The sequence below is a fragment of the Pongo pygmaeus genome, chromosome 11 (genome assembly GCF_028885625.2).
Source record: "Pongo pygmaeus isolate AG05252 chromosome 11, NHGRI_mPonPyg2-v2.0_pri, whole genome shotgun sequence".
NCBI lineage: Eukaryota > Metazoa > Chordata > Mammalia > Primates > Hominidae > Pongo > Pongo pygmaeus.
The window spans coordinates 133834818-133938262 of NC_072384.2; the positions used below are offsets into that span (position 1 = coordinate 133834818).

Sequence of the window (103445 nt, forward strand, 5' to 3'; positions counted from 1 at the left end):
GACAGGGGACACAGCCACTAGCAGATCTAGATCTAGATCCTTAGACTTCATGACCAAAGAAGAAAAGGGACCCTCTCCCCTGGATCCACTTTAAAAATTCCCGTGAAGGATGGTGACTGAGAAGGGTTCCTATGCCTATCCCTGGGACCAATTTGTTGCAGGAAGGGATGGAGAAATACCATTAACTAGCAGGAGGGTATAATCTGTTACCAAAAGAAAGGTGGAAGGCTGGGCCCGGTGGCTCATGCCTGTAATCCTAGCACTTTGGGAGGCCAAGGCGGGTGTATCACTTTAGGTTAGGAGTTTGAAACCAGTCTGGCCAACATGGTGAAACCTTGTCTCCACTAAAAATACCAAAATTAGCCAGTCAGGTGGCACGCATGCCTGTAATTCCAGCTATTCGGAAGGCTGAGGCACAAGAATCGCTTGAACCCAGGAGGTGGAGGCTGCAGTGAGCCAAGATCTCACCACTGCACTGGGTGACAGCCTGGGCAACAGAGTGAGACTCCATCTCAAAAAAAAAAAAAAAAGAAAGAAAGAAAGAGAAAGAAGGAAAGAAGGAAGGAAGGAAGGAGAGAGGGAGGGAGGGAGGGAGAGGGAGATTGAGAGAGAGAGAGAGAGAGAGAGAGAAAGAAAGAGCAAGCTAGCCAGGCCAAACAGAAGATGTGTTCTACCTGTCCCTTCTGGGAGCTGTCCCTTCCCCTCCATCCAGAGGAAGCTGTCCTGGAAGACTGGCCTGCCCCTTTGCCACAAGGATTCTTAGATATGGGCACCTGCTGATCCATCAGAGTCTTCTCCCAGAAATTGAGAACTGGAGCTCAGAGGCGCCAGCTCTGTTTGGCTGCTTGTGTGTACTGAGGAGCTGTCAGAGGAACTATTTTTTTACCTCGAGGATGGGAGAACTGCGAAACACAAATGGCTGGGCCATAAGACGAGAGAAGAAGGAAGCAGCAACCTATGGAGAAGCGGATGCAAAGGGCTGAGCACGCTGGCTGATCTGCATCCTGGTTGCAGTGATTCCTGGGATCCAGCCACATCTCTGCTGCCAGTCTCTGCAGCACACTGAATCCAGACAATAACCCCCCTTTTTCCCTTAAGGTAGCTCATATTGCACTTCTTCTGCTTGCTATCAAAAACATTCTAACTAACTGATACACCATCTCAACCTAAAACAGTCTCAGCCCTCATAGCCTGACACACAGCCAGTAGCATGGCGAAGCGGGTGAGTTCTGGCACCAGGCTTCCTTGACTGTATCTTAGTTCTGCTTTTTCCTAACTTGTGACACCAGACACGTTGCTCTGCTTCTTCCTAACTTGTGACACCAGACAAGTTACTTTTTTTTTTTTGGATGGAATTTCACTCTTGTCTCCCAGGCTGGAGTGCAATGACACAATGTTGACTCACTGCAAACTTTGCCTCCCAGGTTCAAGCGATTCTCCTGCCTCAGCCTCCTGAGTAGCTGGGATTACAGGGTCTGCTATCATGCCTGGCTAATTTTTTTGTATTATTGGTAGAGATGGGGTTTCACCATGTTGGCCAGGCTGGTCTTGAACTCCTGACCTCAGGTGATCTGCCCGCCTCACCATCCCAAAATGCTGGGATTACAGGCATGAGCCACTAGGCCTGGCCAAGTTACTTAACTTCTATATGTCTATTTCTTCATCTCCAAAAAGGAGATATTAATAGTACCTACATTATCGTGTTGTGAGAATTAAATAAGTTGATCCACGTAACACAGTGCCTGACATGTAAAAATCACTCCATAACGTTAACTATTATTTGTAGTGGGAGATTGCGGTAGTGTCTAGGAGAAATTTTATCATCTCTTTAAAGATCAAAGAAACAAACCAAGGAAGATAGCCTCCCCACCTCCACCACAGATCACATTCCCAGCTTGCTAGAAGCGTCATGTTGAATCCTCTGGCCGGCATTCCAGACACTGGCTGCCAATATGCAGAGGAGATAAAGATCTCCAAGAAAGTTGAAATGTTACTAAAATGCTTGTACTGTAGTATAAGGATAATAACACTTCCTCAGACATCATTTTAAAAGTATGAAATTTGGCCAGGCATGGTGGCTCACACCTGTAATCCTAGCACTTTGGGAGGCCGAGGCGGGTGGATCACTTGAGGCCAGGAGTTCTAGACCAGCCTGGCCAACATGGTAAAACCCCGTTTCTACTAAAAATACAAAAATTAGCCAGGCCTGGTGGCGGGCACCTGTAGTCCCAGCTACTCAGGAGGCTGAGGCAGGAGAATTGCTTGAACCTGGGAGGCATAGGGTTGCAGTGAGCTGAGATCGAGTCACTGCACTCCAGTCTGGGCAACAGACTAAGACTCCATCTAAAAAAATAAATAAATAAAAAATAAATAAATAATATGAAATCTGCCAGGCAAAGTGGCTCATGCCTGTAATCCTAGCACTTTGGGAAGCTGAGGCAGGAGGATTACTTGAGCTCAGGAGTTTGAGGCCAGCCTGGACAACTTAGTAAGACCCAGTCTCTACAAAAAAACAAAACAAAACAAAACAAAAATTAGTCCCAGCTATTTGAGAGGCTGAGGTGGGAGGATCGCTTGAGCCTGAGAGTTTGAGGCTGCAGTGAGCCATGATCGCGCAACTGCACTCCAGCCTGGGTGATAGATCAAGACCCTGTCTCAAAAAATGAAATAAAATAATATGAAATCTGAGTGTCAACATATATATGGAGTGAACGACATGACCTGCATGTGGTTTAATCTATGTACACAGAGATTCTTTATAATGAAAATTTCCTGCCGTGCGCATACATGTATATACACAAAAGCAACGACCCTAAAAAAAAAAAACAAAAAAAAACAAGGGGCAAAAGAGCCAAGTAACATATGCCTATAAGGGAGCATTGTTATTATCATATTAAGAAATAAGGTTTGGACCCGGCACAGTGGTTCACGCCTGTAATCCCAGCAGTTTGGGAGGCCGAGATGGGCGGGTCACTTGAGGTCAGGAGTTCGAGACCAGCCTGGCCAACAAAGTGAAACCCTGTCTCTACTGAAAATACAAAAAATTAGCTGGGCGTGGTGGCAGATGCCTGTAATCCCAGCTACTCGGGAGGCTGAGGCACGAGAATTGCTTCAACCCAGGAGACGAAGGTTGCAGTGAGCCGAGATCATGCCACTGTACTCCAGCCTGGGCAACAGAGTGAGACCTTGTCTCAAAAAATAAAAATAAATAAATAAGTAAATAATGTTTGGAAGGCTCAGTGGTATGTCTGGAAACCTGTGTTAGTTGATTTCTTGACTATCCTTTGGTTTACTCTAGCAGCTATCGGGTTTATACAGTAGACAGTTAACACAGTAACACAGTTAACTTAGTTTGTTTTCACTTTGAGTAATATAATTTTAGGAAGAGCTGAAAAGGAGTGGAAATAAAGAAAGACTAAGAGAATTTTTTAAAAGAATAATAGGAAATGAGATTTTAAGAATAAAAGCTAGAGAAAAACCAACAGAAGATAATTGAATCCCTTTGGTACTGCCATCAGGCCGGCTCTTTGTACTTTATGTTCCTTGCATCCATAACTGATACATGTTCCAATCTCCCTTCCTAGAGTGAGTTCTTTGAAGTTAGGATGCCTATCCCTATGCCCAACCCACACTGGAATTGCACTGTTTTTTTAACCTGCTGAGTGGAAGGTAAAGGAAATCAGGAAGACCCAAAGGGCAGAGAAAAGAGTAAATAGGACAATAGTTTGAAGGTTGGCCCTTGAATTCCTCTGAATTGGAGCGTAACTAGAAGATCTCACAGATGAGATGTGTAGGCATCAATGATGGAGGTGAGAATCTCTTTGAAGTTTTTAGCAGTGGAAATGCTGCCACAGAAGTGCTGTTATGTTAAAGCTGGTGGTACTTTGGTTCAGTGAAACTAGACTTTCCACAAAAAAAGTCCTTTGATAAGTGACGCCTTTTCTACTTCCTGTGAGCAAATTCGTGAGGCTTAACATATTGCTACAAGAATCTTGGGATATTTTACATTTCTCTTACATCCATTATAGGCAGTCAGACTCCATTTCACAGATGCTGCTTCCCAGCAAAGCATGCTGAATCCTTTAGACAATCACTATTTACCAGAACAAATATAAAAACTCTCAAGATCTGTTATTTGTCACTAGAGTATTCAGACAACCTATTTCCTCCTCCTTCCTATTACTCATCCCCTGTATTACTCACCCTCCATCCAGTCATTCCCCTCAGGGCCTGTGAACACACCTGAAGCCTCCCCATCACTGACTTTGCTCTTCACCAGGTTGCCCTCCCTATTGGCTAATTTAGGAGTGAGTCACATATTACTTAAAAATTATTCTGTTTCATGTATTCTAGTCCAGTCAGACTGCAGTGACATCCAGAACAGAGACTGGATGATGGAGTGCAGTGGTTAAAGGCACAGATGCCAGAATTAAATTGCCTGTATTTGAACCCAGGTCTTGCCACTTTACTAGCTAGGTGTCTTCACGCAAGTTACTTAACCTCCCTGTGCCTCAGATTCCTCGTCTGTAAATAAGGATGAAGATGCTACTGAGCAGGATTATTGTGAGGAGGAAATGAGTTATAATATGTGAAATACTACTCAGAAGAATGCACAGCCCATAGCACTATAGAAGTGTTCCTGCTTATTCGTGATCTCCCAGAGTCTACCATGCTTTGAAATAAATGGTTTTATCAATAAATATGTGTTCATTTCTATAACTTTTTTTTTTTTTTGAGACAGAGTCTCATTCTGTCGCCCAGGCTGGAGTACAATGGCACAATCTCGGCTCACTGCAACCTCCACCTCCCAGGTTCAAGCGATTCTCCTGCCTCAGCCTCCCAAGTAGCTGAGATTACAGGCGCCTGACACTACGTCCAGCTAATTTTTTGTATTTTTAGTAGAGATGGGTTTTTGCCATGTTAGACAGGCTGGTCATGAACTCCTGACCTCAGGTGATCCACCTGCCTCAGCCTCCCAAAGTGCTGGGATTACAGGTGTGAGCCACCACGCCCGGCCCAACTTTTTCATGCATACGTAGTATACATATATAATGTCTACCTATTAGAAAATGCATATAAAATACACATATAAGAAAAAAACACCAGCAATACCACTGCCTACAGATAATACTATTATTAGTATTTTCACATATTCCATTCATTAATTAAATAACATTTACTGAGCACCCAATACATAAAGGGCTTCATGCTCTTGCTGGAGATATAATGATGTGCAAAAACAGACACAGCTCTTGTCTCATGGAGTTTACAGTCTACTGAGGGAGACAGACCTTAATCAAGTAATGATACAAATATATGTGAACCTATAACTGGGATCAATGCTATAAAGGAGAGGTACATGTGTAACAGGGAGATAAGATCTGTAACAGGTTGTGAAGGTCTCTTATCCTACTGTTGTGAGGAAGTCACTACTGAAATGAGAATGAACACACAGAAATTAATTTGGAGAAGTCAGAAGGGAAGATGTGCCCAACACAGTAAATCCAAAGGCCCTGCAACGAGAGGGAGCACAGTAAGCAGAAGGAAGTAAGAGGCTTCAGCATGGCTGTGGTTGTGTGCTAGATAAAGCTGGTGAGTTAGGAGGAGGGCAGGACTAGCAGAGCTTCATATCCTTTCTTTAGAAATTATTCTTCATGTGTTCAACAAATATTTGTCTATGATGAGCTAGGGACATACTCATTTTATATAAATTGATTTATGACATATACTGCTGTTACTATCAACAATTTCCAGCAATAAATGTACAGTAATTTAACCAATCTCTTATTGTTGGAAATGTAGATTTTTTTCTCCAACTTCTCACCATTATTATAAACTGCAATTACTTTTACACCAACCTAAAAACAATGCTGCAACAAAGATTTTTGTATGTGGACATGTGTCCAAATATTTCTTGGCATAAATTCCTGCAAGAGGAATTGCTGGTTAGGCAAACTGCAAATTTGTAAACATATTTTTATATATATATATAGAGAGAGTCAGGGTCTCGCTCTGTTGACCAGGCTGCTGGAACACAGTGGTGCGATCACAGCTCACTACAGCCTTGACCTCCTAGGCTCGAGCGATGCTCCCACCTCAGCCCCATCCCAGTAGCTAGGATTACAGGCACATGCCACCACACTCAACTATTTTTTTGTATTTTTGTAGAGACAGGTTGTGTCATGTTGCCCAGGCTGGTCGGTCTCAAATTTCTGAGCTCAAGTGATCCTCTCACCTTGGCCTCCCAAAGTGTTGGGATTACAGGTGTGAGCCACCATGCCCAACCTTGGAAACATATTTTAATCATAAATGTGGAAAATTAACATGCTCAACTGTCAAGATTTGGTGTAATGGTCTTTTAAGGGTGGTGCCACTGCTGCATTTGAAGGCATTCTCGGTCACTTTCAGAACTTTTTCATTTTCTTCAGCGTGTGAGGAAGTCACTTCTATTTCTGATCCCACTGGATCCTTCCAACGACTTCAAGTCCACTCAATACTGACCACCAGTGAACCATCTTTAACTATAGTGCTAGAAGCCTGACTGTCCTCCTCTCCTCAGCCTAAGTTCTTCTTATCTGTCTCTGAAGGACCTTCTTCTGGGCTTGAGACACACTGGAAGAGAAGGTTGTTTCTGATATTCCTTTCCTCTTTTGGCCACCTATTTTGTCTGGTTCCATTTTCATGCAGTAAATTCACTAATTGTTAAAGGCAGATGGAGCTCCAGCAACTCTATTACAGAACTGGGTTTTCCATTCTACTGAGCTTGTTCACAGACACAACTTTCTCAGGAGCCAGTGTGTCTTCATCTACCCCTTTCAACATCTACAGCCTTAGATTACCTTCTAAGGCTCCATTTACTGTCAGGCCACAATTTCTAGGATTCTAACGATGAAGACAAACTCTGATACACAATTCACATCTTTCTTAGCTCCTGTTTCCAGTTCTCTTCTCCATTGCAAACAAAAACAAAAAACCCAAACAAACCACAAAACCTGTTTCCAAGTTCAGTGGGACACTCTTGCCAACGCACCCTGACTTCAGGTATGTAAGAATTAAGAAACAAGAAAGAAACACGAAAAGCAGCTTAACAGTCAAAGACAGGTTTATTTTGGAGAATAAACCTGAGGGGGGCTTCTTGTCGATTTTGGTCAGGAGCGTTTTCTCTTACACACTAAGGGTGTTTAAGGGTTTACGAAGAAGTGAGCTTGTTGCAGGTTCGTAATGTTTCTATACGAGGGAAAGTTTATTACAGGGTTGGAAAGTCTCTGGCCAGAGGGGAGGCTATCTCCGGGTTGGCATATTTCTGGTTGGAAGTGGGTTTATCTTAGGGTTGGAATGTTTCTGGTTATGCTGACATTAGCCATTAGGCTGATGTTTTTGGGTTGGATTTAGGCGGTTTCTTAATCAAGGGGAACTTAAAATGGTGGCAGTTGTCCAAGATGGCAATGCTCCTGCTGTCAGGGTAGGCCTTGGGAAGACACCAGGTGTCTTTGTAAACTTAGGTTTCCCCTGTACCAAGCACAGTGCTGACTGCATTACATGGGTTTTTCTTTTTACTATTCGTGACAACCTTCTGAGGTAGGTATCATTACTGTCCCCATTTTACAGATTAGACAACTGAGGCTTAGGGAGGTTGTCACCCATCCACAGCCACAGAGCTACTATGGAGGGAACCCCATTTGTTCCTAAACTGCGATTAAAAAAAAAAAGGTGGGGGGGAGACAGGCCAAGAAAGAAAACACAGAAAGGGTTGAAAAGCAGCAAAAGAAAAGTAAGCAGTCAGGCGGAAGCGGCCCCTTTCCTGCCTCCTTCCCGCGCGGACCTGGGCCTTGCGCAGGGCCCGTACGCCCCCAAGCGGCCGCCTCTCTGCCGCTGACGCTTCCGGCTACAGGCTGGCGTCACTAGCGAGCGCCCTGCGCAGGCACCGGCCCCTGAGCCCGTGCGGCGAAATACGTCGGGTGAGGGGGAGGGTCTTCCGGCCCTCTCGAAAATCATTTCCGGCATGAGCCGGAAGACCGTCCTGGATGGCCTTGGTGACGGCTAGTGTGTGGAGGTGAGCTCCAGGATTGCGTGGTTGCCTCATGCTGCAGGCTGCGGCCGTCAGCCCCCACTCGCATTGGTGGCGCTGAGGTGCCGGGGCAGCAAGCGACATGTCGTCGGGCCTCCGCGCCGCTGACTTCCCCCGCTGGAAGCGCCACATCTCGGAGCAACTGAGGCGCCGGGACCGGCTGCAGAGACAGGCGTTCGAGGAGATCATCCTGCAGTGTGAGCGGCGCCGGTGCGGGCTGGGAGCGGGGCGGGCGGGCCCCGCGGAGGCATGCGGGGCGCCAGCGGTAACCTGAGGCCGAATCCCCGGCGCCGCCCGCACACATGGCGGCCGCCCCGGGTAAACCGCGCTTGGGACGCCGCACGCCTTTTAAATGTTTTTTCTAACCTGCGTTTTATCTTTGGAGGATTTTCCCTATTAAATTGTACGATCTTTGTGGGGAGGCAGAGTTCGTGTTTGTATTTGTAAATCCCAGTAGCTCATACAATGCTTATGCACTTAAATAGGTCCCAGAAACATCCCATCTATGGGGTCATGTTAATGAAACGGTCGTTGACTTTAAGTCGCAGAATTAACATTGCCTTCTCGATGCACTGGAACGCGTGGCCTTTGATTCCTCAAACTTACTTCCCTTACTCCACCTTGGTGGATTTTTTTGCAGGGAGACAGGGATAGGGAATCAGGGTCTCGCTGTGTCGCCGAGCCTGGAGTGCAGTGGCGGAGATCACGGCTCACTGCAGTCTCAAACTCCCAGGCTCAAGTGATCCTCCCACCTAAGCCTCCCGAGTAGCTGGGATTACAGACGCGCTTCACCACGCTCGGCTAATTTTTTTAAAAAAATTTTTTTGGAACGAGGTCTCACTGTGTTTCCCAGGCTGGTCTCCAACTCCTGGGCTCAAGCGATCTTCCCACCTCGGCCTCCCAAGTGCTGAGATTATAGGCGTGAGCCACCGAACCCGGCCCCACCTTGGTGTTAATATCTTAATATCTTTTAGGCGGGACAGAACCTTTACTGTTACTGAAATCTTCAGTATGAAAGAGGTGGTTTTCTTTCCCCTTACTGCTTGCAGCTTAAGGGTACAAAAATGTTTGTACCTTTACCTAAATTGTAATGGTCCTAAGGTGGTTCCATCTGCCCCTGAAAGTAAACCTGACAACTTTCTCAAGTTATGCTGATGATGATATTCAGAATAATAATTGCTGCCTTTTATTGCATTCTGATTGTGCAAAATCAGTAGTTCTCAAACTTAGCTGCACATTAAAATCACCTATGGATCTTTTAAAAATTACAAATCCCAAGCCACACCCCAGACCAACAAAATCACAAGTATCACAGTACACAAGTATCAGTGTGTGTGTGTGTGTTTGTGTGTTTGTGTGAGATTAAGCCTAGAACTGCATGCCAAGTTATCAGTGTTTTTTGGTGCTTCCCAAATGACTACTGTGCAGACAGATTTTAGTACTGTGGTAAGTATTTGCATGTGTTATTTCATTTTATCTTTCCCAAAATTCTGTGTATGAAGCAGGAACTGTTGTTGGCATTTTCACACATGGAACTGAGGCCAAGAGAGATTAGATAACTTCTGAGGTTGCACAGCAGGTTAATGGTGGGACTGGGTTTTTTTTTTTTTTGGAGTCAGAGTCTTGCTCTGTCACCTAGGCTGGAGTGCAGGTGGCGTGATGTCAGCTCACTGCAACCTCCACCTCCCAGGTTCAAGAGATCCTCCTGCCTCAGCCTCCCTAGTTGCTGAAACTATAGGCAAGCACCATCACGCCCGGCTAATTTTTGTATTTTTAGTAGAGACAGGGTTTCACCATGTTGGCCAGGCTGATCTTGAACTCCTGACCTCAGGTGATGTACCTGCCTCAGCCTCCCAAAGTGCTAGGATTACAGGCATGAGCCACCGTGACCAGCCGGGACTAGAATTTGAACTCAGGCTTGATGACTAACTTTTGCATTTGCTCTTCTCACTGGCTCCCCCAGCAAATGGTTCTTTGCTTTCACTGCACCCATTGTTTTAACAAAACTAAGAAGAAAGGGGATGCTTTGCTGTTCTAGGAGACCCTGAAGAACAGTGCTGTTTCAGAAAGCCAGAAGCACAAGAAGTCCCTCTTACTCAAAACATGATTCCCTGACAGATGACATAAATCAGTTCATTAGGTGCTTATTAGGTGCTTATGCTTTAAAAGCTAATATCCTTTGAAAGTCAAATTGGGTTGGAGGCTTGACTCACCCCTCACTGAACATTTTCACTTACTTTCTGAGTCTGTTTTGCCTCATCTATAAAATGGGGATGAAGCTTGCCCTGCCCACTTCATAAAAACAGTGCTGTGCATATAAGTGCTTTCAAAGCCATCTGTATAATAGCCTGTAATTGTAAAGCGTTATCTCTTTGACACAAATGGAATGTTTTCCTGCACTTTGAAAATGGCGTCTTGATGGGGCAGGAGCATGTAGAACAGTCAGAATAAGAGGTCAGTTGTGGAGAGAAGATAGCTTTAAAGGGTGCTAGAGTAGCGAGTAATGCCTGCCTGAGGGACCAGGACAGGAGACCGGGATGAGAAGCTAACAAGGGGCAGGAGAGTGAGACAGGCTTTGCATGTTAAGATCTTCTGTTTAGGCGGAGGGATTGACATTTAGGGAGATCATTTCTATTATAGTTTGTCAAACACCTTCATTCCACTCATTCCAGCCTTCCCAGGCCAGTCAAGTTCTGACCCTCCATCAACCTGGAGTCTATTCTCTGTTCAGTCCATGCCTTTGAGTCTGAAGAGAAAGGTGGAAAGAAGCCGTAGGGGGAGGGAAAGGCTTCCCTCCATCTCCTGCCTTCTCTTCAGGGAGGAACCTTTGGGAAGGACTCCTTTTGAATGCCTGTGTTTTTTGAAAGAACCTAAAATTATCACAGGGCACTAAGCTTTGGTTTAACATCTGAAGGTCTTACTAGAGCCCTTTGACACTGGTGGATTTTAAACCATGATTTCCCAGGTTGAAACCAATGTCCAGTTTGGCTGAGCTAATTCGTTTGACTAAGAGATGAGAGTGTTTCTACCCAGGAGTTCTCTTTTCAGGTTCAAGAAGTGGGACTCAAAACTCCTTAAAAGGAGAAACAAGCTCTTTTAACAGGAATAGTCACTAGCATAAATCCTGTCTTGTTCTGCTTGGTACCTGCAGAGCAGGTACCCACATCTGATCTTACTGGTACCTGTGTGCCTATTACTCTTATTTTTTATTTCATTTCATTTATTTATTTATTTAGAGACAGTCTCACTCTGTCGCCCAGGCTGGAGTGCAGTGGCACGATCTCAGCTCACTGCAACCTCTGCCTCCCGGATTTAAGCGATTCTTGTGCCTCAGTCTCCCTAGTAGCTGGGACTGTGGGCAAGTGCCACCATGCCTGGCTAATTTTTGTATTTTTAGTAGTTTCGCCGTGTTGGCCAGGCTGTTCTTGAACTCCTGACCTCAGGTAATTTGCCTTCCTTGGCCTTCCAAAGTGCTGCGATTACAGGCGTGAGCCACAGTGATAGGCCTGTGTGCCTGTTACACTGAACTACATGTTCTTTCTAATCCTGTCTTTTGAATTTCTGTACTCTGTCTCCTGTCAAATTTACTGTGTTTGGAAAGAGAACTCATTTCCTCTCTAAGCTCTCCTCTCCTGTGTTCTCTCACACGTTAGCGTCCTCCGCCCAGTTGCCTGAGTGAGGAGCCTCAGAATAATCTTTGACTTTTTACCAATACAGATCTGTTAGTGTAATGGCCTGCTTTTATAATCTCTTATTTAACCATTGCCAGTAAGAAGAAGTCTAAATTCCTGACCCTGTTTTTTCCTGTGTTGGCTCCAACGTTTATTTCCAGCCACTTACCAAAAGACTCTGTTATTCCTTCTGCATGGCCCATCATCTTCTTTTAAGACTTAACTCACGTATCACCACCTGTGACACCATTGATAAAAATGAGTACAGAGTGTATTCTCTGTACCTTTTTGTACTTGACTGAGTTAAATGTTAATTAACTCCATGTTGGGGAGCGTCATTTGTATTTCTAGTTCCCTGACCTAAAAAGTAATTAGATATGTCAATTTATGGTAAAGTTCTCCTGTCTTACTTATAGGTACATAGCATTTCACTTTGCCATTGTGTTTAGTGTGTTTTTCTTTTTTCCTCCCAAGGTAGAAACAAAAACTTTGGGTGTAGAAGGCATTTTCAGCTCCCTTTAATAGGGAAGACATTCTTGGAGGTGACTCTATAGGTTACTATGGCTGAGGAATGTATGTTCCTGTATTTTATCCTTCAATACATGACAAGGTAGGTACCTAGCAAGTGTACATACGTTATAATAAATAACTTAATTTCTGACTTTTTTATTTTAATAGATAACAAATTGCTGGAAAAGTCAGATCTTCATTCAGTGTTGGCCCAGAAACTACAGGCTGAAAAGCATGACGTACCAAACAGGCATGAGATAAGGTATTTTGAAACTAACTTGTATTATTTATGTTTCCTCTAATGAAATTTATCTCAGTTCAGTTGTCACTTCTCTAATTTAAAAGCAAATCAAGTACTATTTCTGTGTTCCAGTTTTTGTTAGCTCCTTTCAAATAAGAACTAAAACCATGTAATTAAAATTGTTTTTTAAAAGGTATGTCATACCTAGAAAGGTTATTATCAGTACAGTGCTCTGAGCTTGAGAAATTTCTTATGGCAGGTTCACGTGGTAACCCTAGGTCAGTTTCTCATCTAACCTGCCAGGATTCATGTTTTTTTGTTTCTTTGTTTGTTTTTAAATAATCACAGACAAGTTAAGTATTTCTGAGTAGGTTTATGTAGAACCTGTTAATATAGGATTGATTGGCACATACACAAAAATTGCTTTTGTGCAGTATGGGTCTATTTGATCCTTTTTAGGTTGGTGTTTTTTTCGACATACAAATGGTCCCCAACTTGCAGTGGTTCGACTTACAATTTTTCTTTTTCTTTTTTTTTTTTTCTTTTTTGAGACAGTCTCACTCTGTCACCCAGGCTGGAGTACAGTGGTGCGATCTCAGCTCACTGCAGCCTGCAACCTCCACCTCCCGGGTTCAAGCAGTTCTCCTGCCTCAGCCTCCCAAATAGCTGGGACTACAGGCACCCAGCACCACACCTGGCTAGTTTTTGTATTTTTAGTAGAGGCAGGGTTTCAGCATGTTGGCCAGGCTGGTCTCGAACTCTTGACCTCAAATGATCCACCTACCTTGGCTTCCGAAAGTGTTGCGATTACAGGCGTGAGCCACCGCGCTGGCCAGCTTACAATTTTTTTTGTTGTTTTTTTTTGAGGCGCGGTCTCGCTCTGTTGCCCAGGCTGGAGTGCAGTGGCGCATTCTCAGCTCACTGCAAGCTCCACCTCCTGGGTTCAAGCCATTCTCCTGCCTCAGCCTCCCGAGTAGCTGGGACCACAGGCACATGCCACCACGCCCGGCTAATTTTTTGTATTTTTAGTAGAGACGGGGTTTCACTGTGTTAGCCAGAATGGTCTCGATCTCCTGACCTCGTGATCCGCCCGCCTCGGCCTCCCAAAGAGCTGGGATTACAGGCTTGAGCCACCGTGCCCGGCCCAGCTTACAATTTTTAACCTTTATAATGGTGCAGAAGTGATACACTTTCAGTAGGACTGTACTTTGAGTATCCATCCGACCATTCTGCTTTTCCCCTTCAGTTTCGTATTCAATAAATTGCATGAGATATTCAACAACTTATTATAAAATAGGCTTTGTGTTAGATTATTTTCCCCAACTGTAGGTTAATGTAAGTGTAACCTATGATACTCAGTAGGTGAGATGTATTGAATGTATTTTCAACCTACTATGTATTTTCAACTTCTGATGGGTTTAAAGAGACATAGCCTCAGTAAGTAGAGGAACATCAGTATTAGTAGATTGTGAAATCAAATTAGCAGATTACAGTAAGCTCTTATTTTTCTTTAAGAACTAGATTAGAAAAATATCAGTGTGTGCTGGGAACGGTGGCTCACACCTGTAATCCCAGCACTTTGGGAGGCCAAGGCGGGTGGATCACAAGATCAGGAGTTCAAGACCAGCCTGGCCGAGATGGTGAAACCCCATCTCTACTAAAAATACACAAATTAGCCGGGCGTGGTGGCGGGCACCTGTAATCCCAGCTACCCAGGAGGCTGAGACAGAGAATTGCTTGAACCTGGGAGGCGGAAGTTGCAGTGAGCCAAGATTACACCACTGCACTCCAGCTTGGGTGACAGAGCGAGACTCCGTCTCAAAAAAAAAAACATATATATATGTTGGTGTGTGTTAATAGAATATTTCATGAAATACATATTTGTTCATGGCAGGGTATTTGTGTTTACTGGGTCATTTTTGTGCATTTATATATATTTGAAGTCTTATTGTCCTCTTCCATAATATTAATTGTGTTTGCATGTTAAATTTGGTATGGGAACAGTAGCCATTATTGCTCTGAAATCTCGACACATTTAGCAATTGTAAAAACAAGGTTGGTGATTTATGGTGTCTAGAAATGGTAGCTGTAGCCTGATGTATTTACTCCTAGAGCTGTAGCTGCTCTCATGTCCCCTCATCTGGCAGGATGGTCTCCTGGTAGAGGACGGAGTGGGAAGGATACCAGAGAACAGATGGCTTGGCAGGGCCTAGCTTCCATCCTTGCTTTGTAACAGTTCAGGAGATCCTGCCTGGCTGTGGCCCTGGGAGGCCTTCTGTAGTACTTAAGATATTAGTTTTAGTATTTTGGTTAATTTTAGGTGTAGATAATGCTGTTTCACCATTTTCATCTAAATTCATCCAATTGAAAACTAAAAACATTTCTATCTGATTAAACCCTTAATGACTATATTCTTGTATTCTTTATCTGTTAGCCAAACTCATGTGCTTGGAATATGCAGCCGTTCCTTTGGCTGAATTTCACTGGGATAGTCTTTTTTGAGGCAGGGTCTCCCCCTGTTGCCCAGGCTGGAGTGCAGTGGCATGATCATGGCTTACCGCGGCCTCAACCTCCAGGGCTCAAGCAATCCTCCTGCCTTAGCCTTCTGAGTAGCTGGGAGACTACATGTGTGCACCACCATGCCAGTCTAATTTTTTAATTTTTTGTAGAGATAGGGGTCTCACTGTGTTACCCAGGCTGGTCTTTACTCCTGGGCTTAAGTGATCCTCCCTCCTCAACCTTCCATTAGTGTTGGGTTTACAGGCATGAGCCACCACACCCAGGTGGATGGTCATTTAGTTGGAGATCTTGTAAACCAGGTTCATTCAGCCCACACACAGCAAGTTAATCACTGAGATGATGGGTTTTGTGAGAGTTTATTCATAACGTGGCCAAGCAAGGAGGCAGGAGAACAGGTCTCAAATCCACCTCCTTGAAAATAGGGATTGGGGGTACTTATGCAGTAGAAAGCAGGGTGGTCTAAAGTGTGGGAAGAGGTGATTGGTGGGTAGGAAAGATGAGGTAATTGGGGCTTCCACGCGAGCATAATCTAGCTATGTGGTTCCTCATAGGACACATGGAGAAAATGGTGGCGTTAACATCATCTGAGGGAGGAGTGTTTTGGCCCTCTGATGTCAAAAGATCACCTCTTGGGCATTCACACGGGCCTAGTTGAAGGGTTGGGGGTCTCAACCGGCTTTAGTGAGCAAGAGCTGCCTCCTAGTTCCTGGAGAAAAACTTTAAGCACCAGTTATTGTAGTGAGCCACAGTCACTTATGATTTATAAGGAAGCTAGTGGAAGTTTAGTTATATATTGTTTGGCAACTCGACTTGCTAGTAGGAGTTTGGAACTAGAAAAAAGTGATGAAAAGCAGGCAAGGCAGGTTGAACGGTGGGCTTCATCAGGTTACCCCTTGTTCAGTCTTTCCATTTCCACAAACATTATCCATAATAAGCCTGCCCTCCTGACTTCTTTGTTTCCATTCGTGGTATCGTTGTTTTCCACGAGTCATCTATGGTTCCTTCTTCCCTCTGGATCTTCCCCTCTCCATATTCCTTTATTCCTCATATTCCCCATATTCACCAAGCCCTTTGGTTCTCCACCCCCTAGCCTCTTGCATCCTTTGGTTTGCATTTATTTTGCCACCTCCTTTGTTTATTTATCTTCTTATTCCCAGATTGTGGTGAGAGCCTCATTCACTCAATAGACTACTGTGACCGCAGTGTGGGTTGGGCATTAGGGGTGTAGAGATGAGTAAGCCAGAGTCCCTGTTCTGAGGAGGAGTAGAGTCTAGTGGGGGAGACCACTCAAAGGGACATTTGCTAGATAATGTAAGGGTGTTCACAGAAGCTGGGCACTTTGTTGGTTTCCTTTCCGCTCCTTCCTGTCTCTCCAGAGTTCCTGCCTATCTCATCCTAATTAACCGTAAAACACTGCACACTGTGCTTAAATAGTGATCTGCATCAGTTATCAGACTTTCTCTTAAGTATTTTCATCACTTTGCCTACAGTTTAAAATCAGACTCTTCAGCCTTGAAATTGTTTATTCTAAGCATGGTTCTTGGACTAGTGACATCTTCTGGGAAATTGTTAGAAACAAAAATTCTTGGGTCCCACCTCAGACCTACTCTATTCGAAACTGTGGGGGTGGGGCCTGATAATCTGTGTTTTCAGAAATGCTTTAGCTGATCGTAGTGACCTCTAAAGTTTGAGCACTACCACCTTTACTGCTACTCAGACTTCCTGGAACCAGCAACATTCCCATCACCAGAGCAGAAAGTGAGAAATGCAGATTGCTGGGCCTTGCCAGGAAAGCAGGTCACCTGTTAGTGGGCTCCAGGAATCTGTGCTTGAAACATGCTCTCCGAGTGATTGTTTTTTCTACTTGCCGAAGCACCTTAGTGGGCTGATATTCATTGTAAGTAAAATAAGAAGTCCTTGGAGGCTTTGGGTCATGGAAAGAGCTGTATCCTACTTGCCTTAGTCTCTCCTAGCATTTCTGTTGAGTTCTGGGTCTTGGTAGACTTTGAAGTTTAAGCATCTAATCCTGAGGCTCCTCTGCCTGATGATCTTGCCTCCATTTTGCCCTTCCTTGGAGATTCCTACTTTAGTTCCTCTTTGGAAACCCCTCCCAAAATGAAACCATCCTTGTCTGGGGGAATCTTTGCCTCTGAACATGATTAACACTTTCTGTCATCACTCTTTGATACACTTTTGTTTTTCTTTATGTTGTTAGTTTTTGTTTTGTTTTTTGTTTTTTTTTTTGAGACAGTCTTGCTGTGTCGCCCAGGCTGGAGTTCAGTGGCGCAGTCTTAGCTCACTGCAACCTCCGCCTTCTGGGTTCACGCCATTCTCCTGCCTCAGCCTCCCGAGTAGCTGGGACTACAGGTGCCTGCCACCACGCCCAGCTAATTTTTTGTATTTTTAGTAGAGACGGGGTTTCACCGTGTTAGCCAGGATGATCTCGATCTCCTGACCTCGTGATCCGCCCGCCTCGGCCTCCCAAAGTGCTGGGATTACAGGCGTGAGCCACCATTCCTGGCCTGTTGTTAGTTTTTATTTCATGAATCTGTTCTATAGCTAGCCAGCTCCTTGGAAGGCGGGACCACGTCTTACATGCTTGAGTCCAGGAGTTCGAGGCCAGCCTGGGCAACATAGTGAGATACCATTTCAATAATTTTTTAAAAGGTGGGAGAGATTTGATAATTATTCTGCCTGATTTAGGACGATTTCATGTAAAGTGTGTTCCACTTTCTAATCTCTTGGCGTTACTTCTTGGGTTAAGATTGGGGAAGTGCCAGGTTGCCTTAAGATAAGGTATTAGTTTGTGCTTAGCTATGTAATAACAATACATATAGAGATGGAAGGACTGCTGTACTACCACCTTTATCCCCCTCTTTTTATTTTATTCTAGGTCATATGGAGGGGGCAGTTCTTTCCACTCTCATTGGATGTTGGTATACTAGTGTCCAGCCTTGTTCCTTTTCTCCATGTACAAGCTTTCCCCAGACAGTGGTTTCAGCTACTCACTATAATCCGATAATTCTCACCTGTGACACCAGCCTTCTCTCGAACTATAAATCCACAGTTCTAGTTGTCTTCTGCTGTTTCTGAGATATTATGCAAACACTTGGCAAAGACTCCAAAACTGCATTGACTCTGGAGGTGATCTGAACTCACTCTTGTGGCTTTAGGCACATCTGTTTGCTGACAGTGTCTACATGTTAGCCTCCAGCTTGGACTTCTTCTTGAGGTTCAGACTCTTAATACTCAGTTTCCATTTGACAATACTCAGTTTTCACTTGAATGGCCACAACTGAACTCTTTAGGCCTCCCCCAAAACCTGCTCCTCCCACAGTCTTGCCCATTTCAGTGGGTGACACCTACCTTCTACCAGTCGCTCAGGCCAAAAGCCTTGATTCATCCTTGACTCCTGTCTGTCTTCACACCCCATAGCCAATTCAAAGTCAAGTCCTGTTAGCGCTGTCTTTGGAATGGATCTAGAATCAGACCGTATCTCACCTCACTGCTCCCACCCTGGTCTGAGCTGCACTGCTCCGCCCCATGTTTGCACTTCACCGTAGCCTGCTGGCTGGTCTTCCTGTTTCGGCCCTTACCCCACTGCAATCTGCTCTCCTTTTAAAACCTAAGTCATTCAGCTGCTCAGAGCCCTCCAGCAGCTTCCCTTCACGCCTAGTAAACCTCACAGCCCTCAGAGGTACCCACAAGGCTCTGCATCATTTCCCCACCTCGTCCTTGACCGCACCTCCTCTGTCCCCTTGTGCCTGGGCTTCAGTCACTCTTCCTCCAAATACACCACCTGCTGTACGCCTCTCCAGGCCCTGCTGCTGCTGCTCCCTCTGCCCAGAGGGCCCTTCCCTCAAGGGTCCACATGGCTTATTCCTCACTTCCTTACAGTCTCTAGTCATGTGTCACGTTGGAGAAACCCTCCTCAATTACGTTAAAATAGGACCCCCTCCCTCTATTCCCCTTCTTCTTCTGCTTGAGTTTTTTGCAAGCACATGTGACTGCTGACCTCACACGTGCTCTCAGTTGACTGTCAGCTGTGTGAAAGCAGAGCCCTGCACTCATTGCTGCGTCATCGGCACTCAGGTCCTTGCTGAGCTAGTGGGCCCTGTTGGCGCCTGTTACTGGGACTTCATTCAGGAACTTTCCACCCTTTATTCCTGACGTGCCTGGTGGTCACAGTTGCTTTGCTTTTTTCCATGTGTTTCATGTCTCCTCCTTTCCACTCATAGTGCCTGTAACCGCAGCTGCTGGAGACACCTGAATGGTTTATTGGCTTTGTTAACATGTTTCTGGAGTTATGGTTTCATTGCCTAATTGGAAAGGTTTGGAGTCTCATTTCTCCCCCTCCCTTTTTTGCACATTCTCTTCATCTGCCTGGTTTGCCAATTTAGTCCTGGACATGATGGCACATGGAATGACAGTCAGCTACAAGAAATGGCCCAACTGAGGATTAAGCACCAAGAGGAACTGACTGAATTACACAAGAAACGTGGGGAGGTAAAGCTAGCCCTTTTCCTCATCTGTCTTCTGCCCTCTATGAGAGTCCTGTGGGGAGCGGGGGAGCTCAGTCACTTCTCACCAGAATTGGCAGCAGCCTTAGCCATATGTGGCATCAAAAGTCCCCTCTATAGGAATAAAAGGGTGAGGAAAACAGAATGAAAAGACCAGGCAGATTGAGGCCCATCACCAGAAGGGCAGTCCTGTGAGAGCGCTGCCAGTTACCATGCTCCAAAATCAGCACAAGAGGCAAGAGTGGAGAGGCTTTAAAGAACAAAAGCCTGCTACCTGGTGCGCTGAAGGCCTCACTGATGGTTTCATAAAGCTTTTCAGTACAAACCTTGAAATTTCAGAGACGTTCATGAGAAAGAATCAAGTCCTAGGCTGTGTTCGTCTGGATGGTGGTCTTACGGCAAAGCTCCAGTTGGGAAAATACAGTTCACCATCAGTACAGCTGAATTGATTATCTTTTCAGCAGAAATGAGTCTCCAAAAAGGTAGCTGAGGTTGAGGAGTAGACAGCTGTCCTCAGCAAGCCCCTGGCGGTCACCTGGAACACTTCTCATTCCAGCCAAGCTGTCCTTCAACAGGGAGTGGCAGGGACAGTTCCCCTTTGTGTCCCCATAGGCGCCTAGGTTCCTTGCTGTCACCCAGCTCATTTATTCTTTCTTAAAAATAAATCGCCACCCACTGTGTAGTTTCCAAATGAGGTCCTAAAATTTTTATTTATGAAAATATTCTTCTTTATCTCCCAGTTAGCTCAATTGGTGATTGACCTGAATAACCAAATGCAGCGGAAGGACAGGGAGATGCAGATGAATGAAGCAAAGTGAGTAGAGACCCCGCCTCCTTGGAGCCTGGTCATTGGGTCCCATGTCCTTTGTTCTGCTGACCTCTTGTGAGCAGGGCCAGTGGCAGTGAGTGGCCACAGTGCACTTAGCGAGAGTTTGATTTTCATTGCATGCATGCTCTGGGATCCTTTTCTACCAGCTCTGAGAAGGAAAAAGCAAGGACAGTGCCCGCGGGCTTCTAGCATCCTCCTAGGGAAGTCACCTTGGCTCTTGCAAGTGTCCCAGAGACACTAGCAGCTCTCCTGTGGCCGCTGTGTGTGGGAGCTGGTATATTCCTGTGGTGGAGGTGGTAGGGCCAGGATAGCTGAGCGCATGGCCCTTGGGAAAAGGGGAATGAGTTTGTGAGCAAAACTGTTGCTGACCAGGGAGAAGCCTGGCAGACAAGATAAATGGGGACTCTGAATCCTGAGACCTTGGAGCTGGGGTAGCGGGTGCTTGGGTTTCCTTAATATGTGGAAAGGGGTCTAGAGGCTTGGAAAGGCAGGGCACTTGCTCAGGCTTTCTTGCTCGGGAAATGTCAGAGCTGGTGAAATATATAGGGTTTCCAGCCTCCTTTTAAATCCCCTTTACCAGTCTATGCATCGAAAGTTTCTCTTCCTTCACATCGTGTTTTTCCTAGTCATTAATAGGATGAATTTCACCTTAGGTGTTTCCTCTCCTAATGGATTATCCTGTAAACCATGGGGATGGGCCTGGCTAAAAGACGTAACAGACAAAGTGTTAAGCACTCAGCCAGGTCCGTCTGGCTCTGGCACAGGGCTCTGGCGAGGTACTATTCGTCCTCTGATGTCATGCTTCCAGAATTGCAGAATGTTTGCAGACTATCTCTGACCTGGAGACGGAGTGCCTAGACCTGCGCACTAAGCTTTGTGACCTTGAAAGAGCCAACCAGACCCTGAAGGATGAATATGATGCCCTGCAGATCACTTTTACTGCCTTGGAGGGAAAACTGAGGAAAACTACGGAAGAGAACCAGGAGCTGGTCACCAGATGGATGGCTGAGAAAGCCCAGGAAGCCAATCGGCTTAACGCAGAGAATGAAAAAGACTCCAGGTGGGCTATCAATCCACAGTTAGTGGTTTCCATCCTTAGTAGAGTAGAACCTAGGTCTTTGAAAAGAGATAAACCTGGCAGTTACTACAGGAGGTTTGCCAGGGAATTCTTTCAGTGTTTCAAGGAGAAAAGCTAATTCTGAACAATATAAATTAAACCGGAGTTAGAAAAAGGAAATAAACCACAATTAGAATTCTTCCCCATAATTTTATGAAGCTTTTTGTGTCCATATAAAAATTCTGATCTTGCTAATGCACAAGAAGACTATAATCCAACCTCATATGAATATAGATGTGAAATTCCTAAATCAGACTCATTGATAGATTTTTATTTATTTATTTTTTGAGACAGAGTCTCGCTCTGTTGCCCAGGCTGGAGTGCAGTGGCGTGATGTCGGCTCACTGCAAACTCCACCCCCCGGGTTCAAGTGATTCTCCTGCCTCAGCCTCCTGAGTAGCTGGGATTACAGGCATACACCACCACGCCTGGCTGATTTTTGTATTTTTAGTAGAGGTGGAGTTTCACCACATTGGCCAGGCTGATCTCAAACTCCTGACCTCAGGGGATCCACCCGCCTCGGCCTCCCAAAGTGATGGGATTACAGGTGTGAGCCCCCGCGCCTGGCCATTGATAGATTTTTAAAGAATTCGCTGCAATCCTACTAAGTCTATTTATTTAAGATAAATCTGAAACCTACTGAGACATGGGAATTAAAAGATGGATTATTAAGAAATCAATTACGTTAGGAATTCAGATCTCTGTTGTGGAAAATGTGCGTGTTTAAAAGCTGCCCCAGAGAGTCCAGTCATCCCCTGGTCAAGGTCCACTGATCAACCATCTATATACACTCTTACTAAAACCTGCAAGAGAACAAGGAGAGGTTCACTCTCACAACTCATAGAGAACACCGATCTGGATGTTCTGGCCAACCAGCCATTGAAAAGAAGGAGTAATCATCCACCTAGAAACCTAAGAAAATGAGCTGAAAAGCTGTTAACACAAGTTCTACAGATGCCAGGTGCAGTAAGTAGCTCATGCCTGTAATCCCAGCACTTTGGGAGGCGGAGGCGGGAGGATCGCTTGAAACCAGGAGTTTCAAGAGCAGCCTGAGCAACATAGTGAGACTCCATCTGTCCAAAAAACAAAAGCTGAGCATGGTGGCATGTGCTTGTGGCCTCAGCTACTCAGGAGGCTGATGCGGGAGAGTTGCTTGAGCCCAGTAGGTTAAAGCAACAGTGAGCCAAAGTTGTGCCACTGCATTCCAGCCTGAGTGACAGAGCGAGACCTCATCCAGAAACAAACAAAAAAGCTCTACAGATTAGAACATACATATTTTTAAATCCCCCTATCAGTAGTTTCGAGTTTGAAGAGATTATTCCAGTTAATTTAAAAGTGAATTAATGACAATAGGAAAGAGTATTTTAAAGGGAATAAATGACGATAGGAAAGAGTCTTTTAAAGGGTGATGGTGGAAAAACAAGTTAGCATATCAGAGAGAGAATCTGCACTACCATCATGTTTGTGGCAGCACCATTCACAATAGCCAAGATACGGATCAATCTACATACTCATCATTGGCTTAATGGATAAAGAAAATGTGCTGTACACACACACACAATGGAATATTATTCGCTATAAAAATGAATTAAATCATGTCATTTGCAACCACCTGGATGGAACTGGATGACAGTATATTAAGTGAAATAAGCCAGGCGCAGGAAGGCATATACTGCGTGCTTCTACATGTGGGGCTAAAAGAAAAATGTTCTCCTAGAGATACAGAGTGTAACTGTGGTTACTAGAGCATGGGAAAAGTAGTGGGGAAGGAGGTTAAAGAGAGATTACTTAATGGATACAAAAATACTGTAAATGGATATAAAAATACTGTCAGAAGGTGTAAGATTGGCCTGGTGTGGTGGCTCACACTGTAATCCTAGCACTTTGGGAGGCCAAGGAAGGTGAATCACTTGAGGTTAGGAATTCGAGACCAGCCTGGCCAACATGGTGAAACCCCGTCTCTACTAAAAATACAAAAATTAGCCAGGCGTGGTAGCGGATACCTGTAATCCCAGGTACTCAGGAGGCTGAGGCAGGAGAATCGCTTGAACCCAGGAGGTGGAAGTTGCAGTGAGCCAATATCATGCCACTAGGCTCTGGCCTGGGCAACAGAGCAAGACTCTGCCTCAAAAGCAAAACAAAAAGAATACTTAGTGCTGTGGAAAATGCCTAAAATTAATATAACTGAAAATGGGACACAAAATGTTTTCATACAGATGATCCCAATTTTGTATACTTTTTTAAAAAAAATGACTGGAAGGAATTATATGTACTGTTACTGGTGTTTATTTTTGGTTTCTATTAAGAAAAAATAAGCTGTCCTTTTTGTATTGTTTCTGTCTCACATTTACTTTAAGCAGAATTGTTTGGCTTATGCCATGGAGCTTGACAGCAGTGTGAGGGTGTTGGGGGCCCCAGGTGAGCTGGATGCTACTAGGTTGCATGTTCACATCAGCTGAGAGGCTGCTGGAGGGAGAAGTTGGGGAGATGTGTGGTGATGCCAAGGAAGAGCCCCTGAGCAGTGCAGTGGACCGGGGGTAATGCACATGTCCTAGTGAAAATGCTGTCCTCATTCCCTAGCCCACCGTTTGAAGCATCTTCCTAGGGATGTGCACTTGGAGGTATCATGTGATTGCAGATGTGGGACCTGAGGAGTCTTCATTACTTTGCTTAGGTAGCTTCTCCTCCTAGAAGCCTTCCTGCCTCATTACCCACTTCCTGCCTCCCCAGCTTAGATGTCCCTCATCTTCCTGCTTCAGGCAGCTGTGGTTTACCTGGGCCATATGTAGCACACTGTTTTGAGATAGCTCTTCACACTCTGCCTCCTTGCCTTATGCTGCCACGTGTCCCTGCGGTCAGGCACAGTGGCTGCTTCATAAGATGCACTCGGGGCTGGGCGTGGTGGCTGCTGCCTGTAATCCCAGCACTTTGGGAGGCCGAGGCGGGTGGATTGCCTGAGGTCAGGAGTTCAAGATCAGCCTGGACAACATGGCAAAACCCCGTCTCTACTAAAAACACAAAAATTAGCTGGACGTAGTGGCGGGTGGCTGTAATCCCAGCTACTCAGGAGGCTGAGACAGGAGAATCGCTTGAACACAGGAAGCGGAGATTGCAGTGAGCCGAGATGATGTCACTGCCCTCCAGCCTGGGTGACAGAGAGAGACTGTTTGAGCTATTAAAGACCTTTCCTTTCAGCTATAGTGATGAATCCCTGATAACAGGTGGTGTTTTCCTCTCCCTGTGACTCTAGGTCAAGTTTTTATCTCCACCTTGCAGAACTGGGACCTGAAGTTATAGAAAGTAGATTTCGGACAGTCAACAAGTGCTTTAATCAGAGTAATGGTACTCACACACCTCATACTGAGATTCTGGTTTTTCCTCAAAGAGAGTTAGTTCACAGTTGTCTCTACCAGCTGAGACAATTTGGATAAATTGTATTTTTGGTAATTTGCCCTGTAAAACTTATTTTTCATCTTCCAGGTATAAAATCAAGAGTGTAATGCACTTTTTAAGCTATATCCACATCCCTTCCCAAGATTCTGCTATACTGCCTAGAGGACTTTCCTTCATTTTGAGAATTATCACCATGGTCAAAGCTTAAGAGAAATTTCAGCAGAATTCTTGATTGCAGCTCAGTAGCATTGCTAGAGTTCTAAGTTAGGGGTCCTCCACCTAGCAGGCATAGTCATAGTTAGAAGTGAAATTTATCAAAGAAGAGAGAGTAAGGTCAGGGTTAGAAGTTAGGGAGTTTCTGAATTTAGGACTTGAATGAGAGACAAAAATGATTCTGAGAAGGGGAGTTAGTGGATGAGGCTTTGACCTTGTTAAAAATTTGTCACAGCCAAGACTTCTATGTCAAGCTTTAGTAAATTAAAGTTACTAACGTTATGTAAACTTTGACAGTTGAAGAATCTCACTATACCTCAGTTTCCTCATTTATAAATGGCAATAATGATATTTACCTCAAAAGGTTGTTATAAGGCTTAAATGAGTTAAAGTCTGTAAAGTAATTAACAATGTCAGGTACGGAGAAGTCCTAAGTAAATCTTCACTGTTAGTAATCATGCTGGGGGTGTGTTAATGCAGGCTGAGCATCCCGTATCCCAAACTCCACAATGCTCCAGAATCTGAAACTTCTTGAGTGCCAACATGACACTCAAAGGAAGTACTCATTGGAGCATTTCAGATTTCTGATTTACCATCAATTCAACTGAATTTCATGTTTAGACCTGGATCCCGTCCTCAAGATTTATATCATGTTTATGCAAAACTTTGAAATCTGAAACACTTGTAGTCCCAAACATTTCGAGTAATGGATGCTCAACCCATGTAAGACTATTTGCTGCAGAAAACTTAAGTCATAACCATGGCTAACCCTCAGTGAGCCTGAGGCACGTGTGTATCCTAAGAGACCCTGGGTCCCAGAAGGCAGGCCTCCTCCTTTGCCAGTTCACTGCTTTCTCTAATAACGTGGCGTATCTCTCTTCTAGGCTTTACTCTGAAACCCTTTAAAAGGGGAGCCTTACTGATGTTATGAGTTTGGGCTTGTGACTTTGAGTATTTTGCTCAGGGTAGTTGTTATTTTACATGCACTGAATGTGTTATTAGAACTGGTAGCTTCTAGAGAGCCCAAACCCCGTGCTTTCTTAAGCAGACATAAATGGTGGGGTTTTTTTGTTTTGTTTTTTTTTTAACAGGAGGCGGCAAGCCCGGCTGCAGAAAGAGCTTGCAGAAGCAGCAAAAGAACCTCTACCAGTCGAACAGTAAGTAAAGATAAATGAATCAAAACTGTGCTCCTGAGAATTTGGCTGTCTTAAAAGTTTTGTTGTGTTTTTTTGTTTGTTTGTTTTTGAGACAAGGTCTTGCTCTGTTGCCCAGGCTGGAGTGCGGTGGTGTGATCATAGCTTCTAATGTTTTTATTTCTGTAAAATCATCTTAACAGATTTTAGAAAGAAAAATGTTAAAGGAAGAAAATGAAAACATACAATTCTTCCACCACTCAGAACTAACATCCATATATCATTTTAATTGTATTTTGCTGGCTTCTAATTTCTCACAAATAATCCACTGATATGGCCTTTGACCCTATTTCTGATTACTTACTTGAGATAGATTATTGAAAATAAAATTTGATGGGTCAAAGCTTTTGGAACATATCACCAAATAACCTTCCAAAAAGTTTGTGTTCATCAGCTATGAATGTGAATCCTAACTTCCTGCACTCAGTACACGTTACTGCCTCACTATTTCCTGTTGACACTTTGAACGATCAGTTTTGTGCCTCTTAGCTGTGCCTGCCGTGTAATGCTGCGGTGGGGTTTTTGTTCTTGTTGCTGTTTGTTTTTTCCCTCCTTGCTCCCTTTGGTTTGTAACTTAAAGTGGAAACATAAGTGAAAACTAAGATCTCTTGGAACAAAAGGCATAGAACTAGTTCTGGAGCTTTTCCTAATCTGCCTACAAGTTAAGGTGGGGTATCTTCTCTGAGATTTGAAGCTTTGATAGTGGCAGAAAAGAGTTTCCTTTGCTCTAGGATGTTTGTTTTGGAATATAGTTTTAGAGTTTTGGTCCACTATTTTTTAAAATGTTGGTTGCTTCCTTATAAGTGGAGGGGTTTAAATTCAACTAGGAGTCATTCACCAACTAACGTCTTAATTTATAAAGAAACAAAGGTTCCCATATCATGCCTTTGCTTTAGATGTGTAGGGTACGTGTGTGTCTGCACTCTCAGATGTGGAAGATTAATCTCAGTTGTATTTTCCCAAGCCACAAAGTAAATAAATAATTGACCTGGAAATGAGATTTGGTTTCTTCAAAATAACAGCTTATAAAAGTGTCATTTGCATAACCGAGTTGACTGTGATAATTTAGACAGGTTGAGCATCCTGCCCAAGGTCATACAGGAAGGGGCCGAGGTAGGATGCAAACACAGGGCTGTAAAGGCCTGTTATGTTATTGTATATTTTATTTTTATTTTATTTTATTTTATTTTGAGATGGAGTTTCACTCTTGTTGCCCAGGCTGGAGTGCAATGGTGCGATCTCAGCTCACCGCAACCTCCGCCTCCCGGGTTTAAGTGACTCTCCTGCCTCAGCCTCCCAAGTAGCTGGGATTACAGGCAAGCACTACCACGCCCAGCTAATTTTGTATTTTTAGTAGAGATGGGGTTTCTCCATGTTGGTCAGGCTGTTCTCGAACTCCTGACTTCAGGTGATCCACCTGCCTTGGCCTCCCAAAGTGCTGAAATTACAGGCATGAGCCACTGCGCCCCGCCTAAGGCCTGTTCTTAATCTCTATGCTTCCCTAAAGAGTTTCTGGGTCAGAGGACATACATCTTTGAAAGGTTTTGATAACTTAGCAAATGCTAGTGTTTTCTTATGGTCCCAGGCCTAAGCACAGTTGCAAGTACTTACAACCGTAAAATTCTATTTTCAACAGGACATTGTCAAAGGCTCAGCTCATATTTGCAGTTCCTGTCTTTGCAGTTCTCCTCTCGTCCTTGTGTGGGCACAGGTGACTCTCACAAACCTAGATCGCTGGGAAAGCCAATCAAGAAAATAAAGCACAGGCTTGTCCTCTTTCGTTCGACCTGCCTTTATTCCCTTCTACATCCTGGCCAAGAATGTGGTGCAATAATTACACATAGTCCTGGAATAAATAGCTGAGGAAAATAAATTTACTTTGACCTGGTTTAACTTGCTTAGTAACAGGTTCTTAAGTATATATTTACCTAATCCAGATAATTATTGAAAAGGAAAAATCTTTCTGTCAAGTTCTTATGAATCCAAACAGTAGGTGATGAAATCTTGGGTTATTACATTTAATTATCTTACTTCTCCATGAAGGTTGCATCTCTGTAGGAGGTCATTAAGACCAAAATAATTACTTGCCATCCTCCAAGTAGGAAAGATGTGGCCCATATAAATGAGGAAGGGGGATTCCAGAGGTACTTTGCATCCACTGGGATAAACAGCAGCAAAGGGAGCATGTCCTATGACTTGATTCTGTCATTTGAAGTGTGATGGGCTCTTCTAATGTCAGAGACACTACGTATTTAAGCATAAAATACGCAGAGTCAAAAATGCATAGTGTTTAAATTTTGCTTTTCTATTTTTTAATTAAAGTAATATTTGAAACTGGGTTAAGTCAGCTGTTGATTTCATGGCCCATTTAGCCATCCCTTCTTTCCCTGAATTCTCCCTACACTGTTGTTTTCTTATATTCCATAGCTGCTACCCCTAACTACCCTAGGTATCCCTCAGCCCTTGTGTCATGGGAACTGTGCTTGGTGAGTACTGCAGCCCTTCAACTGTGATGCTGACTGCTGATAGAATGCCCTACTTTGGCACTGGTTATGTGGTTATAGACTCAACAGATCATATTTCATTGCTTCAAGTGGGAACTGTGTTTATACCTAAAAGGATCAAAAGCTCACTTTTAAATTTATTCTCAGTTGAAATTCTGGATTTGATTTGAACAGGTTAAATGTTTATTGTAGTGTTGTTCAGAACATGGCAGCTCTTCCTTTTTCTCCAAACAATCTTTAACGCATTGCTGTCATAGCCAAGTGATTTAGGATCTAACTAGAAAATGACATTAGCATTTGCAGAACAGATGAATCACAGAGCTCCTGTTCAGGAGAATCAAAGAATCTCTTGCCTTTCTTTCCAGGGATGATGACATTGAGGTCATCGTGGATGAAACCTCTGATCACACAGAAGAGACCTCTCCTGTGCGAGCCATCAGCAGAGCAGCCACGTAAGTAGGCAGGTTTGGGCCAGGGAAAAGACAGCTTGAGGAGCAATACGAAGGCACATCTGTGGACATGACAAAGAATGCAGTCAGATGCACTCAACCCCCTACCCCTTTGCTGGGACACCCAGCGTCGAACACACCACAGAGGTGTCCAGTCTTTCTCAGTTCACCTCTGCTTAATGGGAGGGAAGCAGAACACAGGTGGCTTCAAATGCTTCTAAATTCAAAAAAATGTAGTGGCTTACTAAAATATGGACAGTGAAACCTTATTAAGCAGAATGATTGTTTAGGTTTAGATCATCCTGTTTCATTCTTACTAGGGCTTCCCCCAGACCCCACCGCCCTTCAAGAGTGGGGATTGGTTACTAACACTCAGAAATTGTGAAGTTAGTTAGCCAGGAATTGTGAGGTTAGTTGTCTAATGCTTTATTTCCAGGGAAATTAATTTAATACCAGGGAACCTTGTTTCTTTTGAAACTTCTAGGCTGGGTTTTCCCTTTTCCCTTCCCACTATTTTCTGGCAGTTTGGTACTGTGTTGGGTTTCTCTTGGCTGGGGTTTGGGAACTACATGGGAAACATATTCCCAGGTACCTGTTTTTGTGGGCTGTTTATTGATTGATTATTTGGGCAAAATGTTTCTAAGGTTTAAACCTATCCTCCCCTCCTCTTTAGTAAGCGACTCTCACAGCCTGCTGGAGGCCTTCTGGATTCTATCACTAATATCTTTGGGTAGGTTAGAAGACCTTTCCTTTTTAAAATGTGTATAAGTATACCTAAGTATATGTACATGACTTATTTTTATTTTTTAAATGTACACCAGGTTTCAGTGGTGCAGAGTATACATGTGCCTTAATATCAGCTTTTCATTTAGCTTCTTCCTTTTTTCCTCAACTTCCTTTCCTCTTAATCTCGCTGCGTGCTGATCTCTGGCCTTTCCCTTTAGTCTGTCCGAGTCTCCCCTTTTGGGACATCATTCTTCTTCTGATGCTGCCAGGTGAAACTATTATCCTCTTTTAGTCCAGCATGTGAGTGTGGGTCCTTAACAATTATGCCGATCACCGCTTCACTGCCCTCAGTCATCAGATGTTCACGTGCTAACCAGGATGCTTTGCATGTTCCTAGGAATGCCGGGAGCCCTCAGAGCAGGGCTGCCAGGGTGAACACTTTGTACAGTACTCATGCTCTTGTTGCTTTCTTTTGGCATGCGTTAGACTCCACATTGATCACAAGTGGTGAGGTTGATTCTAACTAGGCATAGAAATAAAATAGTTTTGCAAAAAATACCAAAGAGCTACTACCTCTGAGCTAGCTGTTACATTAAGTTGGGAAAGTTTCCCAGCAGCTTATTGACTGGGTAAGCAGTTGTTCAGGATTGCTTTTCATTGTTGGGTTTTGGAGTCCACAGGTTAGTGTGCAGGAGAGTAAGGCATGTGCTGGCTCTCTTTCTCATTTGAGTGAGGGTGCTTTTGATTTTTTTGTGAATTGTTCTGTAGTTTGAAGAATCTAGAAGGGACAGGCTATCAACAGAGGCAGTCTGCTTAAGCAAGGTCATCTTCGAGTCCTTTCTAACAATTTAATGAGCAGTAAACCTCTGCAATCCTGTCTAATATTTGTCTTTATGTTATTTCTTAGGAGACGCTCTGTCTCTTCCTTCCCAGTCCCCCAGGACAATGTGGATACTCATCCTGGTTCTGGTAAAGAAGTGAGGGTACCAACTACTGCCTTGTGTGTGTTCGTAAGTATGCTTCAGCCCCAAACCCCACCGCACTTGATATGGTAACAGACCCTGGCAATTAAAGGGTCCTTTCTATGCCTGCAGCTAAGTGTTCCATTGTTTTACTTATATCAAGCCTTTCCACCTGTTGGCTCTGTCAGCTGTGAGAAATTGATATATTTTGCTTAGTTTCAGAGGACAAAATTTGTTACAACCATCCTCTGTAATGGCAGAACTGACTGAGAAAGGATTGGTAGCATGAGGGATGGGGCAAAGGAAAAGTAATTAGGGATGGTGAAAAATGGGAGAGGGATTTATATAATTATTGTCACCAATTGGCTCCAGTTTAGAGTGAGTTGCCAGTTAGTGGTCTATTATGGAAGTTCAGTAGGACAGCTGTTGGTTTCATGAATTATACCCCTATCTGTATGACTCCCAACCATTAGGGGTCTGTGATTGGAAGCAGGCCTGGGCAGAAGCCACTGTGATGGATACCAGGGCTGTCACCCGGAGTTCAGAGCTGGGTCCTAGTACTAGCAGGTAGTTTGCGTCCCAGCTGGGGTAATTGAGCAGAAATGGAACCAGCCTGGGGAAACATTCAGTACCTGGTTCGGAACTGTCAAAGCATGAGGAGGGTAGGAAACAGAGCACAAAGAACAGAACCTGGAGAGTTGGACTGACTCCAATACTGGCCTAATAACTGGCAGCGGGTGAGTGAAAGGAGCCAGCTTTCAAAGCAGGGAAGATTTTGCCGTAAAAATGGGATGGAATTTATATGGTGGGAGCTTTGGGTTCCAGATATAAGGAGGGACTTTGCTAGTTACACAGTGGACTGGCTGAGTGATGAACTGCCTTGACTGTTGTAAAGAGAGTTCCGCTTTGGAGGAGGAGTTGGGATGGGGCGCATCAAGGCCCCTTCCCAGTCCCACTCCACTCCTATGATTCATGATGCACCGGGCGCCTGCAGAGGTCGATGATGATTGGTAAAAGGTCTGATTGCACTGAATGTCACAGTCCCTTTGTTGCCCTCAACTCCCAGCAGCCCATTTTTTCCCTCCCGTCACATTTAAGTCATGTGTATGGGATCATGGAGCAGCTGATAATTTGGGATTCTGTCAGTGTGTGTTTCTGAGAGTGATCGGTTCACAGCTGACAAGTATCCAACAAAACCAGTTACACAGGAGACTGATGAGTGGCAGTCATGGGTGTGATGGTGCATGATCTCAAGTTTTCAATCTGAGACCTCCTAAGGAGAAAGAAACCATAAAAAAGAAAAGGAAATTTCATGGGGGTAAAAGGTTTGGTCGCCTGTCATACTTTTCAGCAGTGGGTCACAAGAGGGAGGCAAAGTGGAAAATGAAATTACCAAAGTGATGCCTGTTGCCCAGCCTGGTAATAGTCACTCTCTTCGTGATACTTCAAGCATCTTATTTTTTTAGTCCCAAGCAAATGTAAATATCACATATTCTCTTCCCCAAGTGACCTTTTAGACAAGTGATTATCTACTTAACAATCTCATATTGATAGTCTATGTTTTCTAGTCTTTCTTTTCCTCTCTATTATAGAAATTTCCAAACATACGCAGTATCTCTTCCCCCCACACTTATGCTGGAGCACTTTGAAGCCAATTCTAGGCATTATATTTCATCCAAAAATATTTCACTGCCCGTAATCTTCTTAAGAGAGTATAGTGAATTTTTCGATTATTCCCTTTTCCCATTTTAGAATGGGATACTGAGTCTCACTCTGTTATCCAGGCTGGAGTACAGTAGCACAATCTCAGCTCACTGCAGCCTCAACCTTGGGCTGAAGCAATCCTTCCACCTCAGCCTCTCGAGTAGCTGAAACAATAGGTATGTGCTACCACACCTGGCTAATTTTTGTTTTTTAGTTTTTAAGAGACGAGGTTTTGCCACATTGCCCAGGCTGGTCTTGAACTTCTGAGCTCATGCGATCCGCCCACTTCTGAGCTCATGTGATCCGCCCACCTCGGTCTCCCGAAGTGCTGAGATCACAGATGTGTGCCACTGCACCCAGCCAGGATGCTTTTTTACTTGGTTTTCTTTCTCATCCTGAACATAAGTACCATCTTTTGCCAGGGTTTATGCCAGTATCAGAAATTTCCCTGTGAAGAATATAAATTCTCCTAAAATACGACTGTCATTTTTATCTAAGGCTTACTCGTTAGCAGGCACCATTCTGGGTTGCAAAAACCTTTCTGGAGCTGAGCAAACTGAGATTTCAGAGACTTGGCAGAGGTCACACTGCCAGTACACACTAGTCCCATAATGTTTCCAGAAAGAACTACGTAGAATTCCATTATAACACAGATTGATGTTTTTGCCATCTACTTACATTAGGACTCATTGTGAAAGCTGTATTATGAGAGGCCATGTGCTATACATTATTTAAATATGTAGTATTTAATATTATTAGTTAATTAGTAATTACTAGTAGATCAATAAGTAGTATTAACTCAGTCTGGACCAAAATTAATTCTAGGTTTACTTTTAAACTATTAAGATAACTATAGGCCATTATTGTTAGAACAAATGAAATTAATGCAAGGACCAACTTTAAGCAGTCTACACGGATTTTGAGTACTTTTTGAGAAGGTTGCGCTGTACTCTAATGCAACTGTAACTAGAAGAATAAAATGATAATAGAATCTTAGTTGACCTGGGCTAGGAGTCCAGTTTAGTTTATGATTGGCTCCACCTGTCTTTAAGGATGAGTGTTTCCCCATGAGTTAGGCATTTTGAGTGTTCGTGCATCTTGAGCTCTTGGGATGAGAATGACTGGGTTTGACACAGGGTGCTTCTCTTGCAGGATGCACATGATGGGGAAGTCAATGCTGTGCAGTTCAGTCCAGGTTCCCGGTTACTGGCCACCGGAGGCATGGACCGCAGGGTTAAGCTTTGGGAAGTATTTGGAGGTGAGAGCCTGCTGCTTGATCTCAGACTGAAAACTTGAGATGATGCACCCTTGCACCACAGAAAGAAGCTGTGTTGCTGGCGTCTGGTTGACCTTGCTTTCGGGCACTGTGAATTGTTCATCTTCTCAAAACATACATTTTATGTAAGGGATCATTTGACCAAAGCATTGTACCTCTCAGTTATTCTTTACATCCAAGTGGATATTTGCTATCATTTTCTAAGTAGTGATCACAAAATACTGTTAAGTTATGGATATGTTTATGTTAGTAAGGTTTCTGTAATTTTTCTCAAGTGTATACCAATCAGAGCATCTTGCAAAATAGTACCGTTTTTATGAGGAAAATAAGTCTTATGATCATGGATTCTACAATTAAACTATACATTAAGCTGTGGTTGATGCATTTAATGACAATGGCAATAGCCTAGGGAAGAAATGATTGGAGTCATGTCTAAGCTTGAGAAAACAGAGGCGTATTACCTAGAAAAGATGTATTTAACAGTGTATCAGACAAGGGCCCTTAGATCAAGACTCAGTCTCTTTGGACTTTTAGGATGCTCAGAGATGGATGGCATTAAAACAGAAAATGGAAGTTAATGAAACCATCTCTTAGAAATCTGAAGCTGGGCATTTCCCAGTTTTGACATTTTCAAGATTCAGTTAAATATGCATCTATTTTTACTAAAGTAAGGCCAAAGAATAAGGCTTAAGGTTTTTAATAGGAACCACTTTGTCAAGTGTCCGTGGTTGCAACACATACATTATCCCTGTCCAGCAATAAATAGCTCCAAAGTGATTTTGTCTGTTAACAGCCCTGTGTGGTTAGAACAGTAGAGGTTGTGCCATTTCACAGATAAAGGGAATAAAACTCAGACACTATGTGATTTACATGGCTAGTGAATGATTTCTGTGGTGAGGGAGTGGTGGAACTAGGACTAATGCAGGTCAGAAGACTTGAAATTCCATGCTCTTCTTACTGTAGCCTTCTCTAGCAACTGAAAAATCTTAGGGGTACTGCTTTTAAGGTTTATTAGAGCAGGAGCAACTTATTAGAATAGGTTATTAGTAAAGCACCCCTCCTATCTGCCCCGGCCTTTGATTTTCAGGAAAGGGACTCCAGTTACAGCCCATTGAAGCATACTAAAATTTGCTATTTTGCCCAGAAACATTTAGCTTATGAATGATAATGGCTGACGCTATTAGAAAACAATAATAAAAACAAATCATAAGAAATTTTCACTTTGTGAGGCTGGGGCAAGAGGATTGCTTGAGGCCAGCAGTTCAAGACCAGCCTGGGCAACAAAGTGAGACCCTGTCTCTACAAAAAAAATATTAAAAAGTAGCTGGGTGCGGTGGCATGCACTTGCAGTCCCAGCTTCCTGGGAAGCTGAAGTGGGAAGATCAATTGAGCCCAGGAGTGAGAGGCTGCTGTGAGCTGTGATCACATCACTGTACCTCTAGCCTGGGCAGCAGAGCAAGACCCTGTGTCTTTTAAAAAAAGGAAATTTTAGGGAATTTGATTTGTAAAATCAAAGTAAACGGTCTGTTTTGATTATGCCATTGAGATTTAAATAAAAATAACAGTAGAAGTATTTTTGTTTTACTCCTTGGTCAGTAAAAACACCTATAAGAGAATTAGAGGTACCAACTTTTAATTCTAGTAACCTTTTTGCTGCTGAAAAGGAAACGAACATCAGTTGAAGTTAATACTGACATAATTTGTGCAAGCACATAATTTGTGTTAATAAAATCAAGTTTCTACCTAATCTGCAGAAATAGCAGAATGTTTGGCAGCATTTCTTACAGTTTTGTATAGGGCCTTTCTTCTACAAACACCTTTTTCAGTCTATAATATTTTTCCTCTTGGCTAATATTTATTTACTGAATCTTGGAAGAGGCCAAGTTCAAGAGACCTTTTCTGAAATAGTTTGAGGGTCCTGTTTTTTCATCCTTTTAGAATATCAGAAGAATCACACTTTCTACCCAGTGGGAACATCTGTTTTTGCTCATTCTCTCCAAAGCAGAAGTTCCACTGGGAATTATACAAATGCTGTTGACATAGCACCCCCCGCCCCCAACCCCGTACCTTGTAGATAATTAAGAGTTTTAATATGGCTTTGTTCTTTTGAGATCAATCTCTCATATTGAATAGCATTAATTTTTTGGTCACTTCTTACATTTCGGCACTGTGTTAAGTGCCAAGCAAATAGACCAGTATTTTAAGCATAAGCCAAAGAGATATTTCTTAGAATTTGCAGTTAATATTTTTATCTGTGAAGATTTCATCTAAAGGAAAATCTTAGTGAATACTAGCCTTTTTCAACCCTTTTGAAAATCTTAAGAAAGCTAGGATCCAGAAAAAGCCATTAAATATGCTGTATTTTGCAAGTGAGTTCAGAGGAGAGGTTCATCAACCAGGTTAACAGTGTGGCCTGAATGTACATGACAGCTTCAAACCAGTATTCGTGTCACCTTGATATCTGGCTCCAATCATTATTTTTACTACTTAGAAGTACGGAATAAGATAAAAATGTGTTGAAATGTTTTCTGTTCTGTGTCCCTCTTTTACAAATATGATTACAATGGTTCCTTAATTCCTAGCTTATCTGTGTGGATCATCCTTAAGTTACCCTTTTAAAAGGAATTTAATCAAATCATTGAGCTTTTTGCTCTTCCCGTTTTGGGATTGCCCGTTACTGAAATTTGCGTGTGGGTGGCCAGGCTGTCTGGAAGCAGAGTAGATAAAGTGGACAGTGGCTCTGTTGGTGAGGGAGAGCTGTGTAGAGGGACGGGAGGTGCTGGCACTTAGTTCGCTTGCCAGGATCTTAGGTTCATGGAGATAAAGTATGAGGGCAAATTCCAGAAACTCCAAACTAGCTTGACTGGTATTCTAATGACTAGTCATTTAAATATAACTAACACAATTTCTTTTCACACCTTAATGAAAATTACCACACCGTGGATCCGGAGATTGACTGCCAGTTTCTACAAAAGTGATAGTTATTAAGTTGGCACAAATACTGATTGACCCAAAGATTTATGTACATAAGTTTTTAAAATTTACTGAGAAATAATGGAACTGAATAAACCCAGTCTCTAGTTTGATTGACATGGTTTATAAATTCCTACACTTTGTTTTTCTCAAGAGAATGAATAACTACATTTCTTAAAGAACAGAACACACATGCAAGATACTGGGGTCAGTGTCCACTTAGACTTGCATTGCTCTTAGAAACTGGCAGTATCTTTTATCTCTCATATTCTGTTTGTCCTGCTATTTTGTTTGATTCTGTAAAGGTACAGGATAGCTATTGTTTCAGCAGTGTAATTGGCTTCCATTGTATTTCAGTGCCGTGTTTTAATGTATTTATTGGCTTTATTTAACTTCCCGTCATCCTAATTTTTTCTTTTTATACAGAAAAATGTGAGTTCAAGGGTTCCCTATCTGGCAGTAATGCAGGAATTACAAGCATTGAATTTGATAGTGCTGTAAGTATCAAATAGCTATGATTTTAGAGGTTTTTAGAAATAATTTAAGACATTCGGTTCTTGAAATTATAAAATAACTTACCCGATTTCTCTGCCATTCTCTGTATCTTAAGTCAAATCCCTGTTAAAGAAAGATGGAAGTTAGGGTTAATTGCTGTATCAACTCTGATAAACCCTTGGGTTCTGCTTCACGCATTAGGCTTGTGATGTTACTCAGTACTTTGTATAATTTCCCTTAATAGTTGTATTTTGAGTGTATAGATGCTGTACTCCAGGGGCCAGCGTGGTCTCTACCCTCAGAGATTCGCCATCTAAATGAGAGTGATGGGAAAGCATTAAACTGCAAAGCGTTGTGCTGAGTTATGGCTGAGATGTGTGTGGAGTAGAAAGGAAATACTGATGAGAGAGTAGCTCTTTCTGGGGCAAGGGTTAGGGGCCATAGTAAGGCATTTAAAGCAGATCTAAAGATAATCAAAGGTCAGAGGCAAAAAATCGGGGACGGACACCGCAGGCAGAGGGAGCAGAGGAGGTTGGGCTGGGCGGGTGCAGGAGCTTGGGTGGAGGTGATGACTGGGTGAGGCCAAGGCCACGTCCTCATCTACCAAGAGTCCTTATCTTGATTGTCATCTCTGGGGAGCCTTTTTCACATTCCTGGGTGGGCTGAGTGTCTATGTTCCCAGCATCTTGTGCAAACGTATTCTGTATCTGCTTCTTTTACTAAGCTGAGAGCTGACTACCTGAGGACAAGTGTCTGGGCGTTAATCATCTTTGTATCCCCAGCACCTGGCACAGTGCCTATTAGGTTCTAAATAACTGCTCCTTGAATTTAATTGGGGAATGATAAGGAAATAAGGTTGGAAAATGAGGGTATGTTGTATTGAAAGGTTTAGACTTCTGTAAAGCCATGTGGAGACTTGAGAGATTTTTAGAAATGGGTGTGGTGTTAAATTGTGGTATAACTGTGACAGTGTTGAAGACTGGATTGGAGGAAGCAGGTCTGCAGTGGCCCGTGCGTTCAGTGCTTCTGCAGAGATGCAGGAGGCCCAGGTGGGGGCTGAGGCAATAGGGGAGAGAGGAGAGGACCAGGCTCGACACATTGAAGATGAACAGTTCCCAGAGTGAGAGTTGGGAGATTAGGCAAGGAGAGAGTCAAGGGTGCCTCTGAGGTTTCTGACTTGTTAATATTTGCTGCTAGTGAAGGTTGCCAAGGGAAAAGTGAGTAGGGAAGGCTGAGTTCCATTTTGAGCTTGAGGTGTCTGCAATATTCCAGTGAAATTGAGCAAGCTCAAAAAAAAAAGGTCTGAACTCGAAGGACACTGGCGAGTTGAAGCACACTCATGACAGTAGCTGCTATTCAGGCTGGGTGTATAGTTTAAAGCATCTAAACCTTCTTGTACTTGATTATTGGAGAATTTATATCACGTGAACGTAATTCCTCTGATTTGGCTAAAAATTGGTTTTCCTCTTCTTTATTCCCACAGGGATCTTACCTCTTAGCAGCTTCAAATGATTTTGCAAGCCGAATCTGGACTGTGGATGATTATCGGTTACGGGTAAGACCCAGTTAAGAAAGTTAGTGCAATCTCCAAACTTCATGTGTTGTTATCAAGGCACAAACTGGCAGGTGCTTAATTAGGGGACTTTGTTTTCCTGAAAATCATGCTTGATTCACCCTGCCCTTCCTTTCCTCCTTGGGGAAATCTGTGTTTCCACTTTATACTCTTTGTCCAAGACTCAGTTTCAAAATATTTGCAATGGGACCCTCACATTTGCATGAAAACCTTGGAATACTCTTCGTAAGGACTAGATACTTTGGTAGATAGCAGTTTTGGCTTAATGGCACAGGATTTAGCAACAGCATGTGCATTATGATTCCTGTGGGCTCTAAAACCTAATTACCTCACAGAGTAAAGTGGAATATAGAAGTACAAATGGATGTATCATAGGGATAAGACAATTCTGAAACAAAAACTCCAAGGTGAGAAAGAGGAGACAGGTGTCAGAGCAGGGAGAAATGATTGGATGTTGAGGAAAGCTGCATTTGAACCAAAACTTGCCGAGAATTCTCTTGGCATCCGATAGAGAGACCAAAACTTGGTTGTATCATTTTTTATTGGGGCGGGGGACGGAGGGTGAAGCATGTAACTTAATTTGCAGACATTTTTTTTCCCCATAAGCCTGAAGGAATCATCACATAAGCTTATTAAATACAAGCTATTGAAAGATACAATGGAGGATGAATTTGGCATTAGTAGGCATTTTACTAAAAAAAATTTTAAAAAGTTAACACAAGCCGTTTTTGTGTGTCAACCCACACCAAAAACAGAGGAAGTAATGTTAAGATGAATTTTTTTTTCTTTTCTTTTTTTTTTTGAGATGGAGTTTTGCTCTTGTGTGGGGTACAGTGGTGTGATCTCACCTCACTGCAACCTCCGCCTCCTGGGTTCAAGCAATTCTCCTGCCTCAGCCTCCTGAGTAGCTAGGATTACAGGCATGGCTAATTTTTATATTTTTAGTAGAGATGGGGTTTCACCATGTTGGCCAGGCTGGTCTCAAACTTCTGACCTCAAGGGATCTGCCCACCTCAGCCTCCCAAAGTGCTGGGATTACAGGCATGAGCCACTGTGCCCAGCAAGTTACATTTCTTTTTTTTTTTTTTTTTTTTTTTTGAGGCAGAGTCTTGCTCTGTCATCCAGGCTAGAGTGCAGTGGCACAATCTTGGCTCACTGCAAACTCCGCCTCCTGGGTTCAAGCAATTCTCCTGCCTCAGCCTCCCGAGTAGCTGGGACTATAGGCGTGCACCACCACGCCCAGCTAATTTTTGTATTTTTTTAGTAGAGATGGGGGTTTCACCATCTTGGCCAGGCTGGTCTTGAACTCCTGACCTCATGTTCCACCCACCTCGGCCTCCCAAAGTGCTGGGATTACAGGCGTGAGCCGCCATGCCTGGCCTAAATTTCTTTTTTCTTTTTTTTTTTCTGAGATGGAGCCTGTCGCCCAGGCTGGAGTGCAATGATGTGATCTCAGCTCACTGCAACCTCTGACTCCCAGGTTCAAGTGATTCTTCTTCCTCAGCCTCCCAAGCAGCTGGGATTACATGCACCCGCCACCACGCCCGGCTAATTTTGTTTTGTTTTTTTAATTTATTTATTATTTTGAGATGGAGTCTCACTCTGTTGCCCAGGCTAGAGTGCAGTGGCATGATCTCAGTTCACTGCAAGCTCCACCTGCCAGGTTCATGCCAGTCTCCTGCCTCAGCCTCCTGAGTAGCTGGGACTACAGGCACGTGCCACCACACCTGGCTAATTTTTTTGTATTTTTAGTGGAGATGGGGTTTCACCGTGTTAGCCAGGATGGTCTCGATCTCCTGACCTCGTGAACCACCTGCCTCGGCCTCCCAAAGTGCTGGGATTACAGGCGTGAGCCACTGCACCTGGCCTAATTTTGTGTTTTTTTAGTAGAGACAGGGTTTCCCCATGTTGGCCAGGCTGGTCTTGAACTCCTGACCTCAAGTGATCTGTCTGCCTTGGCCTCCCAACGTGCTGGGATTACAGGCGTGCGCCACCATGCCTGGCCCAGATGAATTTCTTAAATCTACAAGGGAGGTGGAGGAGCTGTAGTAGAATAGTATATTAGGTGGGTTTCTGGTGATTTTCTTGAGAGGGTTGTATAGATTATTAGTATTAGATGCTAGCCAATACCTCAGGGGTAGTCATTCTTAATTCACAATTAAAAGAAGATCCAGGTCCAAACATGCAAAATAATGAGCCCTGATGATGACAAGGACATGTTGTGAGAGCTGAGGAGCCTATGTTCTTGTCTTAATGACGAACTAGGGAAGTGCGCTGCTAGAGAGCCTGCCACAGGGCACATCAATTCAGATGCTTGAACAGGTTCAGTTGAAGCCCTGTAGTTCCATACTGTACACATGGAAAAGATGGCCTAGCCAGTACTCATGGCTACCTTCTAATCCATCCTGTGGCATACTGTGATTTATCTAACCATTGATCTTTTATTCTAGACTGAGATACAGTAAAACTGACCAGTTATTGAAGAGGGGCCTACAGCCTTTTTTTTTATGATAGTCCCTTAGAGGAAAAGAGGAAGAAGTTGAGTCAACCAGTAGTGCAGGATGATATTTTTTAATTGGCAAAAGAGGAGTCCTGTACAGGTGGGCATCAGCCTTTGGGTCAGAAATAACAAGAAGGGGACCTAGAGCAGGGAGCTAGACTGACAGATGAAGGTCATAACATTGAGCTGGCACACAGATCTCACTGGGGAAATGTTCTCAGTATGCTGGAGCACGGCACAGGCTGCTGGGCTGCTGCTTCTGATGATGCCGTGCTGGGGCAGGAGCCTCCTGTGCTGGACTAGTTGGCTTTTGAGTTTCTGGCCTGCTCATAACCTTGTCCTGTTCCTTGGTAAATGTGTGAAGATTGGGAGGCCTTTTTCAGCAGATTCCCTGTACCCAGAGAACTCTCCTGAAAACCTTACCAAGTTCCAGAAAGTAAAATAGGCTCCTTATTCTAGGGAGTGCTGGCTTTTTTTTAGACCCCAGTTAACAGATGGTACTGGAGGACAGGAATCCATTCATCTATGTTGTGAAATTCATAGACATCCATGCCCTGTTTGGTATCTTCTTTGCTCATACGACAAGGGAATGGTGTTGGGAGAGACTGGCAAACAAGAAGCAGCTGGTTGAGTGCTTGCTTTAACATCCTTTTTGTAAATGCACCCTAGAAACGACCTGGCATTGAAAGGAGTCCTCTGTGATGCCTCTGTTAAAAACCTAAAGTCAGTACAAAACTGCCTGGCTGCTCGGTAAGATTTGACTTGAGGAACTTGCTTGAGAACCCCCATGCCCACTTCTCTCGTGGTGTGGTGAAGTGGCCACAGTGAGGATTGGCTATGGCTGCTAGGTGATGGTTTCTGTTTGGAATGTTCCTCTTTGAGTTCTGCATTCTTCTGGAATCAGTTGTCTTTGGTTGGTGTTATGTTAGCTGCATGATTAAGTTGTTACCTGAATGAGCAATTTTGTGTTTAGAAATAGGGGTCGGCACTCGTTATCTGCCATGAGGCACAGAGAGAGTCTGTGCAGAGCCCAGTGGAGCAGAGAAATCTTGAAGCCTCCCGACTTTGAGTCCACGGCCTTGATGACATCTAAACCCGCTGCCCCTCTATTGTTAATCCCTGTTTAAAAGTAGAAGATGAAACCTAAAAGTGGTGTTAATCATAAAAATAAATTTCAGAAACACCTAACGGATATAAGAATTTTAAATCTGATCCATTTCAAAGGACTCTATAAATGATAGAGGTGAATGAATGCCTGTAGGAGGCCCAGCTCTATACCACTGGAAGCACCGAGACAGTGAGTCAGCTTCAGGCAGCTCCAGCTTATTCTCACTGAGAATAAGGTGAGCAGAAGCCGAAACATTGTAAAGAGCAAGCTGACAATACGTACGAGGAGCCAAGAAACACAACGTCCCTTTCCCTTATTCCGTTAGTTCAGCAGTTTCATTGCTGGAAATAAGTCAAGAGAAGAAAGCTCTGTGCTCATAAATGTTCACTGCAACAGCATTTGTGACAGACTCTTAAAGAAAGGGAGGTGCAACAAGGAAGAGATTTGATCCCATTCATGTTGTTGAGTCCATACTAAGATAGCACAAGGATGTTTCCTGTTCACAGATGTTACAGAGATCCAGGGTGTTCAAATCAGCAGAACCCCAAAGCCCATGAATTTTCAGCTATCACATGAAAAAATGCTTACGCTATAAGCTTAAAAGAGCAATGGATAAATTTTTAGGAAGAGTATAATTGTGTAAAGATTAACATGTTCCTGTAAAGTATGTAAAAATGAACATACAGATGGTCCCCAGTGTAGGGTATTTTCATCTTACAATGTGTTTGTCAGGACTTGCCCCATCATAAGTTGAGGATCATCTGTACTTGCCATATCCCACTTATGAACAATGTCTTTTTCTTCCCTGTGTTTGTGAAATGTGATTTTACTCTTAACATTAAGAAAGAAACAGATAGTGAATATAAATACAAATTTGAAATTTTAATAAAATAGTTATTAAGAATTTAATGTAAGGCCGGGCACAGTGGTTCATGCCTGTGATCTTAGCACTTTGGGAGGCCGAGGCAGGTGGATCACTTGAGGTCAGGAGTTCAAGACCAGCCTGGCCAACATGGTAAAACCCCGTCTCTACTAAAAATACAAAAATTAGCTGGACATGGTGGTGCACGCCTATAGTCCCAGCTACTCAGGAGGCCGAGGCAGGAGAATCACTTAAACCTTGGAGGCAGAGGTTGCAGTGAGCTGAGATCACGCCACTGCGCTCCAGCTTGGGTGATGAGCGAAACTCCGTCTCAAAAAAGAAAAAAAATATAGAATTTAAGAAGTAGCCTACCCAAGTTTTGTCTCTCCCCATGATTTGTGCAGAGTGGATGTTTTATATTGAATGGAATCATTATTCATGGACTGTATCTAGTGTAGGCTTTGTTACTGGAGCTTTCTTGATCTTACAGAAGGATCAGTAGGAGGTTTTCACACAACCGCAGCACAGCCAGCACCCGACTGGCAGCAGTTGTAAGATGCTGTCCCAGTTTCAGAGGTTTGAATGTGGGATAAGGCAGTCTGAGAACTCATGCAAGCTTCCCTCATTGAAGAAGAGAGGGGAGTATATGTGGCCTTAAGTTTTTGTTTCTGTGCTAAAGTGGAGTTAACCCCACTGAAAATAGAGGAAAGATTGGTTTCAAAAATGTTAACACAAAAAATCTAACCCTGAACTATGAGGTCTCATCTTTGGGACTACCTAAGGTTTGGAGTGCAGTAGCATGATCTGGGCTCCCTGCAGCCTCGACCTTCTGGGCTCAAGCAATCCTCTCACCTCAGCCTCCCCTGTAACAGCTGAGACCATAAGTACATACCACCACACCCAGCTAATTCAAATTTTTTTGTAGAGATGAGGGTCTCACTATTTTGCCCAGGCTGGTCTCGAACTCCTGGGCTCAAGCAATCCTCCCACCTTGGCCTCCCAAAGTGCTGGGATCACCAGTGTGAGCCACTTGGCGCACCCTTGCATTTTCTAATTAGAAAGAAAACATCAGTGAATACCTTCTGAACCTCTGGTGTTTCACACATAGAAAAATGTTGATCGTGCGCTGCATAGAGGTCAATGATGAATGGTAAAAGGTCTGAGTCCTCAGATCCCCTCCCAGCATCCCAGTTATCCCCAGCTGCCTCTCCTCCATCGCGCTTCAGAAGTGCTGTGATGGACAGAAGGGCAGCTGACACTCCATGATGTCCCTCATTCTGTGTTCCTCCGTGAGCTCAGGGAAGACACTGGTTGGCATCCAACAGCTTAGTCACAAAGGGATTTGATTGTTGGGAGTGCTGATATCTGTGGCTATGATCTGACTTGTTCAAGCTGAGACCTCTGATTGAAAATCCCCCAGGGGTTTTAATTGTTTACATCAGGAGTCCTGATGTTTCCTTTTGTAAATTATGCCTGTGGTGACCTTGTCTAGTCTGACTTTAAATATGGAACTGACTTTCAGCAGCATGGGGCAAAATCGAGGCTTTAAAAATTTTTTGATATAATTCAGACAGAAAAATTACAAAAACAGTACAGCAGGTATCTGTGGTAGAGCTGATTTCAAATTCAAGATTGAGGATGGGGAGCACGTGAAGCTTGGTCCTAGTGATGTTGAATTTTTGTTTTTAATGTTATTTTTGCGGGAGTTTTATCCTTTCGGTCTTGATACCTCACCTTTGGCCAACACGCAGAGACAGGCTTCCTATGAAATACATGGCCTCCGGATAAGACTCAGTGGATGAAATTGTTGCATCGTATCCTGTTTGGGATATGTGTGTGTGTGTGTGTGTGTGTGTGTGTGTGTGAGACAGGATCTTGCTGTCACTCCGGTGGAGTACAATGGCACTATCATAGTTCATTGCAACCTCAACCTCCCAGGCTCAAGCAATCCTCTTGCCTCAGCTTCCCAAGTAGCTGGGACCCCAGGCGCATGCCACCACTCCCTGCAAATTTTTAAAAAATTTTTTTGTAGAGATGGGGGTTTCACTGTGTTGCCCAGGCTGGTCTTGAACTCCTGGGCTCAAGCAGTCCTCACACCTTGGCGTCCCAGTGTGCTGGGATTGCAGGTGTGAGTCACTGTGCCTGACCTGTTTCTTTTTCCTTTGCTGTCTTATCGCTTTGAGTGTTCCTGGCCAGATCTCAGGGTGGTCTGACACTCTGACTCTGGAGGTAAGGATGCTGTGGATACTTTGCCAGCATAGGCAGGGCCTGGCGCCCTGAGGCTCACCCTGGCTGTGTTCTCTCTCCTAGCACACACTCACGGGACACAGTGGGAAAGTGCTGTCTGCTAAGTTCCTGCTGGACAATGCGCGGATTGTCTCAGGAAGTCACGACCGGACTCTCAAACTCTGGGATCTACGCAGCAAAGTCTGTGAGGAAATTCAGTCTCTCTGTCTGTGTGTATGCTTAGATGTTAGTGTGGAGGTGTGTGTTTGCACGTCAGAGCCTGCATTTATGTAATATAGTTTGAATTTCAGATCTGGCTTCATGTTTAGAGGGGCACTGAGAGTAGTGATAGTTTTTCTTGTTTAAAGCTTCATTTAAGTGAGTAACTCTGACAAGTCCGTGGTTAGAGGGTAGCAGCATTATGTAAACAGCCACGTTGGTGCCTCTGCTTGATTAATGATGTTTGCATTTCTTGCAGGCATAAAGACAGTGTTTGCAGGATCCAGTTGCAATGATATTGTCTGCACAGAGCAATGTGTAATGAGTGGACATTTTGACAAGAAAATTCGTTTCTGGGACATTCGGTATGATACCCAAGCGCCTAACAGGAGGCATATAAGGGTCTCCACAGTGATGGTTGTGTACATGGGTTGTGCTTTTAAGATATCAGGACATGGCAGAAATGGGTTTCAGTACATGTATAGTGTTAGCTTATTAACACTTGGCTATTCTTTCCCATGAAGTAGACTGTGGAGCTTAGCAGTCATTTATTGAGCACACAGTGAGTGCTAGGCCCTTCACCAGCTGGCAGGTAAGAAAAGGCAAACAGGATACTCTTTCTACCTTTAGGTAATTTAAACTGTAGTAGGGAAGGCAGACACAAAAGTCAGTGACTAGTGTGTTGAAGTAGAGGCAGGTACCTTTGTCCAAGTGTGTTAAAGAATGCCTCTCGAGATTTCTCCGGAGACGTGAGTAGGATTCACATGGCAGGAAAGCCACTCAAACTTTTGAGTGTGTGTCTGGTGGCTGATACATGGCAAGTGAGCAGGAAACAGGGCAGAAGCCAGTGAGGTGGCTATGATGGGTTGAAATCAGGTTGCCACAGGCTTGATAAGCCATTTTCAAATCACTCGATCTTGTAAGTCGTTGGGTGTTTAGCAAGGAAATGGTTGCTTTGCAGGAGTCTAGTAGATGACTTTGGTGGCATTTTGAGAGGGCATATTAGGGAACAGGAAACCAATAGAGTTGATAAGAACCTAAGTTCAAGTCAGTAGAGGAACATGTGGAGGAGGGAATCTATTTGAAGGAGAATTTGGACAGGGCTTATTCACAGGTTGGAGGAAGGGGAAGACAGGATGGAGAATAAATGCAGACAGCCTCCCAGCAGGGTTGTAGAGAGGGCGGGGGTACAGGGCCCGTGGTGATAGATGATGCTTTGAAACACAGCATGGCACCAGAAAGTCCTGACAATACTCATGGTTCCTGGACACCACTTCACATTTTATCCATAATCTTTAGTTTGCTTTTAAAACCTGAAATTGGAACTTGAAACATGGAATTTGAGAGTTAAGTTGGATGTTCAAAGTCTCTTAGTCCATCCCATAATTTGACAGGTGAAGACCCTGAGTCCCAAGGAAGTGGAGTGGCTTGCTTCAAGCTGCATATTTAACAACAATAAGATAAATTCTTGCTTAGTTAAGGTGGGAGGTAGAAAAAGGTTTCATTGCAAGCCTACAACAAAATCACCAGAGAACAGGTCAGCACCCCCTTTGGCTATGAATGTCACCAACAGGGCCCTGCCCAGGGTGGCTGTTAGCCAACCTGGACATCGGCCGGAGCACAGAGAAGAAGAAGGAGGTGCATAGGGCCGTGGCTCTGCCCTGGTTTTCCTGGCCCCATATCTAGAGGTGGAGGGCCACAGAGCCACACTGAATAGGGCAGAAAACCTGCAAGAGGCTAGAGTTACACTTAAAAGGCAGCCCAGGCCCACTAATGCAGGTTTCTTTGCCAACTTTATCCAAAAGTTGAAATCACATCACTGAAAATAATACTAATTGGATAGTAGCCCTAGTTAGCTCATGCTGATCAGAAACTGATTGGCGATTGTTGTCATTCCAAAAACGGATGAGGAAATTCTTACCAACTTCAGAGTTCTAGTCTGGGAACAACTGTCTTAGGGTCTATTGATGGGAAAGTAAGAAAAGCAGTCACAGGTTATTAGAGGACTGAGAACACATTGACTGCGCTGGCAGAGCGTTGGGTGCTAGTTGAATTGCAGTGCCTTTTTTTTCCTCCACGGGATGATGTGTAGTAGTTCTGGCCTACGTTACATTTCTCAAATCTGTTCTCCCTCTTAGATCAGAGAGCATAGTTCGAGAGATGGAGCTGTTGGGAAAGATTACTGCCCTGGACTTAAACCCAGAAAGGACTGAGCTCCTGAGCTGCTCCCGTGATGACTTGCTAAAAGTTATCGATCTCCGAACAAATGCTATCAAGCAGACGTTCAGGTAACTGAAGATGTGTTGGTTGCATGAAGACCAGAGGCCCAGCCCTGCTCTCTTACGTGCTGCGTGGCCTGAGCCCCCTCAGTGACAGTGCCCTGTTGTTTGTTTCAGTGCACCTGGGTTCAAGTGTGGCTCTGACTGGACCAGAGTTGTCTTCAGGTTAGTAGTGACCCACCCCCCGCCAATTTGGTTCATCACAAAGAGTCCTGCATGGGCATTTTCCCACTGGGGATATAGAGCTAAATTTTGTTCAGTGCCCAACCTATGTTTCCAGGAGTGTGCCTGTACGTTCATAATTGCAGGCCACCATTATTGTCTCTTCCTTTCCAGTGTTCCTTTTGTGATTACATGAACCGAACGTGTTGTACCAAAAAGTAACAGTTGGCTGGTTGCTTTGATGTGGGTGAGCCCATTAGGTTCACTTCTCATCACTCATTCACATAAGAGCTGTTGGAGAGCCTTTAGAAAAGGGCAGGAGTGGCTGTGGGCCTGGGGCAGGACTGAAAAGGCTTTTTGGAGAAGGGTGTACAGGTGGTCTGCAGTTTTCTGCTGCTTGTTCCCTTCTTCCATGTATCATGCTTCTTCCAAATACCTTTCCAGGCTCAGTTGCTAAGATGCTTCTTTTCTTTCCTCCTCTCTTTGACGCATGTAACAAGGCAGTCCATGGGCTGAAACCCTTAGCTATATGGAGGTTGGCTTCGATCTCCCTATATGTTGTTTTGTTGAAGTCTGTAGATAGTTAAGGACTTGGAGCCTCAAGAAGTAATGTGATGCCACTCTTCATTAGCCGGACGGGGCTGAAATACTGGGGAAAAGCAGATTTGGCTGGAAGGGCCATGACTAGCACACATTCTGAGGTCTGGGTACACAGGAGTGGTCATCAGTGAAGAACAAACATTCCTTCTCGGGAAAAAGGCCACAGAGATGCTGAATTGGGGGTGGGGAATTGACAACCTTTCTTTTCTTACTGTCTTCTGTAGCCCTGATGGCAGTTACGTGGCGGCAGGCTCTGCTGAGGGCTCTCTCTATATCTGGAGTGTGCTCACAGGGAAAGTGGAAAAGGTTCTTTCAAAGCAGCACAGGTAAGACGAACCCTGTCTCAGCCCCCCGTTGCGTTGTGAGCAAGGCCTTTGACTTCATCTCAGGGGTCATCTGGTTTAGACCTCAGTCGGCGCTGTGAGGGCCCTGTCCGCCCCCCTGCTCAGCTGGCTGAGCCAAGTCAGTGGAGAGAAGCTGGGGCCACTCACACAGCACAGCAGGCCACAGTCTACAGAGTACGCCAGGTAGAGCGGTTAGAGTGGCAGCCGCTGGAGAAAGGGTTATAGAAACACATCCCTGTCTCTTTGGTTATGTCCCACGTCCTCTGTGTCTCCTTCCTCTTCTCTACTCTCCTTCCTTTCTGCCTCCCTGTCTCCCTTGGAAGTCCCTGTTGTCAGTGCATTTCGGTGCATTGACGTGTCCTAAACACTGATCTCCACACACCTTCTTTTATCTTCCACCTGATAGGCAGGCCCCAGACCCCCTTTTTCCTAGCTTTGTTCTGCCCACACAAGCCCACCTGCTAGTTGGAACCCAGATACCATTTTCCTTCAGAACCTTCTCTCCCTGTCCTTGGGCAGCAGCAACTGCTCCCAGACCTAACCAGTGCTGATCACCACTGCCTGGCTCTTCAGAGGCATGTGTCCTGTCTTTCCAGCTCACTCAGAGCTCCTCTCTCAGGGAGAGTGCGATAAGGCCTGACTGCCGAAGGGGCCAAACTCCCTCCATCCCAGCATGACTTAATTAAGTACACCACTGGATTTTTTCCGAGGTCTTTTGCATGTTAGTGAGCTCCTGCCTTGCCGCGGGCACCGTGCCAGAGAGTAAAATGGAAGTTGGAAAAATTAGGACTCCCCGAATGCACAAGCTTCTGGTGTTTGGTTTACTAAGATCTCATCCCAAATGTTCTGAAACTTGGTGCTTTTCTGATCTCTCCTTTGAAGCTCATCCATCAATGCGGTGGCGTGGTCGCCCTCTGGCTTGCACGTTGTCAGTGTGGACAAAGGATGCAAAGCTGTGCTGTGGGCACAGTATTGACGGGGCTCTCAGGGCTGGGAGGACCCCAGTGCCCTCCTCAGAAGAAGCACGTGGGCTCCTGCAGCCCTGTCCTGGCAGGTGATGTGCTGGGTATAGCATGGACCTCCCAGAGAAGCTCAAGCTATGTGGCACTGTAGCTTTGCCATGAACGGGATTTCTGAAGATTTGACTGAGGTCTCTCTTGGCCTGGAAGAAGAACACTGAAAAAACCTGACGCTGCGGTCACTTAGCAGAGGCTCAGGTTCTTGCCTTGGGAAACACTACTAGCTCTGACCTTCCATACCTCACTTGGGGGAGCACAGGGCCCCGCTGGGCCTCCTCACCAACGGCAGTGCCAAAAACAGCCCCCACATCAAGGTGGTGTTCTCTGTGCTTTCTCTCGTCCTTCCAAAGTCGGTTCTGGCCTAACGCATGTCCCAACACCTTGGGGTCGTTTGCCCGGTGAACTCACTTTAAGCATTGGATTAACGGAAACTCCCAGACTACAGACCCCTCCCTGGTGGGTTGCATGAATGTGTCTCATTACTGCTGAAATGTCCTCACATCTCTTCCACTGTTCTTCAGAGCTTTCTGGCTCTCTTTCCCCCACAAGATTCGACATATTTAAAAATCTCTGTGTGGCTTTAAAAAATGGTTTTTTGTTTTTTTGAGGTGGGAGAGGATGTGTGAACATCTTTTCCACAGAAATGGGTTTGCTGCAGAGGTAAGGATGTGTTCCTGTATCGATCTGCAGACACCCAGAAGGTGGGTGCACACTGCATGCTTAGGGGTGCCAAGGGATTCGAGACCTCCAACATATTTGTCTGAAGCTGGTGATTCTGGCCACGGCCCCTCTGCCAAGCCTGTGTGTGATGCCCTTGGTTCTTTAGTGCAAGAAGCCTAGGCTCAGAAGCACAGCAGCGCCATCTCTCCGTTTCAGGGGTTGTGATGAAGGCCAAGGAAAAACATTTATCTTTACCATTTTACCTGTGTATAAAGTTTTAGTTCATTGGGTGTGTGAAACACCCTTTTTATCACTTTTAAATTTGCACTTTATTTTTTTCTTCCATGCTCGTTCTCTGGACATTTGGGGATGTGAGTGCTAGAGCCGGTGAGAGAGGAGTCAGGCGGCCTTCCCACCGATGGTCCTGGCCTCCACCTGCCTTCTCTTTCCTGCCTGATCACCGCTTTCCAATTTGCCCTTCAGAGAACTTAAGTCAAGGAGAGTTGACATTCACACGCCAGGGCACATCTTTTATTTATTTCATTATGTTGGCCAACAGAACTTGATTGTAAATAATAATAAAGAAATCTGTTATATACTTTTCAAACTCCATGCCTCTTGGTGATTATTTTATTCTCCCTTATCCTTAGAAAGGGGAAAGAAAGTGATTTCTTTGTTTACCTGGTAGTTATTTGTAAATAACGGCTGGTACTTTTTAGCGGTCTTTTTTCGTTCATCATGTAAGCTCCATTCCACAAAGTATCACTCTCTGTAAACACCAGTGTTCCAGTTTCATGTCGCGCAAATCCTAACGGACATTGGAAAGATGTTTCTTCAGAACGTTACCGGCTGCAGTAGAAGAGCCCAGCACGGATTCCTCTTCAGCCCTCCGCACGGAGCCTTTCTCCAGTGAATCGCCGCACTGGAGAGGCATTCACTTGTGGTGGCTCAGATTCCTGACACACAGCCTGAGCTGTAACAAATGATGACCACCCTTGTCAGGAAACTCAGCCAGTCGTCCACTTAGCCTAGCACCTAGAGTCAAGGTGCCATCAGGGTCTGAAGTCTGAGGCAGCCAACGCTTGCACAAAGCTGGATGAAAGCGAGATGTGTTGGCTCACACCTGTAATCCCAACACTTTGGGAGGCTGAGGCAGAAGGATCACTGGAGGCCAGGAGTTGGAGGCTACAGTGAGCTATGATTGCACTCCAGCGTGGGTGATACAGTAAGACCCTATCTCAAAAAAAAAAAAAAAAAAAAGTTGGACGAGCCCTTTGCAATCACCTTCAAAAAGGTGATTCTCCAAATAGGCCCCAAATAAGTGTTCGAATAGTCTCAGATCATCCTGTTTTTGCATTTGGAGGGAAGCATGGCTGTTCTCTGTGCTCAGCCTGAGCTCCATTCCAGTCCCTTAACTGCCAGTGCTAAGCTAAAGGTAAGGGGGTCTCACAGCACTGGGGAATGTGACTTCCGTTTAATTCCTTGCCTAGCGCATGGACTAGGGCCTTTCCAGCTGCTAGTTTTGTTGGTCAGAGCAGGAGGCATGCGTAGGTGTATGTATGTGTGTATGTATGTATGTATGTATGTATGTATGTATGTATTTGAGACAGGGTCTTGTTCTGCTGCCCAGGCTGGAGTACAGTAGTGTGATCACTGCTCACTGCAGCCTCGACTTCCCAGGCCCAAGCGATCTACTCCCTAAATCGGAGCACACCACCATGCCTGGTTAATTTTATTTTTAATAGAGGTGGGGTCTCAATATGTTACAGGCTGGTCTCCAACGGCAGTGCCAAAAGCAGTCCTCCTGTCTCAGCCTCTCAAAGTGCCAGGAGTACAGGAGTGGAGCCACTTTTGTTTGGCCCTATTTTTTTTATTTATTTTTATTTTTTGAGACAAGGTCTCTGTCACCCAGGCTGGAGTGGAGTGGCGCAATCTTGGCTCACTGCAGCCTCCGCCTCCCAGGCACAAGTGATCCCCCCACCTCCATCTCCCGAGTAGCTGGGACAATAGGTTCGTGCCACCACACCCAGCTAATTTTTTATATTTTGTAGAGACGGTTTCACCATGTTGCCCAAAGCCTTATTGTTCAAGCACATACTGTTCATATGCTGCCTCTTATCATAGATGTTCCAAAGTCCCACCTGCTTTCACAGCATGGCACAGGACGTTTTGTGTGGACACGGGTGAATGGATGAAGAAGCTGCTCTTAGGCTCCAGGAGCAAGTTGGCTGGGAAGTCCCAGGTTGCTGAGTGTACCAAATCCTGCAGAACTACCTGAGTGTCTGTAGCAGAACAGCAATTTTAATTGATCAGACTTTTTTCTTTTTCTTTTTTCTTTTTTTTTTTTTTTTTTTTTTTTGAGGCAGGGTCTCATTCCGGTTGCCCAAGTGGAGTGCAGTGGCGGAATCTCAGTTCACTGCCACTTTGACCTGGGCTCGGGTGATCCTCCCGCCTCAGCCTCCCGAGTAGCTGGGACTGCAGCCACGTGCCACCATGCTCGGCACATTTCTTTGTATTTTTAGTAGAGATGGGGTTTTGCCATATTGGCCAGGGTTGTCTCGAACTCTGGACTCAAACAATCCACCCGCCTGCCTTCTCAAAGTGCTGGGATCATAGGCGTGAGCCACTGCACCTGGCCTGATTAGATGTTGTAAAATGTGGACTTTCCACTCATACCTATTTCCAGCACAGGAGATAAGAATGACAGTGATAACACTGGCTTGTACCAAGTGTGGTTACTTTGATACAGAAACCACAAGCATTTTTGTTTTTATAAGATGGCTTGGGTAGTAATAAAATAAGTCTGTGGGTCTCAAATTCTGTAATCTGGATTGTACCCCATTTCGCAAATGAGGAAAAGTTTAACAGCTCAGCAAGAAGTTATCCTCCTAGAGTCCTGGGCCCATCTGCTTCAGCACTGCCTGCCACACCAGGCCCACAGGGACAGGCATGATGCTAAGGTGTGCCTTCAAAAGTGAATGGGCTCTACTCCTCCGCATGGCTTTTTCTTTTGTGTCCCGCTTTAATAAGTCCCGCTTATGTTAGAAATTCCTATTTTTCATCCAAAAAACTTTGGAAATCCCGGCACTTTGGGAGGCTGAGGCAGGCGGATCACGAGGTCAGGAGATTGAGACCACCCTGGCTAACACGGTGAAACCCCATCTCTACTAAAAATACAAACAATTAGCTGGTCGTGGTGTGTGCCTGTAGTCCCAGCTAGTCAGGAGGTTGAGGCAGGAGAATCACTTGAACCCGGGAGGTGGAGGTTGCAGTGAGCCGAGATCGCGCCATTGCACTCCAGCCTGGGCGACAGAGCAATACTCTGTCTCAAAAAAAAAAAAAAAAATACAAAAAGCGTTTGGCAATCTTGAGTAAAATGAGGTATGCCTGTATCTGCATAGATTCTGTAAAAGTGCATGAGGTATGTGGTGCCTGCCAGTAAAAGATAGGACTAATCACAAAATGATTCTTAGCTGCCTCACTTAAGCAAAATTTGACTTCTCTGGCCTCCAGGAACTCTGGCTTTCCTAACAGGTCTCAACCCTTCCTGGCCTGTTTGTTCCAGATCCTCCCTCTCTGTGCATTTCCTGTCCTCTTAACCTTCCCCGCTCCTTAGTGAAGCTTCCCCGGCACCATGTTGCCTTCATATTCTAACCTGCAATTGGCGAGCACAGTGAGAACATCCAAACCAGGACGAACGCAGAACCCAAGAGAACAGACAGTATTGTCTCATTTAATGAGTCCAGCGGACCCACCACTCAACAGCCCTGTCAGTCTCAGTCTCAGCCCTCTTTGATGCTTCCCCCCAGGGTATTTTAACGCAGATTTCAAGCATGTCGTCTTACCCATAAATTGCCACGCATCCCAACCCAAACCGGCAAAGGTACCTGGCTGTGATTAACCTACTGGAATTAACAGTGACAGCATCACCCACCCTCCAGTCCAATGTTCCTAATTGTTGCAGCAGTGTTTCTTATGATTGGTTTGAAACAAAATCCAGTTAGCTTTTGCTGCATAACACACTACCTCAAACTTCATGGCTTAAGACAATGATTATTTACTAAGATTCTGTGAGGCAGCTGGCCTGGCCTAGTGGGAATGGATGGTGGAGGTGGCTTTGTTCACACGTCTGCTTTGGGGACTGCTGGCACAGCAAGCAAGCAAGCAAGCATCCGTGTGTAAGCAAGCCCTTGTCACTCTGCTTGGGTCACTTTTTTTTTTGAGACAGAGTCTTGCTCTGTTGCCCAGGCTGGAGTGCAGTGGCACGATCTTGGCTCACTGCAAGCTCTGCCTCCTGGGTTCACGCCGTTCTCCTGCCTCAGCCTCCCGAGCAGCAGGGACTACAGGCGCCCGCCACCACGCCCGGCTAATTTTTTTGTATTTTTAGTAGAGACGGGGTTTCACCGTGTTAGCCAGGATGGTCTCGATCTCCTGACCTTGTGATCCGCCCGCCTCGGCCTCCCAAAGTGCTGGGGTTACAGGCGTGAGCCACTGTGCCCGGCCTTGGGTCACCTTTTTAACGTTCCATCGTCTAACGTGGATGGCACAGGCAGCCCCACTGCAGTGAGAGCACAGCAAGGGGAACGGGGCGGCCATCTGGGCGGCTGGCTGCAGCGGGATCTACATGCTCTTCCCCCATCACCTGAGTATTTATTCTAGAACAGTAATTCTTGCGGACATTTTTTTGAATGCCCCACACTGGATGTGGTTGACTTCTCCGTAAGCATACACTTATGTCTCAAGTGGGGACATTAGTCTTGCACATGACTGTGGGCCCAGCCCCCACTGGATTGCTCTGACCCCAGGCACAGGAAGATGACGGCAGGCAAATTCTGGCTTTGGGCTTCATTTTTGTCAGAGAACTACAGTGAGGAGAGGATAGGTAGGCATGCTTGTGAGCCAGGCAGTAAGAGCATCAACTGTAAACAGCCTGGCTTCTAGTTAGGAAGCCATAAGTCCTGTTGCCCGCAGGAGTACACCAGGATGGTCATAAGAGACTAAGGAGATCTCAGGGCCATCATATGCTTTACACCCGATAGAGTGCTTAGCACATGGTGGGTCTATAGTAGTAGAATTAGTGGAAAACAAACCAAAACAGCCCCAAGATTGTCCCAAAGTATAACTAGCTGAAAGGAAGAGAGAATCGCTTAAAAATGTAATAGTAGGCCAGGCGTGGTGGCTTTCGCCTGTAATCCCAACACTTCGGGAGGCTGAGGTGGGCGGATCACTTGAGGCCAGGAGTTGGAGACACGCCTGGGCAACATGATGAAACCCTGTCTCTACTAAAAATGCAAAAATTAGCCAGGTGTGGTGGCACATCCCTGTAATCCCAGCTACTCAAGAGGCTGAGGCAGGAGGATCACCTGAGCCCCAAAGGTCAAGGCTGCAGTGAGCCGTGATGGTGCCACTGCACTCCAGGCTGGGCGACAGAGCAAGCCTGTGTCTCAAAAGAAAAAAAAAATTTGAGATTCACATAACAAACCATTTTCAAGTAAACAATTCAGTGGCATTTAATAAATTCACAGTGTTGTGCAACCACCCCTTCTAATTGCAACAAGAAAGAAAAGTCTGAAAAGTGCTTTTCAGACTTTTCTGATCAGTAGCAGTGGATCTGTCTGAAGAAAACTTGTGAGCCCTCTCCCCAGAAAAAGGCATATCTACATAATTCTGCATGCAGCTTAGGTTCACAGATCCTGAAGCCCATCCAGGGATCCCAAGGTAAGCCGTTCATTTATGGTTGGCTCTCAACTCTTCTGTAGAAGCAACCTCATCGTCATCAGAACCCCCTTTAGTGTTGGGGCCCAGGTGGCATGACCAGAGGGTGGAGAAGCACGCAAGATAGACGTCAGCCTCACCGCTGGAGAGGACAAGAGAAAATCTTGATCAGGATCCTCCTGCACAAGACTTGACCTTCTGAAGCCCATCTGCACATTCCATAAATCTTTCCACCTTGCAAGGCAGGCTGGGGGGTCCCCTTGGACAGACGGATAAAGGAAATAGGCCAGGCTACTCCCTCAAGGTCACAATGGATTCAGCAGTAGGCCAAGAACCCAGGACTCCATCTGGGGCTGTTTGTACATCATGCTCCTATTACATGGGAACCTGCAACATTAAGTACCATTTTCAGCACGATGCCTCCAGACAGACATTGGAAATCTGTCTAGGGGTGGGACCCCCAGGGTGGTGAGAGGGTTTCAGTGCCTACGAGGCTAATCATGGAAGGATTCACATGTGGAAGAGAGATTAACTTTGAGCAATGGAGAGAAGCAGAAGAGAAGTCAATTCCATCCTACGTAATTTTTCACTCTTTATACTAATAATTTGGTATTAGTAAATCATAATTTACTAATTCTAATAATTAGTAAATAATACTAGTAAATACTAATAATAGTAAATACTAATAATTAGTAAATAATAGTTTTTTCACTCTTTATGCTATTTGAAAAAAAGATGGATATACAACAAAGTAGTGATTTCCCCATCCTTGGAAGCATTCAGTAACTTATTGGGGATGTTAACAGAGGAGATCAAAGTAAGGGATGGAATGGGAACAAAGTGATTTTTCTTAAAGGTCTCTCATTGCCTTGTGCACCCACAGGATTGCGTTTATGATTTCAGATATTATTAGCCAGCCCAACCCAAAACAGCCCTCTATTGTTTAAACTGATTGACTAAGTGTAGGAGATACATGTTGGAAATAAGGTGACTTTTAAAAGCTCCGATTCCCTGGCACTCTTTATAGATACTTCAAACTGCCCAGGTGTTCTCTGCTTCAGTAAAATCAAGGCAATGAGGACACAAGATTTTCATTTTGTAGCTAATGTTTAGCAGAGTGTACCCATTTTCCTCGTGCATGTGCCCCAGTAAACCCTTAAGACGACAACCCCACCCCAAAGCCCATAAGCCTCTTAGCTGGATGTCTCCACCCCGCCCCCAGCTCCCCTGCCTGGCCAGCCGGCTGCTGTGTTTAGTGTTTGGACATGAAACACAGGGTTCATAGCATTGTCTCACTGGAAGCCAACCCCAGAGAAACAAGCATGCTACAGCCACTGGTTCCCAGACTTTGAGAATTCATAGACCAGTAATTCTCAAAAGTAAATCTAGGGGAAGATTGCCAGCTTTTAATGTTTGCCAATTAAGGACTTTTTTCTAAACTACCATATACTCTTGATGATTATTTCATAAAAAGAAAGGACATTTTTCTCCTTATGCTTAGGAGCTGCATTTTGAAATACGGGTAAAGTGTCATGATGTCTGCATGTACGTTCAAATGGTTAAAAAGGAAAAAAACAGAGATAGACACAGAGGATTGCAGGCAGCAAAATGTTAAGTGTCAAGTCTTGAAGTTGACTGTGTGGGTGTCTATTGTATTGTTCTTCTAACTTTTCTGTGCTTTAAAATTTCATAACAAAATTGTAGAAAATGCAGAGCTAATGACACAGGCAGATCTGTGATTGCTTGGGGCATGAGGGTGGATGGAGGAGTTGATGGAAATGGATACAGGGAACTTTGGGGAGTGGTGGAATTGATCACAGTGATGGTTACACAATGTATATGATGACCAAAACTCATCAAGCTGTACACTCAAAATGGGTGAATTTTGTTGGTTATTAAATAGATATATTTTACCTCTCTATATGTATCTGCCTGCACTCATCTATGTCTCTCTATTTCAAAATTCACCCGTTTCATATATATATCTCAATAAAGATAGAGAGCAAGAAGAAGAAGAATGACTTTTTTTTTTTTTTTTTTTTTTGAGATAGAATATCACTCTGTCACCCAGGCTGGAATGCAGTCTCGTCTCACTGCAACCTCCACCTCCCAGGTTCAAGTGATTCTTTGCTTCAGCCTTCCAAGTAGCTGGGATTACAGGTGCCTACCACCACACCCGGCTAATTTTTGTATTTTTCGTAGAGAAGGGATTTCACCATGTTGGCCAGGCTGGTCTCGAACTCCTTATCTCAAGTGATCTGCCCGCCTCGGCGTCCCAAAGTGCTGGGATTACAGGCGTGAGCCACCACGCCTGGCTGAAGAAGGATATTTTAATACCAAAAAATTAAAAAGCTCATAATCTCAAAAGGACAGTCCTTTATATTGAATAAGTTTGGCTCCCAGAAAAACTCACAAGAGTGTCCTTATTTCTCTCATTTCTCTACCAAGAAGAGAAAAAATAATCACAGACTAAGAGTTGGGAATAACATTTCCAAAAAGAGGGAGATCTGTCATCCAGTCCACCCAAATTTCCCCACCTGCACGGCATTGGCAGGGCAGTGACTAAGATCTGCCGATCTGTGCCTTCCAGCAGCCGGGAACGATGAAGCAGCAGGAGAATGGGGGAATCTGGAAGCACTCACAGCTGCAAACTGGGCCTGGGTCCTGCAGCCTCAGCTCAGGGCAGCCGTCTGATGGGGACACTGAAAGAATCACCCTAGTCATTTTTTCCCCTCTTTGTTTTTTTTTGTTTTTTTTTTTTTTTGAGATGGAGTCTGGCTCTGTTGCCCAGGCTGGAGTGCAGTGGCGCGATCTTGGCTCACTTCAACCTCCATCTCCTGGGTTCAAGTGATTCTTCTGCCTCAACCTTCCAAGTAGCTGGGATTACACACATCACCATGCCCAGCTTTTTTTTTTTTTTTTTTTGTATTTTTAGTAGAGACAGGATTTCACCATGCTGGCCTGGCCTCAAGCTCCTGACCTCAGGTGATCCGCCCACCTCGGCCTCCCAAAGTGCTGGGATTACAGGTGTGAGCCACCCTGCCCGGCTACAGCAATTTTTTTTTTTTTGAGACAGGATCTCATTCTGTTGCCCATGCTGGAATACAGTGACATTATAACCTCAACATCCCAGGCCCAAACAATCCTCTGGCATAAGCCTCCCAAGTAGCTGGGACCACAGGTACACACCACCAGACCTGGCTAATTTTGTTTACTTTTTATAGAGATAGGGTCTCACTGTGTTGCCCAGGCTGTTCTCAAACTCCTGTGCTCAAGCGATCCACCTGTCTTGGCCTTTCAAAGTGCTCAGATTACAGGAGTGTGCCACTGTGCCTGGCCCTATTTATTGTTTGTTTTTTTTTTTTTTTAGACAAGGACTTGCTCTGTTGCCCAGGCTGGAATACAGTGGTGTGATCATGGCTCACTACAGCCTCAACCTCCCAGGCTCAAGCCATGCTCCAGCCTCGGCCTTCCAGAATGCTGGGATTACAGGCGTGAGCCACCACACCTCACTTATAATATATAATACAGTTTTGTATTTTAACCTTTCTATTACAGGAGCAGTAAATGATCATAGGAGAAAATGTGAAAAATTACAGACAAGAAAATTGAAACAAAGCCTACCATTTCCACCACACAGAGACTACCAGTGTTAGCTTAAGGTGTATTCTTGCAAAGTATGCATAGGTGTAACATGCATACAAACATGCATGTATGTGTGTAAATATGCTTGTGTGTATATGCCTGTGTGTGTAGATGTACATATATGTATGTATACACAAATACATAGTGTCTGTGTGTTTGCAAAACGTAGACATGCTACACACACCATTCTACAGTCTTGTTGGTTCTGTCACAATCTCTCACCTTTCTACTCCAGGCATTTTACCATAGTCAGATTTTCCCAACGAACCCAAAATGTCCTACACATCCTTTTTGACCAGTTGTGTATTCAGTCTGGAGCTGCATATGACATCTGGGTCTCAAGTGCCTTAGCGTCTTTTAATCTAGTAAACCCCATTTCTTTCTTTTCTTTCTTTTTTTTTTTTTTTGAGACAGAGTCTCGCTGTGTTACCCAGGCTGGAGTGCAGTGGCACGATCTTGGCTCACTGCAACCTCCCCTCCTGGGTTCAAGCAATTCTTCTGCCTCAGCCTCCCGAGTAACTGGAACTACAGGCGCCCACCACCACACCTGGCTAATTTTTGTATTTTTAGTAGAGACGGGGTTTCACTATGTTGGCCAGGCTGGTCTCGAACTCCTGACCTCGTGATCTGCCCGCTTCGGCCTCCCAAAGTGCTGGGATTACAGGCGTGAGCCACCGCGCCTGGCCTAGTAAACCCCATTTCTATGCATTGTTTGTTGGATTTGTCTGGCAGCTCACTTGTGTCATGTAGCTCATTCCTTGTATTTCCGATAAACTAGAAATGATGTCTGAAGGCTCATGGATTCAAGTTAACCCAAGGGGACACATCCCATGTGGCTGACACCACCGGCAGTGCTAAGATTGACCATGGCATCTGCCGTGCACCTTGGGATGACACCATGATCCTTGTGGCATCGCTTCAGTCCTACAGTCATTTTCCCACCAACTCTTCACCTAATGGTTTTAGCACCAATGAATAATCTTTGTGGTATAAAATAGGGAGTTTGCAGTTCAGGTATGGTGAGGCCAACCATAGAGTATGCTAAGGATAGGGTGACACTGAAGTAAAGACTCAAAGCAATTGAAGGAGTGAGCCATGTGGCTGGCTGTGGGAAGAGTGTTCCAGGAGAGGAAATAGCAAGTGGAAAGGCCTAGACGGAGGTTAAAGAAAAGTAGGCCAGTGGTGGTGGCTCATGTCTGTAACCCCAACACTTTAGAAGGTTGAGGTGAGAGGATCAGTTGAGGTCGGGAGTTCGAGACCAGCCTGAGCAACATAGCAAGACCCCATCTCTACAAAAAAGTTAAAGAATTAGCTGGGTGTGGTGGCATGTGCCTGTAGTCCTAGCTACTAGGGAGGCTTAAGTGGGAGGAGCGCTTGAGCCCAGGAGTTCAAAGCTGCAGTGAGCTAAGATTGTACCACTGCACTCCAGCCTGGGTGACAGAGCGAGACCCTGTCTCTAAAAGAAAAGAAAACAGGCTCAGTACTCTGGAGCGAAGTGGGCAAGGCAGAGGTGGTGAGAAATAAAGTCAGAGGTAAAGGGGGGCCAGAGCATGCCGGACCTGGCAAGCATTGTCCAGACTTAGATGGGAAGCCATTGGAATGTTTGGGTGGATGCTGATACCCCAAACGTCAGAACAGGCTTTCTGCATATACTTGTTTCATTCCCAAGTCAGACCCCCATGTGAGTGTGTTAGTGGTCGCAGAGTCGCAGAGTCCCCTCCCTCCATTCCCTGAGTGTTCTTGGGAGCAGGCATTGTTCTGGGCACTATGAAGGCAAAAGTGAAGGAAACGAAATGGCCTAGGCCCTGCCCTCATGGAGCCTGGACTCCAGGGAGGGAAGACAGCTGTAGAATAATTCCCAAGCAAGAGTGAAATGCGGCCAGGCATGGTAGCTCATGCCGATAATCCCAGCACTTCAGGAGGCCAGGAGTTCAAGACCAACCTGGCCAACATGACGACACCCCATCTCTATTAAAAATACAAAAATTAGCTGGGCGTGCTGGTGCACAACTGTAATCCCAGCTACTCGGGAGGCTGAGACAGGAGAATCGCTTGAACCCAGGAGGCGGAGGCTGCAGTGAGCTGAGATCGCGCCACTGCACTCCAGCCCAGGCAACAGAGTGAGACTCTATCTCGAAAGAAAAAAAAAAGAGTGAAATGCAAGCGTGCCTCCAATCTGGTCCTGGAGGTTGGGGATAGCTCCCATGAGGAAGTGACTCCTGGTCAAAAATCTGAAAGGCCAAGAAGAGTCAACAAAGTGGAGAGAGGAGAGGCTTGTTCCAGGCAGAAAGAATAGTGGGAAGGAGGAAGCATGGCAGACGGCGTGGAAGGAAAGGCAGGCGGAGGTTCCAGAGGCGGCAAGCTTTTTGCCTGCATTCTAAGAGCAATGGGTGATTGTAAGCAAGGGGTAACAGGTCCAGGCTCGGAAGGTCTCTCTGCCTCTGTGTGGAAAAGGGCTTGGAGGGTAGAAATAAATGTAGTCAGCTGGGTGCAGTGACTCACGCCTGTAATCCCAGCACTTTGGGAGGCCGAGGCAGGTGGATCACCTGAGGTCAGGAGTTGGAGACCAGCCTGGCCAACATAGTGAAACCTTGTCTCTACTAAAAATACAAAATTAGCCAAGTGTGGTGGCATGTGCCTGTAGTCCCAGCTACTCAGGAGGCTGAGGCAGGAGAATCACTTGAACCTGAGAGGCAGAAGTTTCAGTGAGCTGAGACTGCACCACTACACTCCAGCCTGGGAGACAGAGCAAGACTCCATCTCAAAACAAGAAACAAAACAAAACAAAAAAAAGAAAAGAAATAGATGTAGTCAGACAGTGGGGAATCACTCCGGTTCTGAGAAGCAAAGGCGGTGCTGGGGATGGGAGGACGCAGACAGGTTCCAGAGACACTGAGGGGATCAACAGGACTCCTGAAGCCATCAATCAGTAGGACCGGGTGGAGGAGAGGGACAGATCCAGCTTGGCTTGCATAACACCAGGTTCGTCTTGAGGTTGACATTTCCCCTTGACCTTTTTGTTTAGTCCCCACCCCCAAGGTCGCATTAGCTGCCTGCTGAGTTTAATCAAATCTCTTCCTGTCCTGGCAATGCCCGGGAATGAAGGGATAATCAGTCTATTTCCAGAATCCAAAGAGGTTTAGAAGAAAAAGTAGCTTTCATTTAGCTGTTGGCCCTCCCACCAACCTTCCCCAAGTCAGCTGGGTGACTCATACATCTGTGAGACCCTCCGTATGGAGACCGGGGCGGGGGGTGTTGCTTAATGCTTAGAACTGCTGAAACTACCAGTTCACTGTCTCAGCACTAATCCAACTCTGCTCCTTAAGTGGGATTTGGCTTTTAGACATTGAGACCTGGATGCTGGGCATCCTCGCTAGATCCCCTACAAATTCCCCACATACGTAGGCCAGGAGCCTCAGCGGTGCCTCTGCAGGCTCATCTGGTAAGACGGTACCAGCTTGCTCAGAACAGGGGCTGGCTATTCATCGTCTCAGAGCATAGAGACCCTCTCCTTGCCACCCGGCCCTTCCTACCTGGTTGGTGACAAATCACAAGGTATGTGACCACCACAGGCCAAAACCTTATCAGAAACCTGGGGCAGGTGTGGGGAAGAGCAAGGGTGGGCGTTTTCATGCAGACGGCATGTCCCGCCTTCACCTTTTCTATGTGGTTTCCATAAGACTTGGTTGCTATTTAAGGAGACTTGGAGTGAGCGGGTGCAATGGCTCATGCCTATAGTCCCAGTGACTCAGGAGGCTGAGGCTGGAGGATCACTTGAAACCAGGAATTCGAGACCAACTTGAGCAATACAGTGAGACCCAGTCTCTACAAAAAAACAAAAATAAAAATAAATTAGCTAGGCATGGTGTCACACACCTGTAGTCCTAGCTACTCAGCAGGCTGAGGCAGGAGGATCACGAGCCCAGGAGTTCGAGGCTGCGGTGAGCTATGATTGTGGCACTGCCCTCCAGCCTGGGCAACAGAACGAGATCCCGTATCTTAAAAAAAAAAAAAAACCTCAGAGTATGTTTAATTCCAGACCACTAAGATGGCCTCTTAATTGTAAAACAGAGTGGCTATCTCTTAGTAGGAATTGCCAAATCGAACTTTTGGGATTTTAATATATTCTTTTTTTAAATAAAAAAAGTGATAGGATCTTGCTATGTCGCCCAGGCCAGTCTCCAACTCCTGGCTTCAAATAATCCTCTCGCTTCAGCCTCCCAAAATGTTGAGATTACAGGTGTGAGCAACAGTACCCGGCCATTAATATCTTCTTGAAAACAGTCTTTGTGAAGTGGTTATGTTGTGGTTTTCAGGAACTTTTCTGATTTATTTGCCATTAGACACAGTCATGATAGAACTTTAAATTCAACCTGGCAAAGCGTGATAACACCAAAGGTTAGTCAGAAAGTAAAACCTCGTTGGAATCTAGCTAGACTCCCAGGTGAGGTGTACTGAGAAATGTATGAAGCTTACCAAGAAAAATAAAATATTGAAAACACCCCCAAAGCATGCCACAGTAAAATACAAACTAAGCAAAGACTCACCGATGAAACTCGGATGTTGAAGCCGGTAGAATGGCGTGGTGAGGATGCACAGGATCTCGTGAGTAGGTTTCATTACCAGGATGTTCTTGACTTGGTATTTAGGATTGTCTTACCTTTCTCCAGCCCTCTAACATTTGACCAGCACCCCAAGGTGGTAGAAGTTGCCAGGGACAGATAACATGGCAGCCAGCGGGAAGACCAGCAATTTCGAACCGAACCATGTTATCTTCAAGAAGATCTCCCGGGACAAATCGGTGAGTGGTGCACAAGTGAGTGATTTGATAGAAATTATTGTTTAAAAAAAATGGAGCTTTTTCAAGTACAGTGTAGTTGTGATCAACGTCAAAACTCTTTGAGGGCCAGGGCGCGGTGGCTCATGCCTGTAATCCCAGCACTTTGGGAGGCTGAAGTGGGATAACTTGAGGCCAGGAGTTCGAGACCAGCCTGGCCAACATGGCAAAACCCATCTCTACTAAAAATACAAAAATTAGCTGGGTATGGTGGCAGGCACCTGTAATCCCAGACTTAGGAAGCTGAGGCACAAGAATCACTTGAACCCAGGAGGTACAGGTTGCGGTGAGTCCAGATCGTGCCACTGCACTCTAGCCTGGGTAGCAGAGGGAGACTCTGTCTCAAATAAAAAACAAACACTGTGAGGGCCAGGGAAACTTTGTGTCTATTTTCGTCTCTGTCTAAGATGGATGATCACTCAGATATAAATGAGTGAATGAACTACAGAAATAGAGCTTCTCTTCAGTCTCATCAAGACTTTAGTCCTGTGTCCCTCAGTTTTCTCCAAATCCCTCAATCCCCACACTGTCACCCCCACCTCTGCTTCTTTTCCTAGCCAGCCTTGAACCCTTGACTTACTATTTAAACACTGTTTTGTCAGTACTTGTGATGCCCTTGGCCTTTTGTCTATCTATTGTGTCACCTGCCTGGGTAAAACCCAGACAATGATCAATGTGACTCCTTCTTCTCCGTGCACCTACCCCACCCGGGGGGTCTCAAGCCTCAGCTGGGCCTGCAGGGCCACTGGATAAGGGAACATGCCCCAGTCTGCCCCCTTTCCACCACTCTCCAGGGGCACGTTAGATGCTCCAGGTGTGCCCATGAACTTCCTGGCATGGGAAAGGGTCCACCGCCAGCCTCTGTGGATAGCTCCACTCGACAGCTTCTTATGAGCCAAAAATCTAGCTCAGCACCATCCAGTACAAGCCACATATGTTAATTTTAAATTTTCTAATAGCCACATTTAAAAAGTAAGAAGAAACAGGTGAAATTCATTTTGATGCTCTATTTTACTTTAGCCCACTATATCCAAAAAACTATCAGTTCAACTCGTAAATAATAATATAAGAATTATTGAAATTATGTGTATTTTATGTTTACATAACATGTCAATTTTGAATGGCCATATTTCAGGTGTCCGGGAGCCACCTTAAGCAGTGGCTACCCTGCTGGACAGGGTAGCTCGCCATCATTCTGGCTTTTTTTTTTTGAGACAGAGTCTCACTCTGTCACCCAGGCTGGAGTGCAGTGGCGTGATCTCAGCTCACTGCAACCTCTGCCTCCTGGATTCAAGCAATTCTGCCTCAGCCTCCCTAGTAGCTGGGACTACAGGCATGCGCCACCACGCCCAGCTAATTTTTGTATTTTTAGTAGAGACAGGGTTTCACCATGTTGGCCAGGCTGGTCTCGAATTCCTGACCTCAGGTGATCCGCCCATCTTGGCCTCCCCAAGTGCTGAGATGACGGGTGTGAGCCACTGTGCCTGGTCCATTGTGGCTGACTTCTGAACCCCATATGGGGTCCAAAGACCCTCCTCATCCTTACCGTGCCACCCAGGAGATGCGGCTTTGCCTGTGTGCTTTCTGCCTTCTCCTCTCCTAGTTAAGGAACTCGGTCATTTTAATCAAGTACTCTGATTCTTTCGTTCTCCAAGCTCTTTCCCAGTCCATTTTATCTCAACTTCTGGCTGAAGACGAAACCACTCGTGTTGATTTCCCATGTTGTTTCCCCTCGCTGCTAGATAGACATCCTTTCCACCAAGAAATGTAGATGGTTTTTGTAGATAAGTCCTCACAGGGGGGAAAAGAGAATTCAATTCCTGTCTCATGTATTCAGATCATTTTGCCAGCGACGTCTGTGTGGCCCCAGGCATGGTGTTCCAGGGCTCTGAGCCCATTTCTCTGTGATTCTCCCGACGCTGCCCTCTTCTTTGACCTTCATCCTCCAGCAGGTGGCTAAATGACTGCCCCCACTCCTGGCATCTCACCCACACTTGACAACATCCGGAAGGAAGAGGCTGTGGTTCCCTGGGGTCTCTTGTAAGGGTCAGGAAATCTTTCCCAAGCCTCTTTTCTCATATCTCATTGGCCAAAACTGGGTCACGTGCCCACCATAAACCAATCCCAAGCCAAAAGAATTAGATGATCATAGTGAATCAGGCCAATCAAGAATCGTACCCTGGAGCTGGCCTCCTCTGAGCATACCGCCTGGTGGAAGATGGTGGTCTCTGAACAACAGTTGGCAGCTTTTATCCAGGAAGAAGGGGTGTGTGGCTGCTGGGTGGGCCCCCGAAGGCTGGCTACAGTCTCACATCACCCACTTCTCTACCTGCCCCTGTCCTTCCTGTTGCAGTGGAAGGGGTAGTTTGCTCCCATCTGAGGTTCACCACTCTTACCCTCTGGGTTTCATGGTTGGCCACCTCCTCAGGGGCCTCAGCCATTGGTCTGGCTGTGTCTGCAGCCTCTCCTCTCTGCTAGTACTTTGTCTGAGCATAAAAATAAGTACCAGCCGGGCGGTGGCTCACGCCTGTAGTCCCAGCACTTTGGGAGGCCAAGGCAGGCGGATCACCTGAGGTCAGGAGTTCGAGACCAGCCTGGCCAACATGGAGAAACCCCGTCTCTACTAAAAATACAAAAATTAGCCGGGCATGGTGGCACATGCCTGTCATCCCAGCTTCTCGGGCGCTGAGGCAGGAGAATCGCTTGAATCTGGGAGGCGGAGGTTGTAGTGAGCTGAGATCGCGCCATTGCACTCCAGCCTGGGCAACAAGAGCGAAACTCTGTCTCAATAAATAAATAAATAAATAAGTACCGACCTCATGCACCTTAAGAACAACCACCAGCTACCCTCGACCCTATATCCTTTCTAGTTCTTCTTCCCTTGTAGCCAAACCTTTTGGAAGAGAAGAAACATGCCCTCTCTTCACCTACCCTCGTCTCTCCCATCCACTCTGCAGTCCCCTTCATCTGCACCACAGTCAGGCTGTCTAACTGGTTCTCCCCTTGCCGATCCATTCTCCACTTTGCTGCTGGTATGAGCTAAATCGCAGTGCTCCCTCCTATAAAATGGGCTCCATTCCTATCTCATTGTGTTGCTGTGAGGATTAAGTGAAACCATGTGGTCAAAGTGCTTAGCTTGGCCCCTGATACATGATAAGTACTCTGAATGCTATTTAATTCTTCCAAAAGCTATTTCTCTATTTAGCTTTTCTAAATACTGTTTAATTCAAGTCTTTCATCCTGCTTAAAACGCTTCAACGTCTTCTGAGGTTCTTTAGGGCCACGTCCTATGAGACCATTTCAGCAGCAGCAGCCTGCATCCCCATTCAGTGGCATGGTGAAGCCATTGGCAGTTCCAGAAGCATTCTCGGGGCCCCGGGCTTTGTATACATTTTGCTCTGAGAGCATGCCCTCAACCGTCCCCTGTCCCCTGGCTATGCCATTTGTCCACTGGGTAGAGCCTCCTCTGAAAGCAAGAGCCTTCCCTCTCTCCTTCCCTCCTCACTGCCCTCCCCTCGGGCTTCCTCCCCACCAGCCTTTGCCCTGGCATTTATTCCAGGGGCACAATTGCCAGTTCACTTGTTGGGCTCCCAGCCAAAGAGCAGGAACCTTGGGGACCAAGGGGATGTCTTCTTCAGTTTTTATTTTCAGTAGCCAGCGGCTGCTGGGGCCTCTGTAACCATGTGTGGGATGGATGAAAGCAGTATTTGCTTAATTGACAGGCGAAGTCTAGCAGAGGAGACAGGCTCCTGCAGGAGCACCCAGAACACAGTGTGCTGCACACTGAGGCGGGGTCACAGGCCACATGCTCCAGGGGCACCAAAAGCCAGGGGGTGCTGGGCAAAGGGAGAGATGGGGACCCTGAGGTGTCCCCTGAAACGTGGGTAGGATTGCCCCCAGGTGAAAGTGCAGCAGAAGGACCTTCCTTACCGTGGAAACAATAGGAACAGAGGCACAAATCTGTGGTGTTTGGGGGAGCTGTGGCAGAGCCGCTGTGGCCAGAGCCCAGGGAAGAGCGGAGCTGTTAGAGAGGACGCTCTCAGGGTGGCCACGCACAAGGCACTGGGGTTTATTCCACAGAGGAGTGAGCAGCCAGTAGACACTGAGCAGCAGAATAGCAATGTCGTAGTTACCATTCCTGCAAGGCAGCCTCCAAATAGGTTGATTTGAGGAGAATTTTTTTTTTTTTTTTGAGACAGGGTCTTACTCTGGAGACCAGTGAAGATCTGTTTACCCCCTTTGTGGGAGAGCAGGGTTGGAGTACAATGGTAACGATCATAGCTCACTGCAGCCTCAACCTCCTAGGCTCAAGTGATCCTCCTTCCTTAGCCTCCCAAGTAGTTGAGACTACAAGCAGGCACCACCTTGCCAGGCTAATCTTTTTTTGGAGAGATGGCAGGGGGCAGAGGAGGGGGTATCACTTTGTTGCCCTGGCTTGAACTCCTGACTTCAGGTGATCCTTCCCACCTCGGTCTCTCAGTGCTGGGATTACAGGCATGAGCAACTGTACCTGGCCAGAGGAGAGTTTTTAAGAGGGGCTGTTTGCTAGGGTGTAGGCAGGTGTGAAAGAAATCACAAGAAATAACCAGGTACAGTGGTGGCTCATGCCTATAATCCCCGCACTCTGGAAGGCTGAGGTGGGTGGATTACTTGAGCCCAGGAGTTTGAGACCAGCCCGGGCAACATGGCGAGACCCCGTCTCTACAAAAAAATATAAAAAATTAGCTGGGCATGGTGGCATGCATCTGTAGTCCCAGCTACTCGGGAGGCTGAGGTGAGAGGATCACTTGATCCTGGGAAGCAGAGGTTGCAGTGAGCTGAGATAGTGCCACTGCACTCCAGCCTCGGCGACAGAATGAGACCTTGTCTCAAAAAAAAAAAAAAAAAAAAAATTACAAGAAAGAGCTCAGTGCACCACACGGCAGTGATGAGCAGCTAGGTGCTGGCACCTCCCTGGGGCTAAGGGATGAGGGATCGCACAAGTCTCAGAACTCCGAGGCCCTCAGGGCTACCTGCCAGGAACTGTGATCCCCACTAGAGGGCTGTGCCAGCCCCAGGCCCAGCCACCATGCAGGTAAGGTGGGGACAAACATCTGGCCCACCTTGCCCAGAAGCCAGAAGACCAGGGAATCTACTAGGGCAACACATCCTGGCCAGCCCCCCAGGGTGGATCTTGAGGGCGAGGCCAAGACACCCACAGTGTTTAGGAAGCTGGGACTCACTGCAGGAGCCAGCAGGTAGCAGTGTGTGTCCCGGTCAGCCTGCTCCTCTCAGATGCCAGGCTTCCACACCACCCAGGCTAGTAAGGCCTCCCAAACATGCTTAGCGCTGGGAGTATAAGGTTTCCTACGGAATCTTCTCTGTAAACCAGGGTTCTAGTGGTATTTGCTGGAAGTCACTTCAGCATCATTCATGCGGGTAACCTAGAGGGCACAGGGCTACGCTTCGGGACATCTGATATGGGTGAAAGGGGAGCGTATAGGAGAGGACTTAATGCCAACAAAAATGACTTAGACCGTTCCTGGAATTCAAAATATTCATTCGAAGAAGGGGGCCAGCCAAGGGGGCCGCACTCAACGAAAGAGTGTGCTCTCATTCATTGGTGCACTTGGCAAACACTGAATCCCTGTGTGTCCTAGACTCTGCAGTAGATGCTTAAAGATGTGCAGAGACTCCGGATTACTATCACCAAGGCACAGTCCTATGGATTAAAGTGCTGAGGGCTGGGGAACCCAACTCTGCTCTCCCATAAGTGGGTAGAGACCTTCATTGCCAGGGACAGGACAGGGCCAGGGCCTGTGGGCCCAGATGATGGCCATCCCCTTGCCACCCATCTCCCTCAGGGCATGACTTTAGGTCTACCTGTGCAGTAGTTCACCTGGTGGGATTTCAGGGGCTTCTCCAGAACTCCCACCTCTTTGCTTTGTCCAGAAGTTCTTTTTTTTGAGACAGAGTCTTGCTCTGTCACCCAGGCTGGAGTACAGTGGAACCATCTCTGCTCACTGCAACCTCCACCTCCCAGGCTCAAGCAACTGTCCTGCCTCAGTCTCTCGAGTAGGTGGGATTACAGGCGCATACCATCATGCCCAGCTAATTTTTGTGTTTTTAGTAGAGACAGGGTTTCGTCATGTTGGCCAGGCTGGTCTCGAACTCCTGACCTCAGGTGATCCGCCCGCCTCAGCCTCCCAAAGTGCTGGTATTACAGGGGTGAGCAACCACACCCGGCCTGTCCAGAAGTTCTTTTAACAAAGAGAGGCTGCCTTTCATTCCACAGCTGGAAATAAAAGATTTAACATGCAAATGGATGGCAAAAGTCTCATTTACATAATTTTCTTTTTTTTGAGACGGAGTCTCACTCTGTTGCCCAGGCTGGAGTGCAGTGGCGTGCTCTTGGCTCACTGCAACCTCTGCCTCCCAGGTTTAAGTGATTCTCCTGCCTCAGCCTCCTGAGTAGCTGGGACTACAGGTGCGCGCCACCACGCCCAGCTAATTTTTGTATTTTTTTTAGTAGAGACAGGGTTTCACCATATTGGCCAGGCTCGAACTCCTGACCTCGTGATCCGCCCACCTTGGTTGGCCTCCCAAAGTGCTAAGATTACAGACGTGAGCCACCGTGCCCAGGCTGCTGCTGGTTTTTATCATGGATGCCTTAGCTTAGCATTCTTTGGCCCTTAGACCCACACCTGTTCTTCTTGCAGGTGACCATCTACCTGGGGAAGAGAGACTACATAGACCATGTCAGCCAAGTCCAGCCTGTGGGTGAGTTGCTTGGAGAAAATTGTAATGCTGGTTTTCCTTTAAGTCACAGATAGCTGCTCCCTTTGTATTTTCAAAAATCGGCCTTGCTAATAATCTAAATAAAGTCATGCAAATTAAAACATCAGTGAGGTGCCACTGGCTGATTGGAAAAATTTTATTTATTTTTATTTTTATTTTTTTGAGATGAAGTTTCATTCTTGTTGGCCAGGCTGGAGTGCAGTGGCATGATCTCGGCTCATTGCAACCTCTGCCTCCCGGGTTCAAGTGATTCTCCTGCGTCAGCCTCCCAAGTAGCTGGGATTACAGGCATGCGTCACCACACCCAGCTAATTTTGTATTTTTAGTAGAGATGGGGTTACACCATGTTGGTCAGGCTGGTCTCAAACTCCTGACCTCAGGTGATCCGCCCGCCTTGGCCTCCCAAAGTGCTGGGATTACAGGCATGAGCCACTGTGTCCGGCTGTAAAGAATGTTAAAGAGTGTGAAGAGACAAAGGACTCATGTCTGGAATGTATGAAGAACACTCAGAACTCAACAGTACAAAAAGCAAGATCCTATGAGAAAACAGGGGAAAGACGGAAGAGACATTTCATCAAAGAAGATACATGAAGACAAGCAAGCACGTGAAAACATCTTTGGTATCATTAGCCACTAGGGAAATACAGATTAAAGCTACAGTGAGAGTGTATTATACACCTACCAAAATGGCTAAAATATTTTAGGTTGATGCAAAAGTAATTGCAGTTTTTTGCCGTTACTTCCAATGTAGTGGCAAGATCTTGGCTCACTGCAACCTCGGCCTCCTGGGCTCAAGCAATCCTCCAACCTCAGCCTCCCAAGTAGCTGAGACTACAGGCATGTGCCACCATGCCTGGCTACTTTTTGTATTTTTTGCAGAGATGGAGTTTTGCCATGTTATCCAGGCTGGTCTTGAACTTCTGAGCTCAAGTGATCTGCCTGCCTCAGCCTCCCAAAGTGCTGAGATTACAGGCATTGAGCCACTGCACCCAGCAGCAGCTTCTTAAAACATGAAACACATCCTTACCGTATGACCCAACAGTTGCATCCCAGGCACTTATCTCAGAGAAATGAAAACTTGTGTCCTCACAAAAACCTATATGTGATTGTTCACAGCAGCTTTATTTGTGGTAGCTCCAAACCGGAAAGAACCAAAATGTTTCTCAGAATGTCCCACGTCAGCTTCCTAGTTTTGATATTGTACTGTAATTATGGCAGATGGAACCATTGGGAGAAACTGGATGAAGGATACTAGGGACGTCTCTGTACTATCTTTGCAACTTCCTGTGAATCTATAATCATTTCAACACAAAACGTTTTTTAAAGAGTGTAGAAAAACTGGCAGTTTCAGACACTGGATATGCAAATGTGCCTTGGCAAAACACTTTCTGGAAGGTTATTTGGCAGCATATTATCAAAAGCCAAATCCAATTCTATAATTTATTTTTAAAAAGTCATGGAGAGATATAAAGACGTATGTATAAGGATGTTCATCACAATATTAATTACAATGGGAAAAACTGGAAACAACCTAGATGCCCTAACAATAGGAAGTGATTAAATAATTTATGGTACATCCATTCAGTGGAGTAATATGTAGCTATTAAAATGATTAGCACATGTTTTCTCTATGTGTGTGTGTGTATATATATACGTGTGTGTATAGATGTATGTATGTGAGTATAAATAGATGTTTGCAATGTATAAGTGAGTGAGGAAGGCAGTTAGCTGAACAGTATGTACAATAGGATCTTTTTTTTTTACTTAGTAAAAGCATTCATATAATTAAGTTATATATGTCTGGAAAAAATTTTTTTTGTCGGGGGTGTGGGACGGTGTCTCTGTCACCCAGGCTGGAGTGCAGTGGCACAGTCACAGCTCACTGCAGCCTCAACCTCCCAGGTTCAAGAAATCCCCCTACCTCAGCCTCTCACATAGCTGGGACCACAGGTGTGCACCACCACACCTGGCCCATGCCCTGCTAACTTTTTTTCTTTTTTCTTTTTTGTATGTTTTGAGGAAAGGTCTGGCTCTATTACCCAGGCTGGAGTGCAGTGGCAGGATATGGCTCACTGCAGCCTTGACTTCCCGGGCTCAGGGGATCCTCCTGCCTCAGCCTCCTGAGTAGTTGGGGCTACAGGCATGCACCACCATACCCAGCTAAATTTTTTTTGTTTTAGGTAAAGGCAGGCTCTCATTTTGCTACCCAGGCTGCTGGCTAATTTTTTAAAAAACTTTTTGTAGAGACAAGGATCTCACTATGTTGCTCAGGCTGCTCTCGAACTCCTAGGCTCGAGCAGTCCTCCTGCCTTGGCCTCCCAAAGTGCTGGGATTACAGGCATGAGCCACCACACCTGGCCTGGAAAAATAAAATAAAAATCTGCACCAAGATCTTCACAATAGGTATTTTCAGGCAGTAGGAATTTGGATGACTTTTTTCCCTTTGCTTAACTTTTCTTTCTTTCTTATAATGTACATGGATTACATGTGCAATTAAAAAAAATACGTAGTTTTTAAAGTAGGTGTCTGGTTTCTTTGATCTTTTCCACCCTCACTGCTCTCTCCCTCTTTTGCCTTAGATGGTGTCGTGTTGGTTGATCCCGATCTTGTGAAGGGAAAGAAAGGTGAGATGAAGCCCCTTGTCTCAGGCCGGTTTCTGGGCGGAGTGGACTGCTCTCTGGGCGGCTCTGGGAAGGGGCATTTACATGGAAGGAGAAACGGGAAGGCAGAGGCAGCGCTCTTGCACGTGGATCCAGTGCCAGGCCCACTGACCCATGCTCCTGTACCTAATTCACGTGACGTAGGTCCTGTTGACACCAGAGCTCACTCGCTCAGCACAGTCGTTGTCCATGGTGGCAGATAAGTAGATGGTAGACGGAGCCCAGGTCTATGGCCCCCATCCCTATATGTTTGCCCCTGTATCATGTACTTCTGTGCTAGGGGCAAACTCAGGAGGGTGCCTGGGGTGCCTAGGACTCGGGAGGACACCAGACCTTGAATGAATGAGGGACGAGTGAGTGGGCAGTGTTTCTTCTGAGTCAGTGGCGAGGGGCAGTTACCGTTGGGGCTGACAGGCAAAATTCTCAACCAACACCAAAAAGGGGGAAATGATGCCTGCTGGGAGGCAGGGGGAGTAAGACCCAGAGTTTATTATGGTGCTTACTCCGATGGTTGTGAACCAGTGTCACAGCGCCCTTGAAGATTTCTGGCAGTTTTGATGTGTGTGGTAAGCAATTTGTTACTAATAACAGTTGCATAAACCAAATTAGAACAGATTCCAGCTATCCCTGTGATAATGTCACTGACTCAGTTCCATTCTAAATATGCCTTTTTGAGTGTTGCTACTGGCAACATCAAGGAATTGTTCAGAACCCTGGATGTGCCACTGGAATATGTCAGCTGTGGGGCCATCAGCATCGAGAGGGGCATGGCTGAAATGGGGCCCCAGACGGCCCCCTCTGTCCTCTCCACCTTCCTCCTGGGTGCCCTGCTCCTCTCTGGATCAGGAGACATCTGGTTTGAGCCCCAAAAGCCCATGTCCTTGACCAGAGAAGGGCATCTATTCTCAGGGAAAGCCACTGCACAGGACAACTGTCAAACCACGTGGTCTCTGGGCACCTTCTTAGTCCTGACCTTGAATGAGGGGCGAGTGAGTGGCCACTGTTTCTTCTGAGTCAGCAGCGAGGGGCAGTTACCTTTGGGGCTTACAGGAAAAATTCTCAACCAACAGCTACCACGCACTTGGAGGGGCTGCTTCTGATGTACTTTATATTTGAGAAATATGTGCTTCGTGTCTTTTTTAGAAGGTGTAGTGAACTTCATACAATTCTTTTGGTCTACTGGGAGTGCACTTTAAGCCTGTTCAACAAGCAGAATTTTCAGAAGTGGGGGTTTGGAGAATGCTCAGTATGTTTCAGAGCAGCGTGAAAAGGAGGCTGGAACTTGAGGCTTCTCAAGTTGGATTTCACCTCCCCATGTGGCCTGTGAGCCTTCTGGCTCCTCGCTCAGCCCACGATTGACTCTGGCTCACATCCGCTTTGCTGCCCAGCACTGTTTCCCTCTGCATCTTACCTTCTTCCTTCATTCGTCCAGACATCCTGCCCTCTAGAACCTGAGCAGCCAGCACTGTCTCAAAGCCTCTGAGGCCACAGAGCTAGGGAATGAAGGGGGCGGGCAGGATGGAGGGAACTGGGTCCTCTGTCTTCAGATTCCTGCCATTCTGGCAACATGATACAATTGGGAGGAAGATGCCAGGATCTCCCTTTAGAGCGGTGAACCCTCATGAAGGGGCTGATTCTCCAGAGTGGTGTGGAGTAGCTGGGTGGCAGGGTTCTCTCCAATCCCAGCCCCTATCCCCTCCAGATGCTAAAGGTTGAAAACCCGTGTCTGCTGCCCACTCCGTCAGTGGTGGTGGGCGCCAGGCCGAGGGCCAAGTCCAACCCTGCCTTCATCTCCTTTGCAGTGTATGTCACTCTGACCTGCGCCTTCCGCTATGGCCAAGAGGACATTGACGTGATCGGCTTGACCTTCCGCAGGGACCTGTACTTCTCCCGGGTCCAGGTGTATCCTCCTGTGGGGGCCGCGAGCACCCCCACAAAACTACAAGAAAGCCTGCTCAAAAAGCTGGGGAACAACACGTACCCCTTTCTCCTGACGGTGGGTGACTCCTCCAGCCAGCCCTGCTTCCTTCACCCGCAGCACCTTATCATGTGGATGGGGGAAAAGGAAAGGGGACAGAGGAAGAACTTCACATCTGCGGGCCTGGAAATTGCACCCTTGAAAGAAATTCTAGATTGCATGGTCTATGATTGTCTTTTTTTAAGTCCTTGAAAATAGCCTCTTAGCCTTTGAAGACACCCTTTCAACCTACCGTTTACATATTTCTCTTGACCCGACCCCCTAATTACATGAGCACGTGTTATTCCTTTGCTTGCTAAGCTCGAAAAAGAAAGCTCACAGAAATGCCCCTCGGCCCTGGGGAGTTCTAAGTAGGAAAGGGTTCCCTACAGGACAGGAGAGCTTAGTGGAGTAAGGTGTCATCTTTTTCCTTGCCCACAGCTTGGGGGATCACAGGAGATATCTTCATCTCTCTGGGGGCCCGTCTGTCATCCATTGAGACCTGGCTACCAACGGTGCCAGCGTGCAAACTCTCTGAAGTCTTGGGCGTGAGCTCAATTGGGGGAGGCTACCATCTGCTTTACGAGCATGTTTATTTGTCTTAAGAGCATATACGCTTCCAAAGTTACGTGGTTCAGCCTTAAAAAGGAATGAAATTCTGTTCTGTGCTACACCACGGATGAATCTTGAATACATTGTACTAAATGAAAGGACCCAGACACAAAAAAACAAATACTGTCTGGTTTCACTTACAGGAGATACCTGGAGTAATCAGATTCATACAGACAGAGACAGAATAGAGCTTCCCACAGGCTGGGGGGTTGGAGGATGGGGAGTTGGGGTTTAATGGGAACAGAGCTTCAGATTGGGATGATGATAAACATTCTGGTGATAGATAGCGGTGATTACTGCAGAATGGTGTGAATGTACTTCATGCCAATGAACCATACAGTTAAAAGAGCTTAAATGGTAAATTTGATGTTATTCTATGTTTATCACAACTGTTTTACAAAATCACATTTACAAAAAAGTTATAAGGTCCTGGGTGCTCCCATGTACCTGCGCTGGGAGTTTGAAGTGACATAACCTTTTAGAGACAATACGTCAACATGTATTGAAAGCCTTAAAAAATGTGCTTATCCGAGGTCAGGAGATTGAGACCATCCTGGCTAACATGGTGAAACCCCGTCTCTACTAAAAATACACACACACACACGCACAAATTAGCCAGGCGTGGTGGCGGGTGCCTGTAGTTCCAGCTACTCAGGAGGCTGAGGCAGGAGAATGATGTGAACCCAGAAGGCAGAGCTTGCAGTGAGCTGAGATCGCGCCACTGCACTCCAGCCTGGGCGACAGAGCGAGACTCTGTCTCAAAAAAAAAAAAAAAAAAAAAAAAAAAAGTGCTTCTGTTTCTAGCAGCTCAGCTTATGGAATTAATTGTCTAAAACTGATTTATTACAGCATTGTTTATAATGGCAAAAAAGTAAAGACCACTTCAGTAGTCAGCAAAGGGGACTGGCTACATTAAATGTATATTATAGAGCCCTAAAAAGGAGGATTCCGAACTGTATTTTATGATGCGGGAAAATGGTCGCAATGCTTTCTGAAAAGGGCTAGAATTCATGAAGTGAGTAAACAGACTACAGAACGTGATCATCACTTTGTCCCATTTCTGTAAAACGTCTTCTCACATATACATATTTAGGTGTGGCCGGGTGCAGTGACTCACACCTATAATCCCAGCACTTTGAGAGGCCAAGGTGGGTGGATTACTTAAGATCAGAAGTTTGAGACCAGCCTGGGCAACATGGTGAAACCCCATCTCTAGCAAAAATACAAAAATTAGCTGGGCGTGGTCGTGTGTGCCTGTAATCCCAGCTACTCCACTGCACTCCAGCCTGGGCGACAGAGCAAGACTCCATCTCAAAACAAAACATACATATTTATGTGTACAGGCAGGAAATTTTGGGAAGGTTATGTTAGTAACATGTATTTGGGTGTCAGGAGTATAGATCAATGTGTTTTTTCTTTTTTCTTGCTTATCATCTTTATTTTCTAATTTTTACATGATTGTATATTACCTATGGAACAGCCCCTTCTGAAATAAATGATTTTTTATTTGTTTCTTTCCACAGTTTCCTGACTACTTGCCCTGTTCAGTGATGTTGCAGCCAGCTCCACAAGATTCAGGGAAGGTTAGTTCAAGAAGAAATGCCATGGTTTTATGGTTTTGTTCATTCCTTCAATAGACTTTTTTATTTTTTTAGAAACAGGGTTTTACTCTGTCGCCCATGCTGGGGCGCAGTGGTGCGATCTTGGCTCACTGCAACCTCTGCTTTCTGGGCCCAAGCGATTCTCTAGCCTCAGCATCCTGAGTAGCTGGGACTACAGGTGTGTGCCACCACGCCCAGCTAATTTTTGTATTTTGTGTGGAGGCGGGGTTTCACCACGTTGACCAGGCTGGTCTCAAACTCCTGAGCTCAAGTGATCTGCCTGCCTTGGCCTCCCAAAGTGCTGGGATTACAGGTGTGAGCCACCGCACTGGCTCCTTCAATAGGCTTTTTTTTTTTTTTAGATGGAGTTTCACTCTTGTTGCCCAGGCTGGAGTGCAATGGCATGATCTCAGCTCACCACAACCTCTGCCTCACAGGTTCAAGCGATTCTTCTGCCTCAGCCTCCCGAGTAGCTGGGATTACAGGTGTGGGCCACCATGCCTGGCTAATTTTGTATTTTTAGTAGAGATGGGTTTTCTCCATGTTGGTCAGGCTGGTCTCAAACTCCCGACCTCAGGTGATCTGCCTGCTTTGGCCTCCCAAAGCCCTGGGATTACAGGCGTGAGCCACCGCGCTCGGCCCATTAGACTTTTAAAGATAGCTTTTTATCATGGAAAATTTCAAACATACCCAAAAGTAGAGAGACCAGTATAAAGATCCTCTATGAACCCATCACTCATCTTCAGCAATTATTAACCATGAACATCCTTGTGAACAAAATCACAGAGTCCCGACCCCCATGAGTCTCACACATTAACCGAGAGCACCAGGTAAACCCAAATAACAAGGAACTACACGGCATGCCAGGTGGCCACAGATGCTGTGGAGAACAAGAGGCTTGTGAGAGACAAGGGGAGTATCTGGTGGGATGTGTGTTGAGGATGTTTAAAGCCAGTCTCTAATGAGGCAAAGGAGAAAGCCACACTCTCCCAGGGGAGAGCCTTCCAGGTAGAGGGCGCACCTCGCCTGGTGTGTTCTGGGGGCAGAGAGGAGGCTGCCTGCTGAGTGAGAGGAGCAAGGGATGAAAGGGGAGAGGCCAAGTGCAGTGGCTCAGGCCTATCATCCCAGCACTTTGGGAGGCTGAGGTGGGCAGATCAACCTAGGAGTTCAAGACTAGCCCGGGCAACGTGGCGAGGCCCCATCTCTACAAAAAATACAAATATTAGCCAGGATTGGTGGCACATGCCTGTAGTCCCAGCTACTTGGGAGGCTGAGGTAGGAGGATCACTTAAGCCCTGGAAGCAGAGGCTGCAGTGAGCTGTGATCATGCCACTGCACTGCACTCTAGCCTTGACGATAGAGTGAGACCCTGTCTCAAAAACAAACAAACAAAAAAAGTGGGAAGCTGAGGTTAGAGTGGAAGGGGATCATGAAGGGCCTTGTCGATGTTGTAGAGACTTGAGTTTTTGCCTGAATGAGATGGGAGCCATTGGCAGGCTGTGAATGACAGGCACTGACTTTCCAAACGGTCACTCTGGCCACAGAGTTGAGAACGGAGTTGAGTTGGCCAAGCATGTGCTGTGGGGACCGAGGGTGTGTGAGAGAGGAGTGAGCCAGGTGAACCGGGCCCCAGCATGGAAGGAGGCGGTGGGGACAGGAGGAGAGGGAGGTGCCAGGACCCATGGGTTCAGGCCCCATAAGCCACTGGGTCTGGGATTCATGAGGAAGGGAGCTACACAGAGTGGCAGGTTCTGTAACTGGATTATGGGATGGGCAGTGATAGGTGATGACAAGGGCAGTGTTTTTGTCACGGGGCATCTGACCCGTTAGCAGTTTGTGAAATCAATGTAGTGGATCCAAAATGGCATTTTTTAAAACAGAATGGAATGGAACGGAATGGAATAGAATAGAACAGGCTGGGTGCAGTGGCTCACACCTGTAATCCCAGCGCTTTGGGAGGCCGAGGCGGGCAGATCACCTGTGGTCAGGAGTTTGAGACCAGCCTGGCCAACATGGTGAAAACCCATCTCTACTAAAAATACAAAAGTTAGCCAGGCATGGTGGTGGGTGCCTGTAATCCCAGACAATTGCTTGAACCTGGGAGGCAGAGGTTGCAGTGAGCCGAGATTGTGCCACTGCATTCCAGCCTGGGCACCAGAGCAAGGCTCCGTCTCAAAAAAAAAAAAAAAAATTAGCTAGGCATGGTGGTGCGCTACTCAGGAGGCTGAGGTGGGAGAATCACTCAAACTTGGAAGACGGAGGTTGCAGTGAGCTGAGATTGCACCACTACACTCCAGCCTGAGCAACAGAGCAAGACTCCATCTAAAAAAAAAAGAATAGAATAGAACAAAATGGAATGGATTGGAAAATCTCAGAGTGTGTCACACATGGCAAAGCTGAATATGGTGTCAGGAGAGTTGTTGCACATGTTTGTGTCTGTTTACTGGGCTGTGTTACAAATCCAACTTTCAGAACAACTTGAAGCTACTGGTCCAGGAAAACAGGGTGGGGTGTGCGCAGCCAAGATGGGGGAAGATGAGGTGATTACAGGAGAAGGGGGCACAGAACAATGGGGAATGGAATTGGTTGTGTTATATCTTATAGTGGTCTATAAGAGAGACCCCAAATTCAGATTTTTAGGTGACCTTTCTTGATTTTTACAACACTGTACAGGCCCAACAAAGCACCACGTGTTTCCTGTTCTAGGAGAGGAGCAGGTCTTAGCACAGCTGCAGGGCTTCAGGAAAGGGGGTGCGCTCTGAGCCCATGGAGCTTGAGAGAAGTGCCTGAATGCCTGGGGGCCTGGGGGCCTGGGGGCTTGACAGCTGAGGAGCCCAGGTGGGTGAGCAGAACAGGCGTTGGTGTGGCTGAATAACGGCCGGCTGATGGCAGGGAAGGATGCATATTTATTTTCCACTTAGAGTTTAGGACTGCTATGATTCCCTGGTTGCAGAACCGATAAATCCATGCCCCGTATGTCACCATGGACAGAGCTGGCTTCCTGTAATTTTTGCCAGCTCTACTTTCCCCTCCAGGCAGTGGTGGAGGGCAGGCTGGTGCTCTCCTCTGGCTCCCCAATGCCTGTGAACGTACAGAGATGAGGGAGGTTACAAAGGGCTTGTGCTGGGGGCCAGGAGCTTCACACACTGGGAATCAGGGGAAGGTCACTGGCAGATGCGTTCATTCAACACACACAATGCTTAAAAGTCTTTTTATTTAATTTAAAAACTAGGAGATTTCACTCCAAATTCCATGTGGAGTTTCTTTTTTAAAAATTGAGCTGACTGGGCGCGATGGCTCACACCTATAATCCCAGCACTTTGGGAGGCCAAGGCAGGCGGATCATGAGGTCAAGAGTTTAAGACCAGCCTGGCCAACATAGTGAAACCCCAACTCTACTAAAAATACAAAAATCAGCCGGGCATGGTGGCGCACACCTGTAATCCCAGCTACTCAGGAGGCTGAGGCAAGAGAATTGCTTGAACCCGGGAGGCGGAGGTTGTGGTGAGCCAAGATCATGCCACTGCACTCCAGCCTGGGCAACAGAGCGAGACTCCGTCTCCAAAAAAAAAAAAAAAGATCGAGCTGCCAGCAATGGGTGCCTTGCTGTCTGGCCACATGAGGCTGCCGCTGAACAGCAAGTGACCATGGCGGTCAGGGTTTCCATACCCTATCAGGGCATTCCTGGACCCCAGCGCTGGCCCTGTGAGCGCCTGTACCTCTGGCCCCTGCTGTAGGCAGTGGAAGTCAGTAACATGCATGGGATCACAGTTGGGGACACCTAAGCGTGCAAGGAGAGCCAGGATGCGAGTGACTCTCCACGGCAGCAGGAGGGCTCATGGGGCAGGTGGATCCCCTCCCTCTGGGGGCTTTGGGCCCATGGCACACTCCTTGCGCCACTGTCATTGTTTCACTGTTAGTATGCTTCCAAATCCCTAAATGGCGCAACCCCAAATAGGACATGGCCAAGACAAAAAGAGATAGTGCCACATCATGTGCCCTGTGTGAGGTGTGACCCTCTGGCCCAGCACCCAGGGAGGGAGTCGCTGATCGCTGCCTGTCTGCTCTCTCTCCCCAACAGTCCTGTGGGGTTGACTTTGAGGTCAAAGCATTCGCCACAGACAGCACCGATGCCGAAGAGGACAAAATCCCCAAGAAGTAAGAGTATGGTTGCGGAATAAGTGAGGGGTCTGCGGTGGGGGTGGAGAGAAGAGACGGCCCCCATCTTGTCTCTGTGGGACAGACCTCTTCCCGTAGGGCTGGCACGGCTGGGGTACCATCTGCATGTGGGATGGAGGTCAAAGGTTGATCATTTTTGGGGAAAAAAAGGAAAACAAGAAAATGACAGGGAAGTTAGCAACCTCCAGGGCTCATGTAAGCCCCGAAAAGCTCCCGGGTTTCCCCTTTGTTTAGATTTTGTTGTTGTTGTTGTTTGTTTGTTTTTTGTGGTAAAATATACACAATATGAAGTTTGCCATTTTAACCACTTTTTTTTTCTTTTTTTCTTTTATTTTTTGAAGGGGAGCCTTGCTGTGTCCCCCAGGCTGGAGTGCAATGTGACCTCGGTTCACTGCAACCTCTGCCTCCCAGATTCAAGCGATTCTCCTGCCTCAGCCTCCCGAGTAGCTGGGATTACAGGCGTGTGCCACCACGCCTGGCTAATTTTTTTTTTTTTTTTTGTATATTTAGTAGAGATGGGTTTCACCATGTTGGCCAGGCTGGTCTCGAACTCCTGACCTCGTCACCCACCCACATTGGCCTCCCAAAGTGCTGGGATTACAGGCGTGAGCCACTGTGCCCGGCCCATTTTAACCACTTTTAAATGTACCATTCAGTGGCTTAAGTACATTCTGAATGTTGTGTAGCCTTCACCACTGTCTATACCCAAAACTTTCCCATTGCCCGAGCAGGAACTCTACAACCATTAAGCCTTCCACTCCATCCCCCCCATTCTCCCACCCCCTGTGCTGTTTTCTTTTTTCACCTAAACAAGATTTCCGCCTGGCCCGTCACACTGTCTCCTCATACCCCATGTACACACCTCTGGAGGCGCAGGATAGAGAGCTGCAGTAATGGAGCTTGCATGTATATGGCAGCTATTCCATGAGGCCCTTGACGCCCTCACACCTCAGCCTCGCTGATAGGAGGCAGAGCTGGGAACCCACGGAGCCTAAGAGGCTAAGCTTGGCCCTCGGGATGTTGCCAGGCCCCACAGCTTCCCCCACAGGGAAGGGACCAGAAACCAGACCCCCAGGCTCTTCCACCATCAGGGCTGCCTCAGGCTCTGACCAGTGTCCTTGCCCTCTTCCCGTCCACCCTGTCTCCGTGGGGAGCGTTCCTGGAGAATCTCCGTGTGACGGTGGGGAGAGAACAGAGGCCTCCCTGAAGCGGCCTGGGTGCCAATCCCTGGCTTGTCTGTGGCTGTTCCCCGCAGGAGCTCCGTGCGATTACTGATCCGCAAAGTACAGCATGCCCCACTTGAGATGGGTCCCCAGCCCCGAGCTGAGGCGGCCTGGCAGTTCTTCATGTCTGACAAGCCCCTGCACCTTGCGGTCTCGCTCAACAAAGAGGTAACCACCTACCATCGCTACTACCCACAGGGCAGCAGGCCTAGGGGCAGGCCCCACACCCCTCTCTTTACCAGCCTTGCAAGGTGCCTTGCAAGGAAGCTTGTTTCTAGGATAAAGCACCAATCACTTGATTGGCCTGTTTTCACAGCCTGGAGCTGGTCAGCATGGTCCTTAGAGGAGGATGGAACTGGCTTGCATTCCACCCACTGGCTGTCCCGAGGGACTGGGGAAGGAAGGGGTGCTGCTTTTCACATACCTGCCCCCCAGCTGTCTTTGCCCTCTCCACCTCCATGGGCCTTGTTCACCCATGGAGCATCAATAGCTGTGGTATCCCAAATTCTTTACTTCCTGGGAAATTTAAGTTTCGCAGAAACCATGTGGGATGGCGGTGTCACCTGCGATGTCATCTCTTAGGGGTGTCATGGTGGGAAAAGGTGAGAGCTGCTGGCCGAGGCTGGCTCTGGTTCCTCTGGTCAGCAGTCAGCCGTGTGTGCACTGTGTGTGTGTACACGTGTGTGGGTGTGCCCAGGGGCTGGGTTACATGGGCTTTGCTGGGCGGGATGCCAGCACTTGGCTTTCCCAGTGGTTTCCTTTCACTTCACTCATCCTGCCCCCATAACCTCCTGGCCCCTGGCTCCTCTGATGTGATGATCGGAACTCCATTTCCATTTCCCTCCCCAGCTTCCCACAGATGGGTGGAATGTGTTTCAGGCCCTTCCTTAGAAGAAACGTATTGCTATCACTTCATGTTCCTTAAATTCTGCCGCTTTTATTCCAGTGAAAGGGATTGAGATGAATCTAGAAACCTGTGAGATTAAAGACACCGCCACATCTGTTCTCTTCTTCTGACCTGTCTGCTGACTTTTCTAGATCTATTTCCATGGGGAGCCCATCCCTGTGACCGTGACTGTCACCAATAACACAGAGAAGACCGTGAAGAAGATTAAAGCATTCGGTAGGACCTTCTCCTCAGAAGTAGAGGGCAGAGTCTTCTAGAATTTCTGATCCTGTTTCCTGAGGGGTCACTTCTCTGGTCTGATAAGGCCCTTCTGGGTCCTTGAAACTGGCTACTTGTCTGTGCTGTCATAGGCAGCAGGACTGTGGAGGGAGAAAGGCCTTACAAGTTATCTCATTCAACTTTCTGCCCACTTATGGCTGGTTTTTGTCTTGGAACAAAATTCCTGACAAGTGATCTCTTTCCATGGTCATGCCTTCCTGGAGGGGCCCCACAGTGCTCATCATTGTCGACAGGTGGAGCACATTGTCATGGGTGAGGCCTAATTTGTGGACTCATGCTGTGGGCTCTGTGATCCCAGATGGCATCCGCAGCAGGGGCTCCTTGTCTGCCTTTCCAGGCTTTGTGTGGCTCTAAGGAGAGGTCCCACATGGAAGTGCTTTGTAAATGGTGAAGTGTGACTGTCTCAGCTCAAATGGCCATCATGTCATGGCTGACCTTCCCATATCCTACAGGGGAGGCACCTTCTGCCTATTGTTCCCACACATTAACTAAGCTCAAAGGGCATCAAAGCACAGGGGGTCTTATATGATGGTCTTATGTGGCTCTTTCATGAGAAAGACATGATAGAATGACCTGTGAGGGTAACCTCTAAGTTCAGTTTTTAACTCAAACATTGGATGACCAAGACAAAGTTAGACTTATACATCTTGGCGTGACTGTCCCAGGGCCCAGGACTGAGGATGTGGAACTTTCAGTCCTAAAATGGGCTCTCCCAGGCAAGCCAGGGTGAGCAGTGGCCCTAGGTGTCATATACCACTTTTCCCTGTGAGTCATCACAGATGAGGGTCAGAAATCCTGATGCATGAAGACTAAGGAATTCTAGACTTTTCCTTTCTTCCTTCCTTCCTTCCTTCCTTCCTTCCTTCCTTCCTTCCTTCCTCCCTCCCTTTCTTTCACAGAGTCTCCCTCTGTCACCCGGGTTGGAGTGCAGTGGTGTGATCTCGGCTCACTGCAACCTCCACCTCCTGGGTTCAAGCCATTCTCCTACCTCAGCCTCCCAAGTAGCTGAGATTACAGGCGTGCACCAATTTTGCCTGGCTAATTTTGTATTTTCAGTAGAGACGGTGGTTTCGCCATGTTGGCCAGGGTGGTCTGACCTCAGGTGATCCATCTGCCTCGGCCTCCCAAAGTGCTGGGATTACCAGCATGAGCCACTGCACCCAGATAGCTGTTAACTTTTTTAAAACAAAATATTAATTGCTTTCTATAGGCTGGGCACTGTGCTGCATGCCTTGCAGAAATTGTTTCTTTATCCTCAAACTTTGGCTGGGTGTGGTGGCTCACGCCTGTAATCCCAGCACTTTGGGAGGCCAAGGTGGGAGGGTCCCTTGAGCCCAGGAGTTCAAGACCAGCCTAGGCCATATAGGGAGACCCTGCCCTTATTTTTAAAAAAAATCCTCAAGCTTAATTTTAAAGGTGATTAAAAGTCATCTTTTTAATCATCACAACGTCCCTATGAGTTAGATGCGATTATTACCCCCATTTTACTGATGGGGAAACTGAGGCTTAGAATAGATAAATAATTCACCCCGCAGTTAGGGGCTAAGCCAAGATTGGCACCCAAACAGCCTGGCTCCAAGCCCACCTTCCTATCCACCACATTCCACCCACCAACCAGTCCTGTGCTGCGTCTAGCTAGTCTCTTGGAGGATAGGAAGGATAATGTTCATGAAGTAAGATGGAGGATGTTAGATGGGGCTGAGCATGGGAAAGGAGGGGTCTCCCAGGAGCTGCAGCCTCAGGGGACATGGGTGGGAGTTGATACAAAGCAGGTTATGGGTGACCAGAAATGGCCTGGAGACAAGACTTCAAAACCCCAGCCTTGAAGCTGAGGGCTGAGAAAGCCTAGCCTGGGAAGTGGAGGGAAACCATCATCAGAGAGGAGAGACCAGCGTGTACTCTGGGAGGCCGCAGGGAACGTGCATGTGTGGGGGCACCAGTGCTGACCACCCGACTCCCGTCTTCCCCTTGCAGTGGAACAGGTGGCCAACGTGGTTCTCTACTCGAGTGATTATTACGTCAAGCCCGTGGCTATGGAGGAAGCGCAGTGAGTAGCTGGTGGGGTTTCGTTTCCTGGGCGTCTCAGCATTCTGTGTCAAGTTTCTCGCCGTTTATTGCTGAAGAAGGAACTAGAATGTTCAGCTAGCTCGCCAGCCTTCCACTTCCTTCCTCTTTCTCCCTTCGAGGGCTGCACAGAAAGTTAACATCTTAGCTCTACATCAACCACACCCCTCTGTGCCCATTTTACAGGAGTTCTGAGGATTAATGCAAGCCAAAGAATGACGCAGAAGAGAGAAATAAAGACAGAAATGTCACCATGGGATCAGCTGGCTTTTTCTATTTATCCTTGGAATGAATTGTTAGAAATTTGATACTATTTCCATCTCCCAGAAGATGGTCAAATGAACTGTCAGCCCAGGCTACGATTCCCTATCTTTTGATCTCAAATTGAAATCTTAAACCAGTGACAACTGGATTAGAATATATCCATTCTTAGCCGGTTGTTGTGAATGACTTTTCCCCTTTGTTAGAATCAAAAACAAATGAGAATCCTGCCATGGTTCCTTTATGCTGGCCTGAGAGACCTGCCCAGCTTTGCTGTGTGCCACAAAGTCAAATAGATTCATTTAATACATGGCTTGGGGTGGGGGGCGATGATCCCCCACCTCCAGCCCCCTGAGAGGATAGCTCGACCGGATCTGAACTCTTTGCCTTGCTGGCATGTTCTAAGCACCGTTGTATGTAAAAAATATTAGCAGGGTTAGAGGAAGGTTAGGGTAGGGGAGTGATGAAAGACAACTGATTCCTTAAGATAATATAAGGAAATAGATTTTTTTGAGATGGAGTCTCACTCTGTTGCCCAGGCTGGAGTGCAGTGGTGAGATCTCAGCTCACTGCAACCTCCACCACCCGGGTTCAAGCCATTCTCCTGACTCAGTCTCCCAAGTAGCTGGAATTACAGGTGCCCGCCACCACACCCAGCTAATTTTATATATATATATATTTTTTTTGTGACAGAGTTTTGCTCTTGTTGCCCAAGCAGGAGTGCAATGGCGTGATCTTGGCTCACTGCAACCTCTGCCTCCCGGGTTCAAGTGATTCTCCTGCCTCAGCCTCCTGAGTAGCTGGGATTACAGGCACACGCCACCACCGCTGGCTAATTTTTTGTATTTTTATTAGAAATGGGGTTTCACTATTTTAGCCAGGCTGGTCTCGAACTCCTGACCTCAGGTGATCTGCCCACCTCGGCCTCCCAGAGTGCTGGGATTACAGGCGTGAGCCACCGTGCCTGGCCGATTTTGTATTTTTAGTAGAGACAGGGTTTCACCTGTTGGCCAGGCTGGTCTCAAACTCCTGACCTCAGGTGATCTGCCCGCCTCAGCCTCCCAAAGTGCTGGAATTACAGGCATGAGCCACCACACCCTTCCTATATGGTAATATTTAAAAGGCAACTTTAGGAGAAACTATTACTGTTACTCAAAACAAATTCAACCTTCAGGTCTACAAGGGAGGGAGACAGGAAAGAACCGCCACTCATTGCCTCCTTTCTGCCAAGCCTGAGCTCTGTTCTGCCTTTAGGGGATCCTTGCACATCCCTGTGCCCTGGGGGTCTTGGCCCTGGTTCACCTTTCCACATGTGCTCAGCAACATGGGAGCAAAGGGTCCTGGCCGAGTTTTCCCCTAATATATATTCCATCACCTGGTCCTCTTTCAAAATGTTGGGTGCATTTTGGGTCAAAGATTCCCAGGAAACTGGAAAGCATCCCAAAGTTCCCCAGAGGCTGGAGGAGCCTGGGAGCTGGACTGGACCATGCTGACGAGTCTCAGGCTAGAGGCCACTCAGAAAGCTGCAGAGTAGGAGCCATCGTCCCAGAGCCCTGTGGCTTCTGGGGCTTTGGTGGGCAGGCTTCCACGGAACCAGGTCAGACCTGACTCCCAAGCTGCTCCCCGCCATCCAAACCCACATCCTGAAGCTCTGGGGAGTGGCCCCAGGGCCTTGGCATAGTCCTTTGGCAAGCTCTGTACAAACACAAAAAGTCCATCCTCTGAGCCCAACCCCAAGGGCCCTCTTCCTATTCCAGCCATCTTTACAGTGCTGTTTCTGCTTTTTTCAATGCCCAAATTATGCTCACTAAGAGAAGTTCCACCAGGACCCAGATGGTAGGATGTGGGCCACCTTGGGCTCTGGCAGATTTCCATAAAGAGCTTCCTGTAGACACGAGGCAGGATAGGGGACAGCTGCTTTTACCTATCCAGGGAAACTTGATTAGGGAAAGGAAGTCCTTTCCCAGAGGGGCAGTTCAGACTTCCAGCTGTCTCAGGACAGCTTTAGAATGGTCCTGATGCTGGCCACACCCCACCTTGTTCTGGCTAGGCACAGGATGGAGGGTGTGCTGCCGGCATGAATGGGCTCTGCCATCAGAGAGTGTGCAGCCATGTGACTGTGGGCACACTTCCTGTCTGGAAAATAGGGATCTTGGAGCACCTGCTTGGTATGGGGTTGATGAGGGTGAGGTGAGAGTTTTGAGGACAGGCCTTAGCACTAGGCCTGGCACACAGCACGCACGTGAGTGGAGGAGCCAACTCTCCAGCCCCAGAGGCTGCTTCATGATCCTGGCCATGCTGCCATGTGTCTGCCTGGAGAAACACACATTGCTGTGTCCCCAGCTTGATCCCAGACCCGCCTGTTGGCACAGGGTCCTCGCCATCTGTCAGATGTTGAGAAATCTATACCCCAACTGATGACGAAGAAGATCCAGTAGAGAAAGAGCATGTGCTGCTTTGGACCCAAGCTATTTGGTCTGTGTGAGCCACAAATTGTGGGTCCCTGCATTGCCCCTCTAGACAACTTACCACACAGTCACACTGTGACCCCCTTATAGTGACAGTTTTTGGTGACAAGAGGCTTTCTGGCCTGGACTCGTTGCTGACACCAACGAAAAGGTTCTGCAGGCCACTGTGTGGTTCACAAAGTCTCAGGAGGAGGCTGTGGTCTCTGACTCTCGAGCCAGTTTGTCTCATTAACTCCATAGAACATTCTAGAAATTCAGCAAATTCAGAATAGGCTGAGTTGCTTGAAGAAATATCCTCCTGTTGTTGCCAGCCCACCCTGAGATTTCACAAGCACTGTTCTGCTTCTCGTAAGGCAAGTTCCCAAGCACCTAAACCCACCTTCCCAGGAGGTCCATCAGGGGATGTGGATCCTGGAAAATGCCTAATGTCAAATAGGGGCTCATGGGGTCCATGGTAGCTTTGATGGTTATAAATCTCCTCTGTTCTTCTTCCTCTAGAGAAAAAGTGCCGCCAAACAGCACTTTGACCAAGACACTGACGCTACTGCCCTTGCTGGCTAACAATCGAGAAAGGAGAGGCATTGCCCTGGATGGGAAAATCAAGCATGAGGACACAAACCTTGCCTCCAGCACCATGTGAGTCCTCGAGGCTCAGGGAATAAGCCCTGGCAGGGCGGGCTGGTGCTGGTCTGCTCCCCTTCACGTCACCCCGCTGGGCTTGCAGGCATGCAAGTGCAGCATGGTGGTCTGGTGTGTATAGTGTGGAGTGCATACCTATGGGCCCACACAAGGATCCCACTCTCACCCCTGGTGTGATGTGGGGGTTACACCCATGGGCCCTGGAGACAGCTGTGCGCTAACCCCAGCTCTGCTGCTGACCCTGGGAAAACACCTTGAGTTCTCTGAGAACCTCAGTTTTCCTGTTTGTAAAGTGGGGGCGATAATAGTTCAAGTCTCATAGAGTGGTTATAAGGATTCAGTGAGACAATCCATGTAAAGCGTGGGGCCTGACACACAGAAAGTGCTCCAGGAATGTCAGCTACTGTTTTCAGAAGCATCACTAGCTAGTGTAGTGCCCTAAGCATGTAAACTGAGTAATGCTTTTGGCTGTATTAATTAATTAATTCATTCATTCATTCGTCCATTTCCATCAGAAATTGTAAAGAGCAGGAGGTCCTAATGACTTTAGATGTCCATTAAATTTAAATGAAATTAAGTACTGATCTGCTGACCCTGACTCAAAGGATGACTGGCTGAATTTGGGCAGCAGATCTAGCAAAGACTGTACAGTGAATTTCCCAAGTCAGCGTCCACTGTCCTTCCAAGCCACGCTTCTGTGCTTCCCTTCCCGGGAGCATGTCGTGGGCTCAAGGCCCACTCACCGCCACCTCCCCATGTGATATGCTGGGGGTTCCCTCTGTGGCCCCAGTAGACCACCTCCGAGGTGATGCCAATGGCCGGGAGACTGGATTGTTTGACCCCATGACCCCGACGCTCAGTAGCTCACACTCTCTGAGACCAAGAGTGGGGAACAGTGAACAATTGGCAGAAAGCAGGTGGAAGTCAAAGGATTTTCTGAGGATAATTGGCCAAGTTACTGTGTTAGATTCTAAAGCACATTTGTGAAGCTCCAGGAGAGAGAATATCAGGGAAACTGAGAGCCTAGATCAATGTATTCAAGGGCGTAGGGATCGTAAGATGAACAATGATGGCTCACCACACTGTGGGAATGTTTCATGGTGTGTGGACTAGTTTCTAAACACGTACGACTCGGCTGGGCATGGTGGCTCACACCTGTAATCCCAGTACTTTAGGAGGCTGAGGCGGGTGGATCACCTAAGGTCAGGAGTTGGAGGCCATCCTGGCCAACATGGTGAAACCCTGTCTCTACTAAAAATACAAAAATTAGCCAGGCGTGGTGGTGGGTGCCTGTAATCCTAGCTACTCGAGAGGCTGAGACAGGAGAATCGCTTGAACTCGGGAGGCGGAGGTTGTGGTGAGCCGAGATTGTGCCATTGCACTCCAGCCTGGTGACAGAGCAAGACTCCATCTCAGAAAAAAAAAAAACCAACCAACAGAACAGAACAAAAAAATCATTTATGACTCTCCACACCTCCATGAGGAAGGTATATTTATGTGCATTTTATAGGTAAGGAAATTGAGGTTGAGCCAGAATGAAAGACTTATCCAAGGCCACTGAATCAGTTAATAGCAGAGCAAAGTCCACTCCACAGCAAATCTCCCAGCCCAGGAAGATGCCAGGGGTTCTGACTTGCAGGGTGTTCTCAGGCACGTGGCAGAGCATGTTCTGTTCAGCAGCTGCTTGGCCCCATTCAGCGCAAGGTAGAATTAATCTCAGCTGGGAGGAGTAGCTCACACCTGTAATCCCAGCACTTTAGAAGGCCAGGGTGGGCAAGTCGCTTGAGCCCAGGAGTTTGAGACCAGCCTGGGCAACATGGTGGAAACCCATATCCACAAAAAATTAAAACATTAGCTGGGCATGGTGGCACGTGCCTGTAGTCCCAGCTATTTGAGAGGCTGAGATGAGAGGATAGCTTGAGCCCAGGAGGTCGAGGCTACAGTGACCTATGATCACGCCATTGCACTCCAGCCTGGGTGATAAAATGAGACCCTGTCTCAAAAAAAAAAAAAAAAAAAAAAGTCAATCCCAGCAAAGAGGGGGATCTCAAGCTCGTACCCCTTTTTTTCCCTTTGGAGGCATCCTCTCCTCACCAGGTACTTGGCCATACTCTGCAAGTCCAGAGATATTCTGACAGAGATATCTGCAAGTCCATAAAGATATTCTGTCCTCTTTTAAAAATTATTTTTATTTTTTTTTTGAGATGAGGTCTCAGTCTGTCACCCAATCTTGGCTCACTGCAACCTCCACCTCCCGAGTTCAAGGGATTCTCCGGGCTCAGCCTTCTGAGTAGCTGGGATTAGAGGCTCCCGCCACCCATGCCTGGCTAATTTTGTACTTTCAATAGAGATGGGGTTTGGCCATGTTGGTCAGGCTGGTCTCAAACTTCCTGAACTCAAGCAATCTGCCTGCCTCGATCTCCCAAAGTGCTGGGATTAAAGGTGTGAACCACCGTGTCCGGCTATTCTGTCCTCTTTTAAAGGAGCTCCGGACACCAGTGAGCCGAAGGAGCTCTCTGGGGAGCACTGTGGTCCTGGAAACATGGGTCTGAGACACCTCCCCTCAGAGGCTCCTGAGCTGACGTCTTCTTCCAGGCCCAGCACCTGCTGGCCACCACCCCAACTCTTTATCCAGAGCTGTTCCATCCTCCCCTGCCTTCTGACTGTAGCCTTCAGGTTTCTCGGGCTTTTTTTCTATCATTATTTACATGATTTTTGTTAGCATTTCATGATTTTTTTCATACCTTAATTCCTGTTATTGGACATCCTGGTATACTCATGTCCTCCGCGTTGGATCCCACGCGATAAGCATCTGTGATGAAATGCCCGGCACAGTGCCTGCCAGATAGTAGGACTTCAGTCCATATTAGTGGGATCTGGAATGACATTTCTGTCAAGGAACGTCACATTGCACTGTCTTTGGGGACACATCCGAGGGTCTCACACATCCTGCTCATTCACTTAAACATTGACAGCTCTCACTTGGTGCCAGGTCTGATGCTGGGTGCTGGGGACACACAGCTGGATATCTTGGAAGGCAGGAGAGAAGGAGGGGGCATTCTGGTGCAGGGTTGTGTGGCAAGGCTGGCGCGGGGGGCGCTGGGACACAGCTGGGGGTGAAGTAGCAAAGGCAGGCCAGGGCAGCTCGTGGGCTGCTTCTGAGGCTGAATCTGCAGGTGGCCACAGAGCTCAGAGAAGGGGCCTGGCACATGGGGGAGGAGTTGGTGAGATAATCCAGGCAGGCAAAGCCTGCTGGAGGACTTGGGGGCTTGCAGTTTTGGCAAGTGGTAGGAGGGAGTTGCCGAGGAGGATGACCGGGGGATGTGCATCTACAGAGGTCAAGCACAGAGAAGGGGGATGCACGCTCTGCCCTCTGGGAACTTCTAGAGGAGAAGACACAGGAATTCCTCCAGTGCATGTAAGGAGTCCCCACACCCACTCCCCAAGTACGTGAACTTCTAGGACTTTGGAAGCTCAGTGAGTTCACCAGTCCCTGGAGAACCTCCATGACGGCGTGCCTGCCTGGAACGGAAAGGCTGCCCATCTGCTCTTCACCCTCCTCTGCTCTCCATCATCCTTCTCCTTTTCCTTTCTGTTTGGGCAGCATTAAGGAGGGCATAGACCGGACCGTCCTGGGGATCCTGGTGTCTTACCAGATCAAGGTGAAGCTTACGGTGTCAGGGTAAGTGTCCCAGCACCAACCCTCGGGCTGCTCTGTCCTGCTCTTAGATGGTCTGAACTGTTCCTTTCCTGAATGACTGGGAGACAGAAAGCAAGGAAAGGCCCACAGCTTCTACCAAGGATTACCAAGTAGAGCTTCGGAGAGATTCTGTTTGTCTAGTACCATGCTTCTGTCTGATAAAATGTCAGGTGGGAAAGAGTGGAGAAGCAGACTCTGAAATGTGTGCACTCTTAGCGCCACTTTGCAAAAATACATGTGCATATGTGCATGTGGTAGAAGTTGATGTGCAAGAATGAAGATTAGTCAAATGTTATCCTTCAGAAAAGAAAAACTGCTGTGAAAGAACTCTCAGTAAATCTTCATGTTTTTGCATCTTAGAAGGTATCCATCCATAAAGTGGGGACTTTTCCCTCCCCTCTCACACATGTAATCACAGGGCACAGGAGTCTTCTTTTCTTACAAGAGTGCCAATATCTCAGAGTTTTAAGGGAACAGGTTTCCACTTTCATTTTCATGGGAAGCCAATTTCTTCCATTTGTTTAATCTTAACCAAAAGGGAAAAACTTGAATTCTCATTTTCGTTTCAAATTCCATTGCCAAAGGCTTTGGCTTTTTACCTGGATGAGCCTTGGGTAGTTCTGCCATCAAAGGCAAGTCTGTGCCTAGGTTTCATATTTCTAAGTAGTAAAGAATTCCCTTGAGTAAAATAAGGGTTTTAAAAAAGAGTTTCCCAAATTTCTAACAAAGTAGAACATGGGTCTATTTTGCATTTTTCGTTAGCATAGTGTTTTGTTTTTGTTTTTGTTTTTCACAGTGGATAGTGCATAAAAGGATCTAAAAACAGGGTGGAGTTTCTTTTAGCAGTCAAGGAAAGCAACCAGAAGGTATTTCATAATGACCCCTTGTGACTTATCTTGAATGTTAGGGCTTGACTTTTTTTTTTTTTTTTTTTTTTTTTTTTGAGATATAATCTCACTCTGGAGTGCAGTGGCATGACCTCGGCTCACTGTAACCTCCACCTCCCAGGTTCAGGTGATTCTCCTGCCTCAGCCTCCTGAGTAGCTGGGATTACAGGTGCCCACCACCATGCCCAGCTAATTTTTGTATTTTTAGTAGAGATGGGGTTTCACCATGTTAGCCAGGCTGGTCTCGAACTTCTGACCTCAAGTGATCTGCCCGCCTCAACCTCCCAAAGTACTGGATTACAGGCGTGAGCCACCGCACTCAGCCAACTTTTTTTTTTTTTGAGACGGAGTCTTATTCTGTCACCCAGGCTGGAGTACAGTGGCATGATCTCAGCTCACTGCAACCTCCACCTCCCAGGTTCAAGCAATTCCCCTGCCTCAGCCTCCTGAGTAGCTAAGATTACAGGCTACTGCCACCATGCCCGGCTAATTTTTGTATTTTTAGTAGAGATGGGGTTTTACCACATTGGCCAGGCTGGTCTCGAACTCCTGACCTCAAGTGATCCACCCACCTCGGCCTCCCAAAGGGCTGGGATTACGGGTATGGTCCACCATGCCCGGCCTTTTTAAACTAATCATCTTGAGAAAGAGATGAAGTCACAGGTAATGAAGTTGAACATTAAGGAATGGGAAGACCCTGGACGTTGTGAGTTCGGGTGCAAGGGCCATGAGAGCTGGGCTGTGTCCTGCCTCTGAATCATGGGAAGGGGTCGTGTTACCACTGTGACAGTTAACCACAGGCATTTGTTTGTGTTTTCTAGCTTTCTGGGAGAGCTCACCTCCAGGTAAGCCTGTTCACCTTCCTTGTTTGATTGTTTCTCAAGATATCAAAGGCAGCAAACCTGGGGCTCCAAAACGGTTTCTGGTGAAAGCTGCTTTCTGGGCAGTTGTGCTCATAGGTGTTATGAATGATGCTTTGCCTTCAGATGCCTCACAGAACTGTGGCTCATAGGCGTTTCTTTGGGACCAGATTTCTTTCGGACCACAGCTAGACCTATGCCTGGGTAAGGACACACACATACACACCCAGAAAACTGGCACACTCCACGCAGCCAGCTTGTGTGTGTGTGTGTTGGGGGGGAGGGTAAAATACACATAACATAAATTTTACCATTTTTTTTTTATTTTTTTTATTTTTTGAGATGTAGTCTCACTCTGTTGCCCAGCCTGGAGTGCAGTGACATGATCTTGGCTCACCGCAACCTCCACTTCCTGGGTTCAAGCAATCCTCCCGCCTCAGCCTCCTGAGTAGCTGAGATTACAAGCGTGTGCCACAACACCTGGCTAATTTTTGTATTTTTAGTAGATACCGGGTTTCACCATGTTGGCAAGGCTGGCCTCGAACTCCTGACCTCCAGTGATCATCCTGCCTTGGCCTCCCAAAGTGCTGGGATTACAGATATGAGCCACCACACCTGGCATAAATTTTACCATTTTAACCATTTTATTTTATTTTATTTTATTTATTTTTTTGAGATGGAGTCTTGCTCTGTTGCCCAGGCTCGAGTGCAGTGGCATGATCTTGGCTCAGTGCAACCTCTGTCTCCTCGGTTCAAGCGATTCTCCTGCCTCAGCATCCGGAGTAGCTGGGATTACAGGTGCACGCCACTGTGCCCGACTAAGAGCTGGGATGATGCAGTACATAACCTCAATGCCTGTCTCAAACGTTTCTTAACTTGCTGCTTCTTCGTGCATAATTTAAAAGGCAGCTGTCACTATTTGCAATACCAAAAGGCAGAAACAACCCAAATGTCCACCAACAGATGAATGGGATAAACGAAACGTGGTATATCCATGCAATGGAATATTACTGAGCCATAAAAAGGAATGGAGTACTAGTACATGCTACAACATGGATAAACCTTATACTAATAACACTACACTAAGTGAAAGAAACCAATAACAAAAGGCCACATATTGTATGAATCCATTTACACACAATATTCAGAACAGGCAAATCTATAGAGATAGAGAACAGATTAGTGGTTATGCCAGGGACTATAGGGAGGGAAAATGAGAGTGACTGGTTAATGGGGATGAGATTTTCTTTTTGGGTGATAAAAATGTTCTAGAACTAGATAGTGGTGATGGTTGCATAACAGCGTAAACGTATTTAATGCCACCGAATTCTGCACTTTAAAATGGTGAAGGCTGGGCAGGGTGGCTCATGCCTATAATCCTAGCACTTTCAGAGGCTGAGGCAGGTGGATCACTTGAGGTCAGGAGTTCAAGACCAGCCTGGGCAACATGGTGAAACCCCATTTCTACTTTTTAAAAATACAAAAATTAGCCAGGCCATGGTGGCATGCATTTGTAGTCCCAGCTACTCGGGAGGCTGAGACAGGAGAATTGCTTGAATCCAGGAGGTGGAGGTTGCAGTGAGCCGAGATTGCACCACTGCACTCCAGCCTGGGCGACAGAGTGAGACTCCATCTCAAAAAAAAAAAAAAAAAAAAAAAAAAAAAAAATCCCACTGCATTGTCTTTCAGCTTGGGCCTGGGGATCTTTTGTGAATCTCTGCAGCCATAGGTCTTTGCTGTGTCACTTGTAATTGTGTGTGTGTATGTATTCACACCAATCTTCATTCTTTTTTTCTAGTGAAGTCGCCACTGAGGTCCCATTCCGCCTCATGCACCCTCAGCCTGAGGACCCAGGTCAGTTATGTCCTTTTTTAGCTTTCTTTAATTATTTACTACTTGCAGATTTATTGTTGATGTATTTCTAGTCTTTCTTGACCACACCTCAGAGCATGGGAGTGGCCAGGTGTAAGAGATTCCATGTGATTTGCAAGGTGAATAGTCTAGGGGGAAGGGAGGGCCCATCTGTTCAGCGCTGAGCCGGGTAGATTATCCACCTTCAGCTGGAGTCTGCAAGACGTAGCATCCTTGCTCTTGGACAGGGACAATCTCACGAGGTTTTATCAAGAATGATTTAAGAGCAGAAGCTCTGCTGTCAACAGACCTGGATTTAGAATTAAAGATGATTTAGGTAAAAACTTAATTTGAGAGCACGAGAATTTTGCATTTCATTTGGAAACAAAGGCCTCAGGTTTCATTTGAAAGCATTAACAGACATTTAAAAGAAGATAATTTTTTTTTTTTTGAGACGGAGTCTCACTCTGTCACCCAGTCTGGAGTGCAGTGGTGTGATCAAGCTTACTACAGCCTCGACCTCCTGGGCTCAAGCCACCCTCCTACCTCAGCTTCTGAAGTAGCTGGAACTACAGGCATACCACCACCCTCAGCTAATGTTTTTGATTTTTAGTAGAGATGAGGTCTTGCCATGTTGCTCAGACTAGTCTTGAACTCCTGAGCTCAAGTGATCTTTCTGCCTCATCCTCCCAAAGTGCTGGGATTACAGGCATGAGCCACTACACCTGGCTGAAGATAACTGTTTTTTTGTTTTTTTGTTTTTCTGAGATGGAGTCTCTGTCACCCAGCTGGAGTGCAGTGGCACAACCTTGGCTCACTGCAACCTCTGCCTCCTGGGTTCAAGTGATTCTCATGCCTCAGCCTCCTGAATAGCTGGGATTACAGGCGCCTGCCACCCCACCGGGCTAATTTTTGTATTTTTAGTAGAGATGGGGTTTCACCATGTTGGCCAGGCTGGTCTCAAACTCCTGGCCTCAGGTGATCTGTCCGCCTCAGCCCTCCAAAGTGCTGTGATTACAGGCGTGAGCCACTGTGCCCGGCCTGACTTAATTTTTTGAAGTTCTTTCCATATACAGCTTTCACGTTCCAGTCATTATGGCCTTAACGGTGAACATATCACAATGTCAGGATGAAAGAATGATCTTTTGTACTGTGAGATTTCTGGGAGCAAAGGTTAAGACAAATCACCCCATGGTTACAAAATTCTGATTTCTAGAGATATGAGATAGATATGAGATAGATGAGATTTCTAGAGATAAATGTCATCTCTCCTGTCTTCTCTGCCTGGTTCTCGGCTCCCTGAGTCTAGGCTGGTAAGATTCTAAGCAGAGAAAGCATAAGCTATATGTAGTTAAGCCCTGCTGGAGCCTGGGGACCAAGTAATTTGTGTGTAATAAGTGCTGTGACATGCTACCAAGTTTTTATTGTCCCCTGTCAAGGGCATCTGTACTGAATCCGAAGATGCTGATTTGATTCTTCCTTGTTGTCTACCTCTGCAAGGCTGATGGTCCTGCTTAGTGTCATTCCTTCGCTTAGCACTGTGGGCCGCAGGGTATTTCTTGCCCAGGGGATGTTTTGACAAGCTAGCCTCTCTAGGGCCCCTGTATGTAGCGACGCTCATAGACGCTCCCTCCCAGTGCTGGCTTCCAGGTGGGCACCAGAGACGAGAGCAGGGGTTCACCATCAAATCGCTGCTGTGCTCCTCAAAACTAGGTGGGCAGAAAGCTAAAAAAGTACAAAAACCATTCAAATTAATAGTAGTTAGTCTGGGGATACAACACATGTGAAAACATAACCCAACAACAACAAAATCAATAAGTTAACAGAAATTGAAAACTTTGCGGCTGGGGGTTGGTCCTCAAGCTTTAATGCACACCCTAACCCTGGGGTGCTGGCGAACGTCAAGTCCCAGGTCTTAGCCCTCTGAAGCCTGACAGATGGAGGTGCCAGGGTGCACATGCTCACGGCACCCTGGCGACCCTGACCTCAATGGGGTCCAGAGGACATGGAAGGAGAAATACTTTGAAAGGCGAAGCAACTGGCTGGGCAGGGAGGCCAAGGCGGGCGGATCACTTGAGGTCAGGAGTTCGAAACCAGCCTGGCCAACAAGGTGAAACCCCGTCTCTACTAAAAATACAAAAATTAGCCAGGCATGGTGGTGGGTGCCTGTAATCCCAGCTGCTTGGGAGGTTAAGACAGGAGAATCACTTGAACCTGGGAGACGGAGGTTGCAGTGAGCTGAGATTGTGCCACTTCACTCCAGCCTGGGCAACAGAGCAAGATGCCATCTCAAATAAATAAATAAATAAATAAATAAATAAGGAAGGAGAAGCGACATCAGAGGGGGGCAAGGCTGATCAGGGAAAGCATCCTAGAAGTGAGACTGGGGGGGGGTTTCATTTGAGGAGGTGAAGGCTGTGGCACATTGTAAAGGAAGCAGCGATTTAAAATGCAAGGAGAGGCCGGGTGCGGTGGCTCACGCCTGTAATCCCAGCACTTGGGAGGCCGAGGCGGGCAGATCACTTGAGGTCAGGAGTTTGAGACCTGCCTGGCCAACATAGTTGAAACCCCTTCTCTACTAAAGATACAAAAATTAGCCCGGTATAATGGCGCATGCCTGTAATCCTAGCTACTTGGGAGGCTGAGGCACGAGAATCTCTTGAAACCAGGAGGCAAAGGTTGCAATGAGCAGAGATTGTGCCACTGCATTCCAGCCTGGGTGACAGAGAGAGACTCAGTCTCAAATAAACTAAACTAAACTAAACTAAACTAAACTAAACTAACTAACGAAACTAAACTAAACTAAACTAAACTGAACTAAACTAAACTAAGCTAAAATGCAAGGAGAAAAGCTGTTCCAGTGGGAAAGGCAGGAAGGCAGGAATTACACCCAGTGATCATGAATTACATGTATCTAGGCCTTATCTCTCAAATTGTAAAGTCACCTAAAAGGTAGACATTTTCTAGGTACAGCTATGATATAGAATTTTTACTAACAAATGTCTCTCTCTCCCTCTTCCCTGCCTCCCTTTTATTCCATGCTTACAGCTAAGGAAAGGTGAGTGAGCCTCTTGAATGTGGCCCTGATTTGTCCTATGCCCTGGGACCTTCTCCTCCAGCACAAACCCCTTTGAGTCTTTGCACATATCCCAAGCTCTCCGGCCGGCTCAGGAGGCACACCCGCTACTTCCCTCTGCTCCCTGGTGCTTACGGCACGCACGCACCGTTACACTGGGTGTGCTTGCTCACTCTGCGCGTGCCTTTGCTTTCTCCCATTGGTGTTAGTTAAAAGAATTTTAAACGAAGCCTTGAGGAAAATGGCGTGCCCCCATGTTCTATCGTGGGGAAAACCTTGATCAGTTCCTTCGTTGCAAAAAGATCAAGGATCTTGTTTCAGTTTCAGCTTCAAAGGGCGTGCAATGATCAAAATGTTGTTTGTTTTATTTTAGTTATCAGGATGCAAATTTAGTTTTTGAGGAGTTTGCTCGCCATAATCTGAAAGATGCAGGAGAAGCTGAGGAGGGGAAGAGAGACAAGAATGACATTGATGAGTGAAGATGTCGGCTCAGGATGCCGGAAAATGACCTGTAGTTACCAGTGCAACGAGCAAAGCCTCACAGTTTAGTCCTTTGGAGTTATGCTACATATGAAAGGATGAGTCTTATTCCGAGAAATAAAGCTTGTTTGTTCTCCCCTGGGTCATGAGTTGGTTGATTTGTTGGGGAGGCTGAGTTGATGACATGACACAAGCTGCCACCTTTAGGGTCCCTGGAGTGGGAGGGTTGGGGAGAGGGAGGCCAGCCTCCCACAGAAGGGCTTACCGCTCCCATGAGGGAAAGAAGCCGTCTGGAAATCAGTGTGTTCACCAGGTGGGGCCCTTGGTGTGTCCAGGGGCTTTCCTAGGAGTCCCAGTCTGAGCTGTTTCTCTGGAAACAGTGCCTTCCCGTCCGTCCGTCCTTCCTTCCTTCCTTCCTTCCTCCCTCCCTCCCTCTCTCCCACCCTCCCTTCCTTCCTTCGTTTTGCTCTTGTTGCCCAGGCTGGAGTGCAGTTGCGTGATCTCAGCTCACTACAACCTCTGCCTCCTGGGTTCAAGCAATTCTTCTGTCTCAGCCTCCTGAGTAGCTGGGATTACAGGCGCGTGCCACCATGCCTGCCTAATTTTTTGTATTTTTATTAGAGACAGGGTTTCACCATGTTAGCCAGGCTGGTCTCAAACTGCTGACTTCGGGTGATCCACCCACCTTAGCCTCCCAAAGTGCTGGGATTACAGGCATGAGCCACTGCGCCTGGCCTGGTGTGTATGTTTCTGATTACCTGACCAGTCCCAACTTCCAGGCCCCTAAAGAGCCTCCTAAGTTAAACAGGGCAGAGAACACCTGTGGACAAAAATACTCTTGGTTACTGATTCAACTTTTGTGTCCAGGTGCCTGTTTGAGCTTTGGGTTGTTGGTAAAGTTCTATTCAATGCAAGAAACAAAATCAGATTTGGTTAAATTAAGGTGGGGAGAAGGAATGTAGTGGGAGGACCCTGGTGTGATCAGAGAACTGAAGGACGAACCTGAGCTGCCGCACCTGGGGTAAGCAGGAATCAGAGAAGCTCCAGGGGTCAGGGACCCACTCTCCAGGGTGGCTCTTCATGCGGCTCAGCACCACACGCTCCCAGCTCTGCATCTCTTGGTCCCAGTGGGCAGTTATTGGGAAGGGGAATCCAACTGGCTCAGCTTTGGCTGGGAGGATCAACACCCTGTGGTCAACGATGGCAGAGCCCAGCCCTGGAGATGGAGAGTCCCAGAAAAAGGGGTTGATTGTGAGTCACATGGGCTTACTTGAGATTGGGCATGAAAGGCATAGGGGAGAGCACTCTGAGTGTCAGGGAGGAAGGTGAACTGCAGGTCGAGGAGGGATAATAGAGGTGATACCAGGGCCTTTCCTTTTTGGGGTCCCTTCCTGCCCTGAGGTACCCACCAGGCCTGCTGCTGATGGCACAGATACTGAACAGGCTCATGGTGGCCAAGGAGGGGTTGGGGATGCGTAGGCTCTGGTCCATCTCTGGTCCATGCTTTAAGGGAGCAGGGTAAATGGGGGTTGGAGATTCCTCCATAGTTCAACCCACTCACGGAAGGCAGAGGGTGAGTGGGAGGGGTTCTAGATGGGGAGTACATATGGATCAGGCTTCTGGGATGGAACGTGGCGACAGAGGGCTGGCCAGGGCATGGGTTCCATATACATGAAGGTTCCCAACATCTGGGGTTGTTCAGCAGGATTCCAGCTGTTTGGGTCCTGGAGATGGGGATTTAGATGAGGAGGCTCCACTTGGGAAGCTTGGATGGGATCCCAGACAAAGCGAGGTGTGGACCCGTGTGTTGACTCAGGCATCCTGGCATTGGGAGGAGGATTTATAACACAC

General features: G+C 46.4%; 2 protein-coding genes and 2 non-coding genes across 6 annotated transcripts; all 4 read left to right on the plus strand.

The window, feature by feature from the left end:
• Positions 1-7926: 7926 nt before the first annotated feature.
• On the plus strand, positions 7927-51523 carry ATG16L1 (autophagy related 16 like 1). 3 transcript variants are annotated; one of them, XM_054478146.2, is made up of 19 exons: positions 7927-8265; positions 12418-12511; positions 19411-19516; positions 20271-20344; positions 21168-21419; positions 26174-26239; positions 29145-29231; positions 29902-29958; positions 30173-30223; positions 30862-30964; positions 33773-33878; positions 37296-37366; positions 38848-38919; positions 45718-45838; positions 46112-46217; positions 47991-48140; positions 48249-48296; positions 49118-49219; positions 50120-51523. In XM_054478146.2, exons 1-19 carry the CDS (start codon positions 8151-8153, stop codon positions 50211-50213), a joined length of 1875 nt encoding a protein of 624 aa, XP_054334121.1. In that variant the 5' UTR covers positions 7927-8150; the 3' UTR covers positions 50214-51523. The 3 variants fall into 3 exon arrangements, with proteins under 3 accessions (XP_054334121.1, XP_054334122.1, XP_054334123.1); XM_054478147.2 differs by lacking the exon at positions 30173-30223; XM_054478148.2 differs by lacking the exons at positions 29902-29958; positions 30173-30223.
• On the plus strand, positions 31912-32187 carry LOC129032264 (small Cajal body-specific RNA 6). The gene has a single exon (XR_008501279.1). It is a non-coding gene; the product is annotated as a small Cajal body-specific RNA 6 (non-coding RNA).
• Positions 44543-44807, plus strand: LOC129032263 (small Cajal body-specific RNA 6). The gene has a single exon (XR_008501278.1). It is a non-coding gene; the product is annotated as a small Cajal body-specific RNA 6 (non-coding RNA).
• A 12101-nt stretch (positions 51524-63624) lies between the features above and the next one.
• Positions 63625-101736, plus strand: SAG (S-antigen visual arrestin). The gene is made up of 16 exons (XM_054478696.1): positions 63625-63831; positions 64975-65077; positions 71812-71872; positions 74470-74514; positions 76353-76546; positions 78643-78702; positions 82802-82878; positions 84155-84290; positions 85161-85245; positions 87283-87355; positions 90600-90737; positions 94345-94422; positions 96149-96172; positions 97986-98041; positions 101087-101096; positions 101488-101736. Exons 2-16 carry the CDS (start codon positions 65003-65005, stop codon positions 101591-101593), a joined length of 1218 nt encoding a protein of 405 aa, XP_054334671.1. The 5' UTR covers positions 63625-63831; positions 64975-65002; the 3' UTR covers positions 101594-101736.
• Positions 101737-103445: the final 1709 nt, after the last annotated feature.

Bases quoted from the DNA above. Each gene is read 5' to 3' on its own strand.
- ATG16L1 (XM_054478146.2), top strand. From the start codon at position 8,151: ATGTCGTCGGGCCTCCGCGCCGCTGACTTCCCCCGCTGGAAGCGCCAC. The intron at 20,345-21,167 runs GTGAGTAGAGAC...TCATGCTTCCAG, and splicing joins ATGCAGATGAATGAAGCAAA to AATTGCAGAATGTTTGCAGA. The intron at 30,965-33,772 runs GTAAGTATGCTT...CTTCTCTTGCAG, and splicing joins CTACTGCCTTGTGTGTGTTC to GATGCACATGATGGGGAAGT.
- SAG (XM_054478696.1), top strand. From the start codon at position 65,003: ATGGCAGCCAGCGGGAAGACCAGCAATTTCGAACCGAACCATGTTATC. The intron at 65,078-71,811 runs GTGAGTGGTGCA...TTCTTCTTGCAG, and splicing joins AGATCTCCCGGGACAAATCG to GTGACCATCTACCTGGGGAA. The intron at 74,515-76,352 runs GTGAGATGAAGC...TCTCCTTTGCAG, and splicing joins TCTTGTGAAGGGAAAGAAAG to TGTATGTCACTCTGACCTGC.